At 41.9% G+C, this 141,811-nt stretch overlaps 11 protein-coding genes, 1 long non-coding RNA gene and 1 pseudogene across 17 annotated transcripts; 8 read left to right on the top strand and 5 right to left on the bottom strand.

Moving 5' to 3' along the window:
* The first annotated feature begins 6,275 nt into the window (after positions 1–6,275).
* Positions 6,276–12,644, top strand: LOC4337874 (gibberellin 2-beta-dioxygenase 1-like). The gene is made up of 3 exons (XM_015783997.3): positions 6,276–6,879; positions 11,090–11,516; positions 12,034–12,644. Exons 1-3 carry the CDS (start codon positions 6,437–6,439, stop codon positions 12,310–12,312), a joined length of 1,149 nt encoding a protein of 382 aa, XP_015639483.1. The 5' UTR covers positions 6,276–6,436; the 3' UTR covers positions 12,313–12,644.
* LOC4337875 (uncharacterized) lies at positions 11,329–15,532 on the bottom strand. 2 transcript variants are annotated; one of them, XR_010741704.1, is made up of 4 exons: positions 15,126–15,532; positions 13,782–13,851; positions 13,407–13,661; positions 11,329–11,533 (listed from the first exon to the last, which is right to left on the bottom strand). It is a non-coding gene; the product is annotated as an uncharacterized lncRNA (long non-coding RNA). The 2 variants fall into 2 exon arrangements; XR_003242628.2 differs by having other exon boundaries at positions 15,120–15,532.
* Positions 15,533–19,079: 3,547 nt separating this feature from the next.
* Positions 19,080–31,861, top strand: LOC4337876 (E3 ubiquitin-protein ligase UPL6). 4 transcript variants are annotated; one of them, XM_015783994.2, is made up of 27 exons: positions 19,080–19,231; positions 19,324–19,506; positions 20,182–20,279; positions 20,355–20,482; positions 20,940–21,051; positions 21,479–21,659; positions 21,884–22,066; positions 22,303–22,485; positions 23,232–23,301; positions 23,583–23,692; positions 23,774–24,078; positions 24,249–24,345; positions 24,792–24,935; positions 25,387–25,473; positions 25,557–25,643; positions 25,736–25,876; positions 25,975–26,100; positions 26,336–26,434; positions 26,860–26,927; positions 27,445–27,511; positions 27,883–28,053; positions 28,129–28,218; positions 29,001–29,081; positions 30,567–30,640; positions 30,954–31,025; positions 31,095–31,187; positions 31,308–31,861. In XM_015783994.2, exons 2-27 carry the CDS (start codon positions 19,348–19,350, stop codon positions 31,372–31,374), a joined length of 3,093 nt encoding a protein of 1,030 aa, XP_015639480.1. In that variant the 5' UTR covers positions 19,080–19,231; positions 19,324–19,347; the 3' UTR covers positions 31,375–31,861. The 4 variants fall into 4 exon arrangements, with proteins under 4 accessions (XP_015639480.1, XP_015639481.1, XP_015639482.1 ...); XM_015783995.2 differs by having other exon boundaries at positions 20,943–21,051; XM_015783996.2 differs by having other exon boundaries at positions 20,361–20,482.
* Positions 31,862–35,940: 4,079 nt separating this feature from the next.
* LOC4337877 (Golgi apparatus membrane protein-like protein ECHIDNA) lies at positions 35,941–38,984 on the top strand. Of its 2 annotated transcripts, none has more exons than XM_015782059.3 (6): positions 35,941–36,281; positions 36,511–36,567; positions 36,669–36,872; positions 36,960–37,019; positions 37,967–38,093; positions 38,590–38,984. In XM_015782059.3, the coding sequence occupies exons 1-6, from the start codon at positions 36,255–36,257 to the stop codon at positions 38,688–38,690; spliced, it is 576 nt and encodes a 191-aa protein (XP_015637545.1). In that variant the 5' UTR covers positions 35,941–36,254; the 3' UTR covers positions 38,691–38,984. The 2 variants fall into 2 exon arrangements, with proteins under 2 accessions (XP_015637545.1, XP_015637546.1); XM_015782060.3 differs by having other exon boundaries at positions 35,941–36,104.
* A 478-nt stretch (positions 38,985–39,462) lies between these two features.
* On the bottom strand, positions 39,463–43,520 carry LOC4337878 (GDSL esterase/lipase At1g09390). The gene is made up of 5 exons (XM_015785288.3): positions 42,999–43,520; positions 40,890–41,075; positions 40,583–40,737; positions 40,213–40,474; positions 39,463–40,092 (listed from the first exon to the last, which is right to left on the bottom strand). The coding sequence occupies exons 1-5, from the start codon at positions 43,441–43,443 to the stop codon at positions 39,845–39,847; spliced, it is 1,296 nt and encodes a 431-aa protein (XP_015640774.1). The 5' UTR covers positions 43,444–43,520; the 3' UTR covers positions 39,463–39,844.
* Positions 43,521–45,875: 2,355 nt separating this feature from the next.
* On the bottom strand, positions 45,876–54,247 carry LOC4337879 (GDSL esterase/lipase At1g09390). Its single transcript, XM_015782069.3, has 5 exons — positions 53,684–54,247; positions 47,537–47,722; positions 47,248–47,402; positions 46,808–47,078; positions 45,876–46,407 (listed from the first exon to the last, which is right to left on the bottom strand). Exons 1-5 carry the CDS (start codon positions 54,180–54,182, stop codon positions 46,148–46,150), a joined length of 1,371 nt encoding a protein of 456 aa, XP_015637555.1. The 5' UTR covers positions 54,183–54,247; the 3' UTR covers positions 45,876–46,147.
* A 16,136-nt stretch (positions 54,248–70,383) lies between these two features.
* LOC107275915 (fasciclin-like arabinogalactan protein 8) lies at positions 70,384–70,989 on the top strand (annotated as a pseudogene).
* Positions 70,990–73,463: 2,474 nt separating this feature from the next.
* Positions 73,464–76,957, top strand: LOC4337881 (dihydrolipoyl dehydrogenase, mitochondrial). Its single transcript, XM_015783849.3, has 2 exons — positions 73,464–73,826; positions 75,493–76,957. Exons 1-2 carry the CDS (start codon positions 73,563–73,565, stop codon positions 76,741–76,743), a joined length of 1,515 nt encoding a protein of 504 aa, XP_015639335.1. The 5' UTR covers positions 73,464–73,562; the 3' UTR covers positions 76,744–76,957.
* Positions 76,958–78,227: 1,270 nt separating this feature from the next.
* Positions 78,228–81,645, top strand: LOC4337882 (protein MAEA homolog). Its single transcript, XM_015783850.3, has 7 exons — positions 78,228–78,619; positions 78,836–79,030; positions 79,791–79,913; positions 80,417–80,602; positions 80,805–80,938; positions 81,038–81,224; positions 81,351–81,645. The coding sequence occupies exons 1-7, from the start codon at positions 78,326–78,328 to the stop codon at positions 81,450–81,452; spliced, it is 1,221 nt and encodes a 406-aa protein (XP_015639336.1). The 5' UTR covers positions 78,228–78,325; the 3' UTR covers positions 81,453–81,645.
* Positions 81,646–82,112: 467 nt separating this feature from the next.
* Positions 82,113–82,971, top strand: LOC4337883 (ubiquitin-40S ribosomal protein S27a-2-like). The gene has a single exon (NM_001420091.1). The coding sequence runs from the start codon at positions 82,189–82,191 to the stop codon at positions 82,654–82,656; it is 468 nt and encodes a 155-aa protein (NP_001407020.1). The 5' UTR covers positions 82,113–82,188; the 3' UTR covers positions 82,657–82,971.
* A 3,418-nt stretch (positions 82,972–86,389) lies between these two features.
* On the bottom strand, positions 86,390–87,882 carry LOC4337884 (non-specific lipid-transfer protein 4-like). Its single transcript, XM_015782423.3, has 2 exons — positions 87,308–87,882; positions 86,390–86,631 (listed from the first exon to the last, which is right to left on the bottom strand). The coding sequence occupies exons 1-2, from the start codon at positions 87,642–87,644 to the stop codon at positions 86,615–86,617; spliced, it is 354 nt and encodes a 117-aa protein (XP_015637909.1). The 5' UTR covers positions 87,645–87,882; the 3' UTR covers positions 86,390–86,614.
* Positions 87,883–107,966: 20,084 nt separating this feature from the next.
* LOC4337885 (uncharacterized) lies at positions 107,967–118,261 on the bottom strand. The gene is made up of 10 exons (XM_015782213.3): positions 117,799–118,261; positions 117,543–117,692; positions 112,035–112,162; positions 110,307–110,579; positions 110,095–110,225; positions 108,699–108,816; positions 108,540–108,632; positions 108,386–108,460; positions 108,230–108,307; positions 107,967–108,146 (listed from the first exon to the last, which is right to left on the bottom strand). Exons 1-10 carry the CDS (start codon positions 118,184–118,186, stop codon positions 108,129–108,131), a joined length of 1,452 nt encoding a protein of 483 aa, XP_015637699.1. The 5' UTR covers positions 118,187–118,261; the 3' UTR covers positions 107,967–108,128.
* A 9,207-nt stretch (positions 118,262–127,468) lies between these two features.
* LOC4337886 (DNA polymerase epsilon subunit B) lies at positions 127,469–132,592 on the top strand. Its single transcript, XM_015783307.3, has 13 exons — positions 127,469–127,678; positions 127,773–127,953; positions 128,745–128,898; positions 128,986–129,117; positions 129,344–129,421; positions 129,502–129,606; positions 129,695–129,775; positions 129,867–129,997; positions 130,075–130,169; positions 130,484–130,583; positions 131,455–131,569; positions 131,650–131,760; positions 131,961–132,592. Exons 1-13 carry the CDS (start codon positions 127,507–127,509, stop codon positions 132,105–132,107), a joined length of 1,602 nt encoding a protein of 533 aa, XP_015638793.1. The 5' UTR covers positions 127,469–127,506; the 3' UTR covers positions 132,108–132,592.
* The last annotated feature ends 9,219 nt before the right edge of the window (positions 132,593–141,811 follow it).

A 141,811-nucleotide genomic window follows, 5' to 3' on the forward strand; every position in this document is an offset into this window, starting at 1 on the left:
ATATAATTACTATATGTTTGCATGTTAAGTTTTGTGTGCTTAATAGGTTGATGCAGCATGCTTGTATATAGGTTTTAAGAGTGCTAATAAATATTATGTTTGCATGTTGAGTGGATATTAACTTCGTAGAAAGAAGATGTTAGATTAATTAATTACTCATCATGTTACTGTTATGGAATCTATATATGTATATATTGGGACTAATTAAGGCAAAAACTAATCATCACTATACTATGTGCATTGCTTAGCTAGCTAACACGTATAGAATATATGCCATTCTAGCTAGGCCATCTCTCCTATAACTAAAAAGATGCTTAATTAGGGGCCGGGGCAACTTTTTGTCTGCTTAATTAATTAACTGATTTTATCCTTGTTTATTAGTTTGATGCTCGGTTTAATGCCGACCAAGACATAACTTTTTGCAAATTTCCAACCAATTATTTGTGGGTTAAATTAATTTAACAGTGTACATGTAGTATGTGACTTTGAGTCATCCACGTGTGCTTTGCATGCATGCATGCACACGGGCGGCAAACGGCCGTGCCGTTGAGTCATCCACGTGAAGAGACAACAATTTGTTGTCCCTTTTATTGGCTAAGCTAAAAAGGGGAGTATGTTGGGGGATATTTTAGAGAAGAAACAACTGAACTTCTCAAGTAGAGGATTAGATCAAGACTTCTAGTTAGCTGATCCCTACGCCGCGCGGCGAACATAGGATATTTTTCTTTTGATGGTTATGTATATCTAGATCTATTTAGTAGGGCTCCAGTTTACGGAGATAGAATGAAATGAAGAGGTGCCACTTGCTTTACTATACTTTAATTTACACCTAGAGTTAGGATTATACGAGTATCTAAGTTTGGATTAAGGGGGTTATACATATGATGAAAATAGAAGAACTATAGAAAAATTGTTTTGACCGGGTTCTCGAGCCCTTCTGCCTACCCTCCCCCCCCCCCAAAAAAAAAAAATCCCGCCCTTCTATGTAGCTCCGCCCTTGGTTCACCCCTCCTAAAACCGAAGTCCAACCGAACAGTTTTAGCTGCACTAAAAAAGGTGAAGTGGACTAAAGTGATCTTAAAAAAATAAACTAGATAGCAGAGTGGGATTCAGGCGGCTCCATTTCAGAAGCTTTGTCAAACATGCTTTTAACATTATATATATACCCAAATAAGAAAAGATAGACAATAACTAAAGAAGAAAATATAGAGAATACAGCAAAGGGGACTGAGAATTGAACCCACAACCAATTGAATGAAACATTCATGAACTAACCAAGAAAGCAAACATAGCACTTTGCGCACTATAGATCATAGACAAACCAAAAATCTGGGTATTCACCGGATATCCAATAAACTCATAGACAAACCAAATATCTTGATCAAGATCCCCCTGTGTCTGCCATGGCTCTGTGTGCATGTCTACACAACTAGATAAGAGAAGATTGTATGGGAGAAGTATGAGAAAATTTTGCCCTTTTTTTCTCTTTTGTGATGCTCTTTTGTTTTCCTTCGAGTAGCTAAGATCGAACTTAACAAGTGAGATTTGTGCAACTCTAAGTATAGCGGGATATTATTATTTTATTATTAAAAAGGAAATCTCAAACAAAATAACAGAAACATGATTAATTCAATAATTTGATTAGGACTTTGATGGATGGAACTTTTTTTTAAAGGAGATGGAACTTCTTTTTAGTTTTCGGTAATGATAAACTCAGTAATGGTACTCCATATAATTAAAGGGGAGAAGTATTAACTATTTTTTAAAGATAATGGGAAAAAAATATTTCCAACTGCCTGAGAAGTACATATATATATAAATGAAGTGATATCCTTTCCATCTATGGATTTTAGTCAACTGGTTATTATTTATGTATAATTCAACAAAATCAGTTGTGTATAAATTAACGTAATCTACTTGAGGAAGACACATAGAACACACACACAAAGCATGTCATTTGGTTGAACAGAATTATTAGAAATGGCATGCGTGTTGAGTAAGTTTGGTTAGTTGATGCACCCGTGCGTGTGATCTGTCCATTGTTTCTTTATCATGACAATGCAGCATGTTTCTGTCTCAGAGATTTTCAGCCAGACTTTCTAATCAAAGGAGGATGCATGGCACAAGGCCATATCAGGACTCACCAGGAGTAGCCCCACATTCATACTTGGGTGTCTGGTTTTGCCTTTTTGTTCCTAAATATTTTCAGAATTTTAGGCCATACCTTTTCTCCATGTTGTACTAATGTCTTCCTTAATTAGGTTAATTATTGGTTATATATGTAATGCAGAAATGATATATATGTTTTTTTTTCTGCACCATAGTGTACTAAAAAAATTATAGCTGCTCTATTTATTTTGCTTGCATCTGGCTCAGCTCATACTCCACCCAAATTAAAACAGCAAAAGAAAATATGAAACCCTTTTTTTGTGAAAAGAAAAGGTGGCATGCACGGTGGAAACAATTAAATGGGATTTTGGTCAAGACTGCAAGAAATTAATTAGTTCCTGTGATAACTGAACATCAGGTAATCAGGTCTGTGAAATGTTTCAAGCCTTCAAGACCATTCTGGTCTCCAATATACTTCTCTGTTTTTCTTTTACTGAGAGCTAGTATTTACTAGTTGGTGTGGCTTATCAGAATTTGCTTAATTGAAGAATTTACAAACAAGATGCTTAATTCGACTGATTAAACACAATGAATTGACGTCCATTTTAAGAACGGTAGTGAAATGCAGTTCCAAAATAATGGGGACGGAAAAACAAATTTAACAATTTATATGAGACCAATTGTAAGCCGACCGCTGCAAGTTAAACCATTCATGGTGTATTTGAAAGGAAAACCGCTTAAAATAATTTGTTTGCTTAAAATTGGGACAATTAAAATGTGTGTGCATTATTGGTGCTTGACTCACTCCAACTATATATGTGGAAATAAATAAATAAATAAATAAATATATATATATATATATATATATATATATATATATATATATATATATATATATATATATATATATATATATATATATATATATATATATATATATATATATATATATATATATATATTCGTTCGGTGAAATAGAAATAATAGGATATTGAGGATGTAATTAACTCTGTTGGTTTGAAACAACATGTTCACGTGCTTATCTCCAATTTCTCAATGGACGGCATCAATTAATTATATATGCTAATTTTTAATCAAGTCGGCACACAATTGGTCAGTACTGTACACTATATATGCTCCAGGATGACCTGACCAAATAGTAGTTGTCTCAAGAATTAATTATATATGTTGCAATTTATTGTTTTTGTCATCTCTATATGTGGATAACATATTGTTATTGCTATTTTTATGTCAGCTTATAGTCTCTATATTTTACTAATTGATTTTATTTTATTTTTGTTGTATATAGGATGCTGAGTAACAGTTTTATTTCCTCCTCAGTCCACATATATATATTTATATATATACACACTGTCATATACCATATTTTTGTTTTTTTTCCATCCATCAGTCAAGAGGCCAGAAGTGTACTGGTTGATAGGGACCATTCGATCGGTGTCGGATGATATTTAATTGCCATCTTAGTGGCTCAATAGATTAGTTGAATATGACATCGAATTGGTGTGGAGTCAAACTTTATTAATGTGTTGATAAAATCTGGTTCCCCTGCATCCATACTAGTGATTGAACCCTGAAGTTCTTTAATCTTAGCTTCCCCTAGCTAGGCATGCATGAATGGTTGTTCATTTTGCACATATATTTGAGTGCATGCTAGCTAGGGTCTAATTTTCTTCCTCATTTCCCTTTTCTTGGACATCATATTTGTACCATATACAAGGCACATTGTTATGTTAAAAAAAATATTTGGTTGGCATGTACTTATTTTATATAATGTAAATTGTTTACATCTTCCACATCGGTACACACAACTAATAAGTTTTGACTCTAAAATAGAAGATACGAGGTTATACAACAAACTCGCATCTCCTTCCAATTGCATGATAACTCCTGAGCTAATGAAAATAAATAAATCACACAAAACTCTATAACAAAATTATAAAGAAACTATGTCACCTAAAGTAGGATAAAGGATCCCTAGCTATTGATTTTCAAAGTACATAGTATCCTGGTCCCTTGTAATAGCATTATAGACCAATAGTGAACCAAGTGGAAGATATAAAGATGATATGCATTGAATTATTTTTTTATAAATAAAAACTATATAACTGTGGTAAACCATACTGACTAATACAGATCATTGGCTCCAAACAAAATTAATTTTTAATTAGTTTAGACACTCCCTTGAGACAATTGTCAAAAACATTTCTACATTTCGATTGGGAGGGGAGAGCTATTGGAAGCAATGAAAAGACAACGCCAAATATACCATGCCATATGTTATTGAAAGAAATGATGTTGTATATATGATCTGGTTGGATGTATGGTAGCTATACTAGCAGGGCAGGGTGCCTATGCGTTGTAATGATTTTTTTTATGAAATTATTAGAAAAAATATAGGAGTTCTGACTAGGACATATTAGAGTTAATAGTTGATACATATACCAAATTATTTTAATTCGACTGTATATAGTCAGTATAAACATGTAATGTTCATTTTATCTAAAAAAAAGGAAAACACATTCACTTTTTTAGAGACCTCATTCATTCTAGAGGGGATCAGGGGCGGATCTACACTATAATCATCGGTGTCAGGCGACACCGACGACTTTTAGCAAAACCTATAGCAAAACTGCTTATCCATATACTATAACATCATGTTCTAAACATAATTAGCATACTATGACACCGATAGACACGTTATGACACCAACGAACCAATTTTCTGGATCCGCCACTGGAGGGGATGATCACTTGCTATACTAGAGAACCTTGTACAGTTAGGAAGTCATGAAGAAGTATAAATATTGGGTACTGACCAACTCTGATGTTGCTTGAATTTTGAATTGTTACACTGACAATAAGGGCTCACATGACAGTGAGTAGCTGATGGTGGTAGATTCAATGTCACTAGACTCACCACCATTGGAGTCTTATAGAATTATATAGATATATGATCAAGTCTCTTTTCTTAGATGTCCTAATTAAGGCCTTATATATAGTTGTTATTATTGGTGTGTGGACAATCAATTTTAGGACAGGCTCGAAACCATATCTAAATGGAATGACTAGTATCCATTTTTAAAAAGCAATAGTCAAAATAACATGGTCCATCGATCGAGGGCCGAAGACCGCAAAAAGTCGACGATCTATACAATTACAAAAGAACAAATGATGTGCACGATATTTAATTGATAAATTATCAATTGTATTATGGTATGTTTGTCAAAGTATGATCACAAGATAAGAAAACTATATTGGCCTTACCCGTGCAATTGCGTGATGTGCGCGCCAGTTTATGCTGGATATTGACCTATAGAGTGATTTATTTGATTCAAAGCACTATAGTGACATTCATTTTTTAAAACACAACTAGATCGTGTAGCGATTAACTGGACTAATCCAGCATTATTAGTCATTCATTATCTAGAAAAACATTATTAGTCATATATTTTATAGAAATGACCTTATAATTCCTCCTCTTCTACAGCCTACGGCTAGCTATAGCTAACCATTTCAATGTCAAGATGAGAAGGGAATTTAAGAGCCTGCAAATTAGAGGTACTCTCACAACAGAATATATATAAGGAGCCCACAGTTTAAAAAAATCAATATTTACATATTTTGACTAATAATTAAATTAATAATATATGTTTAGATCGTACATGTGGCAGCATTATATTCATATTTGAAAGTATTTTTTATATGATATTAATTTTAGAGTCGTTGATAATACGTTATATGAAAAGAAAAGTCAAAGGCATTGTTCTTTTCTTATTAACATGCATATTTTACCTCGTGCGAAATCTTTTTATATAGAAGTTGTTTTAATATATCTTATAAATCCATTTTGTCTCCGGTGACCTTAAACGGGATAAATTAAAGTTTTACGTTGGAGACTATGTATGCACCAAATTTACACACTTTAAAGCTTTATTTATATTTTAGGATGGAGGGAGGTACTAAACGAGAAGTATGCATGAGAGCATGACACTAACTAGCTAGAAGAACACTAGCAAGATGATGCAGGTGTCATTCATTAATTAAACTAATTAATCAGAAGTTAATTGAGATTTGTGGCTTGCTTGACACATGTATACTATACTCTCCCAGCTAAGCTGTGTACTACTCCTCAAGATGACACCACCACCATCACCAGCTTTTCCTTCTTCTCTCTCTTCTCCGGCGTCCATAAATACCAGCGCCACCCTCCTCTCCTCCATCATCGCAGCCAACTCCAACATCCTGAGCTCCAATCTCCCACTCCATTCCGGCCGCGCATTCTCCCGCTCTCGATCGATCGATCGATCATGGTGGTGCCTTCCGCGACGACGCCAGCGAGGCAGGAGACGGTGGTGGCGGCGGCGCCGCCAGCTGCGGCGGCGTCCGGTGTCGTCGGCGGCGGCGGCGGCGTGACGATAGCGACGGTGGACATGTCGGCGGAGCGCGGCGCGGTGGCGAGGCAGGTGGCGACGGCGTGCGCGGCGCACGGGTTCTTCCGGTGCGTCGGGCACGGCGTGCCGGCGGCGGCGCCCGTCGCGGCGAGGCTGGACGCCGCGACGGCGGCGTTCTTCGCGATGGCGCCGGCGGAGAAGCAGCGCGCCGGGCCGGCGAGCCCGCTCGGGTACGGCTGCCGGAGCATCGGGTTCAACGGCGACGTCGGCGAGCTGGAGTACCTGCTCCTCCACGCCAACCCCGCCGCCGTCGCGCACCGGGCCAGGACCATCGACGCCATGGACCCCTCTCGCTTCAGGTACGTACAATACCACCACTCACTCTTAGCCTAGCTTAATCGATTAGTTTTTTACTCCCTCCATTTCTCCGTTTCCCCGTTTCATGTTATAAGATGTTATGGGTTTTTGAATATATAGATTCACGTTTCACGCTATAAAATGTTCTGGGTTTTGAATAAATTCATGCATGATCTATTGATGAACTTTTAAGAGTCCAAAACATTTTGTAACATGGAACGGATGGAGTGGCGTATTGTGTTGCGCCTACGTGTCAAAGTATGCATGCTTACATGGCACACGTATTTAAAACATTGTTATGCATGTATATAACTAATGTTCTCTATGGTTTAATTTTTTCTTAATGCTACCCATGCATATTCTATAATAAATAAAGTGTGCCGGACTCCGGTCACAGAAGAATATATTTGTTTTAATGTATCAGTTTAACTTCGACGATAATTATTATTGTTCGAAGTACAAATTTTCGGCATATTTAATAGTGTGGCCTTGTTCTATCAAAACATAATTTTTCGTAAGAGATTATATACTTGTATAACTTATTTTTGGATTGTAGGGATCCTTTCCCTATGGTTTTACTTCAAAAGATGACTTACATTTGGATTGGTGATAAAGAATATACAACTAAGTAGACAAAGTTATATCTAGTTCATTTTGAAAAGTTCAAGGCTCTTTTTTCAACGGGAAAGGAGTATCCTATATAAGATATATTATACAGTTAACTCTGTGCCTTTTAAAAGCTCTGTTGACAGTAAAATCTCATGTAGCTGGTTCATCCAAAAAAAAAATTCTCATGTAGCTGGGCATACACGAGCTTTTTTTTTTTTTAAGAACTTACATACACGAGCTTAATTACTTCTCTCGATCCTTTTGCGGATGCGCTTGGTTGCTCGTAATAAATTTTGTCACAAATCTTTGATAACCCCACCATTTCCCAAATTTAAGCATACATGGTGGTAGAACTATATTCACTAAGTTTTACAGTGTCGTTGTTACAACAATAAACTAATATTGCAAATATTGCAATAGTTACAATATAATTAATTTCTTCTATGTATTATGTACTGAAACGCATATCAATCACATGCATGGCACTGCATATATGGTCTTAAACTATATATGAGGCAACGTGAATAATATATATTATTAATTAAGTATTACCCGTATACACACACATACACATATAATTAAAGATTGTCATTTTTATTATTTTTGCTAGACCCCTCGTCCCTGTGCATCACTAAAGTATTTTTATTGAACTAGCTGACCTCTACAGGGGTTTAAAGCTTGATTACTTAATTAAACTGTTAATGAAAGACGACTATATATGATCCAATAATATGTTAATTAAGACGGTGCATGGGTGTCCGGTGTCCCTGCAGTGTGAGATGAACATGCAAAAAAAATTAAATATATATCATGCTGTGTTCCTTAACTAACCGGCCACATCTACATATTCATGTCATAATCCTGCATCTGTCTCACTGCTGATGTGATGCCGTCCAAGCAGTAGTAGTGTGGGTTGGTAGCAGTAAAAGGGTTTTGTCAGCTTGGTTAGGTTTTCCTATCTACAATATATCTATCTATCTTTTTCATGTGTTGTCAAAATACAGTGAGATATGCTTACATATTTCTGCATCTGAGTACTGCTCAGGGGTGATGCAACGAAGCATCAGGTACATATCTATATATTTAGAGGGCTCAGGGCTCCATCGTTTAGCCTTCAGTTTACAGGCATAAGAAAAAATAAATTTTATAGTTAATTTTTAGGTTTTTTTTATCGTAATTTATTTTTTCAGTATTTACTAAGAACATGTGTATAAAAGTTTTATCTATATATTATTTTTTAATCACTAATATACTGTTTCGCTTATAACTATATAGTAGTATAAGGTATAGACTTGCATGATGTCTATCTACATGCATGCATGGGATGCATATGTAGGATAGGCTTGGCTTGAGAGATGTCTAGCTAGCTATGGGTTTTTCATCAGCTACAGGGCAATTAATTTATAGATATGCATAATATATTGTGTTCAGAAGTCAAAAGAAGGCCAAGTTGGAATCATGCATACCTGCACTGCACTCATGCCAGTTGCAAGCTTGCAATTGCAACTGGGCTTGCTTCTTTTCTTTTCAGCTGGTTTGGCTTGCATATTTTCCATGTTATGATCTTCTGATGTAGCCTTTTGACTATATATCAAGGATGGACTAAATGTTAGTTTACACAATAAGGAAAAGGATGGAAATGTTACACTCATGTCATCATATACTATAACTTAAGGTAAATTAAGATCAATTTACATTAATTTTATTAAGAAAAAGTTGACTCAAGAAAGCTGCAGTTTATGTTATAATTTTAACTTATTATGTTAGCATATGGGGTTTTCATTTTTAATTCTTCATAGTACTACTTCAGTACATATCCATATGTATACTGTCATTTTCAGACACAGGTCCCATCAATTAAATCACGGAAATGCATGAGTACATAGTTTTCAAAACAATAATTATCACAATAATGGCATAATTGATGCTATGATGGACAGGCCAATGATAAGTTAGTTCCAACAATTTAAGATCATACATAGCTAGTTTCTAAAGCAAAAGAAAAGCATGCAACTGATGGGACATAACAAACTTGATAGCTCCACAAAATGGGCATAAGAAATTTTCTGATGAAAGTTAGGTATCATTGTCTAACCAAATAGACATTGGAAAAGGATCAAGCATACCAATTGATATTTTCATTTTTGCTCTAAAAAATGACTACATAAGTGGTTTTGAAAGCGAAAGCGAATATTGCCATTGGAGAAAATGTCTACCAACTAAGACAATAATATATCAGATTTTCCTTAACTATCTTTGTGTATGCTGAATGAGAGCTCACATACTAGGAGAGATTACTCACCACTCACTGACTGTACTCAGAACCAGGTAGTGGCCTAATCAGAGTTTGCTGAGAGAAAATATGATGAAATGGACAAGAAAACCCTCACTTAGGTAGTTAGAAGACTCCTCTCAGGGTCCCTCTCCAACAAACTGTATATATTTGTGTATCAACCAATCTGACATATATGCAGTGGTTTCCAATTAATGGCAATATCCAACCACCAACTGATGCAGCAACAGAGTGAGTACTTGAAGCATCCTTATCTACCAGAAAGCTCTGCAAGCTTAATTAGCAAAGTACAGCAGGTTTTCATGTAGAAAATGATGTGTTTAGTTGGGATATACATGATATATACTTTTTGAAACTCCTCTTAGTTCTCTATCACCATACATACATCAGCCATTAATATATAATATCCATACTAGTACAAGAATATTAATCTTAATGCCTTAATCAACTCAAAAGCCTAAGCTTAATTATCACAAGCACATCATTTTGGAAACATATTGATAGCAACATGCCAGTGAAGTAGTGAACACAAAGAATGGGATAATAATGATCAAGAATGCATCAGGTTAAGAACAGAATGGCTAGGAAATCTTCACAGTAACCATTTTGCTATATGAAAAGTGCAAGACAAGAAGGAAGAACAACCTCTTTTTGTCAAATGCAACAGACAGGGGCCCACATGGAAGTACACACATGTCTGATGAGAATAAAATGATCCAGGCCCCTAAAGAGCATATCTATGCTATCCATATAAAGCCAAACAAAAGAAAGGAGGCACACATGCAAGGAGTCCTCTTTATGGTAAGATAAAATGAAATGTCCCAGAGGTTGTGTAGTGGCAGGGGCAGTGATACTTGTGATCCACGCACTGATGGGTCTTTCCATGGAGCAGTGGAAAAAAGTATGGCCAATCCTGTCAACAACACATTTTTGCCCATTGGAAAATTTGTCACCCCTCGGCTGCATGATGTACTGCTGATTCTGTGGCCTATCCATGCATCACAAGATTCACAAGAAACGAATATATCACGTCTTGTAGATGGTGGTGCACAAGCACAGAGGCATACACATATACCCATCAGTGTATCATCTTTTCTAACTCATCAGGCAGGCATGCCGAGGGAGGGTGGGTGCAGCTTTTGATTTGCTGCAGCCATCAATCAGTCAAAGACCTTGCTCCTCTTTCTCCAGCTTCTTTTTACTTGTCATGGCACATCCAACCTGATTCTGTGATAACAGCATTCTTTTGATAAAATCAATTTCAAGTTGATTGTGCTCACTTGCTGATATCCTCCCTCACTCTGTTGCAGTGCTATTGTGAATGAGTACATTGAAGCCATGAAGAAGCTCGCATGTGAGATCCTGGACCTGTTAGGAGAGGGGCTAGGTCTCAAGGACCCCAGATACTTCAGCAAGCTTACCACAAACGCTGACAGTGACTGCCTCCTGAGGATCAACCACTACCCTCCATCATGCAACATTCACAAACTTGACCATGATGACCAATGCAATATCAAGAGCCTTGTTAGCACCAAGGCTAGCAATGGTGGGAATCTGATGGCAGGTGGGCGCATTGGGTTCGGCGAGCACTCTGACCCGCAGATCCTTAGCTTGCTCCGAGCAAACGATGTGGAAGGGCTACAGGTGTTTGTGCCGGACCACGAGGGCAAGGAGATGTGGGTTCAGGTGCCATCGGACCCATCGGCCATTTTCGTCAATGTTGGTGATGTCCTCCAGGTAGTCACAGTAAATGACTAGAGCAAAAAAAAACAGCATTACATATATCAGAATAAGGTTTACTATTATCAAAAGAAATTATTTCATAGATTATAAAAGGACCGCAAAGAAATTATTTCATAGATTATAAAAGGACCGCATTGACTATCATATGATTTACAAATTATGTGGCTTTCTTCCAGTTATTCATAAAAAATGTTTCTTTGCTCACTGCAAAACACACAGGAAAGTAATATATATTTAATCATTTGATTCATAAGGCTGCAGCACTGCTGAACAATGTTTCTTTTGTCAAAAAAAATGCAACACTGATATGTTTGTTATTTTCAGACTCAAATTCATTGTATTGCTGCAATTCTTACCAGCTGACAAAAAAATCTCTTTCTATCCTGCAACTACCGCTGTTTTACTCAACTTAAAAAAACAAATCACTAAAACATGATGCTGTAAGCCTGGACATAGTTTTGCATTCCTGACATTCTTCGGCTTATCCTTTCTTTGGCCTTTATTTCTTCAGGCTCTGACAAATGGGAGGCTGATAAGTATCCGGCACAGGGTAATTGCAACCGCCTGCAGGCCAAGGCTGTCCACAATATACTTCGCATCACCACCCCTGCATGCACGAATCTCGGCACTCCCAGAGACAATCACAGCCAGCAGCCCACGCCGATACCGATCATTCACCTGGGCTGAGTACAAGACGACAATGTACTCACTCCGCCTGAGCCACAGCCGCCTAGAACTCTTCAAAATTGACGATGATGACAGCGACAATGCCAGTGAGGGAAAAGCATAGGAATTGCTGGTTAAATTGCAGACGATGCCTATGGACCAGTGGGGATTAGGAAGCTGAAACTGTCCCCAAAATTTTGGCTCTCTGGCAGTCTGGCTACTATCGTCAGATATCTCACTATTATGATGGTGTAGTGCCTAAGTTGACGGGTGTGTAATATCGTTAGCAGTCTACAGAAGCTATGGTTGTACGGAAGTAATGTACTGTCGCCTTTTCAGCTAACTATCCATGTTCTCTCTTATATGTAATGAGTTAGTTGACGGATGTGTAATATTGCTAGCATTGTATATAAGCTATGGTTGTATGGAAGTATGTAATATAGCCTTTTCAGCTAACTATCCGTGTTCCCTTTGTCCCTCTAAAGCACAAAAGTAAGACCTAACTACAGAGCACAATAGATAGTTTTTGAGAACTATGATCTATTAAGAAATCTTAAGAGAAATCAGAATACTTTTGACACATGGTTGGCATAAGCTAGTTGCAAGTAATTCTGCAAACCACACCATTATTACACTAGATTAAATTTCATACTTCAGGACAGTCACCAAGTGTCAACTCAACTTACATATGGTTTTTCCTGTGAATGGGAGATAATTGTAGAGCCAACATCACATCAAACAAAATGGAGAGTTTTATGATATATATATGTTCATGCACTGTCGGAAAGAACATGATATTATAAGTCAGTTGCAAATAAGAGGGTAGTAAAAAAAAGATACTGCCTAACGGATGCACCTCTACCTCCCAATTTATATTTCAATGCACCTCCTAATTTCTTTTTCAATGGCAGAAACAGAAAGGAACCAAAAGATACATATCATTAAAGAACCGTATGCATATATTATTAATAAAGAATGAGTCAGTGATAAGCAATTATTGTGATATAAATCACAGCAAATCCGTGAAGTGGTCTGGTGGCGGTCAATTATACATGCAGTTTTCTATTTTCAATTATACAACTATACAAAGATATTCACTTCGAAACTTTTCACTTCTTTATATAGTAGTGTGACTCTCTCAAAAATCAATACATACTGAAGCAGGAAAAGATTATATTTGATGATCTTACTGAAGGATGTTGGTTGCATGGTGTGTACCTAGTTCAGCCACCCCCATTCTTCTTTAATAGGCGGTTAACACAGTCTTTAATTACGAAGTTCAAGCCCTTGCTTGCAACCAGAGTCAAGGTCAGCTGCAGGCAAGAAAACCAACAATAGTTTTACTCTTGTATAATCACAATCCTTCCCATTAATCTTCCCTGCATGGTGTGTAGTCACAACGGCAGATGATGACTGCATCAATGATTCCTCAGGGCCACTCTAACTACCCAAATTCATGCAGGCTGATATAATCTGTAAAATAAAAAAAAAGAGTGATCAAGTAATTCATGGAGATAAGAATAATCATGAAACCTGACAGCACTGTTCAAAAAATAAAAAGAACCCTCAAAGCATTTTCATTATATCACTTACCAGCATGTACTATACACAACAGAGTAGATCAAAATCCACCATTACATCACCTTATCCAAGGGCTGTGAGCCTGCAATACGCAAAAATAACAGTATGTCAACAGAACATTTTCTTTCATGAAGTCAACGGTAATTCTTGGAAGATAAAAACAGAGATAAGACATTGGTTATGCAACCAACTAAAGGACAAAGTAGCTCCAATCTGATGGAACTATTCATTGAGCTTGCTGTTTATAACAAAAAGGGAACTGATCAAATTACAACCAATCTCAAAAATAATCTAGAACCTGCAAAATAATGCTTTAGAAATGATTGCTCTAAGTTTACTATATAAAGTGAATTTTGTTCCATAAGTATCAATTTAAGTGGGACATTGCAGAAATGTCTGTTCAGCACTAATAACTAAAGCAGAAACTGGGTGTTGTTTAAAAACAGTGTTCAAAAAGCATCCTTTAATGAATGTCCTCAACTTCAAGAATCATAAAGCAATATAAATATGAGCATTCCAACCACATGTATATCAAGTCATAAATATTCTGTTCAGAAGGGAATGGTAGGACTGTACTCAGGTTTCTTAATTTGATATCTTTAAATCGTTCAGAATCAGGTTGGGCTATGCCTATGCTACCTGAACTTGCCAACAAAGAAATCGTCAGTTTGTCATCATCCAAAAACAATCTTTTTGAAACAAAAGGGGAACACACGCGCACCAGGCTTACTTGTTTCTCAAATATTGCAGAGATGCACCTGATTAGTACTGAAACAGAAACATGTCCAGAAAGGGCATGCTTCAAAATTGGAGAAGGGCACACTAAATTCTAAAGGGAATGGCATGATTACTACATCCCTGAAACAAATGGTTGGCTCGCAAATAGCAACTTGAAATGTCGCAGGCTGTCATCAATTTCATGTGGCTTCACGCATCAGATGGTCAGATACCGATGATGATAGCTCGCTTGCGGTGCCAAACATTTAGCCAACATCCAGGACAAGAAATGCCCGAATATGTCGATTACTTCATCCACCACATCCACACAAATCATGCTAGAGTGCACAAAATCGGACCAGGTTCCAACTGTGCCTCCAGCATCAGGGAGATCGACAATGTAGTCATGTGCCCACAATGCTTAGACATTCAAAAACCTGACACTAGATTTGGTACTCTACTAAGTTGGCATGTGGCAGCGAACGATTCTCACACAGAAGAACATTTCCTGCACAAACTGCATCTTCTCGGAGCCCAGAGCTGCGCACGAGCAATCAATCGGAACTGCAACGAAAACCTGTGCAGCCATCCACTACTTCACAACACCCGCGCGGCTACAAGACATGCCCTTACCTTTACCTGCAGCTACAGCAACCGGAGCAGCAGGAGATTCCTGAGGCCGCCGGCCTCCGCCCATCCTACGCGCGGCCCAAGAACACCAGCGCCGCCGGTGGCGGCGGCGGCACGGAGACCCTGACGAGCCAAAACCTGGTGGTCGCGGTTCAGCCCCTCCGGCTTGGAGCAGCTCCATCCCCGCCGCCGCCGCCGATCCCCATTTGCGCAGCCTTCCACGTGCTTTCCGAGTTGATATAAGGCTCCCTCACTGTCCCGCCACGCCGTCGCCCTCGGCGGCGAGCCGCCGTCCTTCCGCCGCTCGCTTGCTCCAAGAGTGTTCGGCGAAATGCCTGAAAGGCAAACGGAAGAGAGAGAGCAAGGAAGGACGGACTATGCTTTGGGCTGAATGGTTTAATCTGGAATTGGACCACGACATCGAGATTAGGAATAGGTTCACTTTAGATACTCCATTTGTCGCCCATTCTGATTTTCATCCTCAGTGCGAAAAACCGGGATATAACGCATTCTCCAACTTACAAAACCAGTGCAAACAAGATCTTCATCCTACGTGGCGCTTACATGATCGTTCGATTCAAAAAATAAAAAGAGAAAAATTGAATACTAAAAAAATTAAAAAATATATGTCAAGCCCATATGTCAGTCAAAAAAAAAGTGGGACTCACATGTCCTCCATCTCATCCCCCAACCTCTATCTTCTCTCTCCATCGGTGAGCGTGTGCAGAGAGGGACGAGGCGGGGAGGCCGGCAAGATTGGGCCCACGATGCTGTCGTTGATAAGGTGGGCTCATGAGAGGGGAGGTGGAGGCCGAGGCGCCACTTCCTCGCGAGCTCAAGCTCTACTATCTCTTCGTCTACAACCGCCGCCTGCGTCACCGCTCCGCCACGGCCTTGCTGAAGGCTACCTTAGGATGGGCTCATGGGCTGCTCTTGGCCATGCGCCCCATCTCCAGCGGTGGCGGCGGTGCGAAGAGGGGTGCAAGAGTGCCACCGCCTGCGGCACCGCTCCGCCACGGCCTTCCTGAAGGCTACCTTAGGATGGGCTCATGGGCTGCTCTTGGCCATGCGCCCCATCTCCAGCGGTGGCGGCGGTGCGAAGAGGGGTGCAAGAGTGTTTCTCTTGATTTGTTTCTCTGACAACCGCGGTGCAAAAAACGGCAAGGCTGAAGAAAGGTGTTGGTCGAGGTGGCGGTAGGGACGGCTCTTGGTCAGGCTCCCCGTCACCGTCCAATATAAAGGTTCGAACATCCCCTTAGGGTTGATTTAGTCTCATATGTATTGCTGGTATACTTTGTCAGCAAATAAAACACCATCAAAGAACTATTAAAACTATTAATATCTTGGTATGATATTTGGCTCCAGACCTTCCTTCATTGGAAAATAGTTTCAACATTGCTCTTAGTCTCATAAGAAAATTACCTTATGTGTCACCGATGTCAAAGAGAATCCCCTATCTATCCCTTCTTATCTCTCTCCCTAGTTCGTTCAATGCCGCTATCTTCTCACTTGCCTTTTTATCAAGTATGCCATATTATCAATTGAGTTATTCTAAACGTAAACCCTAAATATACCAAGTGTGTAATTCAACGACATTTTTCATCGTCACATGTAATATAAGTAATACTCCATCCGTTCATGTATGATCGACGTATTAGCGCTGGAAAAGTTTTATATCTTTGATCGCCGTATTTCTCTTCCACCGCACATTCTTAGGATAAACACGTGCATCGTTTTGTTCTATGCATGTAGGCATGCAACAAGTCTCACGTATTGAATGTTCACCATTTTCCGTTTGCATGTAGGCGAGACTCCTCGTACACATGCAGCTGCTTGTGGTTTCTTCTCCGTGCGCATGCAACATTTCAACGTGTAATTGAATTGCGATCTCCTTAGTCACTACATCGATCACACATGAATGGCAATAGTAAAAATTCCTTATATACCACTTTTTTTGAGAATTCCTTATATGCCACTCAAACTTCATTAGTTCCTTTATATGCCATCGAAAATATATTGCTCTCTTATATGCCATTGGAATGAAATTTATGGCCCTTTTATACCATTGCGTTAGTCCGACGTGAATGGGCTACCAAGTTAACTTAAAAATACTAAAACACCCTTGCTTCTCTGCAACCGAAAACACCTAACACCCAAACCGATGCTCAAAAAATTTAAAACCGATGGATAAAATGACTAAAATCGTACAAGAACAACGCCGTTTGTTCCTAGAATGGAGTTCATTGTTAATCTCGCCCTTCTTCGTTAACAATTTTTTTTTATAAAAAACATCTTCATCGGTTTCAAACACTTGCGGCTAAGTTTTTTCTCCAACTTTCTTAACTCATTTTACTCATTTTCCGCATGTACGTTTTTCAAACTGCTAAATAATACGGGGTTTTTTTAAGATATCTATACGAAAGTTGCTTTAAAAAACATATTAATCAATTTTTTTTAAAATAATAAATACTCCATCCGTTTCACAATGTAAGTCATTTTAGCATTTCTCACATTCATATTGATGTTAATGGATCTAGACATATATATTCATCTAGATTCATTACCATCAATATGAATATGAAAAATGTTAGAATGACTTACATCGTGAAACGGAGGAAGTATTTAATTAATCATAAAAAAAAGTTTTATGTGCGTGGGAGTTGAGTTCCCGAACATACCCCGATCACCGCAAACCGACCTGTAATCCTCACACGCTGCTGTCTCCGAAAAAAAAGGGGCAATTGTGTTTCTGCCCTTGCTTTACGATTCAATTGTGATTTTACCCCTATTTTTTTGGGTTTGTGATTTTGCCCTTGTTTTTCTAAAATGAAGTGCCGTCTACCCCTGGTTTTGACAGAAGTTTGGTGGGTCCGGAATTTCAGAATTAAACGAAGATAGAAAATGTTATTATCATTTTTGAATGACCATTCTACCCTTGGTTCAATGAAAGAACCAAATCCCCAATCCCTATCCCGATTTCCACTCCAAAACCCGGCGGCGGCGGCTACGCGCGGCCAGCACGCGGCAGGGAGGAGCGGCGGCGGGGGCCAGCTGCCACGGAACAGCGCGCGGCGGAGTTGGGCGCGGGCAGGGAGGCGCTGCGGCGGCGGCGTCGCGCGCGCATGGAGGCGCGGCGCGGCGACCGGTGGCCCCGCGGTCAGCGCGCGGCGGAGAGGAGCGGCGGCTCCGTCGGCCAGCGAGCGAGCGAGCAGCGAGCAGGTAGCTTGGCGGCGGGATGGCGCTGTTAAAGGATGTAGGCAGGCACGGCGGCGACCTCGGGCTGGAGCGCAGGCTAGGGACGCAGGGAGGCACGACTTGCTGCCGGCGGGCTGGCGCTCCTAACCTCTTGCCGGTGCAGGGACGGAGGCCTAGCGCTATTGAAAATACAGGATTAGGAGACATAATGGAGTAAATCTTGTGCATGGTGGAAATCTGCTGCAAATCCCCTGTTTTCTTTCCCATTTTCCTGTCTTGTATCTACGAGAGATTTGTTTGGTGAATGGTGATTTCTTCCTGTGATGAATCTTTTTGGTGAATTTTTGCACCCGATGCAAGTTCTTTGAAAATGCTGCAGAAATATGTTAAATTCTTCCAAAATTTGTCAAAGTTTGGTCAAATTCGAAATATATACACATTATATCCAGAAAGGAGAGGCAAATGTGTAAGGGTATACAAGTCCTTCTACTGCTAAGTTGACGCTGTTAAGTGATGCTAACAGAATAGGGGCAAAACAGACCTTCGTTTGAAAAAAGTAAGGGCAAAATCACAAACCCTAAAATGTTAGGGTAAAATCACAATTGCAACTCAAACTGAGGTCAAGAACACAATTGCCCCAAAATAAAAGTTCCTCACACGCACGCCCACGTCAGCGCATCACAGGAAAGGCCAGTACGTCAGCCGCATCACGCCGCGGAGGGCAATCCCGTAAATTCTCACGCTACCACCATCTCTCCCCTTCCCCCCAAGTCTCGTCCCTTCTCCCCGACGAACACGAACTCTTTCCCCTCCACCTCTCGACTCCTCCCTCGCTTCTCCCCCTCCGCAAGTCTCCCTCCCTCCCCCACAAACCCTACCTCGCCCCCTCCCTCCTTCGATCGGGGGAGCGCTCCATTGCGGTAGGATCCGATCCCCTTTCTCCGCCGATTTTTTGCGATTTTTTTTGATTTTTTGGGTGATTTGTGTGTTTTTTTGCGGGGGGATTGTGCAGGCGAAGGGGAAGGGGGAGTCGGGGATGTTCTTCTCCGGTGACCCGACGGCGAGGAAGCGGGTGGACCTCGGCGGGCGGAGCAGCAAGGAGCGGGACCGGCAGGTGCTGCTCGAGCAGACGCGGGAGGAGCGGCGGCGGCGGCTGGGCCTGCGCCTGCAGAACAGCTCCGCCACGAAGATCCAGGTATGTTCGAGGCTTCCCGCGCGAGGGGAACGGTGGTTTTGGGGGGTTGTGAGGCGGGGCGGCGTCGCTAGGTTTAGCGGGGTTTTCTCCAGCGCGTGGGGACTTGAGTTGAGTTGCGGCCTCTTGCAGTGGCGGCGTTCGGGCATTATTTGCTTATAGGTGTTGTGGTTCGTGTGGTTTTAGTGGTGGTGGGTAGCATTGGCATGTTGGAATTCTCAGCATTAGGTGATGTTTGCTTCAAGTTGTTTTTCCTTTTCCAATTTGTGTTATATGACGAGTTGTGTGGAGTGAGATAAGTTAATGTAGTTATGGAACTTGCGAATGTGTCATTGTGTAGGTTAAGTTCAGTGGAGTGAGATGAGATAATTATGGAACTTGCGAATGTGTCATTGTGTTGGTTAAGTTCAATGGAGTGAGATGAGATAATGTTGTCGTGCAACTTGCGAATATGTCATTGTCTAGCTTAAGCAATTCTAGTAGAAGAAATCTGTTTATTTTTTTTCATTGTTTAGCTTAAGCAATATAGTATAAGAAATCTGTTTTTTTTTTTTGCCTGACGAGGCAATGCGCAATCTGGTCTGTGTAGAGTGGCTGAAACGGTACTTCCTATGTATCAACATAAGACAAACATGTTTTTATTTCCCAAAATGGAATTTAACTAATTATAAGCTGCAGAAATGCTTCAGAGGGAAGAGAGATTTGGAATTGGCACGTTCGGAAGTTCGAGGGAACTTTTGCTCTACTTTTGGGGAGCACTGCCAGAGGGTTGATTGGTAAGTATTGCCATGGCTTAAAGCCTTTAACCTATGCCTTGAGCTAGCTCATTGACTATCTTCCTACTCAATCAGGAGCAGTTTCGGTGCTAATTCTGATTTCCTTCGTCAATTCCTGTTCTTCTTCAATGCAAAGAAAGACAGTGATATTGCTATACTCTGTCAAGTCTGCAATTTGCTGTTATATTATGTCAAACATGGTGGTAAGTACCAATGCACCATACTACTAATTACCATTGCTCTTCTACTATGTGCAAAATATTATGTCTTGCTGTTTCTAGTGCTATAGGGATATTAAATCTATATATATTGACCAGAGAAGATTTAATTCTAATTATATCCCTATACAATATTGCCATATGAGCATTGTATGCTCAAATTCTCATTTGTGCCTCGCACTGGTGATCATCTTCCTTTCTTAGCCATGACCCTACTTGTCTGTTTGTATGTTTTTCAGTGGCATCTGAATGATGATTAAGGATATTAAATTTCTCTGAACCTTTATATTATTTGATTTTATTTGCAAAACATGAGGCTTTTGTCTAGGTTGTGGGATGTTTGCTATGGCTTGTATTCTTGTCCTTATGGTGAACCTTTCAATGCATTATTCCTTTTTTTTCATGCACCGAGTGTAATTGCCTTCCTTTCATTTTCGTTTAGGAGATGTTCTAAGACTCTTTGGTGGTACAAATTACTCCTCACTGGAACCTCTTGTGATTCACAGGGTTAAAAAACTTGCACTCATTTGTGTGCAAACTGTACATCAGAAAAGGTGAGTTCAATTACAGTAAACTGGTATATATATGTATTGTTTTCTGTTCTTGTTTTCAATCGCATAATGCATATTTTATTTAATTGTCTGGTGGATAAAAATCACTTATGTTATTCTATTGCTTGCATTATGAAGTTTCTATGGTAGAACCTGGTAAACATGATGAGTTTCACTTAATGAAACACTTCTATCTCGAGATACATGTTCAATTCAATGAACTTCTTTTAGTGGAACATTGCATTGCAAATTTGCAATCTCACTTGGGGAATTCCCACTTATCCTTAATGTGAACTTCTGTTTTTTGTGTCAGTAAAGGAAAAAAATATCAAAGATGTGTTGCAATTGTTGATTTTGCTTTCTCTTACCATCCATGATCCATGATGAAATGAACATAATTGTGTTTGACTTCTTTATTATATTTCTATAGGCATGATTGGGGCAGTCAGCTTTTGATGCCGCCAGAAAGCACACCAAAGCCTTGTGGTTCATTACTCGAAACTGCCGCTTGCTTGATAAATCCTAAGCTTGCATGGAACTGCAAGGTAGTTGGGTATCTTCAGCGGAAGAAGATCTATTGCTTATTTAGGGGGATTATTATATCCATACCGGTAAGTTGTGTTTCTGTATTACGGTTTTGTATTTGTCTACTATCAGTGCCTACACCTTTTAGGTTACTTGTTGACCAAAATGTATTAATAAGTGACAAGTCCACTTTCTATTGAAAATATACCTTTCTTCTTGCTCAACTCTGATGGTATATATCATTGGTCTTGTCTCTGAATTGATGAACATAGTAAATCTTTATGATTCTTTTTTTGTGATTATGATTCAGCAAACTGCAAGAAATTTGGAGCATAATAACAATACATCTGCTCTGGAGCAAGTTCTTATGCTTATTGCTTCACATATTGGCGATGATCCGTGTTGTTGTCCAGTAGTGGATCCAAGATGGAGTTTCTCCTCTCAGCTTCTATCGATTCCTTTCCTCTGGCATCGTTTATCACACTTCAAGAAGGTGAGTTGTTCCATATTTTTTTATCATTTTTTTCTGAAGATATTCATGTCTGGGAAATATAGAAATTGCAAAATGAGATTTCCTATCATACCTAGTCTTTAAAATGTACTGGTGTTATTTCTCCATTAATTGAAAAGTTTTGATTCTTAGGAGTTTGTTTAAATAATTAGACGTTTAACCAGTTATTGCAAGGGTGGTATATTTGAGTATCTGATCATCGTTACTTATTACTTCAGGTTTTCTCAGCTAATGGACTCAGCAAATATTATATCCATCAGATAGCTTGCTTTTTGCCTAGCTGCGCTGATGTTCTTCCAAATGATATATCATCTAATCATCCAGGTTATGCATGTGTTCTTGCAAATGTTCTTGAAGCTGCAACCTGGATTTTGTCCGAGCCAAAGTTTGCTTCTGAAACAGTAGGCATTCTACATCTACCTTTCAAGTTGCAGCACCATTTTGTTGCTTTCAGCATTATATGATCATACTAATATTGATTAAAGTGAGAGGTCACCAAAAACCTTGACTTTAGGAAAGAGACTTTTAGATCTTGTTATGGTGTGGTGTTTATAGAGAAGGCATTTGGATCGCTTTAGGTCCAATAGCTATATTGTAGTCCCTGTACAATATTTTGGAAGACACTTAGACCCCTCTAAGCTCCATTTGCTTTGCTATTTTATTTAATTAGGGTTTTGAACAGGGTTGGAAAAGGTTAAGTTGGTTGGCAAACTTAATTGGTCTACGTACACAGCATTCCTTATCTTAGCTTATCATCCTTCTTGAACAGTCAGTTGTTTATGTTAAAAAAAACTAGAGAGGGAATTGTTGCTTTATGTCAACAGTCTGCATGCACGATCAATTCTTTTTTCATCTTAAAATTATTTATGATGCATGCAGTTCTTTGATTGGCCATACATGTATGAACATGGAACTAATATTATTTTATTTTTCTCGCAAAATAATTTTATACTATTTATTTTTTATAACTTTTTTTAATATAATGTATATTATGATTAAAATTCATATGCAATCTTCTTGAATATGCCAAGAGCCATCCCTTTCCCACTTCGTTCTGGATGTTCATTTGTGGATACTTGAATTCTTAAAATGCACATTAAATTATTTTGATTATGAATATCTTACATATATTTTATTTCCAAACCAGGCGGCTGACATCATTGCAGTCTGTACATCACTGCTGGACGCGTTGCCAACCATTACATCACCTACCGGAAGTAAGTATCATGCCAGTAAAAATATTCCCCATTATTTGATAATATGACTTGCTAATATCATGCAGTAGCATTTTCTATTGCCATTTGTTTCTATCAGAGATTCTTGTGATACTGAGTAACACTTGCAACATATCTTCTGAAGTCTAAGTAATACACCTGCAGAAGTTTGTTGGAGGCATGCTTATGTGGCTCAATATTTGCCCCTAATAAGCTTTTTAGTACCTTTTTGATAATGTACTCTAATAGTCTAATGTAAGTTGTATCCTTTTAAATATATGCAGGGGCAGATGACGACGATGACACACCCATGGATGATGTCATTAATGGTCTTGATGCTGATTTGGAAAAACAAATTACTGCAGCAATTGATTCAAGGTTGCTTCAACATTTGGTATGCAGTCCCTTTTCTGGTCAAGATTTAATGGACTCCATACTATTGTTGCTATTATCTGACAGCTGCTTGGATCATTAGGTGAATGCTCTGTTCAGAGGCACAATTAGTACAGACTATTCTTATCCAACTGGACCGTCAGATATTGAGGTGGAAGCTGTAGGATCTATATGTGCTTTTCTTCATGTCACATTCAACACATTGCCTGCAGAGCGGATTATGACTGGCCTGGCCTACCGGACTGAAATAGTTCCTGCACTATGGAACTTCATAAAGCGATGTAATGAGAACCAAAGCTGGCCACAATTTTCCAAGTTTGTCTCTTCTCCGCCTGCAGATGCCGTGGGTTGGCTCCTACCTGTATCTGTATTCTGTCCCATATACAAGTAAGGCATATTATTTCATATCACTACAAATTTTCTGGTTATGTCTATATATTTATTTTATTTGATTTATTGCTTGAGCCTTTTTCTCTCAAGCAACTATAGTGTGGGAAATTGAATCTTTTCTCTCAGGTTGTATCTTATATATGGTTTGTTACTTTACCATTTATCAGGCACATGTTGAAGATAATTGATAACGGGGAATTCTATGAACAAGAGAAACCTTTGTCACTTAAAGATTTGAAGTCCTTGGTTTTAATTCTAAAGAAGGTATGCATAAGACAATACCATCACTATGCTATTATTATGCATAGACTTGATCTGTTGTATTTCTTAAACATTAAAGCTGTAAATTAGTTGCTGTTATCCTCTCATATTTGGTAACTTCAGTGGAAGTTCTGTTGTTATTCATGGGTTATTTTCTCAATATTTTACAAGTTAGCTGCTTTCAGTCTTTCACAATAGTACCATGTGGTAAAAATATAGAGAGCAGAGGCCTTTAGTTATTGCTTCCATCATTTTTTTTTCATGTAATGCTTTGAATGCTAGACTTTAACTCCCGTATGTTGCATCCACAATATGTATGATTTTCTTATATCAGTTAATTACATGATCTTAGCTTATGTTGCATTTGCTGCTTTGATGTCTCTTCATAAATCATAATACACTATCCCACTCCGTCGTTGTCCTCACATGGTTAGCACCTCAATATGCAGGCTTTATGGGAACTTCTATGGGTTATTCCTTCACATGCCTCTCCTGCTAAGAAAGTGCTACCCAACCCTTCTGGATTTAAGAAGTTGTCAATTGAGAATGTCAAGATTGGGGCAAGGATTGGGTTATCTGAACTACTTGCACAGGTGGATATTCTGTCTTGATTTACTGTGCTAGTTTTTCTTTTTTCAATTTCCACAGGTTGTTTTGGATCAAACCAGTGCACAATACCTAACTGAGGGCTGCACAATGTCTACCATGAACAACTCCAGTTTTACCCAACAGCCTCTAGAGTCCATAAAAAATAGTGGACCAAATGGAAAGTGCTAGCTTCTAGCCAATGAGTTTGAAGACGCTTCTCTCCATGTGAACTTTGCCTTTTTTTCTCTTTACCAAACTCAATCTAGCTCATATCTTCTAGCCCGTAAAGTGTTTCATTCAAAATCATGTATTTTTCAAGATGTTTTTGTTAACAATATGTCTGATTAATATTCTTGCTGTGTATGCTCTGTTAATTATTTTCTGGAAGTAGTTGGTGCTATATATAATTTCTTGGAGGAAGATTATTGTTTAACTAAACCTGATACTCCATTGCAGTTGCAAGACTGGAATAACAGGCTCCCATTTACTTCTTCCAATGATTTCTATTCACAACAAGCAACTAGTGAAAATTTTGTCTCTCAGGTGGTGATCTTCAATGCTGTTTAATTAATTCAAATAGCTTTAAGCAGCATATTTTCTCTTAACACTGTTTACATGTTTTGCAGGCTCTTCTTGGCAATACTCGAGCATCTGAAATTATAAAGCTGGCTCCCTTTTTAGCACCTTTTACCAGCAGAGTTAAAATATTCACTGTATGTTGCTACTGGTTTGTTGTTTACAAATAGTGGTAAGATTGGTACATCTTTTGGGATAATGTCTTACATGTAACTCTTTATATGTGCAGTCACAATTGGCAAATTCTAGACAATCGACAACATCCCATTCTGCTTTGACAAGACACCGGTTCAAAATAAGAAGAAATCGACTTCTGGAAGACGCTTTTGATCAGCTAAGCATGCTTTCTGAAGAAGACCTTAAAGGACCAGTATGCTTATTGTTTCTTTCTTCACTATTCTTTGTTGATCCAGCTCATGTAGGAACATTCTTTCAAGTGTTTCAACAAAACATTTTTCGTTCTTATAGATTCGAGTGGTGTTTGTTAATGAGCATGGTGTTGAAGAGGCTGGGATTGACGGAGGTGGAATTTTCAAGGATTTCATGGAAAATATCACTCGAGCCGCTTTTGATGTGCAGTACGGTTTATTCAAGGTATATGATCTTTTGTCAGTTTCATTGATTATGTAATAGTGTCAGTTGTACCCACTATCAGTCTATCATACTCAATGCAATAGCTCTAGTTATATTTTATGGTGTTGTGCCCAAGCCTGGCACGCAATACCTAAAAAGTTCAAGTCTGCTTTCCTAACTGGTTTACAGTGTGATGTCTAGCAATTTGCATATCAATTACAAAGGCTCACATGTTTCGTTTTTAATCTTTTTGCAGGAGACAGCCGATCATCTTCTCTACCCAAATCCTGGATCTGGATTGGTCCATGAACAGCATCTGCAATACTTCCATTTTCTTGGCAGTCTCCTTGGGAAGGTACTTTGGTTGTTTATCTTTTCTTTTTCTTTTCTGTCTACTGCTGACTGATGTGCAGAACCTTGTAGAGCTTAATTAAATGATCTTTCACACTGTATATGTCATTTTTACATCTTTCTGTTTGTGGAAGTAACAATCATGGCATGCCCTCATATGACTTATGTTTTTGTGATTTTTCCAACTAAGAATGAATCATTTGAATATTTAAATACCACTGCATTTTCTGAGTTTTTTTCTTTAATTGAATGCCATTTGATTTTTTTCTTTAGTGTCAGTTAATTCTGTTATGCTGCCTGTAATCTAATTACTTACTTTGTTCCAAATTTCTCTAATAACAGTCACATTTGTCACATATTTCCTTTTAGTTGCCATGATATTTGGACTATGATCTGATGTGTGCTTGTCTGTTTAATTTATGACTCCAGGCAATCTATGAGGGCATACTTGTTGATCTGCCATTTGCAACATTCTTCTTGAGTAAACTAAAACACAAGTATGTCTCTCACCGTGTGCTCAATTATGTGTTATTTATCGCGATTGTCGATTGATGGTTGTGAATGTTTGCCAGTGACTAGGGGTGATAATGGCCCAATTTTTTAGAGTACAAAAAATAAGGGCTGGGTCTAAAATGCGGTGAGCTGAGTTTCTATACATTTTTGACCTAAAAGATATATGTGGGCTAGGTAGGGTTGTGAAAGAACCCATGGGAGACCCATTCCACCCCTACCAATGACTGGGTTAAATTTTCTTTAAAGCATATCAATTGACTTCTATGATAACCGATAACACTGTGCGTAGGGACTTGATGTATACTTTTGGAATTTACATCCACTGAGATTAAACTAAACAGAATATCTAAACAAACCATGGGATCATATTTGATTGGTTTATGTTCTTTTTTTTTCCTTTCACAATTCGGTCAATTGAAACATTATGCCATATGCTATATTGCATTATACTGATTATGTTTTACTTTGGATTATTGTATCTGGTATTTTGCTCTTAATCAGGTACAACTTCTTAAATGATCTGCCTTCATTGGATCCAGAATTGTATCGTCATCTTCTGTCTTTAAAGGTTCGAGCTTGTTTCCATTTATTTCTGAAGTAGAAAATGGCTCTTCACAAGTTTAGAAGCTAAGATTTTTCCAAACTTCTGATGCAATTTGGACTGGTAATATGAACCACAGATACTGAGCAAATTTTCTTCTTCGTTCTGTCAACATATTAAGATAAACGCAAACTGTTGGGTCAATATATAAGCTAAGAATATAAGTTCTGCTTCAAGAGTGGCTGCAAATCTTGCAGTCCAGATTCAACTGTGGGGTGCATCTTGTATTTCTTAAAAAGAAGCGCATTGTATCTTAGCAGCTTTAATACTTACATTACTTCATCAGATGTTCATTTTGCACTTTTATGATTTTTTACTCTCTCCTTTTACATCCTCAGCATTATGATGGTGATATCTCGCAATTGGAGTTATACTTTGTTATTGTGAATAACGAATATGGTGAACAATCTGAAGAAGAACTGCTCCCAGGTGGGAGAGATATGCGTGTAACTAGTGAAAATGTTATTACTTATATCCATCTTGTCGCCAACCATCGGTTGAACTATCAGGTAATACAATGCATTGTCATTTGCTTGTCTTGAAATACGTTGATACATAATTTGCCATTGTTTTTTTTATCACAGATCCGCGCCCAAAGCACACATTTTTTGAGAGGCTTTCAACAACTAATACCGAATGAATGGATTAACATGTTCAATGAACATGAATTCCAGGTACTTTCCCTTGCATTATGATTACAGATAGAAAAAAAATGCTGTTTTTACTCCATATTTTTGCAAAATAATATAGTCCTACAGTGGTCACAATGTCTCTATTTCTGTGTTTACACCCGATGGCTGTGGGCTTCTGGTTAAGTGAAAAATGTTTGCATCTACATGCTAGGTTCAGTAGTAGTTTAAGAATTGCACCATTTGGTTCATGACATGTAGTAGTAGTTTTAGAAAGGTAAATGCCAATCTTACTCCCTCAAAACTGTCTCTGGAAAACTTAGCTGCACCCAAAATTATTTTTCATCTCATTTTACTTCTTAATGACATTTTTGTTTTTTGTTTCTCTTCATGCAAGTCATTTCAAGTTGCGTTTCGAGAGCAATAGTGACGATATAACCTATATTACAAGTCATTTTCATTTTTTTCATGACAAGCACAGTTCTTAAACTCGACGTTTAAATCAGTCTTAGGTGCTTCCAACTTATGCAAACAATGTTCAAACATTCGCCCTAAATAAATCTGTGGACATAAGTTGTGAAATGTTATTTATCATCCTACAAAATTTCAACTTAAAACAGAGAAATGAGAAAAGAGAAATACCATTAGGGAGTAAAGTGATCAATTTTCAGTAGTTTATGGGGGTAAAGTGAGCTGAAAAATAATTTAGGGAGTTATGTGCTCTGCCAAAATAGTTTTTCTTTAGAAATGTTCTTCTTAGCACTAGCATAGTATATTATTCCTTACTTATTTTTGTGGTGCTCTCTGGCCATGTTTTGCCCCTGCAGGTTCTCATATCTGGCTCTCTAGAAAGCTTGGACATCGATGACTTGCGCTCGAACACTAACTATTCTGGAGGATATCATCCGGTATATGCGCTTGAAATACCATCCTGCCATAATTCAAGAATACTGAAATTTCTTATTGAAGTTTGTGACAGGCTATTCTTTCGTTGCTTTGCAATGTAGCCTAGAACACTCTTGAAATTTGTGACATTAGAATCTTCTTACTTTCACAAAAGCTAATCAATAGATTCAGTTACGTGGATCACCGTTAATGTTTTCTTAGTGTTTGTGGCCTGTTATTGATTGCCATGGCCAGGATGTGCTCCCCGTGAACCATTAACTTCTTTGAAACATAACTTTATCCTTTTCTTTTAATCGTGCTATTATGAACTACAACTTCTGCGAACTATTTGGCAATTTTGTGCATATTTAACAATGTTTGCAGACTGCCGGAAAAGGGAATATTCTATAATAATCAACTTTTGCCACATTCTGGATACCCGGGCTTTCAATCATGCATCAGGATTTACATAATTTAAATATCACAAATTTACATTTTCAATAGACATAAAATTTGGAATTTTGAATATTGAAATTGGTTGGTATAGACTGGTTTGTGGGGAACTTGCATCATGTAGCAGTAGAGAACTACCAAGGTAATTAGTGTACTTATGCCATTGATGAAGACAGAAACTACAATATGCCATTGACGAGGTTCAGTTCTACCATACAGCACCGGACAACCCGTTTTCTTCGTTGTATACCATTCTTGTTACTATCAAGTTAGCTAGCCTCAGTTAGGTGCTGCCAATTTTTACATAATGACCAAAATACCATCACAGACCTCTTATATCAATCCTCTTATGATGATATTCCCTCTACAATCAATATACTCAGCCGGTGGTGCAGACATCCCATGGCCCACTGTTTCCGCACAGCTGACAGCCGAAATCGTGCTACCTATCCGCAGGTCAGCTCGAGCTGCGCTGACCCTCGGTGACGAGGCCATTCAGCAAGGTGCTTTGGCTTCAGGTGATTTAGACCCTGCGCTAGCGAAACTGAACCCGAGTGACCTCAACACGTGAACGAGGCACGCCCAGGCAACTTGGTTGCCATCCCGTTTCTATGAAGCGCGTTGACCCTTGCGGCATGTCGCAAATTCCTTTTTGTTGTGCTGCCGGCTTCAAGGAAACAAGTCATTTTCTAAGTTCGAGAATGGAATCTTTGGTCAACTTCCCTCAGAAATCTTGTTGATTTGCATATATATCCAGCAGATTAAGCTTGCGCTATTGCTAGGAGTTCACTAGGGCAAACTGGTCTTTTCTTGGTGCCTAATGAAGATTGCATAACAAAGTAGTGACAGGGAATCAGGGTGCCATATAGGGAAGAAAATGGTTGTCCAATGGCATATTATAGAATTAAACTTTGTCGACGTCATGTTTTGGAACTTTGACCTGTTGGTATATTAATAGATTTTCTCTTTTTTTTTCCCTGTCCTCATTTTTGCGAGGTCTGAATGTTCTTGTATTTTTCTGGTTAGGTAAGGATTGACAGTGGTTTTTGTTTCAGGACCATGAGCTTATTGATATATTCTGGGAGGTCCTAAAGAGCTTCAGTTCGCATAATCAGAAAAAGTTTCTCAAGTATGTGTTCTTTTTTGAGTAATTTGTTCCTTGCCTTTTTGAGATTCAGTGGTTAATTTGTTCGTTTTTGTATTACTTGCCTTTTTCTGTGTGCATGTATAATTTCTACTCTCAAACATGGAAATAAAAAAGATAAGTTGTAATAATGTCTGCTGAGTGTATTGCCTTAGTATCTCTTTTAGTTTAGTCTCTCTATCTACCCCTGCTTTCCTTGATGCACAGATGGCTTATGCATAAACATGATTTATGGCTATTTTGAAATAATGCTTTTCTCCTAGTCTCATCATGTGGTTGATACTTGATAAATGCACAGGTTCGTGACCGGATGTTCTCGTGGACCACTCCTTGGATTTCAGTACCTCGAACCAAAATTCTGCATTCAGAGGTTTGATATACCTCTGTTTTAAGTTCCATTCATTGAAATTGTTAATTGCATCGTAAACTCTCTCTGCAGGGCTGGTGTTCCTGGCATGGAGGAGGAGGACGAAGACCGCTTGCCTACATCGGCCACTTGCATGAACCTCCTGAAGCTCCCTCCTTATAGAAAGTAAGTAATTGTAGTAACTACTGTAATGCATGTTCTGTCATCCTTATGGGTTGTTCGCTCTATCTGATCGTTTCGATTGACAGCAACGGGACTAACGGATTCCTTTGTTCTTTTGAACAGCAAGACACAATTGGAAAGCAAATTGTTGTACGCGATAAATGCAGAAGCTGGTTTTGATCTAAGTTAAAATCGGCTTTTGGACCAAATATTGTGCAGTGTAGATAGTTTCTAGGTAACAGATTAAAGGCACCCAAGGGCCAAAACACCGACCTCTGGGCCCCCTTTTGAGCCCCCCATAAAGTAAAAGGAAGGATCGATTCCAGGAGGAGGTAAGCGAAACTGAAGACACGAGGAGGGAGGCAACAGCCAGCTGCTCAAGTGCTGATTAGGCCGGTGATAAATTATTCACCTTAAATAAGCAGATGCTGTTGTTGTAATCAGCCGTGAACTTGTACATGTATTTTTACCAACGTTGTGGTTGGTTGATGTCCTCTCGTGGAGTTGTGGGATGACATGTTAGTTGGGTTTGGAAACCGGCATCAGCGTCGCTGTAGCTGTACTTTGGTGTTGGTGTTGCTGTCATGTAAGGTAACCCTAACACCAGCTGCTTGGTGCCCAGGGGCTGGGAATCATACATAATCAGTGAAAAAAAAGGGAGAGATTTGTAAGAGAAATTTGGAATGGTTTTGATGTCATTGGCTGCCTTCTGATGTTTAGATGTGGCGCGTACAAGGTGTTTTTAGTCCGGCCCAACCCAAAGTAAAATGCTTTTCTTAACGCAAAATCTAAATTGAGAGCCCTCTTGATTTAGTCATAAGAGTACTAGTCTATTAAGAGTACTAGTCTATCAAGTAAGTTGAAAAAAAAATATTCCTACCACCTATACTTTAAATAAAATTTTCTTTTAAATTACTCATCCGATTTATGATCCGATTATACCATTGTTCGTAACAATTAAGTCTTTACGATAATATCCCACGTGATTATATTTTGATAAAAAATTATAAATTAATTTTATAATATATCTAAATTATTTTTAGATTTTACTAAATTACTTCCTAGACATATAAAAGTAAATAAATTCAATAAAGCCTAAAAGTAATTTACATATATTATAGAAGTAACTTAAACAAAAAGAAAGTAGCTTTGTCATGATATTAGAAGTAATATGTAGTAGGGATAAAAACATGACTCTATCTAGAAATTAAATTAATCAGCACAAATTATAAATTGACTAAAAACAATAATAATAGCAATCAACTCATAGAATTATGAATGTATAGGAAGTAATTTAATCAAATCTAAAAGTAACTTACGTATATATGATAAACGTAACCTACGTATATAATAAAAGTAATTTATAAATATTAATATTTTTTATCATAATATAATCATGTAAGATCTTGCAATGAATACAATGGTGTAATCGGATCGTAGATCAGACAAGTAATTTACGAGAAAAATTTATTTGAAATTTAGATGGGTAATGACTAATAAGGCTGTGTTCGTTCCAGTGACATTGGGTGAGAAAGCTCATCGTTTTCCGCGCGCACGCTTCCCAAACTACTAAACGGTGCGTTTTTTGCAAAAAATTTCTATAGGAAAGTTGCTTTAAAAAAATCATATTAATCCATTTTTGCAATTTAAAATAGTTAATACTCAATTAATCATATGCTAATGGCCCACCTCGTTTTGCGTATCTTCCCAATCTCCCCAATCCCCTTCTCCTCAAACACACCCTAAGGATGCAAGTGGAAAGTGCGACTACTTTTAGTAAAAAGAGTAACGAGGGGATATACACTGTACTATTTTTGGTACAAAGGATGGTCGTTAGTTAGCACTAACTAGTGCATACGCTTCCATTAGTCGCGTACTTTCCTTAAATCTTATTTTTGATAAACAAGTCTGCACAGGCTAGCCTGTCGCTTTTTTTGCACTCTCTAAATAATACGTTGTGTTTATCGCTATTGTTCTAAACCATCCAATTTCAACATTATCAAAAAGAAAACCCAATTATATAGCACCTCTCGATTGTTTTTAATTGTTTATGCCATGCACGTTTGATTATTTATCTCATTTAGAAAAATAAATAATTTAAGCATGACTTATATTTTAATAGTTGCACATGAATTTTGAATAAAATGAGTTATCAAACATATGTTAAAAAAAATCAACAATTTCATATATTAAAAATCAAAGATAGTAATAATGCATGAATATGACCAGAAAGCACTGGGAGATGAAAACGAAGCGGATTCGGACGTATATTGATTATATCATATCCTAAATCATATTTTTAAGCGGATAGTGTGCAGATGTGGAACGAATTGTTTTCAGATGTTGAAAATGGTGTGGAAAAATAGATTTAATTTGACAGATGTTGCGCGTGTATGCAATCAACACAACATCGAGTTAGTAATGCAAGAGACAAAAAAAACAATAATCAATGAACGACCGATAGTAATAATTATATGCTTAATTGGTAAACAACATGACTACATGATATCTATAAATAAAAATGTAGCTATGCAAGTGTGACATGAGACGGTAAAAGCATTATACTAAGAAATCTAGGTTAATTGATGAATTAGATCATTGGATGTGCCATCTTATGTTATATGCAACATATAGAGTGGTTACATGGGTTGATAATTTAGGATTATTCGGCAAACGAACTATCGAATAATCCGATAGAAATATTGGATAATCCGTATTTGTTATATTTTAGAGATACCATATCCGCATCCACACCGTATGTGGTAGATTTCTAAAAGCCCATACCATATACTTTCAGATGGATTCGGAGAGGGTTGGATCGGAAATTATCCAATCCGTATTCACCCCTCAAGGCACTTTCCTTTCAATCTTTCATGAGGTAAAATTATTACCACAAACATATATATATCAAAGCAATAAAAATAATTTTGGAACGAGACTTTCATGTATAGGTTCTTGGTCGTCCCAAAGCTGAGAGCACTAAACGAGCATAATATAATATAATAAAGTAGATCTGTGCCCAACTATTTACCTAAGCTTTTTGTGAGCACATTTCTTAAATTATTAAACGACGTATGTTGTGTGAAAAACTTCAAAGTAAAAGTTTTAAAAACCAGGCAAATCTATTTTTCAAATTTATAGTATTTAACTTAATTAATTGTGCACTAATTATCCATCTTGTTTTGTTTTGGCTAATAAGCTTAGCTAAAAATCTCTACTAAACTCAGCCTTATACATAAAACATTTTATTTCTTTTTTAATAATGGAATATACTTTCGGCCTTTGCTCAACGAGCTACAACCAATTATTACACCAAATCGCTCAAAAACGTTCACAATCTAATGAGACCACAAAAAACACACCAATTTAACATAAAGCAACACAAACTAATAAGCACCAACACAAGATTAAAAATCAACAATTATTGAATCCTATTCGTGAAACCTCTATCCAAAGTTGGCGAAAATCTGCATGACTGTTGACTTAAGTTTACGACATGCATAATTTATTAGCTTGATGACTTCATTACACCTTTATAGTTGAGCCCAACACCGAAACCAGTACATTGCCCTGAAAAGTACTTACATATAAGATTCTGAAGATGCTTTATCAAAAACCATATCATTTCTACTAAGTTATAGAGCCTAACATATTGTATATGCTTCTACAAGGATAAGTTTGTTGGTTTTTTTATCAATACCCACAAGCCAATCCGTAAAAATATGAGATATAGTATGTGGATGGTATAACCCAAAAGCAATATGTACTGCTCTCTAAAGAAATCTGGAAAAATGGCAATCCAAGAATAAATGATAAATTGTCTCATTTTTCATAAAAAACAACATCTCATATTACCATTCTAGCCAAGTTATCCTTCGGTAACACTACTCCTTTAAGCAGATACCATATAAAGATCTTAATTTTAAGAGACATATTGAGTTTCCATATGATCCATTTCTTTAAGTATAACCATTATTGATTAAAACTAAGTACATAGATCGAATCGAGAATTGACCATTTTGATTAAGGTTCTATCGAAAAACGTCATTTTCTTCTGTCAAATAAATATGAACAATTGAAGCACACAAGTTGTGCCTATATATTTATCATATTCTGGCCTACTAATGTTCTTCTAAAAGAAACATTGAGCGAAACACAACTCATAACATTTGCAATCAAAGAATTTCTCCTACGAACTATAGAATACAAAGACAGGTACCTATCCTTAAAGGAAGTATTGTCTATCAATTTATCCTTCCAATTCTGACTTGTTCAACATTATTAACTATCCAGGATGCCATATTTAAGAAACTATTCTTAACTTTTTATGAGACCCGACAAAAAGGGAATCACCTTGTTTTCTCTCAACTTGATTTATTGATTGATTAATAAAACATTTTATTTCCAAAGTACGTTTTTAATAGTATTTTAGTAAGGTTAAAGATTCGTCACTATCCCCATCTCTTTAATCTTATATGGCCCATGTATATGTACGGTGTGCACATGTCTTCCATGTAATTACATTGTTTTTTTTTTTTGGCTGTAGGGTTTTGAAGTAATGAAGTGAAAAAGGAGGAGTAAATTTTACTTTGCGTCGCCTTTCATTTTGGATGTTTCAATTTGAATACTCTTTAATCAATATTTTTACTTAAAAAAATAAAACATTGGTAATAAAAATGTGACCTCAAGTAAAATTTAATTAAAAAAGAGAGAGAAAGAAATAGTGAATATAATCAACTCCTCTCTGTTGGATCTCAAGAAAGAGTTGGGCGCGAGAGCACCGACGACCCAACAACACAAGACGAAGCGAGCGACGAGACGACCTAACCCCAAAGCGAAAAAAGTTGCTGCATCCTTAGCGCGCAAGCGAAAGCGAGAGGGAGCTCGCGCGCGCGCGAGGGATCGATGGATCGACCCCAGGTGATGCCCCTCATTCAGCGCTCACCCTTTCTCCTCGATCCGAGCTCTTGTGTTGTTTTTCTTTTTTTCTAGGATTTTGATCGATCTCCCTTAGGAGGGAGGGAGGGAGGGAGCTTGTCCCAGATCCAGCGGTTTCTTGGATTAGGGTTCATGGGGGTTCTCTCCGCTCGGATCCAGGTTAGGAGGTGGTTCGTTTTGGATTGGGTTCTAGAATGACCCTTGGTTTGGTTGATGGTGGCGGGAGGGGATTCTTGATCACGCGCGGCGGGATCTGAGCTGACAGAAATCAAGATTTTTCGTTTTCTTTTAGGACAACTTGTGCCAATTCTGCTTTTCATTTCAGATCTGGTTGTAATCTGAAGAGACAATAATCTGACACCATATGAATGCTGTTTGTTTGTTTCAGGTAGTTACCGAGAACTATGCCAATCCTGTGACGTGCCTCTTTCATGTGCTCTTCAAGGTGATTGTAATTTCGTTGTATCGTTGGAACTCTGCTTGTGCTTTCTAGGATTTTTGATTGTTCTGTCCGCGTCTGATACTCGTTATCTTGTCTGTGCGAAGGCTGGGGCGCTGGTGTTCTACATCTTGTTTTCGCTCTTCGTGAAGAGCTTCGTCATCATATTCGTCATCACCGTGTTCCTGGCGGCGCTCGACTTCTGGGTGGTGAAGAATGTGAGTGGCAGGATATTGGTCGGGATGCGGTGGTGGAATGAGATCGACGACGAGGGCAACAGCGTGTGGAAGTTTGAGTGCCTCGATGGGGAGGTTTGTGCTTGCTTCAAATGTGACATTGCTGTTTACCGTCCTAAACAATGACTTTTGCATTGACTTGATGGAAATAACTCCGTACAGGCTCTTGCTCGGATGAACAAAAAGGACTCGTGGCTGTTCTGGTGGACTCTTTACTTGACTGTAAGTGATCTATTATCTGTTAAAGAGTGTTTAATGGAATATATTATGTAGCTGGATAGATATATTGCATGTAAAGCAAGTTTGTAGATTTAGCAGAACCATTTTTGCATTTTAGATATAACAAGAATTCAGAATGACTAAGCTGCCATTTGCAATCTATTGCGGCTTGAACCAAGCATTTTGAATTACTCCCAGGGCTAGTAATGTGTTCTTTTTTTCTGTAGGGTCATATTTTACTATGTTAATCTTATCGGCTTTTTAACGTTTCACTTTTGGTTAAGCTTTTTCAGTTTTTGATGTTGAAGGTCTTTGTTATGTTGGCTTTCATCAAAATATAGGAATATATTTGCTTGTAGGAGGAAAAGGAAACATGCGTTCATTGTTAGAACAGGGATTAAGAACCATTTAATATCCATCAAAAGGGCTCTATTTGATGATTAAATATATATATAGGTGTTCCTGTAGCACTTCCATACAATTCCATTCCTTTCAGTATTTTGATGTGCTGGATGCTATTTTATTACTGTGGGCCAGTACATAGGACATGAATAAAATATTATTTCTAGTTTGTCGTACTAACTCAAAAATCTCTTTTCACACACATTACTCACATTTAATCAAAGTGATTCTCATGTATAGATCATTTATCTGGCTGTCTGTCTACTTGTCTGCTTTTCCCAACACAACCACTATACTGTAATAAGCATTAAGTTGACATAGCCGGTGCTGTGTTCTCTTGAGAAATTGGAAAGTCCATAATAAATTGGGATCACTGTGAAACAAGAGTCTTGTGGTGACAGTATTTTACAGTAATCCCTAAAATGTTTTGCTCACATCTGTTTGATACCTTTTACTATTTACGGAATAAGGTAATAAGTAAGTCATGCTAGAGCTTAATAGCTTTCTGTAGATTTGTAGAGCATAAAAACCACCATTTCATGTTTCAGGCTGCTGCATGGATCATTCTTGGGATATTTTCACTTATCAGACTTGAAGCTGACTACCTTCTTGTTGTTGGAGTTTGCTTGACTCTAAGCCTTGCAAACATTGTTGGGTTCACCAGATGCAACAAAGGTATTTCCTACTTCAGATTCTAGTCAATATTTCTCAGCACAGGGAAGATAACCTCTCACATTCTCATAAACTGATTGTTGATTGTGATGAACAATGCTATCTGTTAAAAAGTTTGCATGATATTTGAAAAACTCAGTGTGTCAAGCTGTCATAATTCCACTACATCTGGGATGATGGTTTATTGGAAAACTGTACTTGATGGTTCAGCTTCACAAATTCCAGTTAGGCACATGTTCATCAACAGACACCATGACCTATTATTATTGTCTTAAACTTTGTCTTCTGAAACACTCATTTATGCCTATCAATTCCATTCTCTTTGTTTTCAAGATTTAGATTCAAGAGTTATGCTTTGATACATCATGTTATATCGTGCTACTTATTTTGCAAATATAACTTATGAAACCTTATATTGAAGCTTTCTATGATTTCATTCCAGATTAATCTTTTTTTAAGCCAAATCTGACTATTTTACATATGTAATTGTGTATTACAGATGCCAAGAAGAATATCCGGGGTTACTTTGAAGGTCATGCTCAAAATGCGATCACATCCCGCATCACATCCACCCTGCAATCAGCATTTGGAGTAATCTAAAATCCGAGCTCCAAACAGCAAGGCCCTTTTCGAATACAACCATGTAAAATCTGTCAAAAGGATTAGCGTGCATTATCCCATTTCCATACATTTTTGTTGACCCAATACACCCAGTAGGTTGATTTTGATTGGAAAGACAGAGAACACCTTGTTAGTACTACTGCCTTCCAAAGGAGTAAAAAAGAAGTTTTTAGCCGAGAATATGTCTTGAGTCTGAGTGTACCCTTTAGGGATTTTGACCCTGGAACCTGTCTTCCAATGCAGCTTCTTGTTAATTCCATATATTATTAATCATTTGCTGTGCTGTATCTTAACGACAATTTTCTGTAATTTTATGCATTCTCGCAAAATGCCCGTACATGGTTACGTGATTGAGAAAATCGCATCGGCACATTGAAACAAGAAATCTATTTTGAATTTAGAGCTTAACTTCAGAATTAAATAGATGTTTTTTATTTATAGCTACTAGTATAAAAATTTCAAGCGGACTCGAATTGACTTCTCATTACTGTATAACTCCCTTAAAAGAGTTACATCATCAACGGTTCATAAATTCGACCGTTATATTTGGTTTTGAGAATGATGGTCCCACATGTCATAGTTTTTAGAATTTTCAGACTCACCACCGTCACTACTCTCTCCTTTAATTCTTTTAAAGGAGTATAGAGAAGGCCAGAAGGCCAATTCAGAACGGCAGTATTGTGCAAAAGAACATATATAAACGTCGCTTCAGGAAAGGGAAACTAAAAACAGAATGATTATTTGGAAGCTATTGAGTTCTTGCACTGCCCCCTTTTTTTTCCTCTGAAGAGATAAAAGTAAAACTATCTTACATCAATTTTCTTGAGGTCTGGAAGCTTGCAGCTTCCATAAAATTGTCTATACACGTACATCAACAGTACAAAATCTTTGTACTCAACACAAAAGTTCAGAAAAAAAAAAAACCATGAACTTCTCTACTTTGTAGCTGAAGGAGCCTCTCCATTGTTACTTTGCCTTTTTTTATCAACAAAGGAGCTAATCAATGTAAGAACCAATTCTGTTGGGACATACCCATCAATCCACATTACTCACCATCATAATGTGAATCGATTCATCATCATCCATCCATGGATCCATGATTCATCCAGATGATATTTATTCGTTTCTTGGCATCAAGAATCGGATGATTTATTGGAGCCAGCATTGACCAAGCTTGCCAGCTTCACTTTGGGCTTGGAGTACTCACCACTCATCGCGAGCTTAGCCGCGAGGCCACTGCCAAAATCAGTGAAGTGCACACCATCCCAGCTTAGCACCTTTGATCCTGGCTCGCAGAGATCATCGCAGCCAAATTTCCCTGGCTTGAAGTTGTATGGAGGCCCACCGTTGCCGCAGCACACCATCAACGGCCACTTGATCCCTGAACACACAAGAATGTGAGCGAATTCAGATGCAATATATGAAACTACCATAAAGTTATTCATGAATGTGAACACAATTATCCAAATGTTCTGAACTTTTAAAGATGGGAGAGTCATACCATATTTGGTGTGGTTGGCGACGAAGTCGTACTTGATGGCAAACATGTCGGTGTACACGACGGTGGCGTTCTTCAGCTGCAACCGCATTTCGTCGCAGAGGTGGCTCAGCTTCTTGTTGAACTGCCGTGCAGCCTTGTTGTAATTCGCCAGGCAGCCATGGGCGTCGTGCTCACCCTTCTCCTGCACCACCAGTGCAGGTAGGCAGCCAAGGGCGCCGGTGCCATGTATCCAGAACTTCCTCGCGCCGTTGTCGTACAGAATCTGTGGATGTTGGAAACAACCAAAGCTTCTGTCAGTGTAACTGCTTAAGAGTTACTACTACACTCGCAAACGGAAGTTTCAGATGCTGTATTGTAGTGTGTAATTTACCCGAATCGCGTCTTTGATCTCACTGACGATCTTGCTGAATTTTTTGTCCCAGTTATCAGATGGAGTGTGCATCACACCAGCCACATCGTTGTGGCCGATGTCCATCATGTATAGAGCGTTCTCGAAGCCCTCCTTGCTCACTGGCCCTTTCTGCCCTGCAAATAAATGCATGATGTTTTATCATCAATATTTCCAATTTTCAGCTACTGTCTTCTATATTTTTTTCAGGTTTAAACTGTCTTCTTTTTTCTCGCAATTGTAAATGTAACAGCACAAACTTATTCAAGCAGCAAGCAGCAAAGCAAACCTCGTTCGAAGAGCTCCAGGGATCTGTGCTTGAAGTACACAAACTGGTCGACTTGGACATTCAAGGAATAGGGAGAGACGCCGTGTGATACTGTTGAGCCAGCCATAGCGAAGTTGACACCATTGCTGTAGTCTGAACCAATTGACTTCAGGTATGGGTTCAGTTCACGTGTATTCAAGCTCTCACCTGAAAACATCATCATCAGCGACCGGGTAGATTTAAAGGGACATTAAATTACTGTGACAACAGCAGCAGCAGCAGCAGTAGCAGTATTTCTATGATATTGTTTTACCACCTTCAAGATCCCCATATTGTGTTAAGCTTCACATTTGCTACCACACCTTACTAGTCACTATATTTATCTAAACATGGTCACTACATTTATCATTTTGTGGTCTACCAGTAATATTTGGAACTTATGTAAATATGTTAATGTTATGTTGTCAGGCTTCTGGACAGCTAGGTAATTAAATCTTGGCCCAAACATAACGAAAGGTTACTTATAACCAAGGGCTGCTAAGAGTAATATGGGCCTCATCCAAAGATATTGCTCATGTGTCCCTACCATGTGCACATCTCAATCATACATATGCATATATGTGATATCTTCTATGTCTGTACTTGGGGTCACCCATGGAAGTTAAAGCTTGCAACTCTCATGACCACATAACGAAAGTACAGATTCTGCCTGTCCTAATGCAGGAACAATGATAAATGGATTTCCCACCAAATTCTCAGAAGAAAAGGGGCATGCACAGATAATACACTCTTTATCCCACCAACAAAATGCATGTCATGGATGGGTCTACTCCATGTGATTTACAGATAATATATACATGATACTATGTGAGAATCATTAACTATCACATGGTAGCATGCATGTGTTTGGACCATACTAATATGTAAATTGCTTATTTCAAATGAAGAACTGAAGATAAACAAATCAAGGGCTCTGTACTCTCCGTGAGTGGAATAATTATCTAAGCATATAGTACTCACAAACAATAAGAAATTGATTTGTTCACAGCACATCAGATCAGAGGCAATAGAAGAAAAAAGTGGATGAACTTGTGGATTTATTCTCCTAAGCCTAAAATCTTGTGGAATTATCCATCCAAAATCCATTCTAAATAGGAAAAAGTTTTGACCCAGTAACTAAGATGTATGTAATAGGACGACTCTCTGCACCCTGACATCATTCACGGGCAACTATAAGAACATAAATTGGAAAATATAACCATGTGTCTGGTAGGTTCAACTCTCTAACCACCCATGTCGTGCACTGATCACATCGTTAATGACAATTTCCTAGTGTTGACCCAGCAGCTAGCACGTTACAGTCACACAAGGTAAGAGCAAAACAGGAATCCAAAAAACAACCAACTATCATTTCAGTCAATCAAGTGATTGGAGTGCCCATCTGAGCTTCCATCCAATGACCATTTGGATCAGTAATCTAACTTGGGTTAGATCTAAGTACAAGAAAGTGCAAGAATCAGTCTCCTCAAGGACCTGGGTTGCAATTTGCAGACACAGGTGACAGACAGGGAGAACTAATACTACTTCTTAAGTCGAGCAGTTCACATCAACAACCCAGACATATCCATCCAACCCGGTCACAGAGAGGAGCAAGTCAAAGATACAGATCATAGGTTTCCTCTGTCCCAATTGGCAAAGGAGAAAAATGCGGAAATTGTTAGGCACATGCTGCTACTGCTTCGGCCACCAAACTCTCCCCATTTTTTAATCCCCTCCTCCAGTTCCACGTCGGCGGCGACCAAATTATTCGGAATCACTCATCTCACAGCTTGCTGATTTGCTAGATTTTGCTCTACCAACCCAGATTATAGCAAGATAGTTACTCGAATGGTCAACGAATTTCAGATGAAACAGTATAATTTCTAGAGAAATGGGTCGCTTGGAGGGGTGAAATTCGTGGAAATTTCACACGTAGTAGTTCAAATTCTACAGTAATCAACTAATCATACGGCTTAAGAAGCTTCCAAATCAAATGATTTTGTACGCGATTAAGGACTGGGTTTATGGCTAAATGGCAGCAACCAACAAGAGGCGAAATGATTAATTAATGGAGAGATTGATTGAACTCACAGATGAAGTCGATGATGACGCGGCCGTCGGAGAGGCGGCCGGTGGGGTGGTGGAAGTAGGTGCGGCCCTCCGGCGGCATGATCCGGATCCCCCCCGCCGCCGCCACGCCGCCGGTGTCGGAGTTGGAGTCGCCGAAGTTGAACAGCACCACCCCGGCCGCCGCCGCCTGCTCACGCTCCTCCTCCGCGGCCGTTGTAGCCGCCACTCCGGCTCCGGCGGCGGCGGCGGAGGCGTCCGCTCCCTCTCCGGCGGCGGCGGTGGCGGCGACGACGGAGCCGAGGTTCTGCCTGACGGCGGCGCCCATGGCGGACGGCGAGACGAACGCGAGCGAGAGCACCATGACCGCCACCACCACCGCCGCGAGCACGCAGTAGTACTGCAGGCGCAGGCTGATCACCTTGTTCCCGCCTCCGCCTCCGCCGTTGGTGGGGCTCGCCATGGCCATCGCGCGAGCTCGCCTGAGCTCTCGCCTTCGCGGAGGAAGAAGACGACGATGGCTGAGTTTCTCTTCTCTTCTCTCTCAAAAAAAGAGCGGTGAGAAATGTGCGTACGCGTGTATACGCGTATATAGTGTGATTAGTGTGTGACTTGGGGTCTCGTGTGGTTAGGTGATAATTAGGAGTAATTAATTACTAGTAGTAGTTTACTAGGACTAAGTGCACCCGCAATGGTAAAGTAAGGTGCTATCTATAAAACATGTACACCTCAACAATAGACTAGATTAATAGTAAACCACTTCAATGGTATGTCTACATGGGTATCTATAGCTCTCTAATCCATTGCCTCGTTTTTCTCTATAGACTATCTCCATGTTAGTAGATAACTTTGCTCTCTCTCTTCATTTAATCTCTTCTAAGTAGGAAAATATGCTGACATGGATCTCTTGTAGAGAGCTTATAGATAACCATTGTGGGTGCCCTAATGGTGATTAGCGAATGGACATCGAGATACTTAGTACTTCATCCGGTTGATAATACTTGTCGTTTTGGACAAGGGCACGGTCTCTAAAAAAACAACTTTGACTATTATTTTCCATAATAATATGTATTGTTAACAAATATATGATTTTATTAAAGTACTTTTTAAGAATAATCTATACATGTAGTCATCATATTTAAAAGACAAATATTTTAAAAATGATTCATAATAAAAATTTTAAAATTTGATCTCACTCTTATCTAAAACAACAAGTATTATCAACCCGAAGAAAGTATTAGTATTATTTAGTTGGACATTTTTGTAGTTAAGACTTAAGAGTGGATTAGTTGGGTTTTGAATGAGATCACACACTCCCTCTCCTCACTTTTTTGAACTTTTCATAGTTTATAGTACAAGATACATGTTTGTTGGTGTGTGCTCCCTTTGTGTCATATTACAAATATTGCAAGTTATTTTGAGTTTTTCTTAAGTTAAATTTCTTTATGTATTTAATGATACTAATTTGGTGTTGTAAATGTTGGTAATTTATTTTTTTTCTTCTTATCGAACTTGGTTGAGTTTGATTTGGGACAAATCCAAAATAACTTATAATATGAGATAGAGGGATTATATCATTTCTTTTTTTCCTAATTACTTTAAATTTTACAATTGAAAATTTACATTTTTTTAATATAGGAGGTGTATGTACATGCTAAGGTAATTTGCTAGATATTTTAGTTAAGGACTAAGATCATGAGGTTGATTAATTACTGTTAGGACACAATAATTGGAGGGAGATGGTGTTGACGCAGAGGAAGTGACGGCGGTATGGCTTGGATTTGGACATATTTTGGACATTTTCAAACTTCAGGGGAAGAAGAGTGGACTTAACAATTGCATTAACATAATATGAATAAACCCACATGGATTATACTAATGATGATTTACAGTGAATCCAAAATTAAATAATGGACGTCTCAGAGCTGTCCTTGTGATTTTTTGCCAATTTAATGGAAATTTGCAGAATCAAACAAAAGGAAAAAAATATTAGTTTTTCTACTTTCTTGTATTATACAGTTGTATAGAAAGAGGTTGTGGCACACCAATCATAACTGTAGAAGTGTATGGCATCTTATATGACAGTGACGTGCATTATAGCGATGCGTGTATATGAAACCAGCTGTTAAGGTTGAAAAAAAGTTTACTATCTTTTGGACTGATCATGTCCGGTTATGATTAGCATTCAGCAGGTTTTAATTAAGTAAATCAGGCAAAAAAAGGACCTAATCCCATTTACTAACTATTCAATTTACGCTTCCTAGGAACGGATGAATTTTGCCTTTTGTTTTTTTAGAGATCGAACTGATTCCTGCGAGAATTCTGTAGAACTCCTGTATATCAAAGGAGCCCTGCAATCTGCAAATAAAGTACATATGTCAATGATTTTCTTGAACAGTATATAGCATGAGAACCTTGTAATCCTTTAGTACTAGCATGGTACAAGGAAATATTTGTTCAATGCAATGGCAAAGTTGTAATTTTATTACACTTTCATATCCATTTTGCGTTTTTGCTATCAAACTGAGGACCAACAAGATCAAAGTACCAGAGAGTTCTTGCCTGAAACGTGGCCAGCTTGGTACAGACTCCATTCAGTATACGGTTAAAACCTGAAACTTGGATGCATCTCCCTTTGTTTATATTTTTTGTCAGTAGAGGACAGCAAGTTACTTTTTATTTGTTTGGATTGTACAATACTCTTAATGTGTGTTTAGTTTACATCAAATTTGAAAGTTTGATTGAAATTGAAACGACAAAGGTTAGAAATTTTTGTGTAGAAAAGTTTTGATGTGATGGAAAAGTTAGAAGTTTGAAGAAAAAGTTAGGAACTAAAACAGGCCTTAGTTCACTTGTATTTTCTATTTTGGGTTTGAACTGCCATACTCACTGCAAGGGGAGTTCTGATTTAAATTTATAGATTCATCTCTATTTATTTATCAAAATTAAAGAAAAGAATTATACATAGTATTAACCTGCACGTATCAACCCCCTAGGATATACACACACACCCCAAGTGTACAAAAAAAATAAAATTTTGAAATTCTTCATATTCTGTTCTTCCTCAATGACCGAAAAGGGCCTGAAATCAAATGAATTCCCTTCTGTTGGCCAGATCTGTTAGTGATTCACCTTCACCATTTCCTTTGGGAAACCAAAATAATCTTAATTTTTCATAACCGCGAATTTTTAGCCTTTTTGGGCCTGACAACGCTGGCGGTCAGCTTGATCCTAGGAATGGAAAATTCGCCACTTATCACTTTAGAAGCAACGATCTCGTTTGCAGCATCGGTGAAGTGGACCCCATCCCAGCTGATGAACTTCTCACCAAGCTTACACAGGTCCTTGTCATTGGCCGTGCAGCTTTTCTTCGGATCATAGTTGTAAGGGGGCCCTCCATGTCCACAACATGTCATCAATGGCTTCTCAATCCCTGTACAAGAATTATATTAGATGCACAAATCTAGATATATTTTTAAGGGGTTACAGCTGATTATAAGCCATAAAGGTTTATTAGCCATCCAAAAATAATTTATGAGTAAAACTTTTGTATAAATGCCCTTAGCGACTTAAAAGCAGATGCTGAAAAAGAAACTAGGTTGAGAAAACATCAAATTAACTTCAAAACTAAATTTTTAAATTTAAATTTTGGCAGCAACTTATAAGCCATAGGGCAAACATGAGGCCCCTTGCTTGAACTGACAAATAATATTAGTTATAGACCAGTCATTGTTTTGAAAGCCTGTAGTTTTCGGGATGTCGAAATCACTAGGTCCAGATGTACCATTTTAGTTGCTGAATGTTTGGCTCATAGAATTGACAGGTTAACTTACCGTGTTTCGTGTGGTTGGCAACAAGATCATACTTGATGGCGAACATGTCCACGAAGACGATCGTCGAGCTTGCGAATTGCAAGCGCAGATCATCGCAGGTTTCGCTCAGCAACTTGTTGAACCTCTTGGCAACATTGTTGATTCTTGTGATGCAGCCATGCTCGTCGAGATCACGATCAATTTCCCCCCTCGTAGCAAGCTTCTGAGGCAGGCAACCCAATGCACCCGTTCCATGTATCCAAAACTTCTTGGCCCCATTCTTATGCAAAGTCTGCAGTTTGGCAAGGGTTCAATGATCATTTCTCTGAATAACTGATAGTATTTTTTTTTTACTTCAGAACTTACTGGTTTAAGGGAGAAGTTTAGATAAAAATTTGAGCTGTTTACTGAGAATAATTTATCATATGTGCTACTGTTTTATTGACTTGAACCAAATGTACCTCAATGGCTTTCCTGATTTCAGCAACTATGGGAGGAAGCTTTCGAAGAATTTCATCATAGGACAAGTGCAAAACGCCCATTAAATCATTGTGCCCTATGTCCATGGTATAGAGGGCATTTTCAAACCCTTTGCTATCAATTGGGGCATCCTCACCTGGATGACATTCACCAAAATTAAGCAACTTTGTCACTCCAAAACAATGCAAATAAGTCGGAAACCCAATTAATTGCGCAAAAAAGGAACACTTTGCTTAGAACAAAATGTCACCAAATTAAGATCAAACCGACCTCTTTCGATGGACTCCAAGCATCTCTCCTTGAAAAATATGAACTGATCAAGCTGCACATCAAGCGAAAATGTGGTTTCTCCCGGTGTTGCCGTCGAGCCGGCGATGGCGAAATTCACACCGTTGTTGTAATCCGCTCCCAGTGGCCTCATGAACGGGCTGAGGTGGTGAGTGTTCAAGCTCTCACCTGAAAAACAATGTCATGTCACACCACCACAGATCATCAGGTAGAAAGTTCAGAGTTTTTTTTTTTTGAGAGGGAGGGGGGATACGCAAGGATAGTGTATCGTTGCATTAAGAGGAATAAAGTTTTTGTACAACCGAAAACAGACAACCAAAGGTACATTCTGCAAATGGTTTGTTTGCACTTTCAGTTGAAAGATAAACAAGAACTGGCAAAAAGATGGGCAGCACATGCACAAGATTCCAATTGCCCTTACAAAAGGAAAAAACAAAATCTAATAGTGATTTACATCTCACTTGTGCTAAAACAACGAGGTGGTCCTGAAGAAACAAGGTTCCATGCTTAAGAATGCAGCTGAGCTGTTGAGTGAGATGCACTTGAGAGCTACATGACCCGGTACTGCACTGGTGACCTGTGCATTTATTTGCAGTAAACTGAAAGGCAACACACCGTGATCGAGAGGCGACCGGTACGTCTGTCGCATTCGGTTTACTCAACTAATTCAACTTCTATTTATAAGGTAGTAGCAAGCATAAGAACAATATTTTTTTTTCACCTTGCTAAAAAAATCTGTGATGCAACAGCTCTTCTTTTTTTTTCTCATTTATAATCTACAGCTAAATTGAAAAGGTGGGTGAGTACACAAAGATTAGTACTCCATGCTTAGTAGTACAGTACTAACATGGGGACGAAAACTAAAGCGTGACTAGCTCATAAGTTTTCTCTAGGACAACAAAAACACCAAGGAAAAAAAAACACTAGTCAATCAAGATGTAACCTAGTGGCAAGTAATCCATTCATCTACTTTTGATAGTTATATTTCATCTTGGCACACAGACTAAGGATAAGTGATTCCGCTTATCATCCATTTAAACATGTCACTGGTCATTTCTCGTAAACAAGCGATTCATTAATATTTATATTTCTCGATGCCCAGGTAGTCAATCTTGTGTGGAAGAATGAAGAGTTACGCATTAAATACAAGAAAGCCATTAAGATGATAAGTTGTTGGATTGAAATATGTCAATTAAAAATAAATATTTCAGATTTAAAAATATAACTATTAAAAGTAGATGGAGGGAGTATTTAAGAAGAAAATACGAGCGTGCCCAGAAAACCAACACACTCCTACGACTACGCTAGTAAGTGTGCATCTCAATCACAATGGAACAGGAGGAAACAGGAGGGCATGCGGATGCATGGAGAAAAGAATGTGTCCGTGCAGAGAATTGATTGCCCACGGAGTGGAAGAGATACCAGAATAGCGTGTTGAGCTGAGCACAATATCTCTTTGAAACTCGTGGCTCCACTCAGGCTTCACAGAACTGGACCAGAGTAGTCTTTTCGGCTTTTCGCAAATACCATTTGATTATCGGTGAAATCCAACTAAATTTTGTCAAAAAATTAAAATATACTTTGATTTTGTTAACTTGACTTGGGAAACCTTTCCCAATTTGACCCAGAAAGTCCGGTTTTCGCCGGTTTCGTAAACCCCGGCTCAGCTAGTATATATATATTTCAATGAAGTGAATGAACAACTCTAGCTAGCATCACTGGAACGGTAGTTGAGCGAGAATGGCGGGAGTTATTAATGTCATGGAAGAGCCTGAAACTGGTGGCAACTGGCAAGTAGAAGTAGTTCTAGCGTTCTTGCCTTCTCGGCATGTGGCACAGGCAATTAATTCCTCTCCATTTAGAGAGAGAGAGAGAGAGAGAGAGAGAGAGAGAGGAGGGAGATTTTCTTCTGGGAATTATGGGAATATTAGGCAGAAGAGATCAGACAGAATGAAGGCATCATATTGATGATATGGTGTGAATGGTGGAATCAGTGACCACACTGGAAGTGTCGGACCATCTAGTAGTACTAGTATAGGAGACGACAGAGAAAGTTAGGTTCAAGTAACAGTGTAACACGCTTTCCTTCCTCCTTCAGTTTCCTTTTGCTGATCCGTGACAGCTTCCTAATGCAGAATGCTGGAGGAATTCATCGTGATAAAAGATAGGGTGTGTTTCGTTCACGCTAAAATTGGAAGTTTGGTTGAAATTGGAACGATGTGACGAAAAAGTTGGAAGTTTGTGTGTGTAGGAAAGTTTTAATGTGATGGAAAAGTTAGAAGTTTGAAAAAAAATTTGGAACTAAACAAGGCCATAGTACTAGTACAAAGAAGAAGAAGTCTTTTTTTACGAAATTCATGCGTTCCAAACAAATCACCAATCTACCATGAAAGAACTTGAATTCTGAACTACAAGGAACCTTTGACAATCACAAGTGAATATATCAAACTTCACCAAGCAGAGGTAAAGCCATATCGTTTCACTTATACTTATACTTATAAAAATTTAAAGTTTGAATAATTTTAGAGTTGTTGTTTTTTCATCATAGTTTATTTTACAACATTTACTTTTAAATCGCTAAATATATATATATAAAAGTTTTACATACAAATTATTTTTTAATTATTAACAAGCCGTATAGATAAGCATAACTGTAAGCGATACAATGGGCTGGTACCACCACTATACATTATGTAACTGTCGCTTGTGCCTTACGATTGAAGAAGCTATTCCCTCCGTCCCAAAAAAAAAAAAGACAAACCCTGGTTTCCGTGTCCAATGTTTGACCGTCCGTTTATTTGAAAAAATTATGAAAAAAATTAAAAAGACAAGTCATGCATAAAATATTAATCATGTTTTATTATCTAACAACAATAAAAATACGAATTATAAAAAATTTTCATATAAGACGGACAGTCAAAGTTGGACACGAAAACCTAGGGTTTGCTTTTTTTTTTGGACGGAGGGAGTACGCAAGAACACCCCGGTGTAACATTATCTTTTTCAAAAGAAAATGTTTATATGTACCCAGTACCCGAAGGAAATGTCAGTATGAGGTTCTGGTCTCAAGGTGCCAACGACTTGAAACTTGAAAGAATGGCACATTTGCCATGTGCAGGATATAAACAAAGAGGAGTAGTAGGTGAGAGACCGTGAGAGAGACCCTCGTTGAAGGTGCAAAGGTGCTCTTTACGACTTGATCTTGCCTTGCTGTTCTTGCATTGGAAGTACACAAAAACTACTCCAAACCAGTACACTCCGTACTCGCCATTGGCAAGCTAAATACTACCAGACCATTCGACTAAAAAGAAGATAAAAAAGAAAGAAAATGGGTACAGTAACTTATTTTTTTTACTATCTCATCTGTTGCCTAAAAAGAATAAACTGAACTAAAAAACTTTAACTTTTAAGTTGATTTTAAAATATTTTAAACTTTTTTCAACATTAAATTTTAAATAATTAAAAACATATATAAAAATTTTACTTATAAAATATTTTTTATCTGTTAATAAATCATTATTGTTTATAATCAGCTGTTAAGCAACCGTGAGACAACCATTCACTGTCCATTCAAGTAGTCAATTTGCTGCGAAAGGGTATATAGTCTAATGGTTATAAGAGCCTCAATAGTATTTTAGGTCCTAGATTCAACTCTTTATGGGAGCGAATTTTTCAGGATTTAATAGTATTATGCTTTCAGTGGTAGGTGACGTACCCGTTGTGTGTTGTGTTGTACTGTATAATCTTTTTTAAAAAATAGTCAACTTGCCACTTTGGCAGAGTTTATTATTATTTTTTACTGCAGGGTAAGAACCCCAAGAGGCAAGTAGGCAACCGCAACCAGCCAACCACAGGAGTTAGGACAGGAGACATGCTCCCAAAGAGGCAAAGATAGCAAGGACCGGGTCGCACAATTTTGACGGCTGCCACGTGTCAGCAACACCACCCCGCGCGTGCCGCGTGCCAGGAGCGGGAAGACGAGCTGTCCGCGTCGTGCGATCCAGCGTTGCTCTCTCCATCCCAACCGTTAATTAATCAACACACCTGCCTTTTCTTTCATTCTCTCTTCTTTTCCTTTCCTTAGACAAAACTCCAAATCCATTCCAAAAACTTTTTTCTTAAAAAATGGCAAACCTACCGTGACATTGGACCATTTTGCAAAAGAACAAATAAAATAAAATAAAATGATTTTCACTCCCCTTTTTTCCCTGAGGGGTGGTTGTCACGTTCTGATCAAGCATCCAGGTTCCAAGCTGGAACCTGGAGAAAAAAAAATAGGGACGTCCTACCATGCGAGTGAACCAAACAAAGATGTACAAAGACCTGCGTGATGGTGATGCTGCAGTTGTTGCGGTTGGTACAAAATTTGAAGAATTTTTTTCAAAGTTTGTACGTACCAATACGACCCATAGTCAACACTCTAACAAAATGAGCCAGTACCCAATCCTAAATTCAGTCGGTTGTGCCTTTCGAGTCGTTCATTTTTGGGCCCAAAATATTGAGAATAAAACGAGACTATACCGACCAAGTATTCAATATCCTTCTTTGGATAGGGTTTTTCACGTAAATTGGTTCAATCTCAATAAATTTCTTCAAACTTCCATCGTTCATTTTTTTTTCTAGAATAAAATATCAGAATTTCCCCGTAATTTGTTTCAGTTCTAAACTTCTAATACCAAACATTTTACATCCTGTATTTTTTAAAACCGAACAAATTATAAAGGGTTAATTAGATATATGCCATTAAAAATTTGCCGGATTTGAAATATGCCATCAGTATTCGCGTATTTGGAACCATACCATTGCAATTTTACACATATTCAAGATATGCCACTACCAATCATTTATGAAAAAATTTGGACCAAATTACCCTTCTTTCCTTTTTTTTCTCCCCCTCCTTTCTTCCACAGCTCAGAGAACTGGCGGCGGCGGAGCGGCGGCAGCAGCGAGCGGAGCAAGCGGCTGCAGCGGTGGAGCGAGCGGCGCGGCGGCGGAGCGGCGGCAGCAACGAGCGGAGCAAGCGGCGGCAACGGCGAGCGGCGCGAGCGGCGGCGGCCGAGCGAGCGGCAGCAGCGTGCGGCGAGCGGCGGCGGCGAAGCGACCGACGGCAGCAGCGAGCGGCGGCGGCGGTGGCGGAGCGGCGGCAACAGCGAGCAGCGGCGGCGGAGCGAGCGGCGGTGGCGGAGCGGCGAGCGGCGGCGGCGGCGGAGTGAGCGGCAGCAGCGTACGGCGAGCGGCGGCGGCGAAGTGGCGCGAGCGGCGGCGGCGAAGCGACCGACGGCAGCAGCGAGCGGCGCGAGCGGCGGCGGCGGAGCGAGCGGCGGCGCAGTGAGCGGCAGCAGCGTGCGGCGAGCGGCGCGAGCGGCGGCGGCGGTGGCGGAGCGGCAGCAACAGCGAGCAGCAGCGGTGGAGCGAGCGGCGGCGGCGGAGCGGCGAGCGGCAGCGACGTCGAGCAGCAACAGCGCGGCAGCGACAGCAACAGCGGCGGTGACGGCGCCAGAGTAGAAGCAGCGGGGAAAGAGCTAGAAGATGAGAGAAGAGGGAGAGAGGTAGAAGATGAGGGCATTTTCGTCCAATACATGTAAAATACGTATCTTAGTGGCACCACTGAGATTACAACAAATAGCAATGGCATCATTCCAAATACGTAAATATTAATGGCATATTTTAAAACCGGCAAAATTTTCATGACATGTATCTAATTAACCCAATTATAAATTATCTGACTATAGCTAGCCGAGTACTAAGAAAGTGTGGCAACTTCAAAAATTTATGGCTATGATCTATGCACCAAACAACCGTATAAAAAAGTTTAAACTCTCCTAAAATTTGACAAACCAACCGACCACAACCTCTCCACCGATAGAGGTTTAATTAAATTAAACCATGCTTATTATTAAGTAATCTAACGATGACAATAAAACAGAGTTCCAACTTCCAAGCCAGTCAATATCACGCTAAGTAGAAAAGGACTAATTAAACTTAAATAAATCCCAAGCCATCTAAGCTCGAACACTAATAAAAAACAGAACGCATACGCATTTAAAATCCAAATTAATCTGCACTTCGAATCAGATTTAAAATTTGAGATTAGGATTGGGAGGAGGAGGAGGAGGAGGAGGAACTCACAGATGAAGTCGAGGATGACGCGGCCGTCGGAGAGGCGGCCGGTGGGGTGGTGGAAGTAGGCGCGGCCCTCCGGCGCCGCGATGTGGATCCCCATCACCGCCGCCACGCCGCCGGTGTCGGAGTTGGAGTCGCCGAAGTTGAACACCACCACCCCGGCCGCCGCCTTCTTCTCCGCCGCCACCTCCTCCTCCTCCCCGCTCCACACGTGCTTCCGCTTGCCCTTGCCCCGCTCCACCCCGCCGCCGCCGGGAGCAGCCGCCGCCGCCGCCGCGGCTGAGTCTACGGTGGCGGCGGAGGAGCGGACGGTTGCGCCGCCGCCGTCGACGGTGGGGGGCGCGGTGGCGGGGGCAGGCATGTAGCGGAGCGTGGCGAGCACGACGGCGGCGGCGACGAAGCCCATCACGCAGTAGTACTGCACACGGAGAAGGCCCATCCTCTTCATCACCCCGCCGCCGCCGCCGCCGCCTCCGCCGCCGCAGCCGTTCATCGCGCTCGCCATCGCCGCCGGCGAGCTTTTCCGGTGGAGACGAGAAGTAATTAATCCTTCGGAGAAAATGGAATGGCGATGATGCGTGTGGAACCGTGTGTTTTATATATAAACACAGGATGCAGGCACATGTGTCACTAGCACTTTATGCTTGGGTTTCAAACAATGTGTGTGTGTGGAGGAGTTGGTGTGTTTGAAATTTTATTATATGTTTTCTCTTGCTTTTTCTTGGGTGGTTGTCAATTCTTTAGCTTTTGTTTTAGTACTGATGATAACAACATACATCACCAATAAAATAATTTTTAGCACATTTTATTTGTTTTTTCAAAAGAAAGTCATGATGTTAGGATTTACTAAACTGTTTGCGGTAAGGATACTGCCACCCTACGGTTTGACGATTACTGTGAAAACCAAACGGTTACCGCGAGGTATACCGTGGTTTTGTAAACCCTGCCAGATGCCAATGTTTTCCTTCCTATAAGCCCCTACGTTTAAAAAAATCTTGTTATTGGATATTAAACATATTTAAACTCTCATTACTCTTTTTTTAAAAAGAAAAAAATATAAGTACTAAAAATATATTGACATCCGTTACGTTACAAACATTAAGTTTTCGTTCGTCGTAATTCAATCGATCAAAGTTAAAAATAATATCGGTTAGTACTAAGGCTGTGTTTAGTTGATGGCAAAGTTTGGATTTTGGTTGAAATTGGAGATGATGTGACTGAAAAGTTGTGTGTGTATGACAGGTTGATGTGATGGAAAAGGACTGAAGTTTGGATCTAAACACAGCCTAACATGGTATCTGTGATGAACCATAGTATATGACGACACATACTTGCACCCCCTGCAGGGCTCACAAAATTCTTATTGAAATGCAAATGCAAATGCACACGCATACATAGTATAGTACACAACTTAAATCATGGTAGGTGGTGACAACATGAACCTAGCTAAGCTATACACATGCACACACACACGTAAAAGTCTACCAGAATCACTTTCCGTTGTCATGCCAGCATCTTTAATCATCATCCAGCTTACTTATATTAACATAATCAGCTGATTCTAGAGGCGCAATAATTAATGACGGTGAGGGGATGATTAAATTAATTAGTAGTAGAAACTAGTGAGAAAGCAGGTGGAAAATGCACATAAAGGTGATACTGCTTTAGTTGTTGCAAGCCGTCGTGGTTGATCGATCAGATCGATCGAACGTTCGTTGATCGTGTGGTTGGTGCAACGTTGGTTTCCTATCTTGGCCAAGGAAAGAAAGCTGACATCGCATGGACCTGAGCTTGTTACCGGCGAGCAGCGAGCGAGCGAGCGAGCAACCGCAACGGCGACGCCGCATCCGCCGGCGGGTCGGGATCGATCGAGACGCATTCCATCCATCGGTCTCGGTCGTCTCGCCTCTCCAGCATATATGCAGATTTCTCGGTCGGTCGCCGCGAAAAATCTTGTTTGTTGGTATTAGTAGGTGTGTGGCTGGGCTCCGCGACTTTGATATATACTCACTCTGTTTCACAGTGACGTAGCTAGAATTTATAGTAAAGATGGTCCATCTATATGTAATATGTCAATTAAATAGGTGGTCCACTATATAATTTTTATTATATTAACTAGCACATATACTATAGTTTTAATCTTGATCAAATTTTTAGGTGGTCCATGGACCACAGTGCCACCTAGCTGGCTACGCCACTGCTGTTTCATATTATAAAACTTTCTAGTTTTACCCAATGTCTAGATTCATTAACATCTATATGAATATGGACAATATTTGCTAGAAAATCTTATAATATAAAACGAAGAAAATATGTTTTTTTTCCCAAGCAAACCCATCGTAACGTAATGCAACAGAAAACGGATGCATATATACATTTGCCTGCCTCATCCGGCACGGTATATATATGGACATAGCAAAAGGAAGGGAAGCGAGCAATGGAGGAGCGAGCCGTTGCTTATAAGTATGACACTGATACCACAAAACAACAAATAGGGGGATAGCCTATATAGATATCGAAAACAACAGAATCAACACCTATATATAAGGATTTTCTGGCCCGCTAGGGCACCAAAGGATACTTTTGAATACAACAGGAATACACACGCTAATTAAGATAATCGATCAACGGATAAAATCTGCCTCTGCGCGCAAGGTGGGTGTACATACTTTTTTTAAGATAATAGAATAGAATACCATCCCAATATTTGCTCAACAAGCTACAACTAATTATTAGTACACCAAAGGGAGCGCACCTTAAACAAAAACTTAAAAAACACTCCCAAACATGAAGCAAACATAAACTAATAAACGCCAACACAAGATAAAGAGTACACAATTATTAGATCCTATTTGTGAACCTCCATCTGAAATTAACAAAAAGCTACATGACTGTTATCTCAAGATTACGGTATGCAGACTTTAAAAACTTAATATCTTCATCACACGTTTGTAGTTGTGCCCAGAACCGAAGTCAATATGTTTCCCTGAAAAGAACCTGCATATAAGATATAGATGTCAAAAGTCAAAAGGAATATTAATTTAATGGAGAAATTAAGTAATGTGACACACTTGTGTGCAGGGCTTGTGCGATTAAAATATATATGAATTTCGTAAAAAATACTTTAGATCTAATTTTCAATTTCATGATATTAATCCGCTATACAGACTACAAAATCATTCAACTATATTTTCAGAAAAAAAAACATTAATGGGAGATATCGATATAATGTCTTCGTTTGGCTTCTTTTTTATCACATGCAATTCTCCACGCTACAGTGAAATATACATTTCTGGCCGTCCGGGGCATACAATTAGTCCTAACATTTTGAAGTTTAATAATTAGTAATTGGCGAAACAATTCTTCAAATGCACCTTTTTTTGTTGCTACTAACATTTTGTATAAATACTTGGGGCTGAAGTTACATTTATGATTTTTCTATACCTCGATCTCGTCCAAAATTTGAAAATATATCCATGCTCAAAATATTAAAGTATGACTTGAAACCATAAGTCCATATCGAAAACACGTTTTTTTGTGACCGAAGCAAGTATTCTAACATGGTGACGGCTACTATATATACCAAAAAAACAACATGACAAATACGTATGGGATCCACCGTTAATTAGGGTGTTAGTTAAACGGCCTAGCTGTCGGCGACTGTAACAGTGGGACATCGTACAGTACTCCCTCCGTAAAAAAAAAAGGCAAACCACGGGTTTGCGTGCCAACGTTTGACTGTCCATCTTATATGAAATTTTTTTATAATTAGTATTTTTATTGTTGTTAGATGATAAAACATGATTAATACTTTATGCGTGACTTATCTTTTTAATTTTTTTCATAATTTTTTTAAATAAGATGGACGGTCAAACATTGGACACGGAAACCAGGGTTTGTCTTTTTTTTTGGGACGGAGGGAGTACATACGAAGCTGCCCAGCAGCAGCCGCCAAATGCACAAAAAAAACACTTTTTCCCCTTTTTGAATACGAAAATCAAAGAAATGCCTTGGAATTACCAGTGCTATGTACTCCCTCCGTCCTAAAATATAATTATTTTTAAATCATAACACGGTCTCCGAGATACTACTTTGACCAATAATATCTATAAAAATAAAACGTTTTAAATAAAAAGAGTTATATATTATGATAGTTTGTTTAATGATAAATCTAGTAACATCAATTTTACATGATTGATCTTTTTTTATTAATGATTAAAATTAAAAATGTTTGATATATTATTATGCTAAAAATACTTATATTTTAGGATATTTTGGGATGGAAGGATTGCCTAATTAAATCATGCGGCAATTGCTTCAGGAGCAGACAAGCCAATCAGGCAGAGATACCATCATGAGATTACAAAAGGCCATTTGATCGATGTGCCATCATGTACATGCACGAAAAAAAATAATGTTTTATATATTACCACATCATGGCAATATATGGTTTGGCAGTAGAAAAAGGTGACAGGTACGCGCCTGAAAATGCAAATATCTTCTTCTAATGATCAAGGCCCCTGCCTCAGCTTAGTCCAAATAAACTTACTATTAACTTACCAAACAAATTTAAACGAGCTGTTCCTTTCAGATCTACCAAACGATGTAGTTTGTCGATGGAAATGAGAACCAATTTGGTAGTTAGTATTACTTTCCAGTACTTAAGGAGTAGTTAGCAAGTGGATGGAGATGATGACATATAATTGTATATATAATGGAGACATGGAGTTGGTAGTACGGAGTACTCCCTTCGTCAAAAAATAAATCTAAAATTTGATATGACACATTCTGAATCTCGGGTATGTCTAGATTTGTAACGTGGTAACGGCACGAAGAGTTGCCAGCTCTGAAGCAAACAAGTCAGCAGATTAGACTAGAAAAATTACCAGTTCGCAAGTCTTGGGTAGCGATCGTGCCGACGAGCCAGATCACCTGGCGCTCTGCGTCGGTCTCACGTACGGCCGAGATGCTCAATCCTCAGCGTTTCAGCTGAGCGCTTGTAAAATTTGTAATTTTTTTATTTCTCCTTCGATATATATAACCTTCTAAAAATTTATCAAGTATAAATATAGTATGATAGCGTGATAACATTATAGCATGCATGTAATTACGATTAACTTTCGTTGTAACACTATTTTCATGAAGCGGACGCTTAGGAACATATATAATTCCCTCGTCCGTACACACATTATGATTTTTTTATTCCTGGTTTGCATAAATTATGTAAAGATTATAAATAAGTTACATTGTAATTACATACGAGTTATGATATAATTACACTATAATTATACAATACTTGCATTTGACAAAATGTATAGCGGAATCGAAAGGGAAAAGTAAAATAAAATGAGAGAGAAAAATAAGAAACAAATATGGGAAAATTGGGAAGATATATAAAAGAAGATGAAAATGGTAAATACATATATGAATGGAATAAGTCTATTTTGCGTCCTTTGTATGAGGAGACAGAGCCCTCCCTTCAGGAGGGACTAGCCGAATTCAGGAACGAGTATGAAGAGAAAGGCTACATCGAGGCTGGTGAAGACTACCACACATACATGGCTGAGGTTCAAGAATGGTCGAAGAAATATTGGGATCTTTATTTTAACACTTCAGAGATGGAGGAGGAGGAGGATGACTGACTGACTTTTATTTTAACACTCCAGAGGTGGAGGAGGAGGAAGATGACTGACTGACTAAGCAAGTATTTATGTCATTTAGAGCCTGCTCAGTATTTAGGTTGCTGTGAATTCTCCTACTGGGAATCTAATATAATTTGCTTTGTTTACATCTATTTGTTTTCATGTAAGACTGGTTTGTTGGCTACTATCCATCCATCTATATCATATTTACATGTGATCCTTGTGTGCTAGTATTACAAAAAAGGCTTGTGATTTTTGGTGTTATGTTTGTAACAAGGCGCATGTATTGATCTTGCAAGGGTGGTAACAATCAGTGTACGTGACATTTTGATTCTGGCCGTTGCTCTAATGTTTACTTTCAGGAATTCCTTTCCCTGTAAAAAAGAGGTTTTTTTTTCCTTTCCCAGAATCCTGTAAAAATAAGGATATATGTTCCCTGGATTCTTTCTTCAGAAATTTCTAGACTTACTGACAATGACAAATCCATTTCCGTGCGATAAGTATATTCAGTAACAGTATATATGAAAAAAAAATTCCTTTCGATATTTCAGGATTACCTGATAAATATTTCCATATGGTATACCTGTCTTTACAAATATTCCTTGTTTCTTCCTTTAGAGGATATAAGACATGCTACGAAACCAGAATAATCTTTGGGCTAATTTTCTCATGGGACATTGTTATTGTGAGTTGTTTCATTTCATTCTCGTTTATCATATACTATAGACTATAGTGCAGGGATGCACTAATTTGCTAGTGAACTGTTTCAGCTCCAAAATAATGAGTTGGAGCATGCTCTCTTTGCCATTGTTTAGAGAAGTAGCCAAGAGTTATTTTGAGACCTATTTTTTAGCACAAGAAAATAGCCCTCCAATAAAATAGCCTTAAATTGTTTGGATCCAAGGGTTATTTTGAGAGCTATTTGGCGTTTAATGTACCTTCCCACAGAGAGATATAGAGAAAAGACCATTTTCAGCGGGCCCCACCCGAAATAGCCCCAATTAACACCCCTTGGGTGGGATAGTTTTTTTTTTCGAGGAACCGACGACAGGAGTTTCTCCTGTCGGAATTTATAGAAGAAGAGAATTGGCCCAGTTAATAAGGGAAACCGGGCCCAAAAACCTAACAAGCACGGTTAATTAAACGGGAAACCGACAAAAACCTATACAGAAAAGAAAAAGGAAGCAACTAATGAGACCTCACACAAGTCGTCGTTGCCGAGCTTGCCAAAGGCAAGCAGCTTCAAACAACAAAATGCACGAGGTCTCCACCCAACATTCTCTAGTGAAGCGGAAACCTTCTGAGCGAAGCCTTCAACAAGGGAAACAACATTAAGAATGTTGTCAACGCCCGTTCCCAAAAGGAACCCGGATTTCACCTGAAGGGAGAGAGAGCCATCATGACGATGCCTCCAAGGAGGAAACGGCACCGACAAGCGTCGAAATCATCAGCCTAGGAAAGCACTAGGCAAGGTTTTCACCCGAGACTCTCTCAAAAATGCTCCACCTCCCAACCCTCGTCGTGTTGCCTGGACGTCTGTTGAGGGTCATCGTTGCCGAGCTTGCAAGACAAGCAGCTCCGACTCTGCCTCAACGGTCAATCACAATGCAGCTCGACCAGAGACCACCTCACACACAGGAACCCAACTGCAGCAAACCTACGACGTGGCCGACGAACAGCGAGATAGAACACCGGAAACCAACTCCACACGCCACCCCTACCACACCAAGGAGCTCCCCGGCAACGACTGGAAGCAGCCTAGCCTAAGAAGGGAGGAGCACCTAAGAAGAGGGGAGCGGGCATCGCACCGCCAGAGAGCACTTGGAAGAAGAACAACTGGAGAAGAGGAGAACCGGATCTGGAGGGAAAGGACGGATGGAGATGGAGGCGCCGTCCCCGCCGCCGACAAACCGCAGCAGGTCGGCAGCCCCGGCCAGGTCCGCGGCAGCTGGCGCCGGAGCAGCCGTCGACGCCGACGAGGCCGCGCCGGAGAAGCCCGTCGTCGCCGCCGCCCGGCCTCGACGTCGGGTCGGGACCGAGGGCCGCTGCCCGCCGCCATTTCGCTAGCCCCTCATCGGCTCGCCGCCGCCGGTGGAAGTACCAGATTCGGCCAAGGGAGGGCCGGATCCGAGCACACCACACGCTGGCCTGGGCTCGTCGCCGTCGCCGCCGCCCAGCCTGGTCGTCACATAGCACGCGCCATCGCCGCCGCCCGGCCTCGTCGTCGCGCAGCTTGCGCCGACACCGCCACCATCCCGCCAGCCCCTTGAAGGCTCGCCGCCGCCAAGTGAGGGCCGGATCCGAGCTCACCGGCGCCGGATCCGGACGTCGTTGCCGAAGCCATGCTCCCACCTCCGGTCTCGTCGGCGCCCCAACCGCGTTGACCAAGGAGTGAGGGAGATGGGGAGCCCCGCCGCCGCCGTCTTTGCAGCTGCCCGGCTTTGCCGGTGGCTGCTCGGGCGGCGGTGAGGCGGGGGGAGGAGGGGAAGGGTGGGGCGGCGGCGGATTTCGCCGCCCGCGTCGTCCCTGGGGCGGAGCGACCGAGCGGAGGCAACCTAACTTGCCGTTGGTGGGATAGTTTTTTTGGGTGGGTTATTTTCAAATAGCCCTCAAATAGCTCACCCTTTTGGATCTTTTTGGACTATTTGAGGGAGGGCTAAAAAATATCCCTTGGATCAAACAGGGCCTTTGTGGGGGTCTCCCCTTTATATTTGGCTGCTTTTACGTGGCCTTAGTGTAGTATATTAGTACTTTAGTAGAATATAATAAATCTAACAATTGATTTTTATGGGTACTCTATACCTTCTATAAACGACCTCTGAGGTATTGTTGATTATGAATACCTATTTTCAGGGTACATGTGCTGCTCTTCCTTCTCCGAACAGCAGAGTAGCATATCTGTAGACTGTAGTGTACTCAGCAGCTTATTCCATCCAACCATACTCAATAACATGCTGTTACTCCATCTCAATCTTTGCATATAGTTCAGTAACATCTCAGTTTTTACTACTAAATGGGTCCCTAATAGGGATAAGCTGGCCACAGGCCTCCATTTCAATCTAGTCTAATAGGTTTACATTTATCATCATCGCCCCAATGGGCACAGACACAGACGAGCATCCGGACGAATCTTCCCCTCGCTTTGAGTTGAAAGCAGTAGAGCATCTTGAACTGGCCGCCTTCTCCCCTGTTTGAGGTTTGTGTTTAATTCCTGAAAAAAGTTGGAAGTTTGAAGAAAGTTGGGAATTTGGAAAAAAAATTGGAAGTTTATGTGTGTAGGAAAGTTTTTGATGTGATATAATGTGATAGAAAGTTGGGAATAGGGGGAAACTAAACACGGCCTTCTTTTCATTGAGCCCAACAGGAACCGTCAATGACCCTACTGTGAATGAACCTTGGCTTCTACTCTTTGGTGTTGATAGCAGCACCGGATTATTAGCCCTTGATGCTTGTGGCTCTTTTCCCAAACGTCCTGAGGATTCTTCCTTTCCTTTTGAGTTCAGCGCATGAGAGCAGCTTGAACCAGCCTTCTTCTCCACTGGTAGAGTTTGTGTTTCATTCAGCACATTAGGAACAATCAATGAACCTACTGGAATTGAAAGCATGGAAAGGGAAGAACCTTACTTCTGTACTCAGGAGTCTTGGATGCTTTTGGTTCCTCCAACTTTGAAGAATCTTCCTCTCCTTTTGAATTCATAGCAGGAGAGCAGCTTGAACCAGCCTTCTTCTCCACTGGTAGAGTTTGCATTCCAACAAGCACATTAGGAACAGTCAATGAACCTACTGACATTGAAAGCATGGAAAGGGAAGAACCTTACTTCTGCACTTAGGAATCCTTAATTTGTTGGTTCCTCCAACTTCACAAATCTACTCAGATGAGGAGGTCGATGGTTTGGATAATCTCTGTAAGTTTGGAACATGCTTGTTCCCTTTCAATAAGGAACATGCCATAACATTGAACAAGGAACATAATCAAATAGCTTCTCCTTCTCATCCTTTGTAAACAACACGAGGTAGGCACATCTTTTACGATGTGCCACCTCACGTGGAAGCTTCCTGAGAGGTCTTCACAACTCTCAAACCAATGCTTTTTATGGTAGATGGGACTGACCATTTCTGCAACTCCGCGGAAATAGGAATCCTTACCCACCTGTAAATCCTAATTTTAGAATCATAATCTAAGTTTTAAGACAAAAGGTTGAACAAATGAGATCAAGAACTCACTTTCAAAAAGAGTATAATTGGGCATTTGCAATTCTTTTGGGCACATATCTGGTGGGCAAGTCGAAATGCATCGTCAAGAGCATGATTGCCAGCAGAACAGGTCCATAACATGTCATACCTCATGGACAGATGGATAACCTCCTCATTATATGCCTGAAGCACAAAAAAGATTGCTTCCTCATACACTACTGCCAAGTCAGCCCAGTTATACTGATGTGTGTATCGCAATGGTTTTGGAATCTCTCCTAGGATTGATCTTGCTATCTGAGAATAACAAATATTTATAAATAAGAAACAATGTAAAAACATGAATATGAACAATGCACAAAATTGAAATAGAAAGTTAGCCAGTACCTTTGGAATACTAGATGATTCACCAAGACTCATGCTACAATCTGCTGTCTGTCTCTTCAAAGAATCTCTATCTTGTTGCCCCCCTACAAGATGTGTGTATCTCAATGGTTTTGGAATCTCTCCTAGGATTGAACTTGCTGCCTGAGAAACAAATATTTATAAATAAGAAACAATGTAAAAACAAGAATATGAACAATGCACAAAATTGAAATAGAAAGTTAGGAAGTACATGTGGAGCGTTAGACGATTCACCAAGACTCATGCTACGATATGTTGTCTGTCTCTTCAAAGAATCTCTATCTTGTTGGCCCCCTACAAGCATTGCACCATCCTGGAACATCTTCAGTGAGTTTACATTGGATCGGACATACTGAGTATGTGTCATGCCACACCGTTCAGGTGGTTGGTTTGTTGCCGTGGCTGCTGATGTTTGCCATTGCCTTGCTCCATGCAACATTGTTGTTGTTGGCTGTGGTGCAGCCGCAACGCGAGCAGCCAAACAGCCCATGCATAGAGAGTCAGTTTGCCTGTTCTCTATGGCAGATGGTACAAGTTACCTCTATGCTCCAGCAAAACTTCCATAATCTTCTACATGATATGGCATTTCAGGACATAGAACATCATCCTCATACTGGCATGTGGATGGAGTACCATCTGTGCGCTGGTCCTATCAAGGGAGAATGATTATCACTGACCAGGTAATGGATAAAATAAATTATTCCAACAATAATCAGGAGATATGTTGTGTACATACACTTTCTTTATGACGGGGTCTGTTCTCTGCACGATAATCGAAGTAACCAGTTACAGCATAGAAAAAACATGGATTTATGTCCTCCTGCATGGCGTGGTTCTTAAGAACCTTGAACCGGTCCCTGAAAATTGCAAAAAATGTGGAACTATTCCCCATCAATTAAGCTGGTGGAGGAGGACAGAGAGGGCGACGAGGAGGATCGATGGCGGCGGCGGCGCGGGGCGGTTAGGGGAATCGCGATGACGGTGGGTGAGCGGGCGGATCGCCGCCGCTAAACTACCCCTCGCGTGGCGAAGCAAAACCCCAACCCCCCCCCCCCCAACCCCCATAAGCTAAGTACCAAGGCAGCGTTACGGGCAAGCAACTCCGGGAGACCAGGATGGGAGATGAGGAGAGAGAGCTCACCGGAACGCGTCGCGACAGCTTCCCCCGCGGCCTTCGTCGCCGGTGATGATCGTCGTGGAAACCCTAGCTGGAGAGGAAGCACCCGCGGCAGAGGCGGCGAGAGGCGCGCGCGTGGCGTGGCGTGGAGAAGCGAAGCACACCGCGGTTGCATGAGCTCTGCCCATGGAGGACGCGTCCCGCGTCCATTCTGTGTCATTGGCATGTGGGCCTGAGTGCGTTGGATCATGGCGTCATCACAAGGATGCCATCGTTGTTCAATTCTCCGTTTGCGTTGTGCACTCGACAGCGGCATATCCGGTTTCACGGCGTTTGGCTGCCCCGTCTGGCCTCGTATGAATTTTTTTGAACTGTGGACTGACCAAAATGGCCCTAAAGTTATTTGATTTTATCATGGGCCGATCTTCTTTTTTTTTCACCTTCTTCTCGTAGAGTATGAATTGAGCCGGAATTTATTCGGAATGAGATAGAGACCCACCTAGAGTATTATGTAATAATTGGGTGGGATTCAAATGGAAACAATCTAGGATGGTAGCGACCCACCCAAAATAAGGGCTTGTTTGCATAATGTCGGACCACCTTCTTTGCAAGAATTTTGGATTGTGATTTGTGACTGACGCTCGGGGCGTCGGGCCCGGTTGTTACATCAGTTGTAAGCACCGGACGCTATACAAGGCTGCAAAAGCTTCATCTAAAGATCAAACAAGTTACTACTTCCTCCGTTTCCGAATGTAAGATTTTCTAGCATTGTCCGTATTCATTTAGATGCTAATGAATCTAAACACATACATATATCTAGATTTATTAACATCTATATGTATGTGGACAATGCTAGAAAGTCTTTGTCGAGGGAAGATCCTCGATAGCGGGGAGTCATGAGACCCCCCCCCCCTTTCATGAGTTCGGCCGGGGGCGGAGGCTCGCCTCTCGGAAATCGCTCGCGGGTCCCTAAGATTACCGGCAAGCTTGCACGCAGTCGGATTATACAGGTTCGGGCCGCTATGGAGCGTAACACCCTACTCCTGTGTTTGGGATTATGGATGAGTTTTACAAAGGTTTCTTCACTCCAGAGAGCGCACTCGCTTCCTCTCTTCTGGAGTTCAGGTTTTCTGGGAGTCGTCCCCTTCTCTCTGTGGGCAGGGTCCTCCTTTTATAGCTCAAGGGGACACCACATACGCCGCCTCTACCTACTCTCTATAGGAGGGGGACCCCACTCCACTTTTCCCGGGCTCTAAACCGTGCCTTCTCCCGGAAGCTAAGCAACAACCGGTTCTCGAGTGGAACCCGGCGCCGCCTCCCGCCTGACACGGGGGACAGCCCTGTCATTCCCTCATAAATGAATGATGACTTGCGACAGCCCTTCCTCGAGTGACGCTTGGATGTGACGGGTCATACCCACCCCCACTCCACCGGGAACAAGGGCGACGTGAGGACATGATTGCCCTTTCCATCGGATGCGACGGTGACAGGCCGGTCACAGACCGGTCACATTCGATGGACAGGGGTTAGCTAGGCGCGCCGCATGTCTGCCCTTACCGTATTAAATGCGGTGAGGGACAGTTGGGGCGTCGCATATTTATGGCTGTTCAGCCAGTGCTCCCCTCTCGCTCTCTCCCTCTGCCGCGTGGCAGCCGGGTGAGGTCCTCGGGGCGAAGCCGCGGGAGAGCCCGAGGGGGTGACGTCATGCCCCCCCTGGCCGCTTCCACGACTCGCGTGACGCGTGAGTGGGGCCATCTTGCAAAGTCGCGTGGCCGGAGGAAAAGTAATTCCCCTCTACTTCACATACCCCGGGCCCATATCTCCGACAGTCTTACATTGTGAAACAGAAGGAATATTAGTTAATTAGTCAGTGGTTACGCTATATAGATGTAATGCCAATATGCCATTAAGTGGCCAGCAGTGCATAATGCATTTATTTTTAAGGAAAATCAGTGATAGAGATAATGTACAAACACATCAGCAACAAAGAAAAAGACAGATTGAACAAGGACTAGCTCGGTCTTGCATACATTTGGGATCGTTCGAGGAACACATTGGTGAAGAGTACTTCTTGTATTCCGTGTGCATGTTTTTTTAAACTACTAATTGATAATATTTATTAGAAATGTATAAAAACAAGTTTATTTAAAAAATTATATTAATTCATTTAATTATTTTCAAGTTTAATCTAAATAACACTTACTATATCATCCGCTAACGGCTCACATCTTTCTAGTTAAATTGTCTTTCTTCTTCTTTCCCTTACCAGAAATATAAGGGAGGGGGATAAATCTATTTATATAGGTATATTGTTCTTTCGTCCGTTCTTTTTAAGTTGTATTTTTTTTCACACGCGGTAGGGATTTATTTTTTATATGGCTGGTTTTTCGCCCTAGCGTCGTCGCCACGTCGATCTGCATCCCCATGCGTTCCCTCCTCCAATTGATTGTAAAAATCGATTCCCACTATTCTCTCATTATTTTCCCATGATATTTCCAATCAATTAAGCTTTAATTTACCGGATATAATCTTCATTTAAAAGTCATCATTTTTATCCCGAGTTTATGGTTTTGCTCCGATTTTGATAAAAACGGTAAGAGGAAATCGAGCGTATCAAAAGCGCTCAACCAATTTTAGAAAATCGAGAAATATTCGATCGGATTTAATGGGGACGATAGGTTCCAACATTGTACGGAGAGAGATTGTCTCCGTAGATTGAAGATGACATTCGGCTATACAAGGTGGTCCTACAGCTTCACTTATGGGCTACGTCAAAGAGAGGCAGGCCAAGCAGATGTATGTAGGCTAGGCTAAGCAGATGTATGTAGGTTAGGCTAGGACTGAAAAGAAAGGACGAAATGTGCTTTTGGCTCAAAACAACGAGTATAATGTATGCGATCCAAAAAAAATACTTTTATTGTTTGCAACGCACGAGTATTTTTTTAGTACAGTGATAAAATGCAATTGTGCAAACAACCGTTCCTAATTTGACACGTGATGATCCTGCTACGTGGATTATGGTAATATTATCTCAACTAGACATTGTTGTTCATGAGCTCTCATCACATGGATTAATACAAAGTGGAGTCGAACACTAACGTGCTGCATGCATGAAAAATGAAAAATGCATCGACTAACCACCAGTGCACAAGCATCATTATGGTGTACATGTTCCTCCGTTATTTTGACATTTTGACCATTTTAAAGAACTTATTTGAAGAATAGACCTTAAAAAAACGTCAACAAAAAAGAGACTGCAATCTCATCGTCATCTTCCTGGCGCTGATAAGGATTCCACGTGGACACGGGATGCCATGTCAGCAGACCGCAAGTGCTGTATAAAATCTTATGTGCTTCCCTTATCATCAGTGGTTGAGTAGCATCCAATCTAACCCAAAGTTGTAGGTTCGACTCCCGGCCCTTTGCCCACATTTTCTTTTTTGCTTTTTTCTCACCAATGAGCATACTTCAAACAAATTATAATACTTTCATTCTTTTTCCACATTATTATTTTCCAAAAATATGCTCCAACGGTACATTCAAAATATGTAGTACCTCCAATTTTTTTTTCTTATAGTATTATTTCCCTTTTTTTTGACAGTATTGTTTCCAAAATATTTCTTTTTAAAAGCACCGGAATCAAATTCAAATATATTTCACTGCAAGAATTCGATTTGCTTCTAAAACTGACTCCTACCGCTTGGGGAACAGTGCCGGAAGAAAAGAATAAAAGGACGGTAAACCTGGGAAAAAAGGTACCGGAAGAAAAGGACGGTTAAAAATGACAAAAAAGAGAGAGAGAGAGAAGTGAATCCGGATTACTTAGGCGGTACCAGTTTTCATCAACGACGGATGTAAATGGAACGGTCCAGATCAGTGGGGCGTACTGTTTATAGCACTGTAGCATAGAATACTGTTTGTACGGTCGCTGTATCACTAGATCTGAGTAATTGATCACTGAAATGGACGGCTGAAATTGCTTGCAGTTCTTAAGTCGCAGTCACAGCTATAACTGCAACTGATCTGAATCCGAGAAAAGTATAGCCTGCTACCTCAGCGTGCAAGCACAGAGGCCACACGCCAACACTACAACAACATTGGTTGGTGCTGCTAGGCTCCGTTCGTTCCGGGCGATCTGGGGGACTGAGGGAGAAATGCATCTCGTTTTTCGCGCGCACGCTTCCCAAACTATTAAACGGTAAGTTTTTTTAAAAAAAAAAAATTATAGGAAAGTTGCTTTAAAAAATCATATTAATCCATTTTTAAAGTTTGAAATAGTTAATACTCAATTAATCATGTGCTAATGGCTCACCTCGTTTTGCGTATCTTCTCAATCCCCTTCTTCTCAAACACACAAAAGTAGCAACATCCGAACAACATTGAAATTACTTTATATTTTCAGCGATCAGGCTTTTCTCAAAATATATCAACTTCTCCACCAATAATTATCTTTCCAACCAATCATAACTTTTCACTATTCACTTTTTCTACCTACCTCCACTTCTCAACCAATCACAACCTCTCCCTATTTAATGCTACTATTTTTTAATAACAGTGTCCAACTATAAAACTTCTTATAGTTTAGGATAGATGTAGTAGTATTTAGTATCAAACTTATGGGGTGTTTAGATCCAGGGGTGTAAAGTTTTGGCGTGTCACATTAGATATTATATAGGGTGTCACATGGGGTGTTCGGACACTAATAATAAAACTAAATACAAAATCCGTCAGTAAACCGCAAGACGAATTTATTAAGCCTAATTAATCCGTCATTAGCAAATATTTACTGTAGCACCACATTGTCAAATTATGGAGCAATTAGGCTCAAAAGATTCATCTCGCAAATTAGTCACAATCTATGCAATTAGTTATTTTTTAACCTATATTTAATACTCTATACAGGTGTTCAAACGTTCGATGTGTCAGGGTGTAAAATTTCTGCGTGTGATCTAAACATGACCTTAGAATTTACAAGACATTGGTGCAAAAACATATGTGTGCCGTCAGCCCGTCACGTCCATGGGCTGGCCTAAGCGTTTAACTTGGGAAAAAGTATATTTTGACTCCCTCAACAATCGCCCGAGTATGATTCTATGTCCTCCAACTATAAAACCGGATATATCAACTCCTCTAACTGTCAAAACCAATGCAAACAATGTCCCTTGACGGTTTTAGAGGTGGTTTTGGCTGACGTGGCGCCTACATGGTGTTCTTGACTGAGCCTTTGTCCTACGTGGCGTTTACGTGGGCATTAGAATAAAAAATAAAATTAAAAAAAAATGTGGGACCCATATGTCATTCACAAAAAAAAAATTCCACCGCATTTCTCAGCCTCCTGTTCACGCGAACCCATGGCGGCCAAGCTCTCGTTGCTCATGCTCCTCGTCCTCGTCCTCCCGGCTTCCGGCGATGACGCCGCGGCGCGTTCAACGTGACGGAGATCCTCGGGCGGTTCCCGGAGTTCGGCCTGTGTTCAGCTACCTGATCAGAAAGACGCACGTCGACCGCGACATCAACAGCCGCAACACGGTGACCGTGCTAGTGGACAACTCCGCCGTGGACTGACTCCTCCGCTGCAGCCGCCAGGCTGCCGCGGGCGGCGCTCGTCGAGCTCCTCTCCGTCCACGTCGTGCTCGACTACATCGACGCCGCGAAGATCGCCGCGCTGCCGCGGGGGAGGCCCACCGTGTCGACAACCCTGTTCCAGACCACCGGGAACATGTGCCGCCGCACCGGGTTTGTCGCCATCACCCCCGACGGCCAAGGGTGGCGCTGTCTTCGCCTCCGCCGCGCTCTCCGCGCTGGTGAACGCCACGCTCAAGAGGGTGGTCGCCGCGGTGCCGTACAACATCTTCGTGCTCCAGATCAGCAACTTCGTCGTGCCGCCGAGTGTACTCACGAGGCCACGGCCGGCGCTCCCCTCTGCCGCCGCCGCTCCAGAGAGAGACGAGGGATAGAGAGGAGAGGAGGAAGGGAGAGGGAGGATGACATGTGGGTCCCACAATATATATTTTTAATAACATATGGGTCTCACATATTTTTTTTATTTTTATTCTAATGCCACGTAAGTGCCACGTAGGACAAAGACTCGGTTAAGAATGCCATGTAGGCGTCACGTCAGCCAAAACCACCTCTAAAACCACTAAAGGATATTATTTGCACCGGTTTTTGATAGTTGAAGGAGTCGATATACCCGGTTTCGTGGTTGGAGGATATAAATCATACTCGGGTGATAGTTGAGGGAGTCAAAGTATACTTTTTCCTTTAACTTGGGTCAGAAAAGACACATAGCCCCTAGAGAGAATGGCCCATCTAAGAAATAAGGATATGGGCCAACCTGAGAGGAACCTAGGCCCCCTAAAATACAGCCCAATTTAGATGACAACGACCCACCAGCAGATATAATAGCCGTCGTGCACACCATCTAAGAAAGAAAACTTAAGGGGAAATGTTCACTTAGGTACTTCGTGTATAAGTTAAGTTTCATTCACGTCCCTCAACAGTAAAACCGGACATAATGTGTCCCTTAAGTTTTAAAACCGGTGTAAATTAAGTCCCTCAAAAGTTTTAGACAACAATTCCATCCTATGTGACATCCACGTGGTGTGTTGACCTAATCTTCATGTGATCTGATCTTTATTTTTACAACTTATAAATGTGCTTTTCTTTCTCAAAGTTATAGGTTGGGGTAAAGATTGTGCTTTGTGGATTAGATAAAGATGTCACATGAAGTCGGCTTTATGTAGGCTACGATGCTATATGCGTCTGCACTCCATCGTCTCATGTTGGAGCTTTGTACGATACAATGTGCTGACGACTCAATCTTTATGTGAGCATGAAGCTTTATCATATATACTTCTATTGACTCTTTCAGTATAACGACATGGGTTGAATTACTCAACAATGCTTATTTATGTTAGGACTCAATCCACATATCACATACATAGTAGGTCATCATGTAAAGTTGTCCTTTGTCCATTGCACACTAGAGTTCTAAGGGCATTTACATTGCTATGCGATGGATAATGCATGGCCTCACAATTTCATCGCAATGTCACGTCGGACAGTTTATATAAAAGTTTCTGCATGAAGCACATTGTTAGTAGTTTGAAAAACATGCTAACGGGAATTAAGGAGTAGCCAAGTTCAATTAGCTCTTTAGAATAGACCCTTCTTCGACACAGATCAAGGCGAGCGGCTAGGGCGCTGCCTAGCAGTGTCCTAGCAGGAGCTCATGCCTCATGGAGAAGGCAACAAATAACAAAAGATGTAAAACTTGGTGTCTCTTTTCTTTCTCTAAGCCTCTTCTTTACGGGCTCTAGCTCCTACTTCCTCCGTTTTACAATGTAAGACTTTCTAGCATTACCCACATTTATATAGATAATGCTAAAAAATCTTTAATAAGTCTTACATTATGAAACGGGGGGTACTTGGCTTTACTTCTTCATTACTCCATAAACTTATAAAACCGTTCTATTTATCAGCTTCCTCTTCCTCAAATCTTATAATTTGTACTTAAAAACAACTGCTATTTGTACTAAGAAAAGTGGATTTCTAATAACATTGTATGATCTATCATATTCATAAGATTAGTTACTATAAATGTCAAAACTCAATTATCACTAAGTGGGTGACGACCATAACATATATAAAGGGGGTATATTCATTCTTCTCCTTTCTCGTTATTCCTTTTGCCTATGGTCTCTCATTCTCTTAGATAAGGGGAAATCCTCATGCCACTTAAGCTATGGCCGGGGGCTAAGGGCCTGTTTGGGGTAGCTTTAGATTCTGAGAAGCAGCTGTTTGGTAGCCAGTTTCTGAGAATCTGGAAAAGCTCTGAAACTCAGCTTCTCCAGCTTCTGGCTTCTTAGTTTATTTTTCAGAATCTGTAACTACATATTCTCAGAAGCTGTGGACTGTTAAGGGCAGCTTCTAGCAGAAGCAGCTTTTGGGAAAAACTTTTGGGAAAAGCCGCAGTTGGGACAAGCTCTCCCAAACAGGGCTAAGACTAATTTAGGTCCATATTTAAAATATGATTTTTTTTGTCAATCGAGATAAGTCAATTTAAATCACTCAGGGCATCTTTAAAATACGATGTACTACTCCGTTCTATAAAAAAACCCAATCCTAACTACGAATCTAGATATATGTGTGTCCAGATTTGTTGTTAGGATTGTTTTTTTTTAACGGAGGGATAATATACAACATTATGAATTTTCTTATCAATAGTTAGCATGTGAATTGGGTTAGTTCCTTCATACGGAGTACTATATCGCAATTGTGAGTTTGTGAATGAATGCACATGCACGGTTACACCGTATCTGTCCTCGTATGCGCATACGTATTCCGTAGACGCTCCCGTCGGGGTCGAATTCGGTATTCGTACCCAAACTCTTCGTATTTACATTTCTGCCATTCTCTCCTCTCCTTTGTCCTTTCTTGCGCAGAAGGCCAGAGAGACAAGCAGAGGAGAAAAAAAAAAGAAAAAGAAAAAAAGAAAAAAAAAACATAGCGAAGAGGAGCCCGCGAGATGGCGATGGCGAGCTTGGCGAGGAGGCGCGCGGCGGAGGCGGCGCTGCTGCGGCGGGCGCCGGCGGCGGCGTGGGCGTCCGCGTGGAGGGGGTACGCGGCGGCGGCGGCGGGGGAGGAGAGCGACGTCGTGGTGATCGGCGGCGGGCCGGGCGGGTACGTGGCCGCCATCAAGGCGGCGCAGCTAGGGCTCAAGACCACCTGCATCGAGAAGAGGGGAACGCTCGGGGGCACCTGCCTCAACGTCGGCTGCATCCCCTCCAAGGTATCGCCCCCTCCCTCCCGCCCCGTCTCCGCGCCGCGATCTGGGATGGATGGCTGCGCGTTCCCCGCTGTTAGCTCTCGGAGAGCTCGTAGATCCGTGCGAATTCGTACGACGAATTTGGGCGTTAGGGTTTGCGTTGCGCGGGTGTTTAGGATGTAGTTGTTTGATACGTTTCGGGGTTTGCAAAATTTTGATTTATCCATGTGAATGTCAGAGAATTGGGACCTGCTCAACAAGCTATTTGGGGGGTGTGGTGATGTGAATTTTAATATGGCCCCCATCGGTTGGGCATATATGCGAATTATACGCCTTACAGCGTATTAGCAAAAGAATAATGTTTTGTGGGTAAAACTATAGATATGAGATATGTTTTTAGCGATTTAAAAGCTAATGCTGAAAAATAAACTTCGATGAAAAAACTTTAAAATTAAGCCTTAATATTCAAATTCTTGGCAGCGGCTGATTTCTTATAATGAAAACGATGGGGGCCTATGGTTCCTGCTCTTCATGCCAGATTGTCAGTTCAGTGATGCGAATTTTGAGTCTTCAAGTTGTGCTAGGAATTTGGAACCCGCTGATAATGTTATCAGTGCTATTTGCAGCTGGGTTTTATATTGAATTGTCTGAAATGTGTGGATTAGTTACAGTCAGTTCCTTTTCTTCTTTGCTATTATTGGTTAGGAGGTGATGAATCATTTCGACCCATTCTATTTAGCTGTGCCATCGATTTATTATGAATTACGAAGCACAATGGGGGTAATATGATGCCGTAGGCCTGAGTTTTTATCAGTGGGTCAACTTTCTGATATCTTTTAGAGAAAATTGCGAATATCATTGCCATTTTATAGATAAGAGCTTTGAGTAATCTGAGGTTGGTAATCTCATTGTTTGCTCTACACTTGTTCTGCTAGTGTGCATAAATTTGCACCTGTCTTCATTAGCTAGTCATCATTGAGCATGTAGTTGGAGGTTTCATTATTAGATCTTTATTGCTTTAGTTCTGAGGTCCATGGTTGGGGCCAGGTCTGTCATGACAAAGGGATTTAACCTACTTGATCCAACACAAAAATTGGAATATTTTTGGTGCTCTAATGAAGCTAGGGATGGATAACTGGTCTCGAAATTTGGTCTCGAATGCTCATACACTATTTATTAGCCGATATAATGCCACATTTTATGATGTTAGTCTTTTCATATGGGGCCAGAAATATTAATTGAATATCGAGAAGGTAGATTCGGTATTTTGCTCTTTAAGAGTTTCAGCTTATGGCTTCAGTTTTTCTCATCTATAGTTGCCACTTTCTATTCTTTACTCTTGTTTATGGTTCAACTCTAGATAAAACACTATGTACTTCCTTTGAACTGTACTATGGTTATCCTTCTGGAATGCAACTTTAGTTGAACATTAACATTTTTGTTGATTTCATACATGCTGTATCTTCACGCATGCTTGTGAAATTGGTCATGTTAACCATGCTGAAGTAGATAGATATACCAATAAATTCTTGTTCAAATGCTACTGCATACCCTCCTGAAGTACCAATTTTGTACTTAGCTTTTGCAGTTATGTATTTGTAGCTGGCTTATTTGAAAGAATGCAAATTGCAAGTGCATCATTTCGATGGTTATTGCATTGCATCTTATTTGTTTTCTTTTATCATTTCAGGCTCTCCTGCATTCGTCGCATATGTACCATGAGGCCAAGGCTTCTTTTGCACACCATGGTATCAAATTCTCAAATCTTGAAATAGATTTGCCTGCCATGATGTCACAGAAAGACAAAGCAGTTGCTGGGCTGACTAAAGGGATTGAAGGCCTGTTCAAGAAGAACAAGGTTGAGTATGTCAAAGGATTTGGAAAGTTTGTGTCCCCTTCAGAGGTATCTGTTGACTTGCTCGATGGTGGTAGCACTACTGTTAAAGGGAAGAACATAATCATTGCCACTGGCTCAGATGTGAAATCACTCCCTGGAGTTACAATAGATGAGAAGAAGATCGTGTCATCTACTGGTGCTCTTGCTCTTTCAGAAATACCAAAGAAGTTGGTGGTTATTGGAGCTGGATACATTGGTTTAGAGATGGGTTCTGTCTGGAACAGGCTAGGGTCTGAGGTCACTGTCGTTGAATTCGCTTCTGACATTGTCCCGTCAATGGATGGAGAGATTAGGAAGCAGTTCCAGCGTATGCTGGAGAAGCAGAAAATGAAGTTCATGCTTAAGACAAAAGTTGTTGGGGTTGATACCTCTGGGAGTGGTGTCAAGTTAACTGTGGAGCCTGCAGCTGGTGGAGAGCAGAGTGTTCTTGAGTGTGATATTGTTCTTGTATCTGCTGGCAGAGTACCATACACCTCTGGTCTTGGATTGAACGCCCTTGGTGTTGAGACTGACAAGGGTGGAAGAATCCTTGTCGACAAGCGCTTTATGACAAATGTTAAGGGTGTTTATGCGATTGGAGATGCGATCCCTGGACCCATGCTTGCACATAAAGCTGAAGAAGATGGTGTTGCCTGTGTTGAATTCATCGCAGGTAAAGAAGGTCACGTAGATTATGACACTGTACCTGGAGTGGTGTACACACACCCAGAGGTGGCTTCTGTTGGGAAGACGGAAGAACAGGTCAAGGCATCAGGAGTGGCCTACCAGGTTGGGAAGTTCCCCCTGTTGGCCAACAGCCGTGCAAAGGCAATTGATGATGCTGAAGGGTTGGTCAAGGTAGTGGCTGAGAAGGAGACCGATAGAATCCTCGGTGTACATATAATGGCCCCTAATGCAGGTGAGATAATCCATGAGGCGGTGCTTGCACTTCAGTATGGAGCATCTAGTGAGGATATTGCACGGACATGCCATGCGCATCCAACAGTGAGCGAAGCCCTGAAGGAGGCTTGCCTACAGACCTACCTGAAGGCGATTCACATTTAAATCATGATACAGTTTCAACTGCCATCTAAAAATATTCCCCAAAGTTTTGAAATAATATGGAACGATGTGGTTAAAACATCTAGTTTGTTTACCATTTCCTCAGCGGAACTGTGAATTCGCACCTTCACTTCTTATTGTAGTTATATTCTTTTTCCTTGCTAGCTGGCGCGTCTGTTCCTACTCCTTAATAATATGGTAAAAACTTAATGCTGAATATGTTTCTTTTTTCTGTTGATACCTGAGACAAGAATACCACAGAGGCTGGCTCCCCTAGATCAGATGGCGCCCTTCATCTCTGGAATTTTTTGCTTAATCCCAATTCTGATAGTCTATTTTCAGTATCTTTGTTGGGACATAAAAGATGTATAATTGTGTGCATGTCACAAATCTTTCCATGATTCATTATTGCTCAAATTATTAAATTCTACTGTAATTACTTGCAGTTGCAAACTTGCAATATGTCTTCAGTTCTGCTTGGTTACTCAAACTTATCAACGAAACCGCAAGGTCAAGGGCGATTTATTGAAATAAATATTTGGCACTGGATTTTTTTTTTAGGCAAATGTTTTGTTGCTTCCAGCATCAAGCAAGGCCTCTGCGATTTTTTTAGAAAAAATCCCGTGGAACAATACTACACAGGAATGAAATGAAACCAAACTCCTGAAATTTTATATACCAACGACCTGTTTGGCAACAATTGGGGAGGGGCATAATATTAGCTCTGGGAGTTGAGTGAGGGAATTAATATGGGAATTGACTTTTAATTCCAATCTCTTGTTTGGGAATTTGATTCACATTCTCTGTTTGTTGCGTGGGTTTTGAGGTACGAAATTATATCGGAAGACATGATAAACGGTAAGATTAACGAGAGTTGGATCAATTAGTTTCCCATCCTAATCCCTCTAAATTTCCCACATCCTCCAATCAAACTGAGATTATAATGCTTAAGGGTGAGTTCGAGGGATAGGGGATTGAGAAGATTGGGAAGATACGCAAAACGAGGTGAGCCATTAGCATGTGATTAATTGAGTATTAACTATTTTAAATTGCAAAAATGGATTAATATGATTTTTTAAAGCAACTTTCCTATAGAAAATTTTTGCAAAAAACACACCGTTTAGTAGTTTGGGAAGCGTGCGCGTGGAAAACGATGTGCTATATCACTCATTGTCCATGAAACGAACGCACTCTAAATCTCCTAAACTTCCATTCCCTCTTTTCAAACCCCCCAACCAAACAAACTGCAAATGCTTTCTAAAATTGAGTACGCAAAAAGTGTAACTATGTCACATGTCACACAACACAGATCTTGAAACAGTTATATCAAACTTTAGGATCCAAATTTGTACGAGTTGAATACAAGGAAACATTTTTATATCTCCTGATGTTAAGGCCCGTATTAAATTAAGCCCAAAAACAAAATCACATCTCTATCCAAGATTCCAGACAAGCCAACAAGTAGAGTAACCATCACAGAAACCTTCAACTATCCAAAACTCCTCATCCTCCCCCCATTCTATCACCAAGAAAAGAGGGGAAAAAAAAAGAGAGAAAAAAAAAGAGAGAGAGAAGAGAGGAAGAGATGGAGATGGCCATCGACACGCCATCGCCGTCGCCGTCGGCCTCGTCGGCGGCGGCGGGGAGGCAGACGCGCGCGGCGGAGTCGGTGCGGCTGGAGCACCAGCTGCTGCGCGTCCCCCTCGAGGCCCTCAAGTCCACCGTGCGCACCAACCACCGCCTCGCCGAGAAGGAGATCGCCGCCGTCCTCTCCTCCGCCGCCGCCGCGCCGGGAGGAGGAGGAGGAGGCAGCGGTGACGCCGCCGCCGTCGACCACCTCACCTCCCTCGTCTCCCGCCTCCACGGCCTCAAGCGCAAGGTTGTACTCCCCTCCCCTTCCCTTCCCCAATTCCCCACCTCACTTCGCCCCCCAATCAGTCTCTCGCCGAATCCACACTTGCCCTCGAAAAGATCCTGGCTCGTTGATCGATTGATTCTCTATTCTATCTGGATCCTACTTAGGTTGGGGAAATCCCATTTCGTTGCTGATGGATTGATTGATTATGATGATGATGATGATGATGATGTCTTGCAGATGGAGGAGGGAGCGCGGGCGGAGGAGCTGCAGGTGCAGAGGTGCCGGGCGCGGCTCAACCGTCTCGCATCGGCGAGCTCTGGCGATGATGCTGAGTGGGAGGAATTGCGGCTCAAGCGGATCCTGGTTGATTACATGCTGCGGATGTCATACTACGACACCGCCGCGAATCTCGCGGAGACTTCCGGCATTCAGGTATAAGAATGGTAGTAGACAGGAAGAACATACCAAGGAGAGATTTTCCATTGGTTGTGTATATAGTTTGTTCACTAACCTCACATAGTCACATTAGTGGCAACAAAGCAAGCAATAACCCACAACTTTACCCTTTGGCCATATCGATTGTTTGCCGCTGAAATGATCCGTCAAGTTTGTTGAAGTTAACTAACTAATCTTGCGACGAAGAAGTATGAATATAATGCTCAAATTGCCTGCGAGCTCCTTTTAATCCTTTGATGAACTAGGGCCTAATGTTGCCTTTAACCATAATTTTACCTGTATTTTATTTGTCCACATTATTCGATTTCCACTCTGGTTAAGTTTTGCAGTCTCTTACATGTTATATGCTTGACTACCCTCCTGCCAAACAAAAGAGAATGCTTGTTTTAAAACTATCTCATCTGTATGTGAATGCAGATGACGTAGCATAAGTTAATCTCCTTTTATTTGTAGTTACCGTTATTCTTTTATTTTACCAATGTACATAATTATTGGCGAGTAGCCAAACATGTTGCTTTCTGCTTTTTGGATATAGCATGAATACAGAACATTTTTTGTAATGAATCTTAAGAGTTAAGATTTGCTTTCCGCTAGTATATAAGTGGCTTCAGCAACAATGATAATGAGAGCAGTATCAATTCATGCTGGAGTCGAGACTGATCAGTACATACTGCCTTTAACTCCCATAATCCATAATTACTCACTGGAACATAATCTGACTAGTCAACTTATGCAGGACCTTGTTGACGTTGATGTTTTTCTCGATGCAAAAAGAGTAATTGATTCTCTTCAGAACAAGGAAATCGCTCCTGCTTTAGCTTGGTGTGCAGAAAACAGGTCTCGGTTAAAGAAATCAAAGGTTTGTTTTACTGTGCTATTTCGTAATTCGTACTATATTGATTGGTTTGCTTCAATAAAAAATTCAGCATATTAGCAAGATGAAATGATTAATCTTTGGCGTATGATGAAATACTGGTGTCTGGTGCTTGCATTGGCATCTGATTATTGATAGCTCTGACTTCTAATAGCACATGAATCATGGTGGATTTTGCTGGCTCAAATTCTTAATCTTGTAAGCTGTCTTCTTTATTGGAATTTGGAGGCGATTTGTTCTACATGTCCTCTGTTAAAAAGCATCCTAATCTAAAGAAACAGGCGAGAGTGCATAGTACATCAATGAATATGATGTTAGTGTACAACATTTCTTGATGTCATTTTCAAAGAAACAAAATAAGCCCAGTTTTTTTAGGTGCTGACTGGCGTATACTACTATCTTTATGTTAACACAATTGTTAGTTCTAGTACATTAGGGTGCCTTTGTTATTTGCCCTGATTAGAGTGCTTTTGTTATTTTCCCTGCAGAGTAAGCTTGAGTTTTTTCTGAGGCTTCAAGAGTTTGTGGAACTTGTCAAGGCCAAGAACTTCATGCACGCTATAGCATATGCTCGAAAATACCTTTCTCCCTGGGGGGCTACACACATGAAAGAATTGCAGCGCGTCACAGCAACATTGGTTTTTAGAAGCAGTACAAACTGTGCTCCTTACAAGGTTAGCAGCATTGTCTGTGTACTCTTGTTTTTTTTTTTTTGGTGTCACTGCATGCCTGCATCACGAATCTGACCACATATTTTCATTCAAATATATTATTATCTATTTGACTATATGTGCATTCTTGGAGAGTCCTCTGATATCAACTCCTATTGGAGTAGAGCTGCATCATAGTCTTCATACCATGTGTTTATGCTCGCAGGTCCTGTTTGAGCAAAATCAGTGGGACAGCCTTGTGGACCAGTTTAAGCAGGAATTCTGCAAATTGTATGGCATGACATTGGAGCCGTTGCTGAACATCTATATGCAAGCAGGGCTCACAGCTCTGAAGACACCGTATCCTTCGCCTGATCATTATTTTCCGCTTCACCTTTACCATTTAATATAAACCACTAGCATTGTATTACATTCTCTTTTTTCCTTGACCATCATTAGATTCTGCTTCGATGGTAACTGCCCCAAAGAAGACCCCTTATCCCTGCCTGGCTTCCGGAAACTAGCAGAGCCGCTTCCATTCTCCAAGCAGCACCATTCAAAGCTTGTCTGCTACATAACCAAGGAGCTCATGGACACTGAGAACCCACCGCTCGTTTTCCCGAATGGCTATGTTTATAGCACCAAGGTAAAAACTACGAGCTGAACCAGGTCATTACGGTATTATGCCGATCTGCGAGTTCATACTTGAAACCGTCGTTCGTAGTGCCACACTGATAATCCGTTGCTGGCTGTTCATTCTATCCTACCTCAGGCTCTTGATGAGATGGCCAAGAAGAATGGAGGCAAGGTTACATGCCCTCGGACAGGAGACATCTGCAACTACACCGATCTCGTCAAGGCCTACATATCATGATCACACAACGCGTGTGGATCTCATCTGGGAAGACACTGATTTGCGCGGGTGATCTGCACCCTGAATGCTTGTACATAGACTGATCAGAACATTCTCTATTCTGTTAAGTTTAGTCTGAATTGTGATGCAAATGCAAGAACCATTGAAACTACTTCAGTACTGATTTCTGATTACACTTTGACCTTTTGTGTCATTGCATTCCATTTCCATCCTTTTTAACCTTTTTCTTGGTCAAAATGAATTGGTGAAATCTATCTCGAAAGTAAATTGATTCATGCGAAAAATACTGCACTCTATTAAAGTAGGATTTGGAAACCTTATAACCATCACTTTTGATATTAAAATTAAATCAGCATATAGCTGCAGTATGAATATGCTTTACATGAAAGGGAGATGACTTGTACGAATGGTTCAAAACGCCTTTCCAGCCTCTGCTCCCACGAAAGCGGAAATCCATGATGCGTTTTCCAAGCAAGAAAGCGGAAAAGAGAAAGTAAACCGGTGCCCTATCCTGAGTAATGGGCCGGAAGAGAAGCAACGAACCAGTCCCAAGCCCAACAAACCCAGATGAACCCCAGCCGTCCGATCCGAAAACCCCTAGATCGAACAGCCCACACCGCTCCACCTCCTCTATAAAGTCGATCTCCACATGCGCCGCCCAAAACCCTAGCCACCTTCCCCCCACCCCTCTCGCCGCCGCAGCCGCGGAGGCGACCCCTCCCCCGCCGCCGCCAAGATGCAGATCTTCGTGAAGACCCTGACGGGGAAGACCATCACGCTGGAGGTGGAGTCCTCGGACACCATCGACAACGTGAAGGCCAAGATCCAGGACAAGGAAGGGATCCCCCCGGACCAGCAGCGCCTCATCTTCGCCGGCAAGCAGCTCGAGGATGGCCGCACCCTCGCCGACTACAACATCCAGAAGGAGTCCACCCTCCACCTCGTGCTCCGCCTCCGCGGCGGCGCCAAGAAGCGCAAGAAGAAGACGTACACCAAGCCCAAGAAGATCAAGCACAAGCACAAGAAGGTGAAGCTCGCCGTGCTCCAGTTCTACAAGGTGGACGACGCCACCGGCAAGGTCACCAGGCTCAGGAAGGAGTGCCCCAACAACGACTGCGGCGCGGGCACCTTCATGGCCAACCACTTCGATCGCCACTACTGCGGCAAGTGCGGCCTCACCTACGTCTACAACCAGAAGGCCTAGGTTGATGCTTGCTGCTGCTCGCTTTGCTCTGATCTGATGCTTTTCATTCCCTTTTATCTGTTATTATCATGAGCTGAGATGAGCTGCTGCTGGTTACATGTTATTCAGATTATATGCGTTTTGTTCTCCGTTTACAATTGGAAAACTTTGAGTAGTAGCCTCTTGGAATATTATTATCTGTTACTGAATTGATGATGCGATGTGAGTTCACTTGTGTTTTCTGATTCCTGTTGGATGATTAGTTTGCGCCAGTTTCGTTGCTCTGATGTGTTTTTGAGATCTCACTGATTGCAATTAGATAATTGTTTTTCTGCATGGACTGGGATGCAATTGTGCTGATTGCTGGTCTCAATGGAAGTAGTCTCCATAATTTTTTAATCATTTCTGCTCATCCGTTCAGTTAGATGTGCAATTGTTAATCTGATTGTATATTCTGCCATTAAGCATAGTGAAGGTTACCATAGAAAATTTTATTCTTGTATGGCGACTTGATTGTACTGAGTGCCGATGGTATGGCTCAAGTAGAAGTGGTTGCGATCATTTGCAGATTGTGTCACATAAGTAGCATTGTATGTGTTTGTGACCATTCTTGTTCTGAAGTTTAGGGTTGTTACAGAGTTTTTTTTTTTCTTACAATAACCCTTGGCTTCATTGGGTGGTGCAATCTTATGCTTTTTTTTGGGGGGTGGGGGGTGGGGGGTGTTGAATGATGCTTCATTCTGATGATTCAACCCCCAAACTACAGAAATTATCTAGATTTGACCAATGCTTTTCTGATAATTTCTGTAGTTTGGATATACAATTGCTCTAGACGTGACTAATGTGTATGTGATCCTTTCTTGATCTGAAATTATGGGGTGCTGGTTAGCTTCTACTTTGCAGCTTCTCGGGTTTTGCAGTTATTCAGGATCTGTTTGAAAGCTTGTTTAGCTTTTGCCTTTTGCTGCTGTAGGAACAAGAAATTTCATTAGCGTATGATTAGTTAGGTGTTAACTATTACAAACTTGAAAAACAGGTTTATTTGAAAAAATAAGTTATGTTGCGCTCCAGATGTGACAGTTAATCTGGTGGGATTAATGTTTGTTTTTATTGAAGCCCAGTGAAGTTCTACTCTTACTGTATGCTACGTTGGCTTACCAGCCGTGTGAACCTGACAGTTTATTTTGGAGTTGATTTTGGGTTTTTTTTTCATCAATTTACTTTTCAGTTTTAGCTTTTAAACGAGTAAATGTTTTTACCCAATTTTTGTTCTACTAAGATATTATAAAATTTATAATTATTTATAGTTAAGCAGGAGCGTAAAATGGATCGTGCATTTGTACGATTAGGTTGTTATCTGTTGTTGCCTATTGCTACTGACTATGATAGCGTTCTGTATTCTGGAATACATTTGTTTGTGATTCTTTTGGGTTCCTGTGCACAATCTATAACAGGAAATGGTACCGTTGAGCTTCTTCCAACAGCTTATATTGTCACGTACAACAGCGTATATACGGATATACCTTAGACTTTTTATTATTAGAAGCTGGTTAGTCTTAAGCTTCCTGAAAACCGTCGACATAATAGTTAGGAGCCTTAAGAGCAAGGTCAACAGTGCAGCCCACTACTACCCCAAATCTTCTATAGCCAATGTAATAGCCAATTCATACAATAGTTGTTTACTATACTATTAATACTTGGTCCCACCTGTTATACACATATTACGTCTTGGAGTCCGTGCAGTTGGCTACAGATCTGTAGCCCACTATTCTTATCTCTCTTTCTTTATCTCTTTAAAATATATTTATAGTTGGCTTATAGCCTGCTATTGTACCTGCTCTAAATGAGCTACTCCAGAAGCATGGGATTACCAATTATGTTTCTTATAGGCATGGGATTACCAATTATGTTTCTTATAGGTTATCTCTTTAAAATATATTTATAGCTGGCTTATAGCCTGCTATTGTACCTGCTCTAAATGAGCTACTCCAGAAGCATGGGATTACCAATTATGTTTCTCATAGGCTGTGTTTAGTTCAGCGCAAAGTTTGGATTTTGGTTAAAATTGAAGATGATATGACTGAAAAGTTGTGTGTGTATGATAGGTTGATGTGATGGAAAAAGACAGCCATAATCTTAATCTTTTCGCGTCACCGCTGGGTCGGTATTTTTCTTCTCTATGGCCAGTGTACAATAACGGCCACGGCGATCGTCGATAGATGTTGGCTGCTGGCTGTGACCTGTGATCCCAACCACAGCAGCCGCATTTATTCAAAGCCCTGAGTGCGAATTCAACAATACTCTTAAACGATGTTTTGATTTCTCAACATTGTTACATCGCGTTCTGATTTATGAACATCTCTCTATATTCATTCAGCCTTTTACTCGTCTTAGGAACTCCGTGCTCGTTTTTCTTTTTTATTTTCTAGAATTTTGGAGGTTTTGTTTTACACACTGTATGACAAATGTGAACGTCCAGAGATGATAATATTGATTAAGCAAGGCCAAAAAGATTGTTTGCAGATATGCTCCACCGTGGTTGCTGCTCATAACTGCATTAGTGGAATTGTGGTGATGCTAATCATGCCATGTTCTTGCTGCTCTGCTATAGTATGTTGCAGAAAGTGTTCTTCCCTCAACTTTTCCAATCTCTCCTTTTTCATTTTTCACTCACACGTTTCCCAAACTAATAAACGGTTTGGTTTTCATAAAAATTCTTTATAGAAAAGTTGCTTTAAAAATAATATTAATTTATTTCTTTTTTAGCTTAGTACTAATTAATTATGTATTAATCCGTTGTTTCGTTCTTCATGCATGGAGGAGTCCCCAACTTCTAGAAACAAACACATAGTGGTGTTCCCATGCATGTTTCTTCACTCGTCGCATCTTTTGAAGACCGAAAAATCAACAGCGACCCGAATGATGTAGGAATGCCACCAAGGCACCAACGCTAACATTGAACACTAGATGTTCCTGCCAGTTGCTGAAGTTCCACAGAATCTCACTATGCAATCCTGGCTGTGTGCGGCACCCTTTTTTTTCAACCTTTCTATCTCGTTTTTCACACGCACGCTTTTCAAACTGCTAGACAATGTGTTTTCTTAAAAAGTTTCTACACGAAAGTTACCAAAAAAAATCAAATTAATCTATTTTTTTTAAAAAAATAGCTAATATTTAATAAATTACGCGCTAATGAACCGCTCCGTTTTAGGTGCGGAGGGAATGAGTTATCATCCGGGACATGCGAACGCAGCTGGTGGGTGATACGAGCACAGTTGGTGAGAGATATTGGCTGGTGGCATTCCGGACTGTGAATCTGTGATGGCATCCCGATGGAGTTTCCCAGGCAACCTTTGCATACGGACATAGGCGAATAAGAATAAGATTAGAGATAGGACTATCTCCCTATTCTTACTGCTTTCTCTTTTTTTTTTCTCCGCTCTTTCCTTCTACCAATGATGATCTAGCGAGATAGGGATTCAAGTCCTCCAATACCCACGCTAGATCTGCACCTGCATACGGAGCCTTGGCGGGAGCAGATGAGAGAGGTGGTGGCTGCGGAGGCAGCTGCAGATGCATTTTGTGGTAAGAGATCGAATTATGAATTCTGCCTTGTCATGCATTATTTTCCTAAGCTATATATGTCATTAATTACGATCCTTCGGAGTTTTTTTTTCTTGAACGATCCTTGTGGGAGTCGGAAGTGTATATACGCACGCACTTAATTGCATGGTCAATTTATTTACGTCCCGGATTAATTTGTCAAGCAAGCTTTTGTATATTCTTATTATATTTAACAGTTTACTCAGACGAAACACAGGATACATATTTTCACAACCACCACGTGCATAGTCCATATAAGTGGCAGAGCCCCGAACATGAAGGACTCTCGCTTATTCCGACACAAAGCCTAAGCTCCCACGGCATCCGTACGTCTTGATATCGATAAGTGCCACAGTCCCCCTCAAGGCCTCAAGGGTCAAGGCAGCGTGTAATCTGTGAAAATTAAAATAAGTTAATTGCTCTAAATATTGAAAAAATGCTAACCATCGATTAATTTTGTATGAAGAAGACTAGAAGAGTATATACTTGCATTAGAAAAGCCACTAGATGAAGATAAATCAGTGCACATAAAACGAGAAAGTAATTAACTATAATTAATTGAGTTTTAATTATTTAAATTTAAAATATAGATCTATTTGATATTTTAAACGAAACACATCATTTAACATCATTTAACAGTTTGAAATCCGAAATCATACTAACGAAAACCGAGAAAAAATAATCTACTCCCTCAGTAAAAAAAACCAACCTAATTGGGGATTTGTTACAACTTACAACATGGCCTATTATGTCAAATTGGCCATGTATTGGCCATGTTGTGTCAAAACCCCAACTAGGTTGGGTTTTTTTGATGGTGGGAGTACATCTTTAAGGCTAAGTTATTTTATTAGTGCTCAACTCAAATGTCCTTTTTTTTTTCGTGCACGCTTTTCAAACTTTTAAATTGTATATTTTTAAAAAAAATATTCTATACGAAAATTGCTTTAAAAATTCATACTAATATATTTTTTTAAAAAAATAGCTAATACAATTTAATTAATCATGCGACGATGAATCGTTCTGTTATACGTCCGTGAGGGATAAGTTCCCAGGCAACACCAGTCTTTACCTCCGCACTTGTAGCCGACGGGGCGGTCGGCCATGTTGCAGCGCTTGGGGATGGTGATGGCGACCTCCGGCTTGATCCCGGCGACCCTGGCCGTGTTGGACAGCATCACGGCGCACAGGCAGCTGGGGCTCTGCCCGATGGTGTGCACCGCCGAGCAGCAGCTGCTCGACGGCGCCGACTGCGGGTCGTCCGCCGCCGACACGCACGGCGCCAGCCGCAGCGCCACCCGGTCGGCGGACGCCCTCCCGCACTCGCCGGCGCCCTCCGCCGCCCCGCCGCCGGCGACCACCACCACCACCGCCACCGCCACGAGGATCACCAACCTGCCCGCCCTCATTGTGTCAACTAGCTAGCTACCGTTCTCTTGCTTTGCTTTTGCTCGGATGATCACAACTTAATTTGTGTGTATGATCAGTTTAGTTTTGCTGCTGTGCTTACTCGTATACAAGGGTGTGGTGCTTGTTATATACTAGTGTCCAGGGTTCACGATCCTGATACCGGGTCAAAATTCGCAAATTTCATGGAATCCGTTGATAAATCAAAAACCGATAAAGTCCTAATAATTTCTGTCGGGAATTTAAAATTTTGTTTTCTTGAATTCAATTAAAAACCGAGTCGTTTGTGTTTTCGACCTGATTGGAAAGTCCGGATATTGCGAAATCCAAATTAAATTCCACTGAAATTATGAACCCTCACAATCCCGACCCAGAATCAAAATCCGCTCACGAGCAGTATCATCGGATTTCACAAAATCAGTTGATAAACAGAAAAACAAATCTGAATAAATTTTGTCAAAAATTTAAATTTTAGTTTCAATATTTTTTAATTTAAGAAAGACAAAGTGGTTTTTTGTTGTTGACCCGATCCAGAGAGTTCGAATTTCACGAAATCCGAATAGGATTCCACTGCAATTCTTGTGAACACTGCTAGTGCCATTGTGGCGCACAGCACGCACCTCAATCATGTCCTGGGGTGAATGGGGAGAGCACTGACGGTGAGCACTTGGCACTTGGCACTCCTTTGATTTCTTTGCATTTGTGGCAGCATGAATCATTAGAGGTTTGGTTTCTCCACTTTGGATTTATGTAAGGAAAGCAGGCATGAAGCTAGATGTGATAGTGGGCTTCTGCCTAGGAAAGCACTGTACGTGGTGGCTCTACATTCATCTTGTGTGAACGCGCTGCGTGCGCGCGCAACGGACGCCGGCCGTCGATTTCACATTGCTCGCTCTTCTCTCTGTGGAGCAGATGACCCACACTCATCCTTATAACATATTCCCACCGACCTAAAATATAATAAGTTTAAATTTTATCCTAAAATATAAAATCTAGTAATTGTAATTTTTTTTACTATCCGTAGTAAATTTTACGATATTTTAGGAAAGAGAAAACAGGTGGTGTGAAACATGATACATCGATATCATGCGCGAGTTGACTATCCATGTCATTTGTCAAACGTATGGTTAGTTAGTTACAAAATACTACCTAAATCCATAAAAGAATGCCCGTATACATATACTCCTAAAACCTATAAATTTTTTACATGGTTTTCAATGAAATACTTTGACTACTAATTTATTTATATTATGTTATAACAACTATGAAAATAAAAATCATATGAAAATATTTTAAAGTATCAATCTAATTAGAGTAAATTTCACTTTGGGCCATGTATATTTATCAGATTGGGACATTGGACCAAGGTTAAACATATGTTTTCACTTAACATCATATTTCTTTACCATACTTTATAAGTTGGACCAGGGTTTACCACTTGGGCCACCAGGACAGCTTCGGCCCAGCCCATGTGAAGCGTTTGCTCGTATGGAGGCGACGAGTCTAGGTGCACGCATCGGCTCTTGGTGGGGAGCAGCGACCAGTGACGACCTCCAGGGCTGTGTTCAGATGCCCCTTTTCCCGATCCCTCTTCCTCGTTTTCCACGCGCACGCTTTTCAAAATGCTAAACGGTGTGTTTTTTTAAAAAAAGTTTCTATACGAAAGTTACTTAAAAAAATCAAATTAATCCATTTAAAAAAATCAACAAATACTTAATTAATCACGCACTAATGGATCGCTCTGCTTTCCATGATCACTGTTCCGGATGGGAGCTGGTTCTAGCGAACAAAGCCACATCGTGAGCTCGGCACGCAGACACCGGACGCCATGGCCAAGGGCCAGTTTAGTGGACATCGATGCCATCACGTATGATGGCGTCCAGAGGGCACAATCTGCGGAATAGCTCGGGTCGCTGCTTGGCTTCGTGGAGGCATTCTATACTATATCAGTCTGTTATTCGGTCTTGGAGAGACAAATCAAAACGGTGTTAGAGCAACTCCAATAGCCTCTCCAAAAGACTCTCCAAGCTAAATTTTGTCAATTCTTACCCAAAAAAAAAGTGCTCCAACGGCCTCTCTATTCAACTTTCCAAGCTATTTGGTTGGTCAAACCTTTCCCTCACTAGCCTAATTTGGCCAGCCAAACTCACTAGCCATCTGTGGGTCCCACCTATTCCCCCTTCTCTTTCCTTTGCATCCACTTGTGCGCGCTCTCTCTCTCTCTCCCTTTGCCGCCAATATCCCTGCCACCGTCGCTTGCCAAATCGACGGCGAGCAGCGGCGGCGGTGCTCCCGCTGGCATCCATCGCTCGCCTCTGCCACCCGCCGGCGGTGCTCCTGTTGCCGTTGGCCTCCACCGGCTCACGTCAGCCTCGTCCACCGCCGTCGCCTCATCTCCTCATCGAGCGGCGACGACGACGCGTGGAAGAAGCCCGCGGCAACGAACCTCCTTCCTGAATTATTCCCTCGGAAGAAGCCATATGGCCTATTTGGTTTTGGGAGGGGGAGTTGCATTTTCTATTGGAAGCTATATTGATAAAGTCGACTGTGATGTAGTGCCGATGAATGCTTGTCACTTGTTATTGGGAAGACCTTGGCAGTTTGATCTAAATGCAACACATGAGGGTATGTCCAATTGCTATTCCCTTATGCATAAAGGAGTAAATCATGTGCTGAAACCAATGCAAGAGAGTGTTATTAAAGTGGAGGTATTTCCGACTATGAAGAAAAATAAAGAAGTAAGCCGAGGACGGCTTTGTTTTAAGGAAGGGAGGATGATATGACCAAAGCACCTGTATCTTTTGCCGGTGGTTCTTTTCAAATTTGTGTGAAACAAGATGAAGAGAAGAAACCGACAAGGAGTGCTACCGATCAGATGGGCATAGAAGAGAAGAAATTGATGGGGGTATATACGTGTTGGTTCATTGCACGTACCGATCTTGTGTCATGCTAATTTTCCATTAGCATGTTTATTTACTTAATTAATTGCAGCATAGGAGATTTGTGGTGTTATTACCAAGTTAATTAGGACTAAACTTAATTAGTCTATGTTTAATTAGGTTTTGGGCCTTTGAGCCCATGCCCTTTCCTGGTGCTTGCGTGCACACATATATATGTCCATGCAATAGGTTACAGGGGAGGTTAGGGTCTAATTTGTTTTGGTTCGTCATCGAGGTCGTGTCCTCCGCCGCCAGGGACGATGGCGCTCCCATCGTCGATATTCTGCTGATTGTTGCCGCTATCAACGACAGTGACACAAGTGTGTGATTGGCAGTTTTTCCCTGCTGAGCACGTGCTGGAGCCAAGGAGGTCTGCATCTTCTTCTGATCGTGTGCTTTGCCAGTGCACGGGTAGATAGGTGTGGTGTTCAGTTTGCAGTCTTTCCAACCTCTGTAAGCTGAAGAATTTAGGGGCTGTTTGGATACTTCTGCAGCTAAAGTGTGGCATACCACAATTTAGATGGCTAAGAAATTCTTGGCCACGAATTAGGCAAATGTTGGCAAAGATATATGTCTATAACAAGTAGGGTCACAAAATAAAAAAGTGTGGCATGACAAAGATGTGGCAAGCAAACAAACACTAGGCTAAAAGCATGTATAAAGGTAGAGTCAGATATGAGCTCTATATTATTTAGAGACTAGCATCCTACAACAGATAAAAACAATATGGTCTCTAATCATTAATGTATCAAAATACTTTTTCTTACTCTCTTTTCCTTTCTTTCACCACCATATAACAAAATTTGCTCTAATAAATGCTAAGAGTCGACTCTGAGCCGTTGTCATGTATAACAACCATACTATTTTCTCTTTCTTCCATGTCATCAAATTTACTTACATTAATAAAGACCATTGTACATGCCCTAAGTTGGTTAAAGTAGCTTACCAAAGTTATGGCAAAGTATCGTCACCATCCAAACAACCCCTAATATCGTCGTTTGTCCAGTTGACTAGTCTTGATTAATTTTGTTGCTCCATTTATCACATCAATATATATATATAGCCATATATATATTATTGGTTGCTGATTGGTACCGTGAAAGAGAGGGGAAAGTCAAGGTGCTCGCTGCAGGGTGCTCATCACATCCGTTTTCATTAATAATCTAATCTTCAACTAAACTTTCTATCGATTTCCACCACCTCTACCAAACAAGGTATTGAAATTAAAAATCAAATTCCCAATTACCACCCCTACTTAGGTATTGAAAATGAAGGGTTTCCTTCCTCAATTCCATCCCATGGAAATTCCCAACCAAACAAAACAGTTAATAGCTCCATCTCTCTAAACTCACAATCCCTCTTAAAAAAATCCCTCCAACCAAACAGGCCGTCATGTAAACTCCCAATCCTCTTTCCTCGAGTTGCCAAACAAACTGATAAAGAAATTCAATGGTTAAATATTTGCTACTCCCTCCGTTTCAGGTTATAAGATGTTTTGACTTTGGTCAAAGTCAAACTACTTCAAGTCTAACCAAGTTTATAGACAAATATAGTAATATTTATATTACCAAATTAGTTTATTAAATTAATAATTAAATATATTTTTATAATAAATTTATCTTGGGTTAAAAATATTACCTTTTTTCTATAAATTTGGTCAGACTTGAAACAGTTTAACTGTGACCAAAGTCAAAACATTTTATGACATGAAACGGAGAGAATATATATTTAGGAGGGGTTTCATGATAAGGAATAAGTTCACTCTAGGTCCCTCAATTTGTCGTCCAGTCTGATTTTCGTCCTCAGTCCAGAAAACCGGATACAAAACATCCCTCAACTTACAAAACCATGCAAACATAGTCCCTCAGCAGTATTGACCCTAGGTTTTGGATGATGTGGCACCTACGTGGCGTCTTTGAGTAGATCTGTGTCCCCACGTGGCATTGACGTGGCGCTTACGTGGCAAATTTGATCCCAAAAAATTAAAAGGAGTAAAATTGAAAACTGAAAAATTAAACAAAATAAAAAAAATGTGGGACCCACATGTCAGTGGGTCCCACTTAACTCTACCTCACCCTCTTCCCCTCTCTTCCAATCTTCTCCAGGTGGCGGCGGCAACGCATATTCTTGTGTGGCGAGGATGAAGACGGGGAGGGAGCGGGGGTCGCTGAGGGCCCGTCATGCGCGGCGTCGTCGTCGAAGTGGGTGACCGCCGGGCAAGGCGGCGGCGCTGCATTTTCTCCGCGCAGCAAGGATGGAGACGGGGAGGCAGCGGGGGACGACTAGGTCGGTGGGGGCTCGTCATGCGTGGCATCGTCGTCGAACCGGATGATTGCAGGCCATGGCGGCGGCGGCGGCAACGCATATTCTCCGCGCGACGAGGAGGGAGCAGGGGACGGTGGGGTTTACGGGGGCGGGAGTGAGGGATGGGGGCGGTCGGTCTTCCTCCGCGTAGAAGCGTGGCGCGGTTTCGGCAGCGGCGGCGGAGCGGCGGGTCCTGTTCGCCAATGCGGCGGCTCCCCAAACCCTAGCCCGATCCCGACGGCGGCGATGGCGACTGCGGGAGCTGGAGGTAGGTTGGCGCCGGCGCGCCCGTCGACTACCTCCGCGCCTACGTCGCCGACCTAGCGACCACCGCGCGCTCGAGCAGCTCCGGCGGATCCTGCGCCTGCTCATGTCGCTCAAAGTCGTGGCCACCGGGCCGGGGCGCCGTGGGTGGGACTCGACGACGGCGACGGACGCGTAAATCCGGAGTTGAGGACGACGACGACGCCGCAGATCTTGGACCCCGGTCACCGCCGCCCTCCTCCCATGCTCTCGTCGTCTGTCTCCACCCCCCTCGTCAGCGAGGGGACTGGGGGCTGCCGCTTCGAGGAGTCGGCGCGAGGAGCCGATAGGGAGGACATGAGGGAAGCCGGCGAGCGCGCGCGGAGAGGGAGGAGGCGAGCGCCACCCCTCGCCGACCGCCGCCCTTTTCCCTCTTTGCGCTTGTCTTTGTCCCCCTCGCCAGCCGCCGCCCTACTCCCTCTCCGCGCGCAGCTCGCCGGCCGGCGAGGCCGCGAGGGAGCTCGATGAGGAAGGAAGGATAGCCGGGAGAGAGAGAAGGAGGCACCGAGCCGCCGACGCACCGTCGTCCGTGGATAGAGAAGAAGGTGAGGCCCACTCCCACTATTTTTTCTTTCGTCCGACTGACATGTGGCCCATGTTTTTATTTTAGTTTTAATTTTTTTACATTTTGCTTCCAGTGCCACTCAACACCACGGAGGATGATGATTAAGGGTGTGTTTGAGGAGGAGATTGAGTAGATTGGGAAGATACGCAAAACGAGGTGAGCCATTAGCACATGATTAATTGAGTATTAACTATTTTAAACTTCAAAAATGGATTAATATGATTTTTTTAAAGCAATTTTCCTATAGAATTTTTTTTGCAAAAATACACCGTTTATTAGTTCGGGAAGCGTGCGCGCGGAAAACAAAACAATCTTTATCCCTTACTCCTGCGCTCGAACGCAGCCTAAGTCAAACCAGCCACGTATACGCCACGTCACCCAAAACCACCATCTAAACCGCTAAGGGCAAGTGGTCTCTACGTTAATTAGAGACTATCACGTTACAATAGTTAAGACAATACGGCTCTAACCATTAATATAAAAAAATACTTTCTTACTAGTCATCTTTCCTTTATTAGACTCAATGTAGCGAAAAATTTCGTAATAAGTGCTCAGAGTCGACTCTATACCGTTGTCATGTGTAGCAACCATCTTTCTCTTTCTTTCTTCCTCTCTCTTCCACATCACCAAATATGCTTGCATTACAATAAAGAGAGACCGCTAATAAAAACCAATATACATGCCCTAAGGGATCTTGTTTGCACTGGTTTTAATAGTTGAGGTAACTGCTGTATCTTGTTTTTGGGTTGAAGGACGAAAATCAAATTCGTCGAAAGTTAAGGGACTTCAAGTGAACTTATTCCTTCATGATAACGAGGAGTACACTCCACAGTCCCCTTACCTTACCTATATAAATTATTGGTGAGAGAGAGAAGAGAAAACACCCACCGACTCCCTCGTCGTCTCCGCGCTCCGCTCCGGCCTCCCCCGCACAAATCATCCGTCCCGCCGCCGAGGATGCCGCCGAAACGGGGCGGTACCATGAAGACGATGGCGGCGGCGGCGGCGGGAGCCACGGGCACAGCGGGAGCCTCTCCAGTCGGCGGCGGTCCAGCGGGGATGCAAGTGCTGCTGCGGGGAGGAGGGTTACCCGCCTTCGATCGAGGGAGCTAGGGCTGGAGGCGACGACGGGCGCTGGGGAGGATGTCGCGTCGGATGATCCGGGGCCGGCTCGGAAGAAGGGGAAGGTCCAGCCGGCGACGAAGGGAGCCAAGGGTAAGGCCGCACGAGCGGATCCCCCTACCCCGCCGCCGCGTCCTAGATTGCCGCCGTTCCCTAAATCCGGCGATCCCATGGATTTTCTCAAGTGGGATAAAGAGTTCAGGAGGATCTGCGCTCTTCCAGGTTAATTTATGCTTAATTAATTACTACTTTTCTCTTTAGCCGATGTCACTAGGAAGAAGGAAAACAACTGAAATTTTTTGTTCTGTTTGTTGCGCGATTTCTTCAGAACCTGCAGGTACTGTCATCCCTTGCACTGTCAGGAGGAAGCCTACGGGCCCTCGCACCGTCAGCGTCACGGACATCGCAAGCGTAGCAGACAATAGCATGATCCGGAAGGCTTCTCGTTCCGTCGTCGGCATTTCCTCCAGGATACCTGGTAAAAAGATTGCTGTTAACGATCAATTTCAATTACAATCCCCTCCAATTAACAGCTGCTTCTTTTTTTTTTTTTAAGATAAAGGAAGCTTTTATTCAGATCAAGATAACTACATTTCTTACCAGCTGCTAATTCTGCCTATGTTGCTATTTCTTCCTATGTTTTCAGATGGGAAGGAGATTATGCAATGCAGTGGTATCGTGGTCGATTGGAACAAGACCAGCAGGTTGGCGACAATCGTAACTTGCTCTGCAGCCGTGTGCTTTGATGGTGCACTAGTCCATCCCAACCCCAAGGTATGCAGAAAACAAACCTAGCTGGATTGATTAATGGTGACACTTGGACTATGAAAGTTCTCTGTAAATTCCCCTTCAAATCTTAATAATATTTGGTCAGCCTCTTCCAAGACCATGAAAATTAATTAACATAGGGTAGATATGTTTGCACAATAGCACTCCAGAATTAACCCTTGTTCTTTAGATAGCTATGGGTCCTACGTAAACTAGTTGACACCCTGCGTGTTGCGGTGGGCACACTATAAAATTTTCAAAGTGCATAAAATTGATGCAAATTTTGGTCATCGAATCAGCATATGAAAAAAATAGAGATTTACAGTGTTGAGATAGAATTCGTGCCTAAATGTCCGTTTTTCAATTAGGAAAGCAACCCCAATTCTCATGGTTCCTGACATTCTAGCAATACCAGGCTGGTCGATTTGCTGGATGGCTGCGAAGATATGTTAGGTATAAAATCAGGATTAGTCTCATGGCAATATGATTAATTGAAAAGTTCAAAAGTTTATAGAACATATAAAAAGTTATCTCACCTTCAGCAGCTATCCCAAACGAACCTTAATGGCTGCCTTCATCTGGATAATCTAGGCTACATGCAGGCCTTATTTATAGCAACTCCAATCTGTATTACAAGAAATCAATATATGTTGAAACTGAATTCATACTGAAATTTGTGTTTTGAGGTCGGTAGAGATAATTGGCATTTGAAGATGAATATAAAAACTGTACAATAGGAAAGCTAAGGCCAATACTGCTTCTTTACTGAAACAAATCTACAGCAAGCAATGAAAGAGAGGGAGTGTTTAGTTTTGTTTACCACTTCATTAAGGAATGACATATACCAATTCGATGAATTGTTGCAAATCCTATTGGACGGAAACCTGCGAAAATAGGTAGAAACCAATTGATTAACTAATAGTCCTTGTCATATATCAGGATGAAGAAAAATCTAGCAAAATCAACCACCTGATGGGAACATGTACGAAGCAAAATGAAAACTTAGATGTTGTTAGAGATAAAGAAAACTATTTACGGTGGAGGAATAAAAAACAACAGCTGAGCGTGGCCTGCAATTGATAAGTTGGTGAGCCTTAAAGAATAATTTAGAAAATGTTTTTAGTTAGGAATGTAAATTTAGAGCTTTGTGCAGTACATACAATCAATGTAAACACTCATCCACAGCAATTATTAGTTGAACAAAAGATGGTACTGGGGTTACAGGGCCATGAAGTCACTATTGCTTGCAGTCGGCCTCCCGGGGATGAAAACGATAGAAAAACAACCTTACGCATTTTTGCAACCATTTTTTTTCCTCGTAAACAGAACCGAAAATGGGCATCCACAATGTTGCATATATAAAATGACCTTATGGAACACAGTAGTATATTTGCTCTACCTTTATGCATTAGGATATATAGTTGAAAGAATGAATATTGCTATATGCAACCTTAAGGTTAAGGTTAGATCATAAGAAATAAAAAAAGTATTTTATGTATTCGCAACATACATGTTACCCTTTGTTTATTAGGTGAATAGAGTTTTTTTTCGCAGTGGGCCTCACCTTAAATCAATAAGAGAACATACACATTGTAGCATGTACTATAGACAAAAAGAACGTAACACCGTGGGACTCATATTATAGCTCAAATCACCTTAAACATCGAGGATGTTCTAGATTAAGATGGTGTCAGAAATATGGAAAAACAGAACTATGCAAATGGAAATACGTTGATATTGATGGGAAAGCAGTAATTACTGTTGGAAACAATAAAAATATAAACTACATATATTTAACTAAGTATAATTATATAATATCACCAAATAAATTTAAGTTTATTGGATCCGATAATTTTGCTGGACTTGGAAGCGCTGAAATGTAAAATAATCACATATTTAACCTAATATAACTATATAATATAACCAAATAAATTCAAGTTTATTGGATTCAATAATTTTACTGGACTTGGAATTGAAGCGCTGAAATGTAAAATCACATATTTAACCTAATATAACTATATAATATAACCAAATAAATTCAAGTTTGCACTATATTACAAACTGTTTAGACGTGTACTCCTCTAAACTATGAGGCAAATAGAAAATGGACTACATCCATTGAGGCATTTAGAAATACGATTTTTATGTAGTTTTCCAGAAATAAGGAAAAAAGGAAATGTGTGTTATATGTTTTCATTTCCATATTTTAACCATTTTAATTTTTATTTTCGTTCATAGCGTTTTTAGATGGTTCGGTCAGTACCACATTGGAAATGTGCATAGGTAGTTCAGGAATTTCCATGATCATTTTCACCTACTAGTTCTCCCAATTAATATAGTGCAAATAATAGTCCCCCTCCATGTATTAACAGACAATACCATTGACTTTTGGTATGATGTTTGATCATTTATCTTATTTAAATATATATATATATATATATATATATATATATATATATATATATATATATATATATATATATATATATATATATATATATATATATTATTTATTGACTTGTTTTATTATTAAAGAAACTATGGTTGTGTTCGTTTGTAGCAGTTCCCAACTCCCATATCTCGTTTTCAGCGCGCATGCTTTTCAAACTGTTAAATGGTGTAAATGGTGTGTTTTTTGTAAAAAGTTTCTATACGAAAGTTACTTTAAAAAATCGTATTGATCCATTTTTTTTAAAAAAAGCTAATACTTAATTAATCACGCGCTAATGGATCGCTCGGTTTTCCGTGCACATGAGATTGGATCCCAACACCCACCACCAACGAACACAGCCTATAAGTATGACTTATAGTTTATCATATTTATATTAAATTTTTAAATAAAATAAATAGTCAAAGCATGGCCTAATTAGCGCGCAGATCAATCATCGCACGGCATCGATCTCCGTTGGCCTTGTCACGCGATCCATCTCCACGCTGCGTGGAATCTTCATAATCCAGAATGATTTTCTACCAGGAGTATCTTCGAAAAAAGAAGATAATTTTTTTAACGAAAGTTCTATTGGTAGAGCCGAAGAAAAATTACAAGATTATAATCTGAAAGATCATAACCAGGAAAAAGAAAAAAAAGTATATCACCACCCACACACCGAAGATCAAATATTGTGAGTAGCTTGATATATGGCTTGGATTTGTGGGGCGTTAGCAAAAGACTTTGGGTTGTACGTATAAATTTCAGTTTTTTAGACCTGACTACTGGGAATCTCTTAATTTAGGTTTCATTCAACATTATCATTTTTTAATTTCTACACCTTTCATTTTCTGCGCGTGCTTCTCAAGCTACTAAACATTTGGTTTTTTCCAAAATAATTCTATAGAAAGGTTGTTTAAAGAAATCATATTATTTTTTATTACTATTAATTAATTAATGATGCGCTAATGTACGCGTATTTCGTTTGCGTGCGGGGATGAATAGACCGTCATCCGAACACACCATTGTAGTACTCCACTATGGGGGTGTTTAGATGCAGGGATGTAAAATTTTGGCATGTCACATCGAGTATTATATAGGGTGTCGCATGAGGTGTTCGGGCACTAAAAAGAACTAATTACAAAATCCAGCAGTAAACCGCGAGATGAATTTATTGAGCATAATTAGTCCGTTATTACCAAATGTTTACTGTAGCAACACATTATCAAATCATGAAGTAATTAGGCTTAAAAGATTCGTTTCGCAAATTAGTCGCAATCTATACAATTAGTTATTTTTAGCCTATATTTAATATTTTATGTAGGTGTTCAAATGTTCGATGTGGTGGGGGTGGGTTGCTATATTTCTTTAGAACCTCTTTAAAAAAGAATGGTGTTGGAAGTGTGGGAGCATGAATAAAAGCTGTTGGCGAAGTCGTCTACCACGTTTTAATGCAGGAGATCGAGCTAGCTACCCTACCCAGCCTACCAGTCTACTCCAGCTCATGCGCATGACAAATGGAGATGGAAACTGCACCTCTACCAGTAACCAGTAGCAAAAAGATGCAACACAAGAATACCATGGATAGTAGTATGCGACACACGGTCTCCTGCCCCCAAAGTTCTGCCGCGAGGACCACCCGGCACAGCTGTAATAACGACGAAACCAAAAGAAATGTGGCCTTCTTTTCATTTGAATAGTTGAATGGACGATGGATTATGTGATTCTTTGATAATTTAAGAGCATAAATGACTGAATTTAATTGCTACAATGTTAAAAAAAATTATTTTAAAAAATTCTAACAAACAAATACACGTGCGCGTGCACACACACTTTAGCTTATTAGCCACAAACCAAATTCCAATTTTAAAACTTAACATTAGATCTGTTCTTTTTAATGTTTTTTATTATATAGTTTAATTTCTAGAATTGACTTTTAAGTAAGTCGTCAAGAATACAAATTTGTTCTGTCCTTAACAAGCGTTACTTCGGAAGTGTGCCACGGTAACCCATCCATTGGAGGAAAAAAATGGGTACCCATCCACGGTAACCCATCCACTAGTAGCGTAGTATAAATTAGTAAATTAAAACCAATTTTCCAGCCCTAGGAGGCATCCTTGCAAAATCTCGAAGGATGAAAATGACAACTCATAGTTACACAGAACATCAAGCAAAACTCAGTGGTATATGTTATAGTGTAGGGTAGTTATAAGGATATTAGAATATAATTTATTTATATCGTGATCTTTCTTATCTCTAGATCCTCTTTCTTTCTTATCTAGGTACTCTATATATACATCATGCTTAAGGCTCAACATAACATCCACACTAAGCAATAATTATCTCCCAACAACATCTTATTTTTATAGATAATGTTGGTTAAAGTAGCATTTCAAAAACTATGTCGAAGTTCTAAAATGCTTATATTTTAGGACAGATGGAGTAGTAGCTTTTGTATGTTAAGAGTAAGTACATTAATGCCATGATTGGGTTATTTTTCTCCCTTATTCTTTACATTGACAATGCATGGAATTGGCTACCTGGAAATTATTTTTCGGAATTGCTAACCATCTATCAACAAAAAATCCATCCCCAAGTTTTACAGATTTTGGGTCACTAGATGTGCTTTACGATTCGTGCTCCAGATGCTTCTTCTCCAACTCCGTCGACCTCCTCTTCTTCTCCGGTACCGGCGATAACCCAAACTCCAGCGGAGGACCGACGAGTTAGTATCCCAGGTTGGGGTAGGGGTGGGGGTGGGAGGGGGAGGGGGAAGAGGGGGGAGTTCACGGGCTTTAGAGGGATGGCTGTGGGAGGCGGTAGGCAACGGATCGGGTGGGTGGCTAGTCAGCAGCGGCGCGTGCCGCTGAAGCCGTAGGGTCAAAAGCAAGCGGTGGACCAGTTGGCTGTGGGGCAAAGCAGAAGGTCTGTTTGGAGGAGGCGGCCGATGGTGGTGGATCCGACGGCGGGGAGCCGCCGAAGATGGGGAAGACGACGGTGCGAGGGCAGCTTGCCACCACTGGCTTGATGAAAAGGAGAGGAGAGGGAGGGGGAGGAGGACGACCGGAGGGTCTTACTAGAGCCACTGATGCCTTCTGGCAGTCGATGAGACTAGGGCACTGGGCGGTGGTGGAGGTGATGTGAATCGCGCTCTCGCACTACTAAGCGGCGGCAACATGAGGGAGTCGAGAGAAAGGGGATGAGAAGAAGTTTTTTGGGCTTGGTTGCCTGCACGAATCTTAAAGCAATCGGGTGGTCTAAAATTTACAAGATTTATAGGGGCTTTCAGTCAAATGATGTATAGGCAGTCCCATTATTTTTTGAGGTATATCAATTATTTCATGTTTTGCTGTGCATTATTTTGTCTCTAACTATTTTTACTCTTGCTTGATGTTGCATTGTTTGTATTTATACTCATTTTTTGTTTGGTGTCGCATAAAAGAAATATAAATGCATTCTACAACGGTCCAAGACCTTCCACGCATAGCATACTCCGTATTTTTCATTGTGTGTATGTGATCTCCTACAATGAAGTTTGAACAGTTCATGGACACTTGACGGCCCGTTTGGTTGGAGGGAGTTTTTAAAAGGGATTGAGAGTTTAGAGGGATGAGGCTATTAAGTGTTTTGTTTGGTTGGGAGACATGAGAATTTTGGTAGGATAAGGATGGGGAATTGAGGGAATTGGATAGGGGCAGGTAATTGGGAGGGAATTCCTCCTTTACTTTGTCTAAGCAAATCTCAGCCATCCGTTTTTATTAATGACGTAATCTCCAACTAAACTCCCTATCAATTTCCATCACCTCTACCAAACAAGATATTGGGATTAAAAATCAAATTCCCATCTTAATGTCATCATCCCTATCAATTCTCAACTTTTTCTTCAAACTTTTAACTTTTTCTTCAAACTTTCAACTTTTTCATCACATCGAGACTTTCCTACACACATAAACTATCAACTTTTCCGTCACATCGTTCCAATTTTAATCAAATTTCTAATTTTGGCGTGAACTAGATGTGTTTTATCTATATAATTAATTACATATGATAAATTTCAGACGAAGTAGCACCATTGGAATAATCTTTGCTATTATAAAAATTAAAAATTAAAGATGTTTTCGTGTTTCGTCATCCGTATTTGAGTCGGTTTTAATATATTGATGTGTCAAGATGTTTCCGCGGTCCGTCATTCGTGTTTGAGTCGGTTTTAATATAGATATATATATATATATATATATATATATATATATATATATATATATATATATATATATATATATATATATATATATATATATATATATATATATATATATATATATATATATATATATATATATATATATATATATATATATATATATATACCTACTGGATTTTTTTTCGTCGCCGTTTTCTTCTTGCGTTTTTATTTTCAAACTGTTTTTTAATGGTCCATCCAGTTGTTTTTTTGTTGCCGTTTTCTTCCTCCCCGGTTTTTTCATTGCGGTTTTTTTCTCGCACCAGATAAGGGCTTCCGGTTTTTCAGTTATTCTTTCGTCACCGTGTTTTTCCTTCACTAGGCCGAACCCTAGCTCCGTCGCTACGTTGAATCTGTCTATCCATGCGTTTCCTCCTCCAATGGATTACAAAAATCAATTCTCCACTCATCGCTCATCATTTTTCCTACGATTTTCTCCTTCGATTCGGCTTGGCCGGATTTAATCACCATTTAACCTTCACCGATGATGGCCGGCCGGCAAGCTTCCTTGACCGTTTTTATCTGAGTTTTGTTCGCTCCAATTTTGAAAAAAACGAAAAGAGAAGATCGAGTGGATCAAAAGCCCTAAACCAATTTTAAGAAATCGAGAAAGATTCGGCCAGATTTGATGGGGAGAATCAGTTCAAATATCGTATGGGCACGGCACCAACTTCCCGAATTTTTTTTGAAAATAATATTATTTTAATGGAAAATCGTAAAAATATAAGTCGGTTAGGCGAAATCGTAAGTTTAGCACTCTGTCGAACTTGCCCCAGTTCGATAGGCCCCTATCGAACTAGGGCAAGTTCGACAGGGTAGTTGTCCAAGAAAAAAAATAAAAAAGTACGCTACAGTGCCCAACAGAGACATATCGATCTGTCCCAAGGTATCGAACAGGGGGAGGTCGATAGGTGCGCTGCTACAGTATTGCTACAGTGTTTTTTCTTCTTTTTTAAATTATTTTATCACCTGTCGAATTGCCTCCCTGTCGAACTGGGGCAGTTCGATAGGTGCCCTACCAAACCACGGATGTTCGACAGAGTGCTAAACTTGCGATTTCGTCTAACCGATATATATTTTTGCGATTTTTCATTAAAATAATATTATTTCCTTTTTTCTTCTTTTTTAAATTATTTTATCACCTGTCGAATTGCCTCCCTGTCGAACTGGGGCAGTTCGATAGGTGCCCTACCAAACCACGGATGTTCGACAGAGTGCTAAACTTGCGATTTCGTCTAACCGATATATATTTTTGCGATTTTTCATTAAAATAATATTATTTCCAAAAAAATTCCCATCTTCTGGATGTTGAAGACGGAGACCACACGGCTCCACATGTGGGTTGGGCCAAAGAAATGATTAAAAACATCTTACCCATTGCAATGTACACATATTTTTTCTAGTACTCATAATATATAAGTCGTTCATTAGTCATTCATATATATCATGTTAGCCCATGTGATCAAAATTCTAATTTTTTTTTCTCAAAAAAAAACTCTACTCCATCCCAAAATATAAGCTTTTTTGGATTTCGACACGATCTTCAAGATGCTATTCTAGTAATCATAATATATACTAAACTTGTAAAAGTAAAATGTTTTAAATAAAAAAGAATTGCATATTGTGATAGTTTGTTTAACGATAAATCTAGCAACATCAATTTTATATGATTGCTCTTTTTTATATTTTTACTATTAATAGTCAAAGTTATAAATATTTGACCTTGCACTATACTAACTACTCCAGCCTTCAGGTTAAAACCACGTCATCAACTCTTTACAGCCGTACGTCAAATCCATCTATGTCAAGCCAGCAGTTTTCCCGGCTACCGATTGGATCACGTGGCATCGTTAAAAGTTGAGTAAATCCCTTGTGTACACATGAAAACTCACCTAATCCCTTCTATACCCTCGAATTTTACACGATCCTCTCTGTACCCCTGAAATTTTGCTTTGATCCCTTCCATGCCCCTCCCGTTAGGTTTCCTTCATTTTCACGTTATGTGTGGTTCCAAATGTCTAAAACACCCTTGTAGATGGAAGAGTGCCAGCTATAGTGGCATCAGGAGGGAGATGGCCGGCAAAGCCCGCGCGGCAAGAGGAGCGGCGACCGGCGGCCCGCACGGTGGGAGGGGCGGTGGCCGGCGACGCCCGCGCGACGGGAGGGGCGGTGGTCGGCGGCCCTTGCTGCGGGGGCGCGGTGGCCGGCGACACCCACGCGGCGGGAGGGGCGGTGGCGGCGTGACGGCGGCTGGACGACGGCGCGCGCGGCCGGAGGGGCGGTGGCTGGACGACGGCGCGCGCGGCCGGTGGCCCGTGCGGCGGGGGCGCGGTGGTCGGCCGCCTGCGCGGCGGGAGGGACGGTGGCCGGCGACGCCCGCGCGGCGGGAGGGGCGGTGGCCGGCGACGCCCGCGCGGTGGGATGGCGGTGGCCGGCGGCCCTTGCGGCGGGAGGGCGGTGGCCGGCGATGCCTGCGCAGCGGGAGGGCGGCTGGACGACGGCGCCTCGCGCGGCGAGACGGCGGCTGGACAACGACCTACGTGGCCGGAGGGCAGCGGGACGGCGGCGTGCAGAGGCCATTCGCGTGGAAGAGGATGAGGGAGAAGAAAAGGGGAACTTTAGTTTGGGTTGGCAGGGGCATTTTGGTATTTTCTAAAAATTCTGACAACACAATACACGGTTTGAGCAACGTATCTAATGGAAACTTAACGGGAGGGGCATGGAAGGGATCAAAGCGAAATTTCAGGGGTACACAGAGGATCGTGTAAAATTCGAGGGTATAGAAGGGATTAGGTGAGTTTTCATGTGTACACAAGGGATTTACTCTTAAAAGATTACAAAATTTTCGTGAATTTAAATAAACGATAAGTCCATTTTACACCCTCGAACTTTTATGCTTGTTTAAAATACACCCCTGAACTACAAAACCGGGTATAATACACCCTCAAATCTGGGGGGTTAAGTGTCCGGTATTGAAAGTTCGAGGGCATATTATACCCGGTTTTGTAGTTCGGGGGTGTATTTTGCATAAGCATAAGAGTTCGAGGGTGTAAAATGGATTTATCCCTTTAAACAATATAAAAAAATCGGGAATCTGTAGCGGTAATTTTAGGTTGTTTGGTCTCACGGGTATAGGACTTGTCTGGTTTGGAGCCAATTTTTACCCTACCAAAATCTTGATAGTACCAAAATATTGGTAAATTTTGATACTACCAAATTAGGTAGTATTTAATTTGAACTATTATTAATAAAATTTAGTAGCAAATCAAATATACACTTACTATTATTGAAGTTACTAAAATTTTGGTAGGGTAATAAATTGGTACCAAACCAAACAAACCTATAGGCACATCCTTCTTGATGGCGTATTTGCATGGGCTTGATCAGCCCACTCGGCTGCCGGGAGCCATGTTGGCCCATCGCTGTGCAGTAGCAAGACAGGGATGGAGGATTCTTGTTAATCCGGAGTCGCTTTGCTCCCGAGTGCTCAAAGCTCGTTATTTCAGCAACTGCTCCTTCCTTGAAGCAGGGTGTCATAGGAGATGCTCAGAAAATGAATTATTTGGAGAATCGTAGATGAGAGACTAGTTAATATTCAGAGTGATATAACTGGATACCTCGAAATGGTTCATGTAAGCCACTGGGAATTAATATGTGATCTGCTTATACCGGGCACTAGACTTTAGGATGTTGAGAGACTGAATGAATTGTGATGTAACTGATGTAGAGCAGATACATGTACCTGAATGGGATGATGAAGACTATGTGGCATGGAACTTCACAAAGTCTGGAGTTTTTTCGGTGAGATCAGCTTACCATATGCAAAGAGAGGGCTCGACTGGAGCATCTACCTCCAACCAACCATCTCACAGGGGATGGTTAAAGTTGTGGAATGCTGACAGTCAAAATAGAGAAAATTTCTTCCAGAATGAAGGTGCCTAATACAGAATGGTCTAGCCCTCGGGTCTGAAGTACAGAGAAGGAATAGTAAGCAGGGAGTACGTTGTATATTCTGTGATGGAAATGAGAATGCTTTGCACAGATTTTGGGAGCGCCCATATTCTAAATCGGTTTGGAGCAAGGTAGAGGAAGAGTTGCAGCTTGAATTTCCAGTCCCGGGGGTGGACTGTAATAATAATAAACTCTTGGCATTTTGGCTACTTGATAGGTTATCGGGTCAGGAGAATCATATAATTGCAGGCTTATTTGTTACCCTTTATAATCTGTGGTCTGTTCGTAATATTGATAGTCGTTATGCAGTGGCACCAGAGAATCCAACTAATGTTGCAAAAAGAATTGCCTATCAGCTGGAGGAATGGGCCAATTTACATGAACGGAAGACAAATGCTGTTAGGGTGTGTTTAATTCTTTGGTTGTAAAGTTTTTGAAGTATACGGATACATATTTGAAGTAGTAAACGTAGACTAATAACAAAACAAATTACAGATTCTGCATGTAAACTGTGAGACGAATTTATTAAGCCTAATTAATCTATCATTAGCAAATGTTTATTGTAGCATCACATTGTCAAATCATGGCGTAATTAGGCTCAAAAGATTTGTCTCACAATTTAAATGCAAATTGTGCAATTGATTTTTTTCTACATTTAATGTCCTATACATGTGTCCAAACATTTGATGTGACGTTTTTGGCTAAAATTTTTTAGGATCTAAGAGCCTGATTAGTTCGCGAAATGAAAATTTTTTAGTGTCACATCGGACGTTTGATCGGATGTTGGAAGGGGTTTTCGGACACGAATGAAAAAACTAATTTCATAACTCGCCTGGAAACCGTGAGACGAATCTTTTGAGCCTAATTAATCTGCCATTAGCACATGTAGGTTACTGTAACACTTATGGCTAATCATTGACTAATTAGGCCCAAAAGATTCATCTCGCGATTTCCTCCCTAATTATGCAATTAGTTTTTCTTTTAATCTACATTTAATGCTTCATGTATGTGTCTGAAGATTCGATGTGATGTTTTTTAGAAAAACTTTCTGGGACTAAACGGGGCCTAAATAAGGCCCTAACCGTCACAGGTATGGGAAAAGCCTCCGAGCGGCTGGGTGAAAGTAAATGCCGATGGAGGCTTTCTGGCAACGGAACAGAGAGGGGATGTTTGGTGCTGTGATGAGAAATGATAGAGGTGAGTTCATGGCAGCTGCGACACAACATTGTTCTCATATTGGAGATGCTACGATAGCTGAAATACTGGCTTGCCGAAGAGCTACTGAATTGGCAAGGGTGATGGGAGCTATAAAGGTAATGTTGAAACAGATTCTTTGGAGGTGGTTAATATGGTGCGACAGAAAGAAATAAACCAATCTATCCATGTCACCTTGATCCAAGATTTGAAATCCAGCTTGAGTGAGTTCCAAGCTGTGAAATTAGTTTAGGTTCATCGTTCGGCAAACGTGGTAGCACATAGGTTAGCGAAGGAAGGTCTTTCTACTAGTTGTTTCACAACCTAGGTTTCGGTTCCTCTAGGTTTTGTTTTACCTTATCTTGATGAGGATTGTAAGCACGTTTCTTTAGGTGAATAAAATGCTACCAAGATTTACCCTAAAAAAACATTTCAGATATGTTTCATCTTTTTTCAGTTTTGTAATCGTGGCCACCAGAAACCTTGCAAGTCACAAACAGCCCTACCGCATAACAAAAAAAGGATCAATATCACAATATGTTCTTCTGGTTACAGATCTCACCAGAAAAAAAAAAGATAATATATGACATCACAAAACAATTGCCACAAAAAAAGGCATATGGCATAGCGACAGTTAGCCACATTGCTTTGACGATTTATGCCGCAGCTGTCTCATGGCAGTACAAGGACCTAAAATTTTCACAAGTTTGTCAGTTTATTTTTTAAAAAAATATATCACATAAAACAATAAACTAAGATAAAATGTTACATACATCCTCGCAAATATCAGAAAATCCCAGAGGGAAGGTAACACCTCTGATAGTACCTCTAACAGGATCATATATCTCAAGCTACAAGAAAAAAATATATATTATATTTTCAGTGGTTAGTTTCAATATTCTCAACACCAAGAAGACTATGAAATATACCTCTAAATTGATCGTCCAGCTCGGATCTGTACTCTCAAGAAAACCCCAGCCAAGATTGAGAAGGTACTCCTCAAACTGCTTATAAAAATTTCACTATATAAGCAATACTGTTTTGCACCTTTCAAAACTAAGAAAACAATCATAAACTTTGTACCGTATGCAGAGTGAAGTCACGAAGTCCATTGTATGAAACAATGACATCACCCCTGGAAATACCAAGTCTCCCAGCAGTGGAATCATCGCACACCTAAAAAGTTCAAAATAATTTAAATATATATTTCTGAAAACTGAAGTAAAACGAATATATCTATACCAAGTCCACGATGAAACCATCGGTAATGCCATGTTCCGATTCAATCTCCTCCTGGTGTGTAATATCCAACGTCTCAAAGGCTATCAAGTCCATATCAAGAAAGGGGCGAGCAACACGACTGAAATAAGCCAAATTCACTAACTTCAAATTTTGACAAGGAATTATTTTGAAGATATTAAAATGTTTGATAAGAACACATAAAACTACACTGCAAGATATAAAAGAGAGCTACACAGACTATTAAAGACAAAGACAATTCGCTAATATTATATGCCACACCTATGTGTCCGTCAAGAATTTGTGGAATTTCTTACAAAGTATACCAAGTATAACAACTAAAGTTTAAACATAAGTAGCTAATATTAAAGAGCCAGGCATTGAATATTTCTATGCATATAGGACAGTGAAATAGTACACAGGCAGGGGCAGGAGTGGAGACACCGGTATACCCACATTTTTTGGGGAAAAAATAGCGAGTAGTATGCACAATGGACCTAGACATTGGATGGTTGCTTCATTGCCTCAAACAAGCTGGCAGAAATCAAAGCCCAAGAACCTCTGTCATGGGCCATGGCTACATGGGAAGTTGGCAGAAGTCGCAGGCTCATAGCGACCAGCGAAGTGGCTAGGACTTCCCTGTCCAGCCGTCCTAGTTTACATTCTTACTTTTTTTTTTCTCTCAATCTCTCTTATCATACTGATATCTTCTCTCTTCTCTCTGGAGGTGACAGAGATTGATTGAAAAATTAAAAACTAAAATTAGTGAGAGTTTAAATTGAAGGTGTGTTTTCTATTATTTGTAGGGAGAGATCAAGTTGAACCAATCAACTATATGCGAAGGAAAATAGGGAGTTTATGTGCACTAAAACTTTGACTTTTTGCTCTTGAGATCACATGGTATTTATAAGCACTGGACATTGATTTTTGCACTTGAGGTTGACGTGGGCACACCCAGGATTTCGATCCTGGGTCCGCCACTGTACAGAGGTAAAGCCACGATTTGAAGGTTGGGGTGCCAAGATTTCTCTAGAGATTCATCGTATGACATGGTCAGAGTTTTGGCGAGACACTGATGACGCCGTCACTGCTACAGCAAGAAGATTTCAGTTTAAGAAAGATATTTTATTGTAAAATAATGTTACACGAGACTTGTAATATCCATTAAATCCTTAGATTGACATGTGCCACTGCTAATGCGGGGGGCAGGGGGCTATGGCTTCGCCGCTGATTAAACACTCGTGTTAGGATTGTAATATTATATGTTTTCAATACCAACATAAACATATGTCTAAATATTATCTAAATTTTGAAGTTAACCTACCCAACATGCCACAATTTTATAGACATCAAAAGAATAGTAGAAACAATACAATAATAAAAGAGATTGTTAATGAACCTGAATCTCCTCCACATGTCAATGCATGTCTGCAGGATAGAGATAGAGAGGACATCCGGATTTGGCAAACGACCGAATGTCATCCCTGCAACATCGCCACGCTCATCAATCGCAGGTCCTCCAGTGCCACACTGCATCAAAGAAATAACACAAACTAAATAGGCAAGAAAGTGGGAATGGATAAAAAACTGCAACAACAATAATCCTTATACCAGTTCAATTGCAGAGCTGAGAGATAACCAGTATTTGTACTTCAAAAAAAATGGTGGATCCTGCAACAGGACTGTCCCAGACCTAGCAAAGAAGGATGACTTCTTGTCCCTTGCCAAGGTAAACACCTTTTGTCCAAATTTTGGACTAGAGCCAAAATTAGCAGGCTCCAATGGAAAGTCCACCAAGGCCTCCAACAATGCAATACGGTAGTGTGCATTGAAGAAAAGCAATTGTCCTTCTGCGGTAGACCTATTAGGCAAATGTACGAGCAACTGCAAAAAGAGATGATCACATGGTTTTGAATCATGTGATCCAATAAAGATTATGAACAGGAATAGCACAGTTGAAACAATAAGAATGAAAAGACAAAATTAAACAATTCAGAAAAAGATAATAAGAACACGGAATAAACATATGTACTATCCCCTCTCATGCTTCCTATGCAAATATACTCTTAATTCCGAGTCATAATATGCTAGCCATCCCTTCTTCCTATATAGTTAGTACCCACTATAGCAATTAATACTATAAAGCTTGCAATACGTTGCACCACGTCATCGTTAATTCTCGACATTTGGATTGGTCTTCATGGTTCCAGATCAACGGTGTTGATATCTTGGGCCAGCTCCCCATCAATGTTTTCCATTGGCGCAGCCCCACCTCGCCCACGCTCCATACCCACAGCGGTCCTTGTGGGGAAAAAAAAAAGCACGCTCCTAACCCTCACTAATCGTTTTCTTTTTGCTTTGTACATGTTCCAATCAGGTGGTTGATTTTGCTAGATTTTTCTTCATCCTGATATATGACAAGGACTATTAGTTAATCAATTGGTTTCTACCTATTTTCACAGGTATCCGTCCAATAGGATTTGCAACAATTCATCGAATTGGTATATATCATTCCTTAATGAAGTGGTAAAAAAAATAAACACTCTTCCTCTCTCTTTCATTGCTTGCTGTAGATTTGTTTCAGTAAAGAAGCAGTATTGGCCTTAGCTTTCCTATTGTACAGTTTTTATATTCACCTTCAAATGTCAATTATCTCTACCGACCTCGAAACACAAATTTCAGTATGAATTCAGTTTCAAAATATATTGATTTCTTGGAATACAGATTGGAGTTGCTATAAATAAGGCCTGCATGTAGCCTAGATTATCAGATGAAGGCAACCATTAAGGTTCGTTTGGGATAACTGCTGAAGGTGAGATAACTTTTTATATGTTCTATAAACTTTTGAACTTTTCAATTAATCATATTGCCATGAGATTAATCCTGATTTTACACCTAACATATCTTCGCAGCCATCCAGCAAATCGACCAGCCCGGTATTGCTAGAATGTCAGGAACCATGAGAATTGGGGTTGCTTTCCTAATTGAAAAACGAACATTTAGACACAATTTCTATCTCAACACTGTAAATCTCTATTTTTTCATATGCTGATTCGATGACCAAAATTTGCATCAATTTTATGCACTTCGAAAATTTTATAGTGTGCCCACCGCAACCCGCGGGGTGTCAACTAGTTTATGTAGGACCCATAGCTATCTAAAGAACAAGGGTTAATTCTGGAATGCTATTGTGCAAACATATCTATCCTATGTTAATTAATTTTCAGTCTTGGAAGAGGCTGACCAAACATTATTAAGATTTGAAGGGGAATTTACAGAGAACTTTCATAGTCCAAGTGTTACCATTAATCAATCCAGCTAGGTTTGTTTTCTGCATACCTTGGGGTTGGGATGGACTAGTGCACCATCAAAGCACACGGCTGCAGAGCAAGTTACGATTGTTGCCAACCTGCTGGTCTTGTTCCAATCGACCACGATACCACTGCATTGCATAATCTCCTTCCCATCTGAAAACATAGGAAGAATTAGTAGCTGGTAAGAAATATAATTATCTTGATCTGAATAAAAGCTTCCTTTACCTATACTTACTAATATAAAAAGGAGTTGTACCCCTCCAATCCTATAGGCCAAATCACATCTATCAATCCCTACCGTCCATCCACGTTGCACGCATCACAACCGTCCCTACCGGCTACCGCTCACCGATTCCACTCCCTCCACCGCGATTTCTGCCTGCACTCCCTCCACCGCGTGTTTACTCCGCCCCCGCGAGATGATTCCGCCGTCCACTACTCGCTCCTCCTCGCGTGTCCCCGCCACCGCTGCCCCCGCCGGAGTCGAGGCCGTCACCAGCCGCTGCTGCCCCCCGCCGGAGCCAAGGTCGTCACCAGCCGCTACTGCCCCGCCTGAGCCGAGGTCATCCCCAGCCACCGCCGCACTCCACCGCTGCTGCAAGCCGCCGCCGCCGAGGTGGTTCCCCCCTTTCGCCGAAGATAAGCTTTCGTTCGTTAGTCTGCTAATGGAAACAATATTTAGTTTTTTAGATCCATCCTCTCTTGCTCCACTGGTCAGTGGTCTCAGGTTGTAGGCAGGAGAAGGCGATCTCATAGCAGGGTGCAATGGCAACATCATACCATCCCTCGCAATGCCTCTGGACTAAAGACGATACTGCTGGATACATGTTCCTGTATCCATGTTGGAGGTTGATTTCCTATAAGTAGGTTAATTGCATGGTTGATGGAATCTTCATGGCATCAGGTTCTACTTTGCAAATTTACAAATTATTTTTTCCTCTATAGTTCTGTCCCTATGGACTGACATATATTTTGTATCTGAAAATGCATTTGGGGCTTGATGTGGCCATGCGGATTCTTGAGTGAAATATCCAGCAAGTTCCATGGGTGCTGGAAATTTGAATATAGCATGACATCCACAAACGGGCTTCAGGAATTAAGAGGAAGCCAATCAGGACAAGGGCCTCCTGAGCTAATGTTGTGTATTGCAGGTACTTCTTTGTGTCTCAATTTGGGCAACTGTTGTATCAAAAAAATTTGTTAATGAAGCTGATATCTCAATTGTTGTGAGTTGTTCCTATGAATACATGTGCTTGAGCATTAAAGAAACAAATGTCTTCAGATATGCACTTTCATGAATTCTGAGAGAAGATATGGACCTCCCATAGCTAGCTATGGAGAAACATGCACAGTTTAGACAAAATGTCAGAGTGCCTAGGAAGACATGTTGAAGACATGTTGGGTTTCTTTTTCCATAAAATAAATTAGTATACCATTTCTACATCTTGGCAAAGGTTGTACTTGATAATCTTTTATGGCCACTGTAGGTTAGTTATTCACTGTTGTCTCTCCTTTCGTTGGAGAATGGGCTCCATGGTGCAATGGTTGCAGTTGTTGGTTTTGAACAAAGTTTTAGTATTTTTTGCAGTTCATGGTACTTATTCAACTATAATAGCCCTCAAGACAAGCATATATTCTGAGGTAACTCATTGTCTACTAAAGTTGAAAATTTAATTTAGTTCATACTTATGGTACTTATTCTGCTATAATAGCCCTCAAGACAAGCATATGTTCTTGAGGTAACTCACTGTCTACTGAAGTTGAAAAATTAATTTAGTTCATACTTGAACTGGTTTATCATAAATAAGGTTTTTTATGTATATAAAATGTCCAGTGGCGCAAAAAGGTGCGTGATTATTCAAAGATCTAAAGTAAAGTGATCGATCTGCATGGTCTTTTGTTCGTCGACAAGAACTCTCTGAAGTTTCATTCCCAGGTATTTTTCCTCTTGTGATCATATAAATGTTATTTCGATTGCAATGTGAGAAGAGCACATATGAAGTCCTTGTGGTTGTAGGAAAACCATTGTATAGATAGTGGAGTTCATCTGCTTATCAACAGATATCATAGTTCTTTTTTTAGACAGTGGAGTTATCTTCAATCCCACTGAAAGACAAATCTCTTGCTTTCAGCTTTTCAAGTGTTTGTCAAGCAATTTTGCTCTAACGTTGCACTATTTTCATGGCAAATGTGTAACAGGGAGTTACTAAAATAGGCCATCTCATTATTGTTGATATCTATACTAATATAAAAAGGAGGAGTTGCATCCCTCCAATCCTACATGCCAAATCATCCCAACTCATCTCATCCATCCATTCACCAGGTAAAATAATCTTATCCATTAATCCGCTGAAATCTTTCACTGAATCCATCTTGGGCGACCTCGCGCTATCCACGCCCGCACCACCGCTCTTTCCACGTGCCCGACCTGATTACTCTGCCCCCCTTTCCCCGCGCTATGCCACCGCCGCCGCTGTGCTACTCGCTGCCGCCCCTCCTCTCACGTGTTCCCCCTTCCGCTGGACTACCGCCCGGGACCCACCGCAGCCACGCGCGTACGCGCTGACCCTGCCGTGATGCCTCACCACCACATCGCTGCATCACGTAGTCCTCTCACGATAATAACGCTGCCGCCTATTCCTCCCGGACGACACATCCTCCAACCACTGCGCACATCCCCCATCCGCAGTCTGCCGCACGCCTCCTCTCCCCGGAAATCGCATTCTCCCGTTGCAAATCACATCCTCCAGCCGCGGAATCACCAGAAATCGATTCCTCTCGCAGTCTCGCCCACGGACGACACTTCTCGCATTCTCTACAGCCGCGGAATCGCCGGAAATCAACTCCTCCCGCCGCGGACGACACTTCTTGCATCCTTCCCAGCCGTGGTGGTCTGCCCTTCAGCTGGCGGGGCTGCTCCATCTCCGTCTCCACCGTAATCGATGGCCCAGTGTTCCCCTTGGGCCCTCCACTGCTGATGCCGCCGTCCCGGACCTCTCTGCCGCCAATCCTTCCATCCTGGTCCGCTCTGCTGCCGACACATCCACCCTTGCCGCTGCCACTTCTCCCAGAGGAGGCGAACAATGAATCTGAGAAGAAGTCGGTGGCCTTTTGTCCTTTTTCCTGCGCGACGGAGAAGCAGGAAAGGTACAAGACCGGCAGCTGCTATAAATCCAAAAACCTCAACCTGTGAGTTCTCTTCCCAGTGTCTCTCTCATCAAAGGTACAGTAGCAGCGATAGCGTGGATAAATTGAGCGAGGGAGATTATTGTGTACAGCTTCTCATTGTTGTTTGATGTCATGTATAGCATGCTTTTATCATTTTGATTGGATGCTAATTTAGTTTGCCATACTTAACGAAACAACTCATAGTTCATATACTTTTTTTCTCTGAACTTAATAAAGGAAACTTGAATAGAGGATTAGAAGGTTATGAGTGACCCGTAGTTACTTGCTGTTGAAACAAGAAATTTTGCTGAAGATCACTTCTCTTAATAAAGGAAACTTGAGTAGTGCTTGGTTGGTGTGCAGAATGGGTAAAATGATAAAAGCTGATTTAAACGGGAAAATGTCTATGACTGCCTTATTGGGCTATCTACACCGATAACTGTGTTGCCTGGTTATTCCACATATGGCCTTCTTCTCCCTGGGTGAATGTTTATAGCCAACTGCCACTTTTGCTTGGCTGACTTTTCATTACCAAGACTTAAAATGCTTCCAACGGGCAACTGGTGGTGAATTGATAGAATTATGGTGATCTTTTTTTTCCTAGCTTGCCTTCACAATGAACCTATCCAAGGACCAAACTCTTAGAATTTTGGTTTGAGTGGATCCAAAGACAAATTTATTCACAAAAAAGGATGATATTAATTGGCTAACCTACACCCTGCAATGCTTGCAAAGTCACTAGGCGGGGTGATAAGATGAAAAAAGGTACTTATGTGCATCTCAATAGGCCTACTCGCCTTAAAACTAGACCCCCAGGGGTCTCTCGGCTGAAACAAATATGCCCTATTTTCTGATACCCGATCAGTTGTTGTGGACAAGTAACCCTGAAATCACTTATATCCCTCTATTGTTTATTCCCCTAATTCATTGGGAGATGTTGCGTCCAGAGTCCGTCATCGTTGTTCATTATGTTCAGGGCATAACTACATAGGATCGAACAATTTTTATATATTGGTGATCCTGATTCTTTTGTTTTGCTACAGGAATAACATATTGTGTTCTGAAGGCAAAATGAACTTATTGAGGGTACTAAAGTGAATAGCATCAGTATGTTCAGTAGATATTTCAGCCCATGGTCCTCTAATCCACATGTGGACTGTGCTGAAAGGAATGTCTTGGCCTCTCGGGTTGGTTGTCACTTGTCTATTTATACTTATTTTAAATTCAAATCAGAAATCAGAGATCAATGTATGGAAGGTTTGAACCAGACGACCCAGAGCATCCTGCTGCTCCATCATTCTGATCGAATGCAACTAATAAAAAACAACAGTTGTTGTGTCCACTGCCCTTGCATTTGTACCTGCATAGTAACCTAAGTTCACATTGGTGGGTTCGACTGTTCTCCAGTAAATTCTTGAGTTAGAAATTTCCATTTTCCATTTCAGAGCAGGTTCCATTTTTTTGTGAGAGAAGTAATGCAGTGAGATAGGGGCCTCTCTCTCCCTCTCCCTCTCCCTCTCCCTCCCTCCCTCCCTCCCTCTCTCTACTTTGCCCAAGAAAGCGCACGAGCAAGAAGGAATTCACCATCCCTCCAAGAGTTGGAGTCATTGATATACCCTCCACCCCTTAGGCATAATGGTTGTAGGAAAAATGTGCACTACTCAATAATTTGCAGCTCCATTACGCCTTTAGAATAAATAATATTTTGCACCACTATCACAGTATGGATTTTGGTTTATGCTATGTAATGTTTACTATTTATCAAATATAATTAGTGTCAGTGGCTACTTCAATTTAAAGAATGTTGTGTTATGTATCTTCTCGCTTTAAGATATCAGCGATATCAATCTAATGTTCTTCCACTATTTGTTACAATGATAAATAGATTTTTGAAGCAATCCTGTTGAATATAGAAGACCATTGTAGCTCTTGAATTGTTTTCTTATTCGGTTGCCTTTCTCTAATCTGTTCTTGTGCCAGGAATCTCTCATGTTTCTTATACATAGCAATTCATCTATATGGAAAAAGCATGGCAACCCTTTAACTAAAGTTATTTTTCTTTAAAAGAAATCCTTACTGTGGTTAGTCTTTTGACGAGGCTATGTGAAATGACTTTTTTTTTTTTGCTTTTGGCTATTTCTGTCATTAACAACCTTTTCAATTCAATAGATGATGGAAAGCAAGAATGTTCAGAAAATATGATTATGCCTGTTCTGACAGTTTATTATACCTTCTAATTTTAAATGTACTTCCTAAATTTTTAAACGTGCCTTGCACGTGCACGATTCCTAGTCTTAAAAAAAGAAGCAGCTGGTAATTGGAGGGGATTGTAATTGAAATTGATCGTTAGCAGCAATCTTTTTACCAGGTATCCTGGAGGAAATGCCGACGACGGAACGAGAAGCCTTCCGGATCATGCTATTGTCTGCTACGCTTGCGACGCCCGTGATGCTGACGGTGCGAGGGCCCGTAGGCTTCCTCCTGACAGTGCAAGGGATGACAGTACCTGCAGGTTCTGAAGAAATCGCGCAACAAACAGAGCAAAAAATTTCAGTTGTTTTCCTTCTTCCTAGTGACATCGGCTAAAGAGAAAAGTAGTAATTAATTAAGCATAAATTAACCTGGAAGAGCGCAGATCCTCCTGAACTCTTTATCCCACTTGAGAAAATCCATGGGATCGCCGGATTTAGGGAACGGCGGCAATCTAGGACGCGGCGGCGGGGTAGGGGGATCCGCTCGTGCGGCCTTACCCTTGGCTCCCTTCGTCGCCGGCTGGACCTTCCCCTTCTTCCGAGCCGGCCCCGGATCATCCGACGCGACATCCCCCCCAGCGCCCGTCGTCGCCTCCAGCCCTAGCTCCCTCGATCGAAGGCGCGTAACCCTCCTCCCCGCAGCAGCACTTGCATCTCCCGCTGGACCGACGCCGACTGGAGAAGCTCCCGCTGTGCCCGCGGCTCCCACCGCCGCCGCCGCCGTCGCCTTCATGGTACCGCTCCGTTTCGGCGGCATCCTCGCCGGCGGGACGGATGATTTGTGGGGGGGAGGCCGGAGCGAAGCGCGGAGACGACAAGGGAGGTGGTGGGTGTTTTCTCTTCTCTCTCTCACCAATAATTTATATAGGTAAGGGGACTGTGGAGTGTGGAGTGTACTCCTCATTATCATGAAACCCCTCCTAAATTCCTAATATCTTGCAAACTTTCAACTATTGAATTACTTTAGGGTCTTGTCTTCTTCGGTTTATTCTCAGGGAAAGGGGATTGGGGGATTGAGGAGAAAATAATTTCATGTAATAATATGAGTGGAATAAGAGCAGGTACAATAAACTTTCCCTTGCTGGCGATAGGGATCCCACGTAGGCTGGGTTGCTGAGCTGGAGGAGAAAATGATGGAGAGTTAGCGCAAGCGGGCGACAATTTAGTCGCCGAGCTACACACGCATTTCAAGAAAACGGGGCTCACTAGCAGAGCGGAGAGGAGCTGGTCAGCAGTCAACACAACCACAGACCGACGATAAATATATTGATAAACTATTCATCTTAACTATTGTGGTAGTAGCTATCTATTGTCTCTTGATGACATGGTATAAATTTATAGCCAGCAACGGGCTACACTATTAAACTTGCTATAAATCTTCTCAATCAAGGGGATAGGCCTTAGTAAATTCGTGCAAAGTCTCTGTAACCCTAAGGCCTTGTTGGGTTTAGAGGGGATTGAAAATGATTGGAGGAGATTGAGGGGGAATAATTCCACACCACAATAGGTGTGGAATAAATCCCCTCTAATCCCTCTCTCAAAGGGATTACCCGAACAAGGCCTAACCCATTTTTTTCCTCCCGGCACTCCACAAAGTGGTCAATGTGTTGCTTCCCGACACCTCCTTGACCCCGCCTATTGCATCGCCACCACCCTGGCCTCGCCGGCGGGACGGATAATTTGTGTGGGGGAGACGACAAGGGAGGTGGTGGGTGTTTTCTCTTCTCTCTCTCTCCCACCAATAATTTATATAGGTAAGGGGACTGTGTAGTGTACTCATTATCATGAAACCCCTCCTAAATTCCTAATATCTTGCAAACTTTCAACTATTGAATTACTTTAGGCCCCTTTGAATTGGAGGATAAATGGAGGAGAGGCCTTAGTAGATTCGTGCAAAGTCTCCATAACTCTACGGCCTTATTCGGTTTAGAGGGGATTGAATAGGATTGGAGGAGATTGAGGGGAAATAAATCCACACCATAATAGGTGTGGAATAAATACCCTCCAATCCCTCCTCACAGGGATTAACGGAACAAGGCCTAACCCATTTTCTTTTTTCCTCCTGGCCACTCCACAAAGTGGTCAATGTGTTGCTTCCCGACGCCACCTTGACCCTATCGCGTCACCACCACCCTGGCCTCGCCGGCGGGGCGGAATACGCCAATGGCATTGGCAAGGTCCCCCCAGCCAACCTCCTCTCCCTCCCTACTCCCCCTCTCTCTTTCTCCTCACAGCGGCGTTGGTGAGGTGCCCCCGCCACGCCGTCGGATCCACCACCATCGGTCGCCGCCTCCTAACCGCACACTTGCTCTACCCCTGCCACCAACACCAGTCCACAACCCTCTTCCATCCCAGTGGCTTCGGCACCGCCTCTAGAGCCTTGCCGCCCGCCCAAGTCCACCACCGCCCACGGCCCTCCCTCCAAGCCCGACAATCTCCCTCCTTCCTTCTCCCGTCCCCAACCCAACCTTGGGCCCTAAACCCTAATTCATTGGCAAGTCATCGGTCGTCGAAGTTGGTGGAGAAGGGGTCGTAAGAGCTTGAGGTGAGGTCGCCAGAGCACGAATCATGTAGTGAATCCTAAGGTTAAAGATTTGCAAGATTTTGGCTACAATTTTCTATCAACAGTCATTTAGCACTTCTAATAATTTAATTCCTTCTTGAGAAAGGCTATGTTGCAATTTGGTCGTTATTGGATCGGGTCGCAAAAGCGTTGGGCCTAGCGGCAATGGGCTGTCACACGCACCCACGCACGAGATAGGCTGTGGTGGTGGGCCAATAGTCCTACGTGGCACGTTGACCTAGTTTTTATCCAACGTGGCACTACTTATGTGGCAACACCGTCAAGTAAAAAAAATAAAAACTCCAATTGGACAACATGTAAGTGAGATGAACCTTTCTTCTTCCTCTAAAAAGGACCCACATTTCATTCCCTTTCCACTCTCTCTCCTCTCTTCTATCTTTCTCACAACAATCACACTGACGCCACTCTATGGCCGTGGAGCTCGAGCTCTTCCTTGTAGTAGTCCGCCGATCTGCGCACCTCGATGATTGCTGCTTCTCCCCTGCGGTAGCAAGTCCACACCTCTTGAGCATCATGGTCCATCAGTTCGTGCCATCCCCTCCTCATTTGTGGTCATGCCTCCCTCATCAACATCACTACTCTCGGTTGCATGGGCCTGTGAAAGGACGATGAATGGGCCATTTAGAGGCAATGGTAGAAGGGCGACTCCATCTCCACCTTCCGTTGTCGCGACATGCTCCTGTTAATGCCAAAATTTGGTAAGATTCTTAGTGGATTTGGTCAAGGAAAGAGGTCAATCAATGATGGAAGTTTATCTAGAAAAGACCAAGTTCAATAAGGAATCATGAAGACCATGGCATGACAGTTTAATTCTATCTATTAATTAGGCAAGATTTAATAGTTTTCCTTTTATCTTGAGGAAGTGTTTATCTAGTGTCCAATCGGATCAGGACTTGTATATTTCCTTTTTTATCTTTAGAAAGTTTTGTCTAGTTTCCGATATGGACTACTACCCACCCATGGGTATAAATATGTACACCTGGGGTCCCTGTTATATATCTCCACAGATCAATACAACTACTCTCGGTGCATCGCCACCCTCTTTTCTGATATTTTTATTTATCACCGGCGGAACTTGGCATCTGACGCGGGGCTGCATCAGCTTCGATCTCCGGCGAAGGGGTAAGCCCTACATTCCGTCGGCCCTGGAAATTATATCGACTACATTGGTCTTGTTCAAGGCTGCATCACTTCGACCTCTTGGATCACTCTGGTTTGATTGATAAATTTGGTCGATCCGATATTTCAACTCTATCGTTAATTACATTGTGTTTATTGTGTTTAGAGATGCATCAGTTTAGTTGGGACTGTCTTGGTTAGGTATGATCTTCTGACTTAGCTGATATATCTCTACAATCACAATGGTGCTTTAGATAGATTTGCTATATCCATCACATTAGAGAGATTTATCAGCTCATTGATTATTAGATTATTATTTACAATCTCGTGCTGCATCGGTTAGGTTCATTCTAATGTTTTATCGGAGTGCTATCCTATAAAATTATCTTTACATTGGACTTCGGCTAATGCATATTTTAATCATCGAGCCTACATTCAACATTCTATTTCAATATCGGCCGATTGGTTCATTGGATATTTACTTCGTCATATTATCATCAGCCGATTGGATTGATTGCTCAAGTTCTTCCATCATATTTATATAATCATTTATCCAAGTGTCAAAATCTATATCCGACATACAAGCGATAGTTCAAAACCCTATTGACATCAGCTAGTATCATTACATGGGCTTGTTAGCCGATCGACTCTTTGATCATTAATTTATATATCTTGTCAGTGCAGGACCAAACTGACTGGCACGCCGGCATCTCATCAAAATTTAGGACCTACGCTCGAGTGTTGATTTAAAAACACGGTGGCCTGGGAGATCTGCTTAACTCCGGTGCAGGTCCAAGGCTAGCCTCGAGTGTATCAAGGGCGTGCCAGCTGATTTGATCCTGCGATCAGCAAGAAAGACAAAAGCAGAATTAGTCAGCCGATAGCCGATCGACCGATAGGCCAATAGCGTATCGTTGGTGGTCTCATCCGATGTAGTTAGACCACATCGGCTATGGATTGGGTAGATGAGTGAATATTAAACCCTAATTTGCCTCATCGACTGTAATACTGTCTATCAGGTTTAGTAAAGAAGTTTAAGACAATATTATTAAAATATCCGATGTGACAGTATTTAGAGCGAAAAAGATAATGTACTAGATAATACTCTAGTACAGACTTGTATACACAAATCAATCTATATCAATATATCAAACTGTGATCAGTTAGTAGTTTAGATAGCCCAGCCGATACCGATCTAGCTTGATATAACTATATGAAGTGATCCGTCTATATAAGTGGCAAATATACATAAAACTTTAGTAAAAAAGCATATATACTAGGTAAGATCGGTTGAAACTTCGATGCTATCCTTAATTATAATTGTTTCCAGGTTAGTTTCTAGGGTTCAATAAAAGACTAGGGATGATGCATTACAAAGTAGATAAAGAAAGCTAGAGTCTAAACAATCAAGTAAACAATCACATTTCAGGATGGTAGATGCCTTAACTAATCTAATCTAGTCGGAAGATTTAGCTGATACCGGCAAGAACCCTATAGCGAGAACCAACCGATAGAGGTAAATCTAGATACTAAGACTAGATTAGCTAAGACATATGATAGCAGATGACCATGATAAAAGGACTAAAATATCTAAAGCGACATAATAGCCATGATAGCACAAGCCATCGAGACATGTTACCTCTTGCGAAGCGAACTCGTCGAAAAGTAAAAACGAAAAGGGTGGCGATGTGCTAAAGTTGTATTGAATTGTCTCACGTATTTCAATGCTAGGGGGTTCATATTTATACCTCGAGTACAAACTTAGTCCATTACGGACACGACTCAAACCTTTCTAAAGATAAAATACAAACAAGACCATATATGGCGGTCTCTTGCCAAAACCGACATAACTAATCTAATTAATAGATGCAATTGCCTTAATAGAGCTCTATCTCTAATTGGCAATGACGATTATCTCAATCTAGGCCCATGCCAACTACACTTCAATATACAACTTCCGTCGCATGGCCAACGGTAGTTTTAGTTTTGACGACTTCTTGTTTGCGAGTTTGGGCATCATTGGTTTCGATCTCAGGCGAGAAAGTAAGTTTCTCAACTCCGCTTGTATCAGCAAAATTTTTACTTTCTCAGTTAAGTCCGATATACTAGTGAAGCTTTTACTCGTGTTGCCTATCTGACATATTAGCTCATTCTTAGATCGCTTTGTTCTCTTGATTAGATTCAATATATCAATCACTCTGAATATTACCAATCGACTAGTTTAAATCTATCAAGTTTACTATTAATCTTGAACTTTCTTGGTTAAGTTCATTCTTCTAGGTTATAATTTGCTAGTTAGATTTACTCAAGTCAATAAGTTTTAATCATTGTTTCAATAGAGTTTTAGCCGATGAGCTATTTGCTTATCATAATTTAACTTGCTATATCGGCTAATTTGTAAGATTTAGCATAATCAGCTAGTTGTTGTTCTTATTATCTTCAGTCTTATACTGTCTCAGTTGAGTCTGATCCATGAAAATTGTGGTTGATAATTATAGATTGCTAAGTGATTTTTTTTAACTTGCTTTAGCCGATGTTAGTTGTTTTCTCCATATAGAGTAATGGTAAGTTCCAAATAACTCTTGGTACATCAGCCTATATCCAAAAGATATATAATTGTTCAGATTCTACTTTATTACTTTCAATCTTATATTGTCTCAGTTTGGTATGATCTATCAAGATTGGTTGTAATGAAGTTAGAAGATTTACAAATATATTATATCAAAGTTTCGACCGATGTTTAATCTTTTGATATCTAAATTCCATTGGTTATAGCTGATTGATCCAAATTTCCATCGGCATCAGCTGGGCACATGATACTTTATCGGCCCTGTGACCGATTGGCCCCACGATCTATTTTTTTTTTCATATCTAGTTGTAGGATCAAACTAACTGGCACGTCTTGAAACCGATTTGATAGGACTTGCATTAGAGCTCAGCAAATCTCTAAGGCCTTCGTGTGTGCGACGAATTTTGCGTCAACACTATATTTAGTGAGTTTGTTGGTTCTACGGGCTGATTTGATGGTTTCCATCTATTCCAAGACTCTCTATAAGTCTACAAATATCTCATATACATGGATTTAATTGTTCCCAAATAAAAGTTTTAAAGATAAGAAGGTTTCGATAGACTAGATAGTCCTACGGAAAAACGGTTGTGGATTTCGTATACGGGCTTCGTTTTGAACGTGAGTACTTGTTGGAAAGCTAATTTGATGGCCCACATCAAGTTTCTGGTCCCACCTTCAGATTTCTCATGAGTTTATCTGCAATCTACCAAATCAGTCGATGAATGCTGCTGCAGAAGTTTATTTTTCATGTCCAAATTATGTAACGCATTTTTGACAATCTTTTTTACAATCATGAAATTATGTTGATTCTCTTCTTCATCAACAAATTTAGCAATCTTTTAACTTTTTGCGGAACTCAACCCGATCACACCAACTCATGGAAATAATTATTCATAACAACCAGTTGTAACACAAAAACTATTAGCACATTCTAGGATAATTGATCTTTCAACTTCCCTTACAAGGCAACTCTAGAGCATAGATCTTTCAAATACTAACATTTTCTAAAATAATTTCATCATTATTTGGCTCAAGAAAGTAGTGCCTCATTCTCTCCGGCAACCAGCTTGACGATGATTGCGGCCTTACCCTCACTGACACAACATCTAGAAGGAGTCAACGTTGTACCTAGTGCTCTGCCCTGCAAAAGTGCAAGAAAAAGATGTCATCATCGGCCTAGAGTCAGTATCGGCTTCAGAGTCATGGAATCGGCCGATGGGAATTATCAAGTCGCCAACAGTCGGATTCTTAGTAGATTCGGTTATGGAAATTAATTTACTAAAGGAAGTTTATCCATAAGTGACCGAGTTCAAGGAGGATGTGGCATGACAGTTTATCTATTAATTATGAATAGTCTGTTTGTTTCCTTTTAATTATAGGGAAGTGTGTTTAGTGTCCGATAAGGACTTTGTGTTTTCCTTTTATCTTTATTAAAGTTTATTTCTTGTCCAACAAGGACTAGTATCTACCCATGGGTATAAATATGTACACCCTGGGTCATTGTAATCTATCTCTCAATCAATACTACTCTCGACGCATCGCCACCCTCTTTTTTGAGATTTTACTTATCAACCGGCGGAATTTGGCACCCAACACGGGGCTGCATCGGTTCAGTTCGATCTCCGGCGAAGGGGTAAGTCCTACGTTCCGTCGGCCCTGGTAAATCTATCGGCTACATTGGTGTTGTTCAAGGCTGCATCGTTTCGATCTCTTGGATCGCTCTGGTTTGGTTGATATATTTTTCTACCTGATATCTTGATTCTATCTCTAATTGCATTGTGTTTAGAGACGCATCGGTTTAGTTGGGACTATCTCGGTTAGGTTTGATCTTATGTCTTAGCCGATATATCTCTACAATCACAATGATGTTATAGATAGATTTGTTATATCCATCACATTAGATAGATCTATCGGTTAATCGAGTATTATATAATCCCGTGCTGCATCGATTAGGTCCGACCTACTAAATTGTTGTTGATAATATAAATCTTGTTAAGCTGATAGGTTCATGCTAGTGTTTTATCGAGGTGCTAGCCGATAAGTTATCTGGACGTTGCATTGGCTTACAAACATTACATACAAGTTGGATTTAGCCGTTTGCAACATGTTTATCTAAATCGATTGGATTTTATGTCGTCGGACTTTTAGCCGATGTATGCTTTAACCATCAGATCAATACTTATCCTATCATATTATTATTAGCCGATTGGTTTCTATTGGATTATATTATTGTTATATTTTATTATCATCAGCCGATTGTCTTTATATCATTATTTGCATTGGACATATAGCCGATTGCTCAAAACTCTATCGACATTGGCTAATATCGGCTATCGGTTGGAATTACTCCATCGGTTTGTCAGCCGATCAGCTGTTTTATCTGCTGTTTACATATCTTGTCAGTTGCAGCATCAAACTGACTGGCACGCCCGTATCTCATCAACATCTTGGACCTGCACTGGAGCTAAGCAGATCTCCCAGGCCAGTGTGTGTTTTTTCGCATCAACACCGTGCCCAACCCGACCCACTGCCATCCCTATTCACCGTCGCTGCTGCTCCAGCCTCCTCCGACCGAGCCTCACTGGCATTCCCGTCGATGCCAAGATTCGTCATCGCCTCCGTTGGATTCGCAGGAGCAAGGTGAAGACCATCCACTTGTTTGTTGCCGCCGAAAAGTGCCGGAACGCCGCCGCCACCTTTGACCCGACCTCGTCGTCGTTTGAAGCTCGCTGTCCGTCATCGTTCTGCCCCTCGATGAGTTCCTCGTGTCATGCTCTTCCTTCCGGTGTGCGCTGGCGGTGGGCGGCGGGGGGAGGAGCTACGCCCGGGCCGGCGAGCGTCGAGGAAGGAGCTGCGCGCGTCCTCCTCCTCCTCCTCGAACCTGCCGCCATCGTCGTTGTCATCCATTACCGCCCCGCTCTGCTCTGCGCCACTGGCTTTGCACGCCACCGCCTCGCCAGCCTTCTCCGCCCGTCAACGCTGCTCCGCCTCGCCGTCGCCCCACTTTGCCTGCTGCCGTGCTCGAGGTCGTCCTCTTCGATCTGTCCATGCTCCCACCGCCGCCTCCCTCCCTTTCTCTCGTGTCGTCGCCACCGCATCGCCGGCCGGCCATCGGACCTCCTCTCCACTGCCGACCAACCTGCCCAGGGAGATGAGTGAGAGAGAGGAGGAGGAGGAAGGGAGAGGAGGGGAAAGAGAGACCTTGATGACGTGGCGTCCTGACATGTGGGGTCCACGTGTGTCCCATGCTTACTCACCCACCACGTCGGATAAAACCGGGGTCAAAACTACCGAAGGACGTAAAGTGAACGGTTTTGTAAGTTAAGGGATGTCAAAACCGGGGTCAAAACCACCTTGATTTTATAACTCGATGACAAGTTGAGGGACCTTTTGTGTACTTTTTCCTTTTAAGTAGTTGGTTGTGGGTTTCAGCCATAAACCGACCCATTAGGATGGCCTGTAACGAGGACAAAATACAAAACAGTAAATGGCCCACCAAACCCAATCCGTGCAGAGGAGCGCTACCCACGAGCTCGTGCTCTCACGCGGGATGTTGACGCGTGTCCGATCGGATGAACCAAATTTATATAAAACAGTGCAAGCGAGTTCTCAAAAGAAAAAAAAGGTGCAAGCGGCATGGGCCTCCATTACAACAGGCCCACCTATTATCTAAAGGCCCAAGTTACCACAGGCGATCGGTACATTTCCCGCCAATTCCCCAAAACCCCAGCCCTGTTTTCCCGCCACAACACATTCCATTCCCCCCCAATCCCCACCCGCCTCTCTCTCTCTCTCTCTCCCTCCCATGGCGGCGCCGTCGGCGGCCACGCGCAGGAAGCTGCAGCGCAAGTTCAAGCTGCGAGGCTTCACCCTCAAGGTGGACGCCCTCGAGGAGGCCGCCGCCTTCCTCGCCCGCTTCCCCGACGCCGAGGACGACGCCCTCGACCTCCTCCTCGACGAGCTCGACAAGGAGCCGCGTAACCAATCTGTCTCTCCCCTCTCTCTCTCTGCCCTCCCCGTGGTCTCGTCTCCAATTTGGCTATCGTTTGGTGCGCGCGCGCGTGCGTGCAGTGCAGTCGTCGATTCTTGACCGGGACGCGGTGCGGCGCGTGGTGGCGCTGCTCGTCGAGGCGGACGAGGCGGTGGATGCGGCGTCTCCGGCGGCCACCAGCGCGCGCTCGGCGCTGCGGGTGGTGGATTCGTTCGTCGTGCCAAGGTTCCACTACGATCCGATCAAGAAAGTCTTCTACGAGTACGTAGATGCCGCTTCTTCCTTTCCTTGTACATCCTCTTGAGAATTTCGCTATTTCCTTTTCCCGCTTTGGTGTTGAACTGTGGTTAGAATTGCTACATTGACGAAATTGAGTTCTAAGTCTGGCTAAATCTTCAATGATTCAACAAAGAATTTATGTAGGGCATAGATTCCAAAATGATGCTACTGATTTTCTTTTAAAATAATTAAACCTCATTTCTGTGTGAAGAGAAAACTTGTTAGATGTATAGTATTTTTTTTTTGTTTGGATTCAGTATATTGTGCTTCACTAGATGAGATTGTTAGCTTCTTAATGAGTATTGAACTATTGATTTGGTTTTGGAAAAAAAATCAAATGACTTGATTTTATGTGACAATTAAAGATTTGCCACTCCAATGAGATGCAGTTGAGACTACTGTATGTATGGCTAGGTTAACATGTCGCCTGCTCCATCCTCATGCCAATAAGACATTTAGCGGCAATATTTGCAGTGGCAACTCTTGTTAGATATGGAAGTAACTTCTGGCCTACTGCACCATGGATGCACACATCTACTCCCTCCGTCCCAAAATATAGCAACTTTTGGCTATGAATCTGGACACACAGTTGTTCAGATTCAAAACGCTTATATTTTGGGACTGAGGGAGTATTTAATTATGAGCATCATTGATTACACATAGATTCTCTTGATGCTAGGACTAATGAGCTTAAAGACTGTCCTATTATTTCTAACCAAGACTGAATTATAAGTTATAATGAGTTAACAGCCCTGAAATATGCTATTATATAGGCATACCAGCAGATTAGCCATACATGGAGAAGCTGGAGATAAAGCAGCCCTGTACAGGGACAGGTATCAGGTTCTGCTTCAGAGGCTAGCTCGTGATATATACTTCTCTAAGCCAGCTTTTGACACTGTTATGACCGAAGATGATAATTGTGAGGTATTTTTTTTTGTTTCATGTCATGATTTTCACAAAATATTCTTAGTTCTTGTATGTGAAATTACTTACACACTTTTTTACATGTAGATAACTTCTATTCAGTCCCTAATTGGGTGCACTGGTCGGAGATGGATTATGGGGGTCATATCACAGTTGGAGGAACGTCAATTCTACTTGGAGGATCTTACTGGAGCTGTGCCAATTGACTTATCGAATGCTATATCCTGAGAGCCCATTATTTGTCATATTGTAGTATGATTTATCTAAAAATTGAATAGTTTCTTTAGCTACCTATGAAATATATATAACAACAAAAGGTCTGCTCAAATTTGAGTGATAACATATCATTAATTCAGGATTCATGTTTGACACTAAAATTTAATTTGATCCATATCAATCTCTTGCTTACTCAGAAAAGTGTTATGCTTTCCTTAGCACAAAACACAAAATCACTTCAGGTTTCTTCGTTGAAAATACTGTAATTGTAGCAGAAGGGGAATTGCTTTCAAATGGCATTTTCCAGGTCTGTAATTCTTATCAACAAGAATGTGTTCAGCTCTTGTATTGTTGTGTTCAATCTGATTTTATTCCTATCATCTGCAGGTAAATACATGTGGATTCCCTCCTTTAGAGGATAGAGAAGCATCACTTTCGATGCTTATGGGGCTAGATTTCTTCGGTGGAGGTGTCATACCAACTGAAGAAACAGTAAGTTCAAATATTTCTGTTCCGCATGTAATCTGACTTTTCAAAATAACCTTTACTGATTAATTTTATCAATGGAAATATCAAACAGGTAAGGCTATCAACCTTAGAGAAGAAGGCCATGAATGATATGTTTGTTATACTTTCAGATGTTTGGCTTGACAATTATGAGGTATCTTCATTTGTACTAGGCCCTATTTCAAATAACCATTATTATTGAGCCATATTCTCAGGATGTTCATATGTGTTTTCTCGTAGAGAAGACCATGGAGAAATTAGGTGTTGTTCTTGATGGTTATGATAGTCTAGAAGCAGTTCCTTCCCTTTTTGTTTTAATGGGCAATTTCTGCTCCCGGCCCTGCAATCTGGCATTCAATTCATTTGAAGAACTCAGGTCTGGCTTTTAAGTTATATAAGATAGTCAAAGCTTGTATTTTGTTTTCACCTTCCAATCGAAGAAACCTATTGTAGATTGCAGTTCGGAAAGCTTGGTGAGATGATTGCAGCTCGATCCAGGTTAAAGGAACACAGTCGTTTTTTGTTCATTCCTGGTCCTGACGACGCAGGTACTCGAAAACCCATTGATTTGCTTTTAGCTGACAACTGTTCATATTCACATGTGAATTTGCTCCAACTCAATTTTGTTTGCTCCAAAATGTATTAAATCTGAGTTGGTCTATTCTTTTTTCTATGCCCTACTATTATTGGCATTCCTTTTGTATTTAAATTAATGAATGCTGTGATATGGTTGGTTTGAAATGAACTCGTTAATTGTAAATGGAATAATGTCATTTTATGTCCCAGATAATTGGAATGAGATGTTTCTTTCTCTTCCTTTTTCTGTGATGTGCTATTTCTCTTACTTGATTACATATTTCAGGCCCTTCTAAAGCCCTTCCAAGGTGTGCACTTCCGAAATATCTAACTGAGGAACTGCAGAAGCACATCCCAAATGCAATATTCGTAAGCAACCCTTGCAGGTTCGACATTAAAATATTGCCTTGTATGATTGTGTCATTATCTGAATTTCTACATTGTGCCTGGGTTTTTTATGAAGCTATGGGCACCATCAATACATGGATAAACATTTCTGGTTAAAACTATTATTATATGTACAAATTTAGAAATGTCAAAAATAAGCATTTGGACAAGAATGCATGATAGTGCTATTTCCTTTTTTTTTCAAGGCTGAAGGATAAAAACGCTGGTTTCTTTTTATTGGAACTGAAAATAGGATGCTGTTTCTTTTTATGTTTCTACCACATCGTAAATTCGTTATATTTAACACCCAATTGTTTTCACCATAAGTCCACATTTTATGGTCAGGTCCATAGTCCATTGCATGATTCAGACTAAGCTGTTGGTAACCTGTAGTTATTTTGACGACTCACAGAACCCCCTTATTATTGTTCTGAGAGCTATCCACACAATATCATGATCATGATGCACACTAGTAATAGCTTCATGTTAAATTGAAGAGGCTATAATCACCATACCTGTACTAGTCTACTGATGTGTATTAACAGATTTTTGGTCGGTGGCATGATGCATGATGCGCACATTCTACTTTTTTGTACTAGGCATTATCTTCCTCATTTTATCAATTTTTTTCTGAACTTATCTGATTCTATCTTTAGTGATTCCACTGTCATTTCAGTCAATCTTGGAAAAAGCTTCATATACTCACTACCCACTGAGACTACCATATAGTGATAGATTGGCAGAGAAGAGCTTGTCTAAGCTATGCCATTAACCCTTTTTGAGTTGTCATGATTAAGAAAACACTTAAGTTTGCAGATTGTTCAATTATTATCTGTTCTATCTCCAGTAAATAAAACTGTAATTATCCAGGGTGAAGTTTTATACACAAGAAATTGTATTTTTCCGGCAAGACCTCCTTTATAGGATGCGGCGGTCTTGTCTGATTCCCCCAACAACAGAAGAAACAAGTGACCCTTTCGAGCATGTATGTTAAATACCCCTCCTTTGTTGTTATTTCAATAAGCATATATTGTTCAAAGAATTAACACATCATTTTCTTTTCAGCTGGTAGCAACCATCACCCATCAGAGTCATCTTTGCCCATTGCCTCTTACAGTTCAGCCAATCATATGGAGCTACGATCATTGCCTTCGACTCTATCCTACTCCTCATACGGTATGCAATTTAGGACATAAGCCTATTCAGGACCTTGAAATGTGCTCTAAATTTGTTGCGATGAATGTGCTGTTGTGCTCATTTAATTGCTTGACCGTGCATGTGTGATTACTTTCTTTTGTATAACTATTACAATTCATCACTATAAACAAAAGTTTTGGACGTTCTTTGCTGATTTTCTTCCTGAAAAACTTCTTCAGATAGTACTGGGCGACAAGAGCGACCAGAAGGCCTTCAAATACACAGGAATAACTTGCTTCAACCCTGGTTCTTTTGCTAACGATAGCACCTTTGCAGCTTACCGTCCTTGCACTAAGGAGGTTGAGCTTTCTGCATTAGAAAGCTAATATTAAAGAGATCAAAATGAGGCTCACCAATTTGGCCAATTTGGTAGCCTGTACCATCCAAACTAGCATTCTCCAAATCTTCGATGAACTGCCTATCGCCTTGGACATCAGCCTGATATTTATGACTTGGACATACAAGTTAAGGTGGAGGCCATTTTCATGCAAGCTAATTCGAGGAGATGACATAACATGCATGACGCCATGGTTGGTGTTTCTCTCAAGCAAACTGATGCTGACATTTAGATGGCATCATGGTAGTGGTTTTCTTATAACAAGGATTGAAATTATACTTAGCATAGCAGAATATTTGTGATGTATTTTGCTTAAGCCATTCTACTTTGAAATATCTAGGCTTAAATTGTTGTAAACCAAGGTAACAAAAGTGCTGCTTTCTTGTTCCTTCAAAGGTTTAATCTCCCAATTGTGTAGGTTTTCATCTGATATACTGAAACATAGTAGTAATACTGTACAAGAAATGTTGTTGAGTTACAGCTCTACAGAATTCTGTACACCCTGCCCTACCCTGCTTTGTGACACGTTCTGATGACCTGACATCTAAAACGTTACCCATGATGAAGTGATGAACAACATGAACTTGAGTTGGATTCCTGATTAAAATTTGAACTCATTGAGTCCTTGATGAATTGTAAGAACAGTAATTATTTTGGGTTGTGCTTGTCGATGCTGAGCTCCATCTTACTAACAGCAGGTACCCTCTATTGCAATCGTGCAAGTAGGCTTGTAGCTTGGTAATTTTTTTGGTCATATCTATAACAGAAATGGAGTTCAAGGCCGTTTTTAGATTCCAACTTTTTTCTTCAAACTTAACTTTTCCGTCATATCAAATGTTTGGACACATGTATGGAGCATCAAATGTTGACGAAAAAAATCAATTGCACAGTCCGACTATAAATTGCGAGACGAATCTTTTGAGCCTAATTATGCCATGATTTGACAATGTGGTGCTACAGTAAACATTTGTTAATGACGGATTAATTAGGCTTAATAAATTCATCTCGCTGTTTAATACTTCAAATGTGTGTCCGTATATTTAAAAAAAAAATTGGCACACGAAATAAAAACACAGCTCAAGTTGAAGTTCAGGGTGTGCATGAAATTTCATGCTCAAGTAGTTTTTTTTTTTGGTCTTGTCATGCATAAGTTCATGCACACCCTGCACCATGAGCATATAACAGAAATGCTAAAAAAAATATTCATGTGCACGAACAGCGAATGTTGAGCGCATGAAAGGCTGACAATAATATCGTGCAATTGTATGAAATTCAACTTGAACTTGTGATTGTTGATTTTTTTTTCTGTCTCCTCCAAATGTGCTCCGATTCAAAGTTACTCTCAAAATCTTCGCTCACAACCATCCAATCAATATTTCTAAATTTTTCGAAACTTTCTTTGCCCTAAAATATAAGCCACTGGAAAATTTTAAATTTAAAAACTTAACTTTAGAGTCAATTTTAGTGTTTTTTATCATTATAGTTTTTTTTAATATTGATTTTTAAATCACAAACAATATATAAATATAAAGATTTACATATTTATAAATATAAAACAATAGGGACGAAAGATGTAATTTATATGTAAATCTTTATATATAAATATATAAATAGGATGTGTTGTGTCAAGATTCGTACTCTTAGAGTGTCTGAATTTTTTTATTTTTAATTTTTTTTATTAAAAGTTTTACAAAAATAATTTTCCATTTTGAAAATTGACGGAAGTAGTCGCCTACCGCCCTCTGGGAGGGCGATTTTTAAAAATCGCCATCCCAGAGGGCGGCGAAAGTGACGTGGCAGACGACCGTTCGCTCTCGGGCGACAGCCGTTCGGATGAGTGATGTTCACTAGCACCCACGGGCACGCTGTGGACTGCCGGCTGGTCCACTACACACGGTCCATCGCGGATGCTCAGCCACAGGACGTGCCGCAGTGGAGCTGGGGTTCTGCCGTGCTAGCAGCCACGTACCGTGCCCTCTGTGAGGCGTGCACGAAGACTGACGCGGGAGCGATCATCGCTGGTTGCCCTATGTTGCTTCAGCTTTGGGCAGCCGAGAGGTTTGCCATAGGTCGACCAGTGGTGGACAGCGCACCCTACGGGGTTGGTCGCAGCGCGCAGTGGCCAGAGGACGGTCCCACGATGGGGACTTACTGGTGTCGACGTGGGGTTAGTGCAACTTCACTGCGTTATAAGTTTATCAGTCGTCTTCTTTTTTTATCATCACATAACATGTCTAATTCCGATCATGTTTATTGCAGCGTCGTTACGCTCACGTCCAGGTGAGACGAGGTTACCCGGACTTCGTGTTTGAGTTTGACCGTCTCCAGCCGAGCGACGTCATCTGGGAGCCGTACACAGAAGAGGCCGTCGCTGCGAGAGCACCGCTAGGACTTTCGTCCTTGTGCACACGCGACCAGGCTTACTGGCTCACCATCCTGCCGATGGTGTTCGACATTTTCGTTGAGCCTCACTGCCCGCAGCGTGTGATGAGACAGTTCGGACTTAGGCAGGTGTTTCCGGGCAACGTGCAGCCGACCGTCCTCCCTGCCGACCACTCGTGAGTTCGGATTGTTCATTTCAAAATTTTTATGGTAATTACTTCATCGAGCCATATAATTTACCTCTCTTCACAGGTTGACTCGACGGGGACAGCTAGCAGGCGCACTTTGGGCTCCACGTGTACAGCAGTACGTTGATGACTAGGTGTTAGCTACAGAGGAGGTGATCAACGAGCTCTTCCTACACACGGAGGAGAACTACCGTGACTACCTTCGCTGGTACCTTCCTCGCACTCATGCGCGTGTGACCTTCACTCCAGACGCCCCAGAGCCGCACGTTGCTGCTGTCACGGACGCGTATCCCACGCACCGTGACCGAGACTACTTCGTGGGGGTACGTCGAATTTGTATTAGTTTTTACAATTATTTCATTTATCTTGCATAATATAGGACAATTACTGAATTTTTTATTTCCATCTTGCATAGGCCGATGCCGCACGGGATATCAGTGCCAATATCACCGCAGTCCAAGTGAGGTTGAACAGAGGTTTGCACTTGACTGACGTTGAGCAGAGGGTGACCTTCGACCGGATGCAGGAGAAGATGCGTGCGGTCATGCGCGTCTTCTCCTGTCGCAGCGCCGTGGACGTCGTACCTCCAGCTGGTCCGGTATAACCACGGCCTCGCGTGCCTACCGTCGGAGCAGGACCTCGACCTACGGCACCTGTTTCGACGGTACTGCTCAGCCCAGAGGTTTCTTAAGTTTTGTTTCTGTTTTTGTACGAAAACATCACCCCGTCGTAACTTGATGTTCCATCCTCGCAGGACCTCGTTTGCCTTCGAGCGCCCCTAGCTTCGGAGCAGTGCGACCTACAGCACCGGTTTCGCACGGTACAGTTCAGCCCAGAGGTTAGTTCATTTTTGTTTCAGCTTTTGCACGAATATGTCACCATGTTTTAACTGCACGTTTCCTCATCGCAGGAACTCGTCTGCCTTCGAGCGCGTTCACAGCCACGACCGGCGCTTCCGCGAGCTCCGCAGGGGCATTCGCCAGCACTTCCGGCGCGTTCGCCACCTCTTCGAGCGCGTTCGCCAGCTCTTCCTCTCACGGAGCGTCGATCCCTCGTCCACACGGTACTTTACTTTTTATTAATACTATTAAATACCTGTATGAAACTGATGGTCCTTGTCCAGCAGGATTTGCAGCCGGGATCTTCGGTACTGGGGCCTCTTCGTCTCACGCCGGTAGGACTGGTCCTACTAGCTAGTTCTACGACGACGACTTGCATGGTGCACACCACCACGACGTACTAGGCTCCTCTCAGCTTGGAGGAGCTCCAGAGGCGCACACTCAGGAGCAGCCAGAGGTCACACCTGTACAGGCAGGACGGGTTGGCCGTGCCATACCCCCGGACCGACTCACGTACTCCCAGGGGCACGTTAGGGCGCAGGGTAGGAGGGACAGGGGTAAGAGGCCTCGTCAGTAGTGTTCTACCTCTTCAGTCCTTATGTGACTGTTTCTTTTGGCTTACAAACTTGTAAAGCAGTACTACTTTTGCTATTACTACTGCAGTACTACTTGTGTTTGTCTCGTCTACATAGTTCTTTTCATTCATATGGTGCTAGAACAACTTATGCTCACGACAACACACTTTCGGCGCTTCACGGTAGTGTCAGATCCAGTAGCGCGCACAGTCCGCAACAGCACACATGAAAAGCGGCAGCTCGAGTAGTCACTATCAACTTTCGGCGCTGCCTGCTGACATAAAGTGAATCACGCCCGCGCGTGCTCGTCTTGTCACATCTAATGAATAATGTATCTCATTGAGTTCACATATATTGCACTGAAAACGACGCTATATAATTGACAATCTGAAGGCAACCTCTTCATATCTTCTTTCCCACTAGCACACAACTAATGAAAATGGAAGCGCCATTCCTTGAGCGTCTCAACTGGCGAAGCGATCCTTTTGCTGGTTGGTTTCCACCATGGTGTGACCGTCCTTTGTGCGATTGTGGGGATGGATGCATACTCAAGTCTTCCCTCATGATACAAACTCGGGGCAGGAGATTCTTCCAATGTGCGAACTTTGATCAGGTATGCTTCATCTATTCGAAGTTCAAATGGATAAAAAAATTAACTTCTTCGTACACAATTGTAACATCTTACGCAGACATATCGTCCAATGTGCAACTTCATCGAGTGGGTAGACATGGAGAACCCACAAAACGACGGAACACGTGCATACCCACGTTGACGGAGCTCGTGGCCCCTCACCGGGAGACTGCGCAAGCCCCCCTTTGCCGGTTCGACCAGGGGCTTAGGGTGCAATCCCAAGCTCTCTCTCTCTCTCCGAGTGTGGAAAGATCACTCGCCCGCAAGACACACGAGACTCGGCGATGTATACAGGTTCGGGCCGCTGCGAAGCGTAATACCCTACTCCTGTGTTTTTGTGGATTTGTGTATGGACAAGTTACAAAAGATTCACTTCCTTTCCCCTCTGCCTTCCAAAAGGGAAAAAAAAGTTCTCTCTCTAAATGGGCAAGGTCCTCCTTTTATATCTCAAGGGGATACCACATGCACCTCTCTCTTTCCAAACTGGACTGTTCTTTTTCTCTTTAATGGGCGGAGATCGGTACGGTTTCCATCCGGGAGCCCTTCTGATGGGACAGCCCACACCTACCCCCACCTCCCCCGAAGACGGAGATGACGCGGGACCGTGGCTGTCTGTCGATGACGCGACCAGTGCCAGACCGGTCATTCTTGTCCACCACGCGTCAGCTTAACAACGTGCATGTTTGCCCTTCTTCGTGTAACACCTTGCCTGTAATGGTTAGGATGAAGCCTGGTATAAATCTGACCAGGGCTAACGTGCCATCTCTAAGAGATAACACGCTAGCTCCGGCTTGAGACGAGTGCCTAGAGGCTTTCGTCTTGACGGGATGGGGCAAGGCGTGCGTCAGACCGCCAGTCGCCACCTAACCCGTGATCTGACCGGTCTGTGACTGGTCACAGACCGGATAAAGGAACGCGCTGTACTGCGTTGCATGCAGCGTGACACGCTTGACCAGACTGCAATAAATGCTGTTAGGTGAGCACAGCTGTGCTCACTTATCCCATATATGTGGCGCAGACTTCCTTAAGGGGTCGGGGTGCCTCGGCCCTCGGGGCCGGGGCAAGCGCAACCCGACCCCCCCTCGGGGGAAATCAGGAGGAGGGCGGACACCTCACCCTCGGGCCCGACGTCCCCGAAGGTGCCAGGCCACGTGGGCGATTGCGTCTGCCTCAAGCCTCTGGTCATGATACTCCCGGTCCCATATCACCGACAGTAGCCCCCGGCGTTATGCCAGAGCAATTTCCCTTCCCCAGGGAAGCGGTCAGGTGTGACGCCACCCCTAAAGCCTGGTGACAGGTGGGACCGGTCTCCGTAGTTGGGCAAAATACCCAACGGTCTCAATCCATGCACATTGGTATTGGTAACTTTGGTTGTCCATAATGGGCGGTCTATTCAAGACTGCCACACCACTTGAGCAGCGCGCGAATCTGGGTGAGCAGATTTGTCTCGCCCGGAGATACGGTAACGCCGCTTCGGTCGGCGAGCGTAATTAACGCGTGCACGATACAATCCATTTCAATTGCCACAACCGCATATCCACTTCATGCGCCGTATGCGGGCGAATGGGATTAGTGGAAGCGTGGGCACGGGAAACGAGGGAGCGAGATAGCGAGATACGAGGGAGCGAGGTAGTGGGCGCGAGAAACGAGGAGCCAGGCCCAGCGATGGCAAGGGTATAAAAGCATCGAGAAAAGGATTTGCTTCCTTCCTTTCGCCATTGTTCCTCTTGCCTTCGCCGCCTGAGCTCTAACTCTTTCTCTGCTACGCCCTACTTTCGCCACACGCGCTCGTTCTCAATCATCTCTTCCTCCACCGTCATGGCACGGGGCTCTGCTCTGCTCGACGGCAGTGTACTACCGCCTTCCCGCATCGTGAGCGAGAGGCACGCCGGACTGCCGCGCCGCTTCATGCCGGAGTCCGCCACCGGTCGGGAGATAGTGATGCTGGGCGAGGGACGCCCGGCACCAGACTACCCGGGGCGGTCCATCTTCTTCCTCCCCTTCGCAATGGCTGGGCTGGTCCCGCCATTTTCTTCTTTCTTCATGGATGTCCTGGAGTTCTACGATCTCCAGATGGCGCACCTCACCCCCAATGCGGTGATGACATTGGCCATCTTCGCGCACCTGTGCGAGATGTTCATTGGGGTGCGCCCCTCTCTTCAGCTGTTCCGGTGGTTCTTCACCGTGCAGTCGGTGTCACCGCCGTCGGTGGTTGGCGGCTGCTACTTCCAGCCGCGGGGGCCGGTGTTGAACCGCTACATCCCCTGCGTCCTCCGCAAGAAGTGGGACGACTGGAAGAGCGACTGGTTCTACACCCCCCTCACCAACGAAGCGCGCCTCCGACTTCCAAGCCAGCCCCCGGCGCAGGTCTCCAGCTGGCGGGCGCCGGTAGATCTGGGGGAGGACTACGACGCCGTCCTCGACCGCCTAGCGGGCCTGCGATCCCAGGGGCTCACCGGGGCCATGGTGTACGGCGATTACCTCCGTCGCCGGATTGCGCCGCTCCAACGGCGCGCCCGGAGCGCTTGGGAGTACTCTGGGCCTGAAGACTACATGCGGACCCACCAGGGAGCCAGATGGGATTGGGCTCCCGAGGACTTCAAGATCGTGGTCCAAAGGGTGCTGAATCTTAGCTCCGTGGAGGCGTCTCGCATTCCTCAGGAGATCCTCCCCCTCTGCAGCGATCCCGACCGCGCCTCCATTCTAACCATTATGATGGGGGTCGGGGCCTCAGAGGAGAGAGCCCCTAAGGGCCACGACGGCGCGGGCGAGCGCCGCCGGGGGGAACAATCTGCCCCAGGAGGGGGTCGTGCTTCTGGGCCCCGCGTCGGGGGCTCGGGGAGCAGCCGCCCTGCCGACGCCCAGGGGAAGAGGAAGCTGGGAGGAACACCTCCCCCATCTCCTCCCCGAGGGGGCGGGGCGGTGCGTGCCAGCAGTCGGCGCCCGGAGGGGGCCGCGCCGACGTCGCAGCCCGAGGGGGAGCGCAAGAAGAAACGGCTCCGCAAGACGGGGGAGACGGAACCATGCCGGGGAAACCTGATTTCCCCTCCAAGGTGGTCATTCAACCGTCCCCCTCGCAGGTTCGTCTCACTCTCATTGCAACCATCTTTCTCCCAAAAGGAAGTTTTTTCTTACTCATTTTGTTCGTCTTCTGGTTTTTTCTTCTGCTTCAGCGATGTCCCGTCGCATTCCTCCCGCCACCCCAAGTCCGGCCAGTCCGAGGCCGAAGATCCAGCGGCCGCAGAGGAGCGGAGGCGAGAATCTGACCGGCGTGAAGCCGCAGACCGCCTTCGGGAAGCTGAAGAGGCCGCCCGGGAGGCCGCCCGGATTCGCCAAGCGGAGGAAGCCGCTCGGGAGGAGGCCGCCCGGGCTGAGGAAGCCGCTAAGGAAGAGGCCGCCCGGGCTCGCCAGGCTGAGGCAACAGCTGCTGCTGGCGCGCCAACTGGGCCCACTCCCTCGGGCAACCCTCAGGCGACAGCCTCCGGGGAGGCTCGCGACGAGGCCGCGGGCACATCGCCTGGGCCCACCTCCCCGGGTGATGCCCAGGATCAAACGGGTCCGGGGGACATCCCCGAGCCCAGCACGTCCTCCGGGGGGCCGAGCCGCATCGCCTTCTCTCCAAGGCGGCTCTTCTCCTCATCTTCCGTCGCCCCGCTGAGCGCCGAGCCCATTCTGCAGGCCTTGGCCGCCGCAAACACCGCGGTGCTAGATGGGTTCAGCGCCCAAGTGGAGGCCCTGCGCGCGGAACGAGCGGAGCTCGAGGCCGCATGGGCACGCGTTGAGGAGGGGCGGCGCTCGGTGGACGCCATGGTGGAGGTGGGCCGTAAAGCTCACCGCCGTCACGTTTCGGAGCTTGAAGCCCGGAAGGCGGCGCTGACGGAGATCGCTCGTGAGGTGGAGGAGGAGCGAGCGGCCGCCCTCATCGCTACCACCACGATGATTGAGGCGCAAGACGCCCTCCGCCTTCAAAACGCCAGCCGGGAGGCGGAGCTGAAAGAAAAGCTCGACGCCGCCCAGGGAGTCCTTGACTCCGCCGCTGCCCGAGAGCGGCGGGTAACAGAGACTGAGGCGGCGTCCCGGCGGCGCGAGGAGTCCCTTGAGGCCCGTGCTATGGCGCTGGAAGAACACGCCGGCGCCGTGGAGAAAGGCTTGACGGACCGCGAAGCCGCCGCTGCTCTCCGGGAGGCGACGCTGGCGGCGCACGAGGCCGCCTGCGCCGAGGAGGAGTGCGCGCTCCGCCTCTGCGAGGACGCACTCGCTGAGTGGGAGCGAGCTCTCGAGGAGGCTGAGGCCACGACCAAACGGCTGGCGGACAGCCTGTCCCTTCGCGAGGCGGCGCAGGAGGAGCAGGCGCGCCGCAATCTTGAATGCGTCCGCGCCGAGAGAGCCGCACTGGAGCAGCGGGCTGCTGACCTCGAGGCGCGGGAAAAGGAGCTGTACACGAGGGCGCATATCGGTGGGGCGGCCGCGGGCGAAAGCGACTTAGCCGCCCGCCTCGCAGCTGCCGAACACACCGTCGCCGATATGCAGCGAGCGCTGGACTCCTCCACCGGGGAGGCCGAGGCCCTTCGCTTGGCGGGCGAGATTGGGCCCGACATGCTTTGGGACTCGGTCTCTCGCATGGATCGCGCCGGTCGGCAAGCGGGCCTCTGGAAAGGCCAGACGAGGATGCGCCCCACCAATCTGGAAGGCCTCGCTCCGCACCTCAACAGGATGGCCTGGGTCCTCGAACGACTCCCCGAGGAGCTCGAGAAGACCATCAAGTCATCCTCGAGGGACCTCGCCCGGGGGGCGGTCGAACTCGTGCTAGCGAGTTACCAGGCCCGGGACCCCAATTTCTCTCCCTGGATGGCGCTGGAGGAGTTCCCTCCCGGGACCGAGGACGATGCGCGCGCGCGCGTCCGGGATGCCGCCGACCACATCGTCAACGGCTTCGAGGGCTCGGCCCCTCGGCTCGCGTTCGCCCCCAACTCCGACGAGGAGGGCAACACCAGCAGTGCAGACGATGGTGGTGACGAGGCCGTCGACTCGGGCGCGTCGGAATGAGCCCCCGAGCCCCCGCCAATCTTTACTTTTTT

This window comes from Oryza sativa, chromosome 5 (genome assembly GCF_034140825.1).
Source record: "Oryza sativa Japonica Group chromosome 5, ASM3414082v1".
Lineage (NCBI taxonomy): Eukaryota > Viridiplantae > Streptophyta > Magnoliopsida > Poales > Poaceae > Oryza > Oryza sativa.

What these genes read in the sequence shown, in the direction of transcription:
- LOC4337874 (XM_015783997.3), top strand. Translation starts at nt 6,437, where the DNA reads ATGGTGGTGCCTTCCGCGACGACGCCAGCGAGGCAGGAGACGGTGGTG. An exon ending in ATGGACCCCTCTCGCTTCAG is followed by an intron (nt 6,880 to 11,089) that starts GTACGTACAATA and finishes ACTCTGTTGCAG; the next exon opens with TGCTATTGTGAATGAGTACA. An exon ending in ATGTTGGTGATGTCCTCCAG is followed by an intron (nt 11,517 to 12,033) that starts GTAGTCACAGTA and finishes TTATTTCTTCAG; the next exon opens with GCTCTGACAAATGGGAGGCT.
- LOC4337876 (XM_015783994.2), top strand. Translation starts at nt 19,348, where the DNA reads ATGTTCTTCTCCGGTGACCCGACGGCGAGGAAGCGGGTGGACCTCGGC. An exon ending in CACTGCCAGAGGGTTGATTG is followed by an intron (nt 20,280 to 20,354) that starts GTAAGTATTGCC and finishes CTACTCAATCAG; the next exon opens with GAGCAGTTTCGGTGCTAATT. An exon ending in TTGGCAGTCTCCTTGGGAAG is followed by an intron (nt 26,435 to 26,859) that starts GTACTTTGGTTG and finishes TTATGACTCCAG; the next exon opens with GCAATCTATGAGGGCATACT.
- LOC4337877 (XM_015782059.3), top strand. Translation starts at nt 36,255, where the DNA reads ATGGGGGTTCTCTCCGCTCGGATCCAG. An exon ending in GGTGGACTCTTTACTTGACT is followed by an intron (nt 37,020 to 37,966) that starts GTAAGTGATCTA and finishes TTCATGTTTCAG; the next exon opens with GCTGCTGCATGGATCATTCT. An exon ending in GTTCACCAGATGCAACAAAG is followed by an intron (nt 38,094 to 38,589) that starts GTATTTCCTACT and finishes TGTGTATTACAG; the next exon opens with ATGCCAAGAAGAATATCCGG.
- LOC4337878 (XM_015785288.3), bottom strand. Translation starts at nt 43,443, where the DNA reads ATGGCCATGGCGAGCCCCACCAACGGCGGAGGCGGAGGCGGGAACAAG. An exon ending in CGTCATCATCGACTTCATCT is followed by an intron (nt 41,076 to 42,998) that starts GTGAGTTCAATC and finishes TGATGTTTTCAG; the next exon opens with GTGAGAGCTTGAATACACGT. An exon ending in AGATCAAAGACGCGATTCGG is followed by an intron (nt 40,475 to 40,582) that starts GTAAATTACACA and finishes CAACATCCACAG; the next exon opens with ATTCTGTACGACAACGGCGC.
- LOC4337879 (XM_015782069.3), bottom strand. Translation starts at nt 54,182, where the DNA reads ATGGCGAGCGCGATGAACGGCTGCGGCGGCGGAGGCGGCGGCGGCGGC. An exon ending in CTTGGAGTCCATCGAAAGAG is followed by an intron (nt 47,403 to 47,536) that starts GTCGGTTTGATC and finishes AATGTCATCCAG; the next exon opens with GTGAGGATGCCCCAATTGAT. An exon ending in TGCCAACCACACGAAACACG is followed by an intron (nt 46,408 to 46,807) that starts GTAAGTTAACCT and finishes ATTCTTGTACAG; the next exon opens with GGATTGAGAAGCCATTGATG.
- LOC4337881 (XM_015783849.3), top strand. Translation starts at nt 73,563, where the DNA reads ATGGCGATGGCGAGCTTGGCGAGGAGGCGCGCGGCGGAGGCGGCGCTG. An exon ending in TCGGCTGCATCCCCTCCAAG is followed by an intron (nt 73,827 to 75,492) that starts GTATCGCCCCCT and finishes TTATCATTTCAG; the next exon opens with GCTCTCCTGCATTCGTCGCA.
- LOC4337882 (XM_015783850.3), top strand. Translation starts at nt 78,326, where the DNA reads ATGGAGATGGCCATCGACACGCCATCGCCGTCGCCGTCGGCCTCGTCG. An exon ending in CTCGGTTAAAGAAATCAAAG is followed by an intron (nt 79,914 to 80,416) that starts GTTTGTTTTACT and finishes TTTTCCCTGCAG; the next exon opens with AGTAAGCTTGAGTTTTTTCT. An exon ending in CAAACTGTGCTCCTTACAAG is followed by an intron (nt 80,603 to 80,804) that starts GTTAGCAGCATT and finishes TTATGCTCGCAG; the next exon opens with GTCCTGTTTGAGCAAAATCA.
- LOC4337883 (NM_001420091.1), top strand. Translation starts at nt 82,189, where the DNA reads ATGCAGATCTTCGTGAAGACCCTGACGGGGAAGACCATCACGCTGGAG.
- LOC4337884 (XM_015782423.3), bottom strand. Translation starts at nt 87,644, where the DNA reads ATGAGGGCGGGCAGGTTGGTGATCCTCGTGGCGGTGGCGGTGGTGGTG.
- LOC4337885 (XM_015782213.3), bottom strand. Translation starts at nt 118,186, where the DNA reads ATGCCGCCGAAACGGAGCGGTACCATGAAGGCGACGGCGGCGGCGGCG. An exon ending in GACATGTGGAGGAGATTCAG is followed by an intron (nt 108,817 to 110,094) that starts GTTCATTAACAA and finishes GGCTTATTTCAG; the next exon opens with TCGTGTTGCTCGCCCCTTTC. An exon ending in GCTGGACGATCAATTTAGAG is followed by an intron (nt 108,308 to 108,385) that starts GTATATTTCATA and finishes TTTTTCTTGTAG; the next exon opens with CTTGAGATATATGATCCTGT.
- LOC4337886 (XM_015783307.3), top strand. Translation starts at nt 127,507, where the DNA reads ATGGCGGCGCCGTCGGCGGCCACGCGCAGGAAGCTGCAGCGCAAGTTC. An exon ending in CAATTGACTTATCGAATGCT is followed by an intron (nt 129,118 to 129,343) that starts ATATCCTGAGAG and finishes AGCACAAAACAC; the next exon opens with AAAATCACTTCAGGTTTCTT. An exon ending in CAAGTGACCCTTTCGAGCAT is followed by an intron (nt 131,570 to 131,649) that starts GTATGTTAAATA and finishes TTTTCTTTTCAG; the next exon opens with CTGGTAGCAACCATCACCCA.